The 144,179-nt window shown below is 38.1% G+C and overlaps 1 protein-coding gene across 2 annotated transcripts; it reads right to left on the bottom strand.

Annotated features, from left to right (window-relative positions):
* Window positions 1–55,283: 55,283 nt before the first annotated feature.
* fign (fidgetin) lies at window positions 55,284–133,609 on the bottom strand. Of its 2 annotated transcripts, none has more exons than XM_089133441.1 (2): window positions 133,419–133,609; window positions 55,284–64,592 (listed from the first exon to the last, which is right to left on the bottom strand). In XM_089133441.1, exon 2 carries the CDS (start codon window positions 64,582–64,584, stop codon window positions 62,383–62,385), a length of 2,202 nt encoding a protein of 733 aa, XP_088989567.1. In that variant the 5' UTR covers window positions 64,585–64,592; window positions 133,419–133,609; the 3' UTR covers window positions 55,284–62,382. The 2 variants fall into 2 exon arrangements, with proteins under 2 accessions (XP_088989567.1, XP_088989566.1); XM_089133440.1 differs by lacking the exon at window positions 133,419–133,609 and adding an exon at window positions 132,623–132,763.
* Between the last annotated feature and the right edge of the window lie 10,570 nt (window positions 133,610–144,179).

The raw sequence follows: 144,179 nt of genomic DNA, 5'->3' as shown, positions 1-144,179 counted from the left end.
CTAGAGCCTCCATTTTTGCACTCAGGTCAAAGTCTCACAGCCCTCTATCATAATCCAGAGTTTTGAGAAGATTGGAGAAACTTATTTTTTTGCCCAAAAATGAAAAAAACGTAAGGGGTAACACTGTCGTTTTTTTTTCGGGTCGAAATTTTGAGTTTCTTTATCTCAGCTCTGGAAGGGTCTAGAGCCTCCATTTTTGCACTCAGGTCAAAGTCTCACAGCCCTCTATCATAATCCAGAGTTTTGAGAAGATTGGAGAAACTTAATTTTTCGCCCAAAAATGAAAAAAACGTAAGGGGTAACACTGTCGTTTTTTTTTCGGGTCGAAATTTTAAAATTCGATATCTCAGCTCTGGAAGGGTCTAGAGCCTCCATTTTTGCACTCAGGTCAAAGTCTCACAGCCCTCTATCATAATCCAGAGTTTTGAGAAGATTGGAGAAACTTAATTTTTCGCCCAAAAATGAAAAAAAACGTAAGGGGTAACACTGTCGTTTTTTTTTCGGGTCAAAATTTTGAGTTTCGATATCTCAGCTCTGGAAGGGTCTAGAGCCTCCATTTTTGCGCTCAGGTCAAAGTCTCACAGCCCTCTATCATAATCCAGAGTTTTGAGAAGATTGGAGAAACTTAATTTTTCGCCCAAAAATGAAAAAAACGTAAGGGGTAACACTGTCGTTTTTTTTTTCGGGTCGAAATTTTGAAATTCGATATCTCAGCTCTGGAAGGGTCTAGAGCTTCCATTTTTGCACTCAGGTCAAAGTCTCACAGCCCTCTATCATAATCCAGAGTTTTGAGAAGATTGGAGAAACTTAATTTTTTGCCCAAAAATGAAAAAAACGTAAGGGGTAACACTGTCGTTTTTTTTTCGGGTCGAAATTTTAAAATTCGATATCTCAGCTCTGGAAGGGTCTAGAGCCTCCATTTTTGCACTCAGGTCAAAGTCTCACAGCCCTCTATCATAATCCAGAGTTTTGAGAAGATTGGAGAATCTTAATTTTTCTCCCAAAAATGAAAAAAAACGTAAGGGGTAACACTGTCGTTTTTTTTTTCGGGTCGAAATTTTGAGTTTCGATATCTCAGCTCTGGAAGGGTCTAGAGCCTCCATTTTTGCACTCAGGTCAAAGTCTCACAGCCCTCTACCATAATCCAGAGTTTTGAGAAGATTGGAGAAACTTAATTTTTCGCCCAAAAATGAAAAAAAACGTAAGGGGTAACACTGTCGTTTTTTTTTCGGGTCGAAATTTTAAAATTCGATATCTCAGCTCTGGAAGGGTCTAGAGCCTCCATTTTTGCACTCAGGTCAAAGTCTCACAGCCCTCTATCATAATCCAGAGTTTTGAGAAGATTGGAGAAACTTAATTTTTCGCCCAAAAATGAAAAAAACGTAAGGGGTAACACTGTCGTTTTTTTTTCGGGTCGAAATTTTGAGTTTCTTTATCTCAGCTCTGGAAGGGTCTAGAGCCTCCATTTTTGCACTCAGGTCAAAGTCTCACAGCCCTCTATCATAATCCAGAGTTTTGAGAAGATTGGAGAAACTTAATTTTTCGCCCAAAAATGAAAAAAACGTAAGGGGTAACACTGTCGTTTTTTTTTCGGGTCGAAATTTTAAAATTCGATATCTCAGCTCTGGAAGGGTCTAGAGCCTCCATTTTTGCACTCAGGTCAAAGTCTCACAGCCCTCTATCATAATCCAGAGTTTTGAGAAGATTGGAGAAACTTAATTTTTCGCCCAAAAATGAAAAAAAACGTAAGGGGTAACACTGTCGTTTTTTTTTCGGGTCAAAATTTTGAGTTTCGATATCTCAGCTCTGGAAGGGTCTAGAGCCTCCATTTTTGCACTCAGGTCAAAGTCTCACAGCCCTCTATCATAATCCAGAGTTTTGAGAAGATTGGAGAAACTTAATTTTTCGCCCAAAAATGAAAAAAACGTAAGGGGTAACACTGTCGTTTTTTTTTTCGGGTCGAAATTTTGAAATTCGATATCTCAGCTCTGGAAGGGTCTAGAGCTTCCATTTTTGCACTCAGGTCAAAGTCTCACAGCCCTCTATCATAATCCAGAGTTTTGAGAAGATTGGAGAAACTTAATTTTTTGCCCAAAAATGAAAAAAAACGTAAGGGGTAACACTGTAGTTTTTTTTTTCGGGTTAAAATTTTGAAATTCGATATCTCAGCTCTGGAAGGGTCTAGAGCCTCCATTTTTGCACTCAGGTCAAAGTCTCACAGCCCTCTATCATAATCCAGAGTTTTGAGAAGATTGGAGAAACTTAATTTTTCGCCCAAAAATGAAAAAAACGTAAGGGGTAACACTGTCGTTTTTTTTTCGGGTCGAAATTTTGAGTTTCGATATCTCAGCTCTGGAAGGGTCTAGAGCCTTCATTTTTGCACTCAGGTCAAAGTCTCACAGCCCTCTATCATAATCCAGAGTTTTGAGAAGATTGGAGAAACTTAATTTTTTGCCCAAAAATGAAAAAAACGTAAGGGGTAACACTGTCGTTTTTTTTTCGGGTCGAAATTTTGAGTTTCTATATCTCAGCTCTGGAAAGGTCTAGAGCCTCCATTTTTGCACTCAGGTCAAAGTCTCACAGCCCTCTATCATAATCCAGAGTTTTGAGAAGATTGGAGAAACTTAATTTTTTGCCCAAAAATGAAAAAAAACGTAAGGGGTAACACTGTAGTTTTTTTTTTCGGGTTGAAATTTTGAAATTCGATATCTCAGCTCTAGAAGGGTCTAGAGCCTCCATTTTTGCACTCAGGTCAAAGTCTCACAGCCCTCTATCATAATCCAGAGTTTTGAGAAGATTGGAGAAACTTATTTTTTTGCCCAAAAATGAAAAAAACGTAAGGGGTAACACTGTCGTTTTTTTTTTCGGGTCGAAATTTTGAGTTTCTATATCTCAGCTCTGGAAAGGTCTAGAGCCTCCATTTTTGCACTCAGGTCAAAGTCTCACAGCCCTCTATCATAATCCAGAGTTTTGAGAAGATTGGAGAAACTTAATTTTTCGCCCAAAAATGAAAAAAACGTAAGGGGTAACACTGTCGTTTTTTTTTTTCGGGTCGAAATTTTAAAATTCGATATCTCAGCTCTGGAAGGGTCTAGAGCCTCCATTTTTGCACTCAGGTCAAAGTCTCACAGCCCTCTATCATAATCCAGAGTTTTGAGAAGATTGGAGAAACTTAATTTTTCGCCCAAAAATGAAAAAAAACGTAAGGGGTAACACTGTCGTTTTTTTTTTCGGGTCGAAATTTTGAGTTTCGATATCTCAGCTCCAGGGGCGGCTCGCCCATAGAGGGCGCTGGGGCGCCGCCCTCCCTCCGACCTGTCTGTCTGTTTTTTTAATATATATTATTATAATTTATAATTTTGAAAAATAATCTGTGTTAATTATATGCTAATAATGGTTTTACTTTGAAAAGTGTTTTGAACTCACCAGAATGATATTTGCATTCACTTTCGTTACTTTTATCATGTTGGTGTAGTAGTATAGCCAATAGGCTGTCTTCTCAGGGCGCCAGTTCGCTCAGCCCCACAGTGCTGGAATTTAAGCCAATGGTTCCCCGGTTGCTATGCAAAAAAGTTTATATTTCGCCAATCAGAGCCGTCAAATTTTATGGTTTGGGGGCGCTGAAAATATCGCCCACAGTATCAGATTAGGGAGGAGTGCACCGTGCACGCGCACCACGGGACATTTTTTTACCTCAGGTGAGAGCAGAATGGCAGCGCCAGTGACGTCGAGTGGAAATAATGTAAAGTTAGTCGTGGGAATTGATCTGTCTGTCTCCGTCACTCACTCACTCACTCACTCACTCACTCACTCACACACACATAAACACTGTTTCACACACATTTGATATTAAAATAGTTATAGGAATATTAATACCTGTGTGTTTGCTTTGTTTTTGATGTTTTTAAGTTCTGAGCTGGATTACTGTGTTTCATACTAGTTAAAATCAACTTTATTCTCATACTTGGGTGTTACAATCAAGAACGTTGTCCCACCCTCTTTTTCAGAGCCTTTTCTCTCTCTCTTTCTCTAGTATCAACACATTGTTATCCATTATCCAATTGTCAATTTGTCAAAAATATGTAGTCTACAGCTGGGGATTGATTAAACTAGATTGTTGTATTACCTATTATTTTTTGTATTACCTATATTATAATTTATCAATATTATGCGTTTGCACTTTTTCTGTCAGCACACAGAGCATAATAAACATGCAACTTGTTCATTATCATTAACTGTCAAACTGTCAAACAAATTATTATTATTGTATTATTTGACCATTGGTATTGACTGGTTTAAGTTATTTTATTGGTATAGGTAAGGGCATGGCCTAAGGCCTAAAATGCACCAGAATGCAGGAAATCACATCTACTAACTTCAAAATTTTCTGGGGGGAACCCCCAGACCCCCCTCTTATTCAGCCCCGCCTACAATAATTTTCACCAGCCGCCACTGCTCAGCTCTGGAAGGGTCTAGAGCCTCCATTTTTGCACTCAGGTCAAAGTCTCACAGCCCTCTATCATAATCCAGAGTTTTGAGAAGATTGGAGAAACTTAATTTTTCGCCCAAAAATGAAAAAAACGTAAGGGGTAACACTGTCGTTTTTTTTTCGGGTCGAAATTTTAAAATTCGATATCTCAGCTCTGGAAGGGTCTAGAGCCTCCATTTTTGCACTCAGGTCAAAGTCTCACAGCCCTCTATCATAATCCAGAGTTTTGAGAAGATTGGAGAAACTTAATTTTTCGCCCAAAAATGAAAAAAAACGTAAGGGGTAACACTGTCGTTTTTTTTTTCGGGTCGAAATTTTGAGTTTCGATATCTCAGCTCTGGAAGGGTCTAGAGCCTCCATTTTTGCACTCAGGTCAAAGTCTCACAGCCCTCTATCATAATCCAGAGTTTTGAGAAGATTGGAGAAACTTAATTTTTTGCCCAAAAATGAAAAAAAACGTAAGGGGTAACACTGTAGTTTTTTTTTTTCGGGTTGAAATTTTGAAATTCGATATCTCAGTTCTGGAAGGGTCTAGAGCCTCCATTTTTGCACTCAGGTCAAAGTCTCACAGCCCTCTATCATAATCCAGAGTTTTGAGAAGATTGGAGAAACTTAATTTTTCGCCCAAAAATGAAAAAAACGTAAGGGGTAACACTGTCGTTTTTTTTTCGGGTCGAAATTTTGAGTTTCGATATCTCAGCTCTGGAAGGGTCTAGAGCCTTCATTTTTGCACTCAGGTCAAAGTCTCACAGCCCTCTATCATAATCCAGAGTTTTGAGAAGATTGGAGAAACTTAATTTTTTGAACAAAAATGAAAAAAACGTAAGGGGTAACACTGTCGGTTTTTTTTTCGGGTCGAAATTTTGAGTTTCTATATCTCAGCTCTGGAAAGGTCTAGAGCCTCCATTTTTGCACTCAGGTCAAAGTCTCACAGCCCTCTATCATAATCCAGAGTTTTGAGAAGATTGGAGAAACTTAATTTTTTGCCCAAAAATGAAAAAAAACGTAAGGGGTAACACTGTAGTTTTTTTTTCGGGTTGAAATTTTGAAATTCGATATCTCAGCTCTGGAAGGGTCTAGAGCCTCCATTTTTGCACTCAGGTCAAAGTCTCACAGCCCTCTATCATAATCCAGAGTTTTGAGAAGATTGGAGAAACTTAATTTTTCGCCCAAAAATGAAAAAAACGTAAGGGGTAACACTGTCGTTTTTTTTTTCGGGTCGACATTTTGAGTTTTGATATCTCAGCTCTGGAAGGGTCTAGAGCCTCAATTTTTGCACTCAGGTCAAAGTCTCACAGCCCTCTATCATAATCCAGAGTTTTGAGAAGATTGGAGAAACTTAATTTTTTGCCCAAAAATGAAAAAAACGTAAGGGGTAACACTGTCGTTTTTGTTTTTCGGGTCGAAATTTTAAAATTCGATATCTCAGCTCTGGAAGGGTCTAGAGCCTCCATTTTTGCACTTAGGTCAAAGTCTCACAGCCCTCTATCATAATCCAGAGTTTTGAGAAGATTGGAGAAACTTAATTTTTCGCCCAAAAATGAAAAAAACGTAAGGGGTAACACTGTCGTTTTTTTTCGGGTCGAAATTTTAAAATTCGATATCTCAGCTCTGGAAGGGTCTAGAGCCTCCATTTTTGCACTCAGGTCAAAGTCTCACAGCCCTCTATCATAATCCAGAGTTTTGAGAAGATTGGAGAAACTTAATTTTTCGCCCAAAAATGAAAAAAACGTAAGGGGTAACACTGTCGTTTTTTTTTCGAGTCGAAATTTTGAGTTTCGATATCTCAGCTCTGGAAGGGTCTAGAGCCTCCATTTTTGCACTCAGGTCAAAGTCTCATTGCCCTCTATCATAATCCAGAGTTTTGAGAAGATTGGAGAAACTTAATTTTTTGCCCAAAAATGAAAAAAACGTAAGGGGTAACACTGTCGGTTTTTTTTCGGGTCGAAATTTTGAGTTTCTATATCTCAGCTCTGGAAAGGTCTAGAGCCTCCATTTTTGCACTCAGGTCAAAGTCTCACAGCCCTCTATCATAATCCAGAGTTTTGAGAAGATTGGAGAAACTTAATTTTTCGCCCAAAAATGAAAAAAAACGTAAGGGGTAACACTGTCGTTTTTTTTCGGGTCGAAATTTTAAAATTCGATATCTCAGCTCTGGAAGGGTCTAGAGCCTCCATTTTTGCACTCAGGTCAAAGTCTCACAGCCCTCTATCATAATCCAGAGTTTTGAGAAGATTGGAGAAACTTAATTTTTCGGCCAAAAATGAAAAAAAACGTAAGGGGTAACACTGTCGTTTTTTTTTTTCGGGTCGAAATTTTGAGTTTTGATATCTCAGCTCTGGAAGGGTCTAGAGCCTCCATTTTTGCACTCAGGTCAAAGTCTCACAGCCCTCTATCATAATCCAGAGTTTTGAGAAGATTGGAGAAACTTAATTTTTCGCCCAAAAATGAAAAAAACGTAAGGGGTAACACTGTCGGTTTTTTTTCGGGTTGAAATTTTGAAATTCGATATCTCAGTTCTGGAAGGGTCTAGAGCCTCCATTTTTGCACTCAGGTCAAAGTCTCACAGCCCTCTATCATAATCCAGAGTTTTGAGAAGATTGGAGAAACTTAATTTTTCGCCCAAAAATGAAAAAAACGTAAGGGGTAACACTGTCGTTTTTTTTTCGGGTCGAAATTTTGAGTTTCGATATCTCAGCTCTGGAAGGGTCTAGAGCCTTCATTTTTGCACTCAGGTCAAAGTCTCACAGCCCTCTATCATAATCCAGAGTTTTGAGAAGATTGGAGAAACTTAATTTTTTGAACAAAAATGAAAAAAACGTAAGGGGTAACACTGTCGTTTTTTTTCGGGTCGAAATTTTAAAATTCGATATCTCAGCTCTGGAAGGGTCTAGAGCCTCCATTTTTGCACTCAGGTCAAAGTCTCACAGCCCTCTATCATAATCCAGAGTTTTGAGAAGATTGGAGAAACTTAATTTTTCGCCCAAAAATGAAAAAAACGTAAGGGGTAACACTGTCGTTTTTTTTTCGAGTCGAAATTTTGAGTTTCGATATCTCAGCTCTGGAAGGGTCTAGAGCCTCCATTTTTGCACTCAGGTCAAAGTCTCATTGCCCTCTATCATAATCCAGAGTTTTGAGAAGATTGGAGAAACTTAATTTTTTGCCCAAAAATGAAAAAAACGTAAGGGGTAACACTGTCGGTTTTTTTTCGGGTCGAAATTTTGAGTTTCTATATCTCAGCTCTGGAAAGGTCTAGAGCCTCCATTTTTGCACTCAGGTCAAAGTCTCACAGCCCTCTATCATAATCCAGAGTTTTGAGAAGATTGGAGAAACTTAATTTTTCGCCCAAAAATGAAAAAAAACGTAAGGGGTAACACTGTCGTTTTTTTTTCGGGTCGAAATTTTAAAATTCGATATCTCAGCTCTGGAAGGGTCTAGAGCCTCCATTTTTGCACTCAGGTCAAAGTCTCACAGCCCTCTATCATAATCCAGAGTTTTGAGAAGATTGGAGAAACTTAATTTTTCGCCCAAAAATGAAAAAAAACGTAAGGGGTAACACTGTCGTTTTTTTTTTCGGGTCGAAATTTTGAGTTTTGATATCTCAGCTCTGGAAGGGTCTAGAGCCTCCATTTTTGCACTCAGGTCAAAGTCTCACAGCCCTCTATCATAATCCAGAGTTTTGAGAAGATTGGAGAAACTTAATTTTTCGCCCAAAAATGAAAAAAACGTAAGGGGTAACACTGTCGTTTTTTTTTCGGGTTGAAATTTTGAAATTATATATCTCAGTTCTGGAAGGGTCTAGAGCCTCCATTTTTGCACTCAGGTCAAAGTCTCACAGCCCTCTATCATAATCCAGAGTTTTGAGAAGATTGGAGAAACTTAATTTTTCGCCCAAAAATGAAAAAAACGTAAGGGGTAACACTGTCGTTTTTTTTTTCGGGTCGAAATTTTGAGTTTCGATATCTCAGCTCTGGAAGGGTCTAGAGCCTTCATTTTTTGCACTCAGGTCAAAGTCTCACAGCCCTCTATCATAATCCAGAGTTTTGAGAAGATTGGAGAAACTTAATTTTTTGAACAAAAATGAAAAAAACGTAAGGGGTAACACTGTCGTTTTTTTTTTCGGGTCGAAATTTTGAGTTTCTATATCTCAGCTCTGGAAAGGTCTAGAGCCTCCATTTTTGCACTCAGGTCAAAGTCTCACAGCCCTCTATCATAATCCAGAGTTTTGAGAAGATTGGAGAAACTTAATTTTTTGCCCAAAAATGAAAAAAAAAACGTAAGGGGTAACACTGTAGTTTTTTTTTCGGGTTGAAATTTTGAAATTCGATATCTCAGCTCTGGAAGGGTCTAGAGCCTCCATTTTTGCACTCAGGTCAAAGTCTCACAGCCCTCTATCATAATCCAGAGTTTTGAGAAGATTGGAGAAACTTAATATTTTGCCCAAAAATGAAAAAAACGTAAGGGGTAACACTGTCGTTTTTTTTTCGGGTCGAAATTTTGAGTTTCTATATCTCAGCTCTGGAAAGGTCTAGAGCCTCCATTTTTGCACTCAGGTCAAAGTCTCACAGCCCTCTATCATAATCCAGAGTTTTGAGAAGATTGGAGAAACTTAATTTTTCGCCCAAAAATGAAAAAAAGGTAAGGGGTAACACTGTCGTTTTTTTTTTTCGGGTCGAAATTTTAAAATTCGATATCTCAGCTCTGGAAGGGTCTAGAGCCTCCATTTTTGCACTCAGGTCAAAGTCTCACAGCCCTCTATCATAATCCAGAGTTTTGAGAAGATTGGAGAAACTTAATTTTTCGCCCAAAAATGAAAAAAAACGTAAGGGGTAACACTGTCGTTTTTTTTTCGGGTCGAAATTTTGAGTTTCGATATCTCAGCTCTGGAAGGGTCTAGAGCCTCCATTTTTGCACTCAGGTCAAAGTCTCACAGCCCTCTATCATAATCCAGAGTTTTGAGAAGATTGGAGAAACTTAATTTTTCGCCCAAAAATGAAAAAAACGTAAGGGGTAACACTGTCGTTTTTTTTTTCGGGTCGACATTTTGAGTTTTGATATCTCAGCTCTGGAAGGGTCTAGAGCCTCAATTTTTGCACTCAGGTCAAAGTCTCACAGCCCTCTATCATAATCCAGAGTTTTGAGAAGATTGTAGAAACTTAATTTTTTGCCCAAAAATGAAAAAAACGTAAGGGGTAACACTGTCGTTTTTTTTTCGGGTCGAAATTTTAAAATTCGATATCTCAGCTCTGGAAGGGTCTAGAGCCTCCATTTTTGCACTCAGGTCAAAGTCTCAAAGCCCTCTATCATAATCCAGAGTTTTGAGAAGATTGGAGAAACTTAATTTTTCGCCCAAAAATGAAAAAAACGTAAGGGGTAACACTGTTGTTTTTTTTCGGGTCGAAATTTTAAAATTCGATATCTCAGCTCTGGAAGGGTCTAGAGCCTCAATTTTTGCACTCAGGTCAAAGTCTCACAGCCCTCTATCATAATCCAGAGTTTTGAGAAGATTGGAGAAACTTAATTTTTCGCCCAAAAATGAAAAAAACGTAAGGGGTAACACTGTCGTTTTTTTTTCGAGTCGAAATTTTGAGTTTCGATATCTCAGCTCTGGAAGGGTCTAGAGCCTCCATTTTTGCACTCAGGTCAAAGTCTCATTGCCCTCTATCATAATCCAGAGTTTTGAGAAGATTGGAGAAACTTAATTTTTTGCCCAAAAATGAAAAAAAACGTAAGGGGTAACACTGTCGGTTTTTTTTCGGGTCGAAATTTTGAGTTTCTATATCTCAGCTCTGGAAGGGTCTAGAGCCTCCATTTTTGCACTCAGGTCAAAGTCTCACAGCCCTCTATCATAATCCAGAGTTTTGAGAAGATTGGAGAAACTTAATTATTCGCCCAAAAATGAAAAAAAACGTAAGGGGTAACACTGTCGTTTTTTTTTCGGGTCGAAATTTTGAGTTTCGATATCTCAGCTCTGGAAGGGTCTAGAGCCTCCATTTTTTGCACTCAGGTCAAAGTCTCACAGCCCTCTATCATAATCCAGAGTTTTGAGAAGATTGGAGAAACTTAATTTTTTGCCCAAAAATGAAAAAAACGTAAGGGGTAACACTGTCGTTTTTTTTTCGGGTCGAAATTTTGAGTTTCTATATCTCAGCTCTGGAAAGGTCTAGAGCCTCCATTTTTGCACTCAGGTCAAAGTCTCACAGCCCTCTATCATAATCCAGAGTTTTGAGAAGATTGGAGAAACTTAATTTTTCGCCCAAAAATGAAAAAAACGTAAGGGGTAACACTGTCGTTTTTTTTTTTTCGGGTCGAAATTTTGAGTTTTGATATCTCAGCTCTGGAAGGGTCTAGAGCCTCAATTTTTGCACTCAGGTCAAAGTCTCACAGCCCTCTATCATAATCCAGAGTTTTGAGAAGATTGGAGAAACTTAATTTTTTGCCCAAAAATGAAAAAAACGTAAGGGGTAACACTGTCGTTTTTTTTCGGGTCAAAATTTTGAGTTTCGATATCTCGGCTCTGGAAGGGTCTAGAGCCTCCATTTTTGCACTCAGGTCAAAGTCTCACAGCCCTCTATCATAATCCAGAGTTTTGAGAAGATTGGAGAAACTTAATTTTTCGCCCAAAAATGAAAAAAACGTAAGGGGTAACACTGTCGTTTTTTTTTTCGGGTCGAAATTTTAAAATTCGATATCTCAGCTCTGGAAGGGTCTAGAGCCTCCATTTTTGCACTCAGGTCAAAGTCTCACAGCCCTCTATCATAATCCATAGTTTTGAGAAGATTGGAGAAACTTAATTTTTCGCCCAAAAATGAAAAAAACGTAAGGGGTAACACTGTCGTTTTTTTTTCGGGTTGAAATTTTGAAATTCGATATCTCAGTTCTGGAAGGGTCTAGAGCCTCCATTTTTGCACTCAGGTCAAAGTCTCACAGCCCTCTATCATAATCCAGAGTTTTGAGAAGATTGGAGAAACTTAATTTTTCGCCCAAAAATGAAAAAAACGTAAGGGGTAACACTGTCGTTTTTTTTTCGGGTCGAAATTTTGAGTTTCGATATCTCAGCTCTGGAAGGGTCTAGAGCCTTCATTTTTGCACTCAGGTCAAAGTCTCACAGCCCTCTATCATAATCCAGAGTTTTGAGAAGATTGGAGAAACTTAATTTTTTGAACAAAAATGAAAAAAACGTAAGGGGTAACACTGTCGTTTTTTTTCGGGTCGAAATTTTAAAATTCGATATCTCAGCTCTGGAAGGGTCTAGAGCCTCCATTTTTGCACTCAGGTCAAAGTCTCACAGCCCTCTATCATAATCCAGAGTTTTGAGAAGATTGGAGAAACTTAATTTTTCGCCCAAAAATGAAAAAAACGTAAGGGGTAACACTGTCGTTTTTTTTTCGAGTCGAAATTTTGAGTTTCGATATCTCAGCTCTGGAAGGGTCTAGAGCCTCCATTTTTGCACTCAGGTCAAAGTCTCATTGCCCTCTATCATAATCCAGAGTTTTGAGAAGATTGGAGAAACTTAATTTTTTGCCCAAAAATGAAAAAAACGTAAGGGGTAACACTGTCGGTTTTTTTTCGGGTCGAAATTTTGAGTTTCTATATCTCAGCTCTGGAAAGGTCTAGAGCCTCCATTTTTGCACTCAGGTCAAAGTCTCACAGCCCTCTATCATAATCCAGAGTTTTGAGAAGATTGGAGAAACTTAATTTTTCGCCCAAAAATGAAAAAAAACGTAAGGGGTAACACTGTCGTTTTTTTTTCGGGTCGAAATTTTAAAATTCGATATCTCAGCTCTGGAAGGGTCTAGAGCCTCCATTTTTGCACTCAGGTCAAAGTCTCACAGCCCTCTATCATAATCCAGAGTTTTGAGAAGATTGGAGAAACTTAATTTTTCGCCCAAAAATGAAAAAAAACGTAAGGGGTAACACTGTCGTTTTTTTTTTCGGGTCGAAATTTTGAGTTTTGATATCTCAGCTCTGGAAGGGTCTAGAGCCTCCATTTTTGCACTCAGGTCAAAGTCTCACAGCCCTCTATCATAATCCAGAGTTTTGAGAAGATTGGAGAAACTTAATTTTTCGCCCAAAAATGAAAAAAACGTAAGGGGTAACACTGTCGTTTTTTTTTCGGGTTGAAATTTTGAAATTCGATATCTCAGTTCTGGAAGGGTCTAGAGCCTCCATTTTTGCACTCAGGTCAAAGTCTCACAGCCCTCTATCATAATCCAGAGTTTTGAGAAGATTGGAGAAACTTAATTTTTCGCCCAAAAATGAAAAAAACGTAAGGGGTAACACTGTCGTTTTTTTTTTCGGGTCGAAATTTTGAGTTTCGATATCTCAGCTCTGGAAGGGTCTAGAGCCTTCATTTTTTGCACTCAGGTCAAAGTCTCACAGCCCTCTATCATAATCCAGAGTTTTGAGAAGATTGGAGAAACTTAATTTTTTGAACAAAAATGAAAAAAACGTAAGGGGTAACACTGTCGTTTTTTTTTTCGGGTCGAAATTTTGAGTTTCTATATCTCAGCTCTGGAAAGGTCTAGAGCCTCCATTTTTGCACTCAGGTCAAAGTCTCACAGCCCTCTATCATAATCCAGAGTTTTGAGAAGATTGGAGAAACTTAATTTTTTGCCCAAAAATGAAAAAAAAAAACGTAAGGGGTAACACTGTAGGTTTTTTTTCGGGTTGAAATTTTGAAATTCGATATCTCAGCTCTGGAAGGGTCTAGAGCCTCCATTTTTGCACTCAGGTCAAAGTCTCACAGCCCTCTATCATAATCCAGAGTTTTGAGAAGATTGGAGAAACTTAATATTTTGCCCAAAAATGAAAAAAACGTAAGGGGTAACACTGTCGTTTTTTTTTCGGGTCGAAATTTTGAGTTTCTATATCTCAGCTCTGGAAAGGTCTAGAGCCTCCATTTTTGCACTCAGGTCAAAGTCTCACAGCCCTCTATCATAATCCAGAGTTTTGAGAAGATTGGAGAAACTTAATTTTTCGCCCAAAAATGAAAAAAAGGTAAGGGGTAACACTGTCGTTTTTTTTTTCGGGTCGAAATTTTAAAATTCGATATCTCAGCTCTGGAAGGGTCTAGAGCCTCCATTTTTTGCACTCAGGTCAAAGTCTCACAGCCCTCTATCATAATCCAGAGTTTTGAGAAGATTGGAGAAACTTAATTTTTCGCCCAAAAATGAAAAAAAGGTAAGGGGTAACACTGTCGTTTTTTTTTTCGGGTCGAAATTTTAAAATTCGATATCTCAGCTCTGGAAGGGTCTAGAGCCTCCATTTTTGCACTCAGGTCAAAGTCTCACAGCCCTCTATCATAATCCAGAGTTTTGAGAAGATTGGAGAAACTTAATTTTTCGCCCAAAAATGAAAAAAAACGTAAGGGGTAACACTGTCGTTTTTTTTTCGGGTCGAAATTTTGAGTTTCGATATCTCAGCTCTGGAAGGGTCTAGAGCCTCCATTTTTGCACTCAGGTCAAAGTCTCACAGCCCTCTATCATAATCCAGAGTTTTGAGAAGATTGGAGAAACTTAATTTTTCGCCCAAAAATGAAAAAAACGTAAGGGGTAACACTGTCGTTTTTTTTTTCGGGTCGACATTTTGAGTTTTGATATCTCAGCTCTGGAAGGGTCTAGAGCCTCAATTTTTGCACTCAGGTCAAAGTCTCACAGCCCTCTATCATAATCCAGAGTTTTGAGAAGATTGTAGAAACTTAATTTTTTGCCCAAAAATGAAAAAAACGTAAGGGGTAACACTGTCGTTTTTTTTTCGGGTCGAAATTTTAAAATTCGATATCTCAGCTCTGGAAGGGTCTAGAGCCTCCATTTTTGCACTCAGGTCAAAGTCTCAAAGCCCTCTATCATAATCCAGAGTTTTGAGAAGATTGGAGAAACTTAATTTTTCGCCCAAAAATGAAAAAAACGTAAGGGGTAACACTGTTGTTTTTTTTCGGGTCGAAATTTTAAAATTCGATATCTCAGCTCTGGAAGGGTCTAGAGCCTCAATTTTTGCACTCAGGTCAAAGTCTCACAGCCCTCTATCATAATCCAGAGTTTTGAGAAGATTGGAGAAACTTAATTTTTTGCCCAAAAATGAAAAAAACGTAAGGGGTAACACTGTCGTTTTTTTTTCGGGTCGAAATTTTAAAATTCGATATCTCAGCTCTGGAAGGGTCTAGAGCCTCCATTTTTGCACTCAGGTCAAAGTCTCAAAGCCCTCTATCATAATCCAGAGTTTTGAGAAGATTGGAGAAACTTAATTTTTCGCCCAAAAATGAAAAAAACGTAAGGGGTAACACTGTTGTTTTTTTTCGGGTCGAAATTTTAAAATTCGATATCTCAGCTCTGGAAGGGTCTAGAGCCTCAATTTTTGCACTCAGGTCAAAGTCTCACAGCCCTCTATCATAATCCAGAGTTTTGAGAAGATTGGAGAAACTTAATTTTTCGCCCAAAAATGAAAAAAACGTAAGGGGTAACACTGTCGTTTTTTTTTCGAGTCGAAATTTTGAGTTTCGATATCTCAGCTCTGGAAGGGTCTAGAGCCTCCATTTTTGCACTCAGGTCAAAGTCTCATTGCCCTCTATCATAATCCAGAGTTTTGAGAAGATTGGAGAAACTTAATTTTTTGCCCAAAAATGAAAAAAAACGTAAGGGGTAACACTGTCGGTTTTTTTTCGGGTCGAAATTTTGAGTTTCTATATCTCAGCTCTGGAAGGGTCTAGAGCCTCCATTTTTGCACTCAGGTCAAAGTCTCACAGCCCTCTATCATAATCCAGAGTTTTGAGAAGATTGGAGAAACTTAATTATTCGCCCAAAAATGAAAAAAAACGTAAGGGGTAACACTGTCGTTTTTTTTTCGGGTCGAAATTTTGAGTTTCGATATCTCAGCTCTGGAAGGGTCTAGAGCCTCCATTTTTGCACTCAGGTCAAAGTCTCACAGCCCTCTATCATAATCCAGAGTTTTGAGAAGATTGGAGAAACTTAATTTTTTGCCCAAAAATGAAAAAAACGTAAGGGGTAACACTGTCGTTTTTTTTTCGGGTCGAAATTTTGAGTTTCTATATCTCAGCTCTGGAAAGGTCTAGAGCCTCCATTTTTGCACTCAGGTCAAAGTCTCACAGCCCTCTATCATAATCCAGAGTTTTGAGAAGATTGGAGAAACTAAATTTTTTGCCCAAAAATGAAAAAAACGTAAGGGGTAACACTGTCGTTTTTTTTCGGGTCAAAATTTTGAGTTTCGATATCTCGGCTCTGGAAGGGTCTAGAGCCTCCATTTTTGCACTCAGGTCAAAGTCTCACAGCCCTCTATCATAATCCAGAGTTTTGAGAAGATTGGAGAAACTTAATTTTTCGCCCAAAAATGAAAAAAACATAAGGGGTAACACTGTCGTTTTTTTTTCGGGTCGAAATTTTGAGTTTCGATATCTCAGCTCTGGAAGGGTCTAGAGCCTCCATTTTTGCACTCAGGTCAAAGTCTCACAGCCCTCTATCATAATCCAGAGTTTTGAGAAGATTGGAGAAACTTAATTTTTCGCCCAAAAATGAAAAAAACGTAAGGGGTAACACTGTCGTTTTTTTTCGGGTCAAAATTTTGAGTTTCGATATCTCGGCTCTGCAAGGGTCTAGAGCCTCCATTTTTGCACTCAGGTCAAAGTCTCACAGCCCTCTATCATAATCCAGAGTTTTGAGAAGATTGGAGAAACTTAATTTTTCGCCCAAAAATGAAAAAAACGTAAGGGGTAACACTGTCGTTTTTTTTTTCGGGTCGACATTTTGAGTTTTGATATCTCAGCTCTGGAAGGGTCTAGAGCCTCAATTTTTGCACTCAGGTCAAAGTCTCACAGCCCTCTATCATAATCCAGAGTTTTGAGAAGATTGGAGAAACTTAATTTTTTGCCCAAAAATGAAAAAAACGTAAGGGGTAACACTGTCGTTTTTTTTTCGGGTCGAAATTTTAAAATTCGATATCTCAGCTCTGGAAGGGTCTAGAGCCTCCATTTTTGCACTCAGGTCAAAGTCTCACAGCCCTCTATCATAATCCAGAGTTTTGAGAAGATTGGAGAAACTTAATTTTTCGCCCAAAAATGAAAAAAACGTAAGGGGTAACACTGTCGTTTTTTTTCGGGTCGAAATTTTAAAATTCGATATCTCAGCTCTGGAAGGGTCTAGAGCCTCAATTTTTGCACTCAGGTCAAAGTCTCACAGCCCTCTATCATAATCCAGAGTTTTGAGAAGATTGGAGAAACTTAATTTTTCGCCCAAAAATGAAAAAAACGTAAGGGGTAACACTGTCGTTTTTTTTTCGAGTCGAAATTTTGAGTTTCGATATCTCAGCTCTGGAAGGGTCTAGAGCCTCCATTTTTGCACTCAGGTCAAAGTCTCATTGCCCTCTATCATAATCCAGAGTTTTGAGAAGATTGGAGAAACTTAATTTATTGCCCAAAAATGAAAAAAAACGTAAGGGGTAACACTGTCGGTTTTTTTTTCGGGTCGAAATTTTGAGTTTCTATATCTCAGCTCTGGAAGGGTCTAGAGCCTCCATTTTTGCACTCAGGTCAAAGTCTCACAGCCCTCTATCATAATCCAGAGTTTTGAGAAGATTGGAGAAACTTAATTATTCGCCCAAAAATGAAAAAAAAACGTAAGGGGTAACACTGTCGTTTTTTTTTCGGGTCGAAATTTTGAGTTTCGATATCTCAGCTCTGGAAGGGTCTAGAGCCTCCATTTTTGCACTCAGGTCAAAGTCTCACAGCCCTCTATCATAATCCAGAGTTTTGAGAAGATTGGAGAAACTTAATTTTTTGCCCAAAAATGAAAAAAACGTAAGGGGTAACACTGTCGGTTTTTTTTTCGGGTCGAAATTTTGAGTTTCTATATCTCAGCTCTGGAAAGGTCTAGAGCCTCCATTTTTGCACTCAGGTCAAAGTCTCACAGCCCTCTATCATAATCCAGAGTTTTGAGAAGATTGGAGAAACTTAATTTTTCGCCCAAAAATGAAAAAAACGTAAGGGGTAACACTGTCGTTTTTTTTTTTCGGGTCGAAATTTTGAGTTTTGATATCTCAGCTCTGGAAGGGTCTAGAGCCTCAATTTTTGCACTCAGGTCAAAGTCTCACAGCCCTCTATCATAATCCAGAGTTTTGAGAAGATTGGAGAAACTTAATTTTTTGCCCAAAAATGAAAAAAACGTAAGGGGTAACACTGTCGTTTTTTTTTCGGGTCAAAATTTTGAGTTTCGATATCTCGGCTCTGGAAGGGTCTAGAGCCTCTATTTTTGCACTCAGGTCAAAGTCTCACAGCCCTCTATCATAATCCAGAGTTTTGAGAAGATTGGAGAAACTTAATTTTTCGCCCAAAAATGAAAAAAACGTAAGGGGTAACACTGTCGTTTTTTTTTTCGGGTCGAAATTTTAAAATTTGATATCTCAGCTCTGGAAGGGTCTAGAGCCTCCATTTTTGCACTCAGGTCAAAGTCTCACAGCCCTCTATCATAATCCAGAGTTTTGAGAAGATTGGAGAAACTTAATTTTTCGCCCAAAAATGAAAAAAAAACGTAAGGGGTAACACTGTCGTTTTTTTTTCGGGTCGAAATTTTGAGTTTCGATATCTCAGCTCTGGAAGGGTCTAGAGCCTCCATTTTTGCACTCAGGTCAAAGTCTCACAGCCCTCTATCATAATCCAGAGTTTTGAGAAGATTGGAGAAACTTAATTTTTCGCCCAAAAATGAAAAAAACGTAAGGGGTAACACTGTCGTTTTTTTTCGGGTCGAAATTTTAAAATTCGATATCTCAGCTCTGGAAGGGTCTAGAGCCTCCATTTTTGCACTCAGGTCAAAGTCTCACAGCCCTCTATCATAATCCAGAGTTTTGAGAAGATTGGAGAAACTTAATTTTTCGCCCAAAAATGAAAAAAACGTAAGGGGTAACACTGTCGTTTTTTTTTCGGGTCGAAATTTTGAGTTTCGATATCTCAGCTCTGGAAGGGTCTAGAGCCTCCATTTTTGCACTCAGGTCAAAGTCTCACAGCCCTCTATCATAATCCAGAGTTTTGAGAAGATTGGAGAAACTTAATTTTTTGCCCAAAAATGAAAAAAACGTAAGGGGTAACACTGTCGTTTTTTTTCGGGTCAAAATTTTGAGTTTCGATATCTCGGCTCTGGAAGGGTCTAGAGCCTCCATTTTTGCACTCAGGTCAAAGTCTCACAGCCCTCTATCATAATCCAGAGTTTTGAGAAGATTGGAGAAACTTAATTTTTCGCCCAAAAATGAAAAAAACGTAAGGGGTAACACTGTCGTTTTTTTTTCGGGTCGAAATTTTGAAATTCGATATCTCAGCTCTGGAAGGGTCTAGAGCTTCCATTTTTGCACTCAGGTCAAAGTCTCACAGCCCTCTATCATAATCCAGAGTTTTGAGAAGATTGGAGAAACTTAATTTTTTGCCCAAAAATGAAAAAAAAACGTAAGGGGTAACACTGTAGTTTTTTTTTCGGGTTGAAATTTTGAAATTCGATATCTCAGCTCTGGAAGGGTCTAGAGCCTCCATTTTTGCACTCAGGTCAAAGTCTCACAGCCCTCTATCATAATCCAGAGTTTTGAGAAGATTGGAGAAACTTAATTTTTTGGCCGAAAACGAAAAAAAAAAACGAAAGGGGTAACACTGTCGTTTTTTTTTTCGGGTCGAAATTTTGAGGTTCGATATCTCAGCTCTGGAAGGGTCTAGAGCCTCCATTTTTGCACTCAGGTCAAAGTCTCACAGCCCTCTATCATAATCCAGAGTTTTGAGAAGATTGGAGAAACTTAATTTTTCGGCCGAAAACGAAAAAAAACGAAAGGGGTAACACTGTCGTTTTTTTTCCGGTCGAAATTTTGAATTTTGATATCTCAGCTCTGGAAGGGTCTAGAGCCTCCATTTTTTCACTCAGGTCAAAGTCTCACAGCCCTCTATCATAATCCAGAGTTTTGAGAAGATTGGAGAAACTTAATTTTTCGCCCGAAAATGAAAAAAAAAACGAAAGGGGTAACACTGTCGTTTTTTTTTTTTTGGGTCGAAATTTTTAATTTTGATATCTCAGCTCTGGATGGGTCTAGATCCTCCATTTTTGCACTCAGGTGAAAGTCTCATGGCCCTCTATCAGAATCCAGAGTTTTGAGAAGATTGGAGAAACTTAATTTTTCGCCCGAAAACGAAAAAAAAAATGAAAGGGGTAACACTGTCGTTTTTTTTTGGGTCAAAATTTTGAGTTTCTCTGATCTTTTTGAAACTCTGGATTCTGATAGAGGGCCATGGGACTTACACCTGAGTGCAAACATGGAGGCTCTAGACCCGTCCAGAGCTGAGATATTGAGATCCCACGTATCATTTATGCCATTATAAATAAATCAATCTCTGATCTGGAAGGGTCTAGAGCCTCCATTTTTGCACTCAGGTGTAAGTCTCAGTGCCCTCTATCATAATCCAGAGTTTTGAGAAGATTGGAGAAACTTGATTTTTCGCCCGAAAACGAAAAAAAACGTAAGGGGTAACACTGTCGTTTTTTTTTCGGGTCGAAATTTTGAGTTTCGATATCTCAGCCCTGGAAGGGTCTAGAGCCTCCATTTTAGCGCTCAGGTCAAAGTCTCGCGGCCCTCTATCATAATCCAGAGTTTTGAGAAGATTGGAGAAACTTGATTTTTCGCCCGAAAACGAAAAAAAACGTAAGGGGTAACACTGTCGTTTTTTTTTCGGGTCGAAATTTTGAGTTTCGATATCTCAGCCCTGGAAGGGTCTAGAGCCTCCATTTTTGCGCTCAGGTCAAAGTCTCACGGCCCTCTATCATAATCCAGAGTTTTGAGAAGATTGGAGAAACTTGATTTTTCGCCCGAAAACGAAAAAAAACGTAAGGGGTAACACTGTCTTTTTTTTTTCGGTTCGAAATTTTGAGTTTCGATATCTCAGCCCTGGAAGGGTCTAGAGCCTCCATTTTTGCGCTCAGGTCAAAGTCTCGCGGCCCTCTATCATAATCCAGAGTTTTGAGAAGATTGGAGAATCTTGATTTTTCGCCCGAAAACGAAAAAAAACGTAAGGGTTAACACTGTCGTTTTTTTTTCGGGTTGAAATTTTGAGTTTCGATATCTCAGCCCTGGAAGGGTATAGAGCCTCCATTTTTGCGCTCAGGTCATAGTCTCGCGGCCCTCTATCATAATCCAGAGTTTTGAGAAGATTGGAGAAACTTGATTTTTTGCCCGAAAACGAAAAAAAGGTAAGGGGTAACACTGTTGGTTTTTTTTTCGGGTCGAAATTTTGAGTTTCGATATCTCAGCTCTGAAAGGGTCTAGAGCCTCCATTTTTGCACTCAGGTGTAAGTCTCAGTGCCCTCTATCAGAATCCAGAGTTTCGAGAAGATTGGGGATACTAAATTTTTCGCCCAAAAAAAAAAAACGTAAGGGGTAACACTGTCGTTTTTTTTTCGGGTCGAAATTTTGAGTTTCGATATCTCAGCTCTGGAAGGGTCTAGAGCCTCCATTTTTGCACTCAGGTGTAAATCTCAGTGCCCTCTATCAGAATCCAGAGTTTCGAGAAGATTGGGGATACTAAATTTTTCGGCCAAAAAAAAAAAAAACGTAAGGGGTAACACTGTCGGGTTTTTTTCGGGTCGAAATTTTGAGTTTCGATATCTCAGCCCTGGAAGGGTCTAGAGCCTCCATTTTTGCACTCAGGTGTAAGTCTCAGTGCCCTCTATCAGAATCCAGAGTTTTGAGAAGATTGGAGAAACTTTATTTTTCGCCCGAAAACGAAAAAAAGGTAAGGGGTAACACTCGTTTTTTTTTTCGGGTCGAAATTTTGAGTTTCGATATCTCAGCTCTGGAAGGGTCTAGAGCCTCCATTTTTGCACTCAGGTGTAAGTCTCATTGCCCTCTATCAGAATCCAGAGTTTCGAGAAGATTGGGGATACTAAATTTTTCGCCCAAAAAAAAAAAAACGTAAGGGGAAACACTGTCATTTTTTTTTCGGGTCGAAATTTTGAGTTTCGATATCTCAGCTCTGGAAGGGTCTAGAGCCTCCATTTTTGCACTCAGGTGTAAGTCTCAGTGCCCTCTATCAGAATCCAGAGTTTCGAGAACATTGGGGATACTAAATTTTTCGGCCAAAAAAAAAACGTAAGGGGTAACACTGTCGTTTTTTTTTCGGGTCGAAATTTTGAGTTTCGATATCTCAGCCCTGGAAGGGTCTAGAGCCTCCATTTTTGCACTCAGGTGTAAGTCTCAGTGCCCTCTATCAGAATCCAGAGTTTCGAGAAGATTGGGGATACTTAATTTTTCGCCCAAAAAAAAAAACCGTAAGGGGTAACACTGTCGTTTTTTTTTCGGGTCGAAATTTTGAGTTTCGATATCTCAGCCCTGGAAGGGTCTAGAGCCTCCATTTTTGCGCTCAGGTCAAAGTCTCGCGGCCCTCTATCATAATCCAGAGTTTTGAGAAGATTGGAGAAACTTGATTTTTCGCCCGAAAACGAAAAAAAACGTAAGGGGTAACACTGTCGTTTTTTTTCGGGTCGAAATTTTGAGTTTCAATATCTCAGCCCTGGAAGGGTCTAGAGCCTCCATTTTTGCGCTCAGGTCAAAGTCTCACGACCCTCTATTATAATCCAGAGTTTTGAGAAGATTGGAGAAACTTGATTTTTCGCCCGAAAACGAAAAAAAACGTAAGGGGTAACACTGTCGTTTTTTTTTCGGGTCGAAATTTTGAGTTTCAATATCTCAGCCCTGGAAGGGTCTAGAGCCTCCATTTTTGCGCTCAGGTCAAAGTCTCACGGCCCTCTATCATAATCCAGAGTTTTGAGAAGATTGGAGAAACTTGATTTTTCGCCCGAAAACGAAAAAAAACGTAAGGGGTAACACTGTCGTTTTTTTTTCAGGTTGAAATTTTGAGTTTCGATATCTCAGCTCTGGAAGGGTCTAGAGCCTCCATTTTTGCACTCAGGTCAAAGTCTCACAGCCCTCTATCATAATCCAGAGTTTTGAGAAGATTGGAGAAACTTAATTTTTCGCCCAAAAATGAAAAAAACGTAAGGGGTAACACTGTCGTTTTTTTTCGGGTCAAAATTTTGAGTTTCGATATCTCGGCTCTGCAAGGGTCTAGAGCCTCCATTTTTGCACTCAGGTCAAAGTCTCACAGCCCTCTATCATAATCCAGAGTTTTGAGAAGATTGGAGAAACTTAATTTTTCGCCCAAAAATGAAAAAAACGTAAGGGGTAACACTGTCGTTTTTTTTTTCGGGTCGACATTTTGAGTTTTGATATCTCAGCTCTGGAAGGGTCTAGAGCCTCAATTTTTGCACTCAGGTCAAAGTCTCACAGCCCTCTATCATAATCCAGAGTTTTGAGAAGATTGGAGAAACTTAATTTTTTGCCCAAAAATGAAAAAAACGTAAGGGGTAACACTGTCGTTTTTTTTTCGGGTCGAAATTTTAAAATTCGATATCTCAGCTCTGGAAGGGTCTAGAGCCTCCATTTTTGCACTCAGGTCAAAGTCTCACAGCCCTCTATCATAATCCAGAGTTTTGAGAAGATTGGAGAAACTTAATTTTTCGCCCAAAAATGAAAAAAACGTAAGGGGTAACACTGTCGTTTTTTTTCGGGTCGAAATTTTAAAATTCGATATCTCAGCTCTGGAAGGGTCTAGAGCCTCAATTTTTGCACTCAGGTCAAAGTCTCACAGCCCTCTATCATAATCCAGAGTTTTGAGAAGATTGGAGAAACTTAATTTTTCGCCCAAAAATGAAAAAAACGTAAGGGGTAACACTGTCGTTTTTTTTTCGAGTCGAAATTTTGAGTTTCGATATCTCAGCTCTGGAAGGGTCTAGAGCCTCCATTTTTGCACTCAGGTCAAAGTCTCATTGCCCTCTATCATAATCCAGAGTTTTGAGAAGATTGGAGAAACTTAATTTATTGCCCAAAAATGAAAAAAAACGTAAGGGGTAACACTGTCGGTTTTTTTTTCGGGTCGAAATTTTGAGTTTCTATATCTCAGCTCTGGAAGGGTCTAGAGCCTCCATTTTTGCACTCAGGTCAAAGTCTCACAGCCCTCTATCATAATCCAGAGTTTTGAGAAGATTGGAGAAACTTAATTATTCGCCCAAAAATGAAAAAAAAACGTAAGGGGTAACACTGTCGTTTTTTTTTCGGGTCGAAATTTTGAGTTTCGATATCTCAGCTCTGGAAGGGTCTAGAGCCTCCATTTTTGCACTCAGGTCAAAGTCTCACAGCCCTCTATCATAATCCAGAGTTTTGAGAAGATTGGAGAAACTTAATTTTTTGCCCAAAAATGAAAAAAACGTAAGGGGTAACACTGTCGGTTTTTTTTTCGGGTCGAAATTTTGAGTTTCTATATCTCAGCTCTGGAAAGGTCTAGAGCCTCCATTTTTGCACTCAGGTCAAAGTCTCACAGCCCTCTATCATAATCCAGAGTTTTGAGAAGATTGGAGAAACTTAATTTTTCGCCCAAAAATGAAAAAAACGTAAGGGGTAACACTGTCGTTTTTTTTTTTCGGGTCGAAATTTTGAGTTTTGATATCTCAGCTCTGGAAGGGTCTAGAGCCTCAATTTTTGCACTCAGGTCAAAGTCTCACAGCCCTCTATCATAATCCAGAGTTTTGAGAAGATTGGAGAAACTTAATTTTTTGCCCAAAAATGAAAAAAACGTAAGGGGTAACACTGTCGTTTTTTTTTCGGGTCAAAATTTTGAGTTTCGATATCTCGGCTCTGGAAGGGTCTAGAGCCTCTATTTTTGCACTCAGGTCAAAGTCTCACAGCCCTCTATCATAATCCAGAGTTTTGAGAAGATTGGAGAAACTTAATTTTTCGCCCAAAAATGAAAAAAACGTAAGGGGTAACACTGTCGTTTTTTTTTTCGGGTCGAAATTTTAAAATTTGATATCTCAGCTCTGGAAGGGTCTAGAGCCTCCATTTTTGCACTCAGGTCAAAGTCTCACAGCCCTCTATCATAATCCAGAGTTTTGAGAAGATTGGAGAAACTTAATTTTTCGCCCAAAAATGAAAAAAAAACGTAAGGGGTAACACTGTCGTTTTTTTTTCGGGTCGAAATTTTGAGTTTCGATATCTCAGCTCTGGAAGGGTCTAGAGCCTCCATTTTTGCACTCAGGTCAAAGTCTCACAGCCCTCTATCATAATCCAGAGTTTTGAGAAGATTGGAGAAACTTAATTTTTCGCCCAAAAATGAAAAAAACGTAAGGGGTAACACTGTCGTTTTTTTTCGGGTCGAAATTTTAAAATTCGATATCTCAGCTCTGGAAGGGTCTAGAGCCTCCATTTTTGCACTCAGGTCAAAGTCTCACAGCCCTCTATCATAATCCAGAGTTTTGAGAAGATTGGAGAAACTTAATTTTTCGCCCAAAAATGAAAAAAACGTAAGGGGTAACACTGTCGTTTTTTTTTCGGGTCGAAATTTTGAGTTTCGATATCTCAGCTCTGGAAGGGTCTAGAGCCTCCATTTTTGCACTCAGGTCAAAGTCTCACAGCCCTCTATCATAATCCAGAGTTTTGAGAAGATTGGAGAAACTTAATTTTTTGCCCAAAAATGAAAAAAACGTAAGGGGTAACACTGTCGTTTTTTTTCGGGTCAAAATTTTGAGTTTCGATATCTCGGCTCTGGAAGGGTCTAGAGCCTCCATTTTTGCACTCAGGTCAAAGTCTCACAGCCCTCTATCATAATCCAGAGTTTTGAGAAGATTGGAGAAACTTAATTTTTCGCCCAAAAATGAAAAAAACGTAAGGGGTAACACTGTCGTTTTTTTTTCGGGTCGAAATTTTGAAATTCGATATCTCAGCTCTGGAAGGGTCTAGAGCTTCCATTTTTGCACTCAGGTCAAAGTCTCACAGCCCTCTATCATAATCCAGAGTTTTGAGAAGATTGGAGAAACTTAATTTTTTGCCCAAAAATGAAAAAAAAACGTAAGGGGTAACACTGTAGTTTTTTTTTCGGGTTGAAATTTTGAAATTCGATATCTCAGCTCTGGAAGGGTCTAGAGCCTCCATTTTTGCACTCAGGTCAAAGTCTCACAGCCCTCTATCATAATCCAGAGTTTTGAGAAGATTGGAGAAACTTAATTTTTTGGCCGAAAACGAAAAAAAAAAACGAAAGGGGTAACACTGTCGTTTTTTTTTTCGGGTCGAAATTTTGAGGTTCGATATCTCAGCTCTGGAAGGGTCTAGAGCCTCCATTTTTGCACTCAGGTCAAAGTCTCACAGCCCTCTATCATAATCCAGAGTTTTGAGAAGATTGGAGAAACTTAATTTTTCGGCCGAAAACGAAAAAAAACGAAAGGGGTAACACTGTCGTTTTTTTTCCGGTCGAAATTTTGAATTTTGATATCTCAGCTCTGGAAGGGTCTAGAGCCTCCATTTTTTCACTCAGGTCAAAGTCTCACAGCCCTCTATCATAATCCAGAGTTTTGAGAAGATTGGAGAAACTTAATTTTTCGCCCGAAAATGAAAAAAAAAACGAAAGGGGTAACACTGTCGTTTTTTTTTTTTTGGGTCGAAATTTTTAATTTTGATATCTCAGCTCTGGATGGGTCTAGATCCTCCATTTTTGCACTCAGGTGAAAGTCTCATGGCCCTCTATCAGAATCCAGAGTTTTGAGAAGATTGGAGAAACTTAATTTTTCGCCCGAAAACGAAAAAAAAAATGAAAGGGGTAACACTGTCGTTTTTTTTTGGGTCAAAATTTTGAGTTTCTCTGATCTTTTTGAAACTCTGGATTCTGATAGAGGGCCATGGGACTTACACCTGAGTGCAAACATGGAGGCTCTAGACCCGTCCAGAGCTGAGATATTGAGATCCCACGTATCATTTATGCCATTATAAATAAATCAATCTCTGATCTGGAAGGGTCTAGAGCCTCCATTTTTGCACTCAGGTGTAAGTCTCAGTGCCCTCTATCATAATCCAGAGTTTTGAGAAGATTGGAGAAACTTGATTTTTCGCCCGAAAACGAAAAAAAACGTAAGGGGTAACACTGTCGTTTTTTTTTCGGGTCGAAATTTTGAGTTTCGATATCTCAGCCCTGGAAGGGTCTAGAGCCTCCATTTTAGCGCTCAGGTCAAAGTCTCGCGGCCCTCTATCATAATCCAGAGTTTTGAGAAGATTGGAGAAACTTGATTTTTCGCCCGAAAACGAAAAAAAACGTAAGGGGTAACACTGTCGTTTTTTTTTCGGGTCGAAATTTTGAGTTTCGATATCTCAGCCCTGGAAGGGTCTAGAGCCTCCATTTTTGCGCTCAGGTCAAAGTCTCACGGCCCTCTATCATAATCCAGAGTTTTGAGAAGATTGGAGAAACTTGATTTTTCGCCCGAAAACGAAAAAAAACGTAAGGGGTAACACTGTCTTTTTTTTTTCGGTTCGAAATTTTGAGTTTCGATATCTCAGCCCTGGAAGGGTCTAGAGCCTCCATTTTTGCGCTCAGGTCAAAGTCTCGCGGCCCTCTATCATAATCCAGAGTTTTGAGAAGATTGGAGAATCTTGATTTTTCGCCCGAAAACGAAAAAAAACGTAAGGGTTAACACTGTCGTTTTTTTTTCGGGTTGAAATTTTGAGTTTCGATATCTCAGCCCTGGAAGGGTATAGAGCCTCCATTTTTGCGCTCAGGTCATAGTCTCGCGGCCCTCTATCATAATCCAGAGTTTTGAGAAGATTGGAGAAACTTGATTTTTTGCCCGAAAACGAAAAAAAGGTAAGGGGTAACACTGTTGGTTTTTTTTTCGGGTCGAAATTTTGAGTTTCGATATCTCAGCTCTGAAAGGGTCTAGAGCCTCCATTTTTGCACTCAGGTGTAAGTCTCAGTGCCCTCTATCAGAATCCAGAGTTTCGAGAAGATTGGGGATACTAAATTTTTCGCCCAAAAAAAAAAAACGTAAGGGGTAACACTGTCGTTTTTTTTTCGGGTCGAAATTTTGAGTTTCGATATCTCAGCTCTGGAAGGGTCTAGAGCCTCCATTTTTGCACTCAGGTGTAAATCTCAGTGCCCTCTATCAGAATCCAGAGTTTCGAGAAGATTGGGGATACTAAATTTTTCGGCCAAAAAAAAAAAAAACGTAAGGGGTAACACTGTCGGGTTTTTTTCGGGTCGAAATTTTGAGTTTCGATATCTCAGCCCTGGAAGGGTCTAGAGCCTCCATTTTTGCACTCAGGTGTAAGTCTCAGTGCCCTCTATCAGAATCCAGAGTTTTGAGAAGATTGGAGAAACTTTATTTTTCGCCCGAAAACGAAAAAAAGGTAAGGGGTAACACTCGTTTTTTTTTTCGGGTCGAAATTTTGAGTTTCGATATCTCAGCTCTGGAAGGGTCTAGAGCCTCCATTTTTGCACTCAGGTGTAAGTCTCATTGCCCTCTATCAGAATCCAGAGTTTCGAGAAGATTGGGGATACTAAATTTTTCGCCCAAAAAAAAAAAACGTAAGGGGAAACACTGTCATTTTTTTTTCGGGTCGAAATTTTGAGTTTCGATATCTCAGCTCTGGAAGGGTCTAGAGCCTCCATTTTTGCACTCAGGTGTAAGTCTCAGTGCCCTCTATCAGAATCCAGAGTTTCGAGAACATTGGGGATACTAAATTTTTCGGCCAAAAAAAAAACGTAAGGGGTAACACTGTCGTTTTTTTTTCGGGTCGAAATTTTGAGTTTCGATATCTCAGCCCTGGAAGGGTCTAGAGCCTCCATTTTTGCACTCAGGTGTAAGTCTCAGTGCCCTCTATCAGAATCCAGAGTTTCGAGAAGATTGGGGATACTTAATTTTTCGCCCAAAAAAAAAAACCGTAAGGGGTAACACTGTCGTTTTTTTTTCGGGTCGAAATTTTGAGTTTCGATATCTCAGCCCTGGAAGGGTCTAGAGCCTCCATTTTTGCGCTCAGGTCAAAGTCTCGCGGCCCTCTATCATAATCCAGAGTTTTGAGAAGATTGGAGAAACTTGATTTTTCGCCCGAAAACGAAAAAAAACGTAAGGGGTAACACTGTCGTTTTTTTTCGGGTCGAAATTTTGAGTTTCAATATCTCAGCCCTGGAAGGGTCTAGAGCCTCCATTTTTGCGCTCAGGTCAAAGTCTCACGACCCTCTATTATAATCCAGAGTTTTGAGAAGATTGGAGAAACTTGATTTTTCGCCCGAAAACGAAAAAAAACGTAAGGGGTAACACTGTCGTTTTTTTTTCGGGTCGAAATTTTGAGTTTCAATATCTCAGCCCTGGAAGGGTCTAGAGCCTCCATTTTTGCGCTCAGGTCAAAGTCTCACGGCCCTCTATCATAATCCAGAGTTTTGAGAAGATTGGAGAAACTTGATTTTTCGCCCGAAAACGAAAAAAAACGTAAGGGGTAACACTGTCGTTTTTTTTTCAGGTTGAAATTTTGAGTTTCGATATCTCAGCCCTGGAAGGGTATAGAGCCTCCATTTTTGCGCTCAGGTCATAGTCTCGCGGCCCTCTATCATAATCCAGAGTTTTGAGAAGATTGGAGAAACTTGATTTTTCGCCCGAAAACGAAAAAAAGGTAAGGGGTAACACTGTTGGTTTTTTTTTCGGGTCGAAATTTTGAGTTTTGATATCTCAGCTCTGGAAGGGTCTAGAGCCTCCATTTTTGCACTCAGGTGTAAGTCTCAGTGCCCTCTATCAGAATCCAGAGTTTCGAGAAGATTGGGGATACTAAATTTTTCGGCCAAAAAAAAAAAAAACGTAAGGGGTAACACTGTCGGGTTTTTTTCGGGTCGAAATTTTGAGTTTCGATATCTCAGCCCTGGAAGGGTCTAGAGCCTCCATTTTTGCACTCAGGTGTAAGTCTCAGTGCCCTCTATCAGAATCCAGAGTTTTGAGAAGATTGGAGAAACTTTATTTTTCGCCCGAAAACGAAAAAAAGGTAAGGGGTAACACTCGTTTTTTTTTTCGGGTCGAAATTTTGAGTTTCGATATCTCAGCTCTGGAAGGGTCTAGAGCCTCCATTTTTGCACTCAGGTGTAAGTCTCATTGCCCTCTATCAGAATCCAGAGTTTCGAGAAGATTGGGGATACTAAATTTTTCGCCCAAAAAAAAAAACGTAAGGGGAAACACTGTCATTTTTTTTTCGGGTCGAAATTTTGAGTTTCGATATCTCAGCTCTGGAAGGGTCTAGAGCCTCCATTTTTGCACTCAGGTGTAAGTCTCAGTGCCCTCTATCAGAATCCAGAGTTTCGAGAAGATTGGGGATACTTAATTTTTCGCCCAAAAAAAAAAACCGTAAGGGGTAACACTGTCGTTTTTTTTTCGGGTCGAAATTTTGAGTTTCGATATCTCAGCCCTGGAAGGGTCTAGAGCCTCCATTTTTGCGCTCAGGTCAAAGTCTCGCGGCCCTCTATCATAATCCAGAGTTTTGAGAAGATTGGAGAAACTTGATTTTTCGCCCGAAAACGAAAAAAAACGTAAGGGGTAACACTGTCGTTTTTTTTCGGGTCGAAATTTTGAGTTTCAATATCTCAGCCCTGGAAGGGTCTAGAGCCTCCATTTTTGCGCTCAGGTCAAAGTCTCACGACCCTCTATTATAATCCAGAGTTTTGAGAAGATTGGAGAAACTTGATTTTTCGCCCGAAAACGAAAAAAAACGTAAGGGGTAACACTGTCGTTTTTTTTTCGGGTCGAAATTTTGAGTTTCAATATCTCAGCCCTGGAAGGGTCTAGAGCCTCCATTTTTGCGCTCAGGTCAAAGTCTCACGGCCCTCTATCATAATCCAGAGTTTTGAGAAGATTGGAGAAACTTGATTTTTCGCCCGAAAACGAAAAAAAACGTAAGGGGTAACACTGTCGTTTTTTTTTCAGGTTGAAATTTTGAGTTTCGATATCTCAGCCCTGGAAGGGTATAGAGCCTCCATTTTTGCGCTCAGGTCATAGTCTCGCGGCCCTCTATCATAATCCAGAGTTTTGAGAAGATTGGAGAAACTTGATTTTTCGCCCGAAAACGAAAAAAAGGTAAGGGGTAACACTGTTGGTTTTTTTTTCGGGTCGAAATTTTGAGTTTTGATATCTCAGCTCTGGAAGGGTCTAGAGCCTCCATTTTTGCACTCAGGTGTAAGTCTCAGTGCCCTCTATCAGAATCCAGAGTTTCGAGAAGATTGGGGATACTAAATTTTTCGCCCAAAAAAAAAAAAAAAAGGAAGGGGTAACACTGTCGTTTTTTTTTCGGGTCGAAATTTTGAGTTTCGATATCTCAGCTCTGGAAGGGTCTAGAGCCTCCATTTTTGCACTCAGGTGTAAGTCTCAGTGCCCTCTATCAGAATCCAGAGTTTCGAGAAGATTGGGGATACTAAATTTTTCGGCCAAAAAAAAAAAAACGTAAGGGGTAACACTGTCGTTTTTTTTTTCGGGTCGAAATTTTGAGTTTCGATATCTCAGCCCTGGAAGGGTCTAGAGCCTCCATTTTTGCACTCAGGTGTAAGTCTCAGTGCCCTCTATCAGAATCCAGAGTTTCGAGAAGATTGGGGATACTTAATTTTTCGCCCAAAAAAAAAAACGTAAGGGTTAACACTGTCGTTTTTTTTCGGGTCGAAATTTTGAGTTTCGATATCTCAGCCCTGGAAGGGTCTAGAGCCTCCATTTTTGCGCTCAGGTCAAAGTCTCGCGGCCCTCTATTATAATCCAGAGTTTTGAGAAGATTGGAGAAACTTAATTTTTCGGCCGAAAACAAAAAAAAAACGAAAGGGGTAACACTGTCGTTTTTTTTTTTCGGGTCGAAATTTTGAATTTCAATATCTCAGCTCTGGAAGGGTCTAGAGCCTCCATTTTTGCACTCAGGTCAAAGTCTCACAGCCCTCTATCATAATCCAGAGTTTTGAGAAGATTGGAGAAACTTAATTTTTTGGCCGAAAACGAAAAAAAAAACGAAAGGGGTAACACTGTCGTTTTTTTTTTCGGGTCGAAATTTTGAGGTTCGATATCTCAGCTCTGGAAGGGTCTAGAGCAGTCATTCCCAAAGTCGGGGTCCCGACCCACACGTGGGTCGCGGGAGATTTTGTCTGGGTCGCCAAGTCGAGCACTATTTTTCAGTGTGTTGTAGGCTACTCTCTAGATATGGGCTATTCAATTGGCGGCCCGCGGGCCAAGTGCGGCCCGCCAATCATCTCCATACGGCCGAGGGCACCCCAACCTCCCTCTCCTCCTATTTTCTGGTGGTGCCGCGCGGCTAAATTTGGTTAGATATGCGCGTGGACGCAGTGGCGCGTGCAGCTGGATGACTATACGCACGCACTGTGTGTGTACCATGAGCACTCAGACTGACCTGAGAGAAAAGTTTACAGTCCGAATATTTCAGCAGTTTTTATGTGTGTCCCGTATTTCTGTCGACTGAACCAGCGATAATAATCATTCGTTGGTTTGATTATTTCCTTTCCATGAATTGGCCATTGGCCAAACGCGCGTGCATAACGGTCTGAAACGATTCGGATTTGTTCACCTGAAGCGGTTTCTCGGTAAGTAACAACAAATAGAGAACAAAATAGCGCTGGTTTCAGTCGTTTCACTAGTTTACTTTGAACTAGGCAGCACGGCCCAGTGGATAACGGAACGCAAAGCTTAAAGGAGTTGAGTTTACTCCCGGTCCCGGACACTATTATTAAACAACGTTGCGCGACATCCTTTAAGAAGCGTCGGACACGTACTCCTCTCTCTTACAAACCACACATCACTCAATGATTTTAACTAGTTTTAAATCGGATGAAACAGTCTTAACATTCCCAACACTACTGATGAGAAAAATAGAAGAAACATGAATAAAGTTAGAAGACCAAATGCCCTAATCACCCCCCATACAAACATTTACCATTTAATAGCCTGAATGTAATAATTTACCATGGTTTGGGCATAAATGTGGAATATTTATATTGAATGCTATGTTATAGTCATTTATATTGCCTTAGATTTATTAGGGGGGTAGAGGAATATGTATTTAATCGTGTGTGTAGTTTTTTTTTTTTTTTTTGTGTGCCTGTTTAGGCATTTTTATGCAGTGGTAGTGAGCCATGCATGGTTACAAAGTCTCAGTGTCAGAATATTTTAATTTAAGCCTATAATAATTATTATAGTAAATTATGTACACTGTAACTATGATAATATGAAAACAATGAGATGCCCTGTCAACTTTTCCTTTCTCATTTCACCTCTGCATATTGTCAACAACAGGTTAAACAAAAAAAAGTGCTTTGTCAAATATCTGTATCTCTTTTAAATAGTTAACTGGAAGCTTAAAAAATGACCTTAAAAAATGGTCATACATATTTTGTTAATGCATAAATTCTCTTCGTGATATATGAACTATATGGGCCTAATGTTTTTTGGGTCACAAGGATTTATCGACTTTAAAATGTGGGTCGACAGAAAAAAAGTTTGGGAAACACTGGTCTAGAGCCTCCATTTTTGCACTCAGGTCAAAGTCTCACAGCCCTCTATCATAATCCAGAGTTTTGAGAAGATTGGAGAAACTTGATTTTTCGCCCGAAAACGAAAAAAAACGTAAGGGGTAACACTGTCGTTTTTTTTTCGGGTCGAAATTTTGAGTTTCGATATCTCAGCCCTGGAAGGGTCTAGAGCCTCCATTTTTGCGCTCAGGTCAAAGTCTCGCGGCCCTCTATCATAATCCAGAGTTTTGAGAAGATTGGAGAAACTTGATTTTTCGCCCGAAAACGAAAAAAAACGTAAGGGGTAACACTGTCGTTTTTTTTTCGGGTCGAAATTTTGAGTTTCGATATCTCAGCCCTGGAAGGGTCTAGAGCCTCCATTTTAGCGCTCAGGTCAAAGTCTCGCGGCCCTCTATCATAATCCAGAGTTTTGAGAAGATTGGAGAAACTTGATTTTTCGCCCGAAAACGAAAAAAAACGTAAGGGGTAACACTGTCGGTTTTTTTTCGGGTCGAAATTTTGAGTTTCGATATCTCAGCCCTGGAAGGGTATAGAGCCTCCATTTTTGCGCTCAGGTCATAGTCTCGCGGCCCTCTATCATAATCCAGAGTTTTGAGAAGATTGGAGAAACTTGATTTTTCGCCCGAAAACGAAAAAAAGGAAAGGGGTAACACTGTTGGTTTTTTTTTCGGGTCGAAATTTTGAGTTTCGATATCTCAGCCCTGGAAGGGTCTAGAGCCTCCATTTTTGCGCTCAGGTCAAAGTCTCGCGGCCCTCTATTATAATCCAAAGTTTTGAGAAGATTGGAGAAACTTGATTTTTCGCCCGAAAACGAAAAAAAAACGTAAGGGGTAACACTGTCGTTTTTTTTCGGGTCGAAATATTGAGTTTCGATATCTCAGCCCTGGAAGGGTCTAGAGCCTCCATTTTTGCGCTCAGGTCAAAGTCTCGCGGCCCTCTATCATAATCCAGAGTTTTGAGAAGATTGGAGAAACTTGATTTTTCGCCCGAAAACGAAAAAAAACGTAAGGGGTAACACTGTTGTTTTTTTTTTCGGGTTGAAATTTTGAGTTTCGATATCTCAGCCCTGGAAGGGTATAGAGCCTCCATTTTTGCGCTCAGGTCATAGTCTCGCGGCCCTCTATCATAATCCAGAGTTTTGAGAAGATTGGAGAAACTTTATTTTTCGCCCGAAAACGAAAAAAAGGTAAGGGGTAACACTGTCGTTTTTTTTTCGGGTCGAAATTTTGAGTTTCGATATCTCAGCTCTGGAAGGGTCTAGAGCCTCCATTTTTGCACTCAGGTGTAAGTCTCAGTGCCCTCTATCAGAATCCAGAGTTTTGAGAAGATTGGGGATACTAAATTTTTCGCCCAAAATAAAAAACGTAAGGGGTAACACTGTCGTTTTTTTTCGGGCCGAAATTTTGAGTTTCGATATCTCAGCCCTGGAAGGGTCTAGAGCCTCCATTTTTGCACTCAGGTGTAAGTCTCAGTGCCCTCTATCAGAATCAAGAGTTTCGAGAAGATTGGGGATACTTAATTTTTCGCCCAAAAAAAAAAAACGTAAGGGGTAACACTGTCGTTTTTTTTTCGGGTCGAAATTTTGAGTTTCGATATCTCAGCCCTGGAAGGGTCTAGAGCCTCCATTTTTGCGCTCAGGTCAAAGTCTCGCGGCCCTCTATCATAATCCAGAGTTTTGAGAAGATTGGAGAAACTTGATTTTTCGCCCGAAAACGAAAAAAACGTAAGGGGTAACACTGTCGTTTTTTTTTCGGGTCGAAATTTTGAGTTTCGATATCTCAGCCCTGGAAGGGTCTAGAGCCTCCATTTTTGCGCTCAGGTCAAAGTCTCACGACCCTCTATCATAATCCAGAGTTTTGAGAAGATTGGAGAAACTTGATTTTTCGCCCGAAAACGAAAAAAAACGTAAGGGGTAACACTGTCGTTTTTTTTTCGGGTCGAAATTTTGAGTTTCGATATCTCAGCCCTGGAAGGGTATAGAGCCTCCATTTTTGCACTCAGGTCAAAGTCTCACAGCCCTCTATCATAATCCAGAGTTTTGAGAAGATAGGAGAAACTTAATTTTTCGGCCGAAAACGAAAAAAAACGAAAGGGGTAACACTGTCGTTTTTTTCCGGTCGAAATTTTGAATTTTGATATCTCAGCTCTGGAAGGGTCTAGAGCCTCCATTTTTTCACTCAGGTCAAAGTCTCACAGCCCTCTATCATAATCCAGAGTTTTGAGAAGATTGGAGAAACTTAATTTTTCGCCCGAAAATGAAAAAAAAACGAAAGGGGTAACACTGTCGTTTTTTTTTTTGGGTCGAAATTTTGAATTTTGATATCTCAGCTCTGGAAGGGTCTAGATCCTCCATTTTTGCACTCAGGTGAAAGTCTCATGGCCCTCTATCAGAATCCAGAGTTTTGAGAAGATTGGAGAAACTTAATTTTTCGCCCGAAAACGAAAAAAAAATGAAAGGGGTAACACTGTCGTTTTTTTTTGCGTCAAAATTTTGAGTTTCTCTGATCTTTTTGAAACTCTGGATTCTGATAGAGGGCCATGGGACTTACACCTGAGTGCAAACATGGAGGCTCTAGACCCGTCCAGAGCTGAGATATTGAGATCCCACGTATCATTTATGCCATTATAAATAAATCAATCTCTGCTCTGGAAGGGTCTAGAGCCTCCATTTTTGCACTCAGGTGTAAGTCTCAGTGCCCTCTATCATAATCCAGAGTTTTGAGAAGATTGGAGAAACTTGATTTTTCGCCCGAAAACGAAAAAAAACGTAAGGGGTAACACTGTCGGTTTTTTTTCGGGTCGAAATTTTGAGTTTCGATATCTCAGCCCTGGAAGGGTATAGAGCCTCCATTTTTGCGCTCAGGTCATAGTCTCGCGGCCCTCTATCATAATCCAGAGTTTTGAGAAGATTGGAGAAACTTGATTTTTCGCCCGAAAACGAAAAAAAGGAAAGGGGTAACACTGTTGGGTTTTTTTTCGGGTCGAAATTTTGAGTTTCGATATCTCAGCCCTGGAAGGGTCTAGAGCCTCCATTTTTGCGCTCAGGTCAAAGTCTCGCGGCCCTCTATTATAATCCAAAGTTTTGAGAAGATTGGAGAAACTTGATTTTTCGCCCGAAAACGAAAAAAAAACGTAAGGGGTAACACTGTCGTTTTTTTTCGGGTCGAAATATTGAGTTTCGATATCTCAGCCCTGGAAGGGTCTAGAGCCTCCATTTTTGCGCTCAGGTCAAAGTCTCGCGGCCCTCTATCATAATCCAGAGTTTTGAGAAGATTGGAGAAACTTGATTTTTCGCCCGAAAACGAAAAAAAACGTAAGGGGTAACACTGTTGTTTTTTTTTTCGGGTTGAAATTTTGAGTTTCGATATCTCAGCCCTGGAAGGGTATAGAGCCTCCATTTTTGCGCTCAGGTCATAGTCTCGCGGCCCTCTATCATAATCCAGAGTTTTGAGAAGATTGGAGAAACTTTATTTTTCGCCCGAAAACGAAAAAAAGGTAAGGGGTAACACTGTCGTTTTTTTTTCGGGTCGAAATTTTGAGTTTCGATATCTCAGCTCTGGAAGGGTCTAGAGCCTCCATTTTTGCACTCAGGTGTAAGTCTCAGTGCCCTCTATCAGAATCCAGAGTTTTGAGAAGATTGGGGATACTAAATTTTTCGCCCAAAATAAAAAACGTAAGGGGTAACACTGTCGTTTTTTTTCGGGCCGAAATTTTGAGTTTCGATATCTCAGCCCTGGAAGGGTCTAGAGCCTCCATTTTTGCACTCAGGTGTAAGTCTCAGTGCCCTCTATCAGAATCAAGAGTTTCGAGAAGATTGGGGATACTTAATTTTTCGCCCAAAAAAAAAAAACGTAAGGGGTAACACTGTCGTTTTTTTTCGGGTCGAAATTTTGAGTTTCGATATCTCAGCCCTGGAAGGGTCTAGAGCCTCCATTTTTGCGCTCAGGTCAAAGTCGCGCGGCCCTCTATCATAATCCAGAGTTTTGAGAAGATTGGAGAAACTTGATTTTTCGCCCGAAAACGAAAAAAACGTAAGGGGTAACACTGTCGTTTTTTTTTCGGGTCGAAATTTTGAGTTTCGATATCTCAGCCCTGGAAGGGTCTAGAGCCTCCATTTTTGCGCTCAGGTCAAAGTCTCACGACCCTCTATCATAATCCAGAGTTTTGAGAAGATTGGAGAAACTTGATTTTTCGCCCGAAAACGAAAAAAAACGTAAGGGGTAACACTGTCGTTTTTTTTTCGGGTCGAAATTTTGAGTTTCGATATCTCAGCCCTGGAAGGGTATAGAGCCTCCATTTTTGCACTCAGGTCAAAGTCTCACAGCCCTCTATCATAATCCAGAGTTTTGAGAAGATAGGAGAAACTTAATTTTTCGGCCGAAAACGAAAAAAAACGAAAGGGGTAACACTGTCGTTTTTTTTCCGGTCGAAATTTTGAATTTTGAAGTTCTCAGCTCTGGAAGGGTCTAGAGCCTCCATTTTTTCACTCAGGTCAAAGTCTCACAGCCCTCTATCATAATCCAGAGTTTTGAGAAGATTGGAGAAACTTAATTTTTCGCCCGAAAATGAAAAAAAAACGAAAGGGGTAACACTGTCGTTTTTTTTTTTTGGGTCGAAATTTTGAATTTTGATATCTCAGCTCTGGAAGGGTCTAGATCCTCCATTTTTGCACTCAGGTGAAAGTCTCATGGCCCTCTATCAGAATCCAGAGTTTTGAGAAGATTGGAGAAACTTAATTTTTCGCCCGAAAACGAAAAAAAAATGAAAGGGGTAACACTGTCGTTTTTTTTTGGGTCAAAATTTTGAGTTTCTCTGATCTTTTTGAAACTCTGGATTCTGATAGAGGGCCATGGGACTTACACCTGAGTGCAAACATGGAGGCTCTAGACCCGTCCAGAGCTGAGATATTGAGATCCCACGTATCATTTATGCCATTATAAATAAATCAATCTCTGCTCTGGAAGGGTCTAGAGCCTCCATTTTTGCACTCAGGTGTAAGTCTCAGTGCCCTCTATCATAATCCAGAGTTTTGAGAAGATTGGAGAAACTTGATTTTTCGCCCGAAAACGAAAAAAAACGTAAGGGGTAACACTGTCGTTTTTTTTTCGGGTCGAAATTTTGAGTTTCGATATCTCAGCCCTGGAAGGGTATAGAGCCTCCATTTTTGCGCTCAGGTCATAGTCTCGCGGCCCTCTATCATAATCCAGAGTTTTGAGAAGATTGGAGAAACTTGATTTTTCGCCCGAAAACGAAAAAAAGGTAAGGGGTAACACTGTTGGTTTTTTTTTCGGGTCGAAATTTTGAGTTTTGATATCTCAGCTCTGGAAGGGTCTAGAGCCTCCATTTTTGCACTCAGGTGTAAGTCTCAGTGCCCTCTATCAGAATCCAGAGTTTCGAGAAGATTGGGGATACTAAATTTTTCGGCCAAAAAAAAAAAAAACGTAAGGGGTAACACTGTCGGGTTTTTTTCGGGTCGAAATTTTGAGTTTCGATATCTCAGCCCTGGAAGGGTCTAGAGCCTCCATTTTTGCACTCAGGTGTAAGTCTCAGTGCCCTCTATCAGAATCCAGAGTTTTGAGAAGATTGGAGAAACTTTATTTTTCGCCCGAAAACGAAAAAAAGGTAAGGGGTAACACTCGTTTTTTTTTTCGGGTCGAAATTTTGAGTTTCGATATCTCAGCTCTGGAAGGGTCTAGAGCCTCCATTTTTGCACTCAGGTGTAAGTCTCATTGCCCTCTATCAGAATCCAGAGTTTCGAGAAGATTGGGGATACTAAATTTTTCGCCCAAAAAAAAAAAACGTAAGGGGAAACACTGTCATTTTTTTTTCGGGTCGAAATTTTGAGTTTCGATATCTCAGCTCTGGAAGGGTCTAGAGCCTCCATTTTTGCACTCAGGTGTAAGTCTCAGTGCCCTCTATCAGAATCCAGAGTTTCGAGAAGATTGGGGATACTTAATTTTTCGCCCAAAAAAAAAAACCGTAAGGGGTAACACTGTCGTTTTTTTTTCGGGTCGAAATTTTGAGTTTCGATATCTCAGCCCTGGAAGGGTCTAGAGCCTCCATTTTTGCGCTCAGGTCAAAGTCTCGCGGCCCTCTATCATAATCCAGAGTTTTGAGAAGATTGGAGAAACTTGATTTTTCGCCCGAAAACGAAAAAAAACGTAAGGGGTAACACTGTCGTTTTTTTTCGGGTCGAAATTTTGAGTTTCAATATCTCAGCCCTGGAAGGGTCTAGAGCCTCCATTTTTGCGCTCAGGTCAAAGTCTCACGACCCTCTATTATAATCCAGAGTTTTGAGAAGATTGGAGAAACTTGATTTTTCGCCCGAAAACGAAAAAAAACGTAAGGGGTAACACTGTCGTTTTTTTTTCGGGTCGAAATTTTGAGTTTCAATATCTCAGCCCTGGAAGGGTCTAGAGCCTCCATTTTTGCGCTCAGGTCAAAGTCTCACGGCCCTCTATCATAATCCAGAGTTTTGAGAAGATTGGAGAAACTTGATTTTTCGCCCGAAAACGAAAAAAAACGTAAGGGGTAACACTGTCGTTTTTTTTTCAGGTTGAAATTTTGAGTTTCGATATCTCAGCCCTGGAAGGGTATAGAGCCTCCATTTTTGCGCTCAGGTCATAGTCTCGCGGCCCTCTATCATAATCCAGAGTTTTGAGAAGATTGGAGAAACTTGATTTTTCGCCCGAAAACGAAAAAAAGGTAAGGGGTAACACTGTTGGTTTTTTTTTCGGGTCGAAATTTTGAGTTTTGATATCTCAGCTCTGGAAGGGTCTAGAGCCTCCATTTTTGCACTCAGGTGTAAGTCTCAGTGCCCTCTATCAGAATCCAGAGTTTCGAGAAGATTGGGGATACTAAATTTTTCGCCCAAAAAAAAAAAAAAAAGGAAGGGGTAACACTGTCGTTTTTTTTTCGGGTCGAAATTTTGAGTTTCGATATCTCAGCTCTGGAAGGGTCTAGAGCCTCCATTTTTGCACTCAGGTGTAAGTCTCAGTGCCCTCTATCAGAATCCAGAGTTTCGAGAAGATTGGGGATACTAAATTTTTCGGCCAAAAAAAAAAAAAACGTAAGGGGTAACACTGTCGTTTTTTTTTTCGGGTCGAAATTTTGAGTTTCGATATCTCAGCCCTGGAAGGGTCTAGAGCCTCCATTTTTGCACTCAGGTGTAAGTCTCAGTGCCCTCTATCAGAATCCAGAGTTTCGAGAAGATTGGGGATACTTAATTTTTCGCCCAAAAAAAAAAACGTAAGGGTTAACACTGTCGTTTTTTTTCGGGTCGAAATTTTGAGTTTCGATATCTCAGCCCTGGAAGGGTCTAGAGCCTCCATTTTTGCGCTCAGGTCAAAGTCTCGCGGCCCTCTATTATAATCCAGAGTTTTGAGAAGATTGGAGAAACTTAATTTTTCGGCCGAAAACAAAAAAAAAACGAAAGGGGTAACACTGTCGTTTTTTTTTTTCGGGTCGAAATTTTGAATTTCAATATCTCAGCTCTGGAAGGGTCTAGAGCCTCCATTTTTGCACTCAGGTCAAAGTCTCACAGCCCTCTATCATAATCCAGAGTTTTGAGAAGATTGGAGAAACTTAATTTTTTGGCCGAAAACGAAAAAAAAAACGAAAGGGGTAACACTGTCGTTTTTTTTTTCGGGTCGAAATTTTGAGGTTCGATATCTCAGCTCTGGAAGGGTCTAGAGCAGTCATTCCCAAAGTCGGGGTCCCGACCCACACGTGGGTCGCGGGAGATTTTGTCTGGGTCGCCAAGTCGAGCACTATTTTTCAGTGTGTTGTAGGCTACTCTCTAGATATGGGCTATTCAATTGGCGGCCCGCGGGCCAAGTGCGGCCCGCCAATCATCTCCATACGGCCGAGGGCACCCCAACCTCCCTCTCCTCCTATTTTCTGGTGGTGCCGCGCGGCTAAATTTGGTTAGATATGCGCGTGGACGCAGTGGCGCGTGCAGCTGGATGACTATACGCACGCACTGTGTGTGTACCATGAGCACTCAGACTGACCTGAGAGAAAAGTTTACAGTCCGAATATTTCAGCAGTTTTTATGTGTGTCCCGTATTTCTGTCGACTGAACCAGCGATAATAATCATTCGTTGGTTTGATTATTTCCTTTCCATGAATTGGCCATTGGCCAAACGCGCGTGCATAACGGTCTGAAACGATTCGGATTTGTTCACCTGAAGCGGTTTCTCGGTAAGTAACAACAAATAGAGAACAAAATAGCGCTGGTTTCAGTCGTTTCACTAGTTTACTTTGAACTAGGCAGCACGGCCCAGTGGATAACGGAACGCAAAGCTTAAAGGAGTTGAGTTTACTCCCGGTCCCGGACACTATTATTAAACAACGTTGCGCGACATCCTTTAAGAAGCGTCGGACACGTACTCCTCTCTCTTACAAACCACACATCACTCAATGATTTTAACTAGTTTTAAATCGGATGAAACAGTCTTAACATTCCCAACACTACTGATGAGAAAAATAGAAGAAACATGAATAAAGTTAGAAGACCAAATGCCCTAATCACCCCCCATACAAACATTTACCATTTAATAGCCTGAATGTAATAATTTACCATGGTTTGGGCATAAATGTGGAATATTTATATTGAATGCTATGTTATAGTCATTTATATTGCCTTAGATTTATTAGGGGGGTAGAGGAATATGTATTTAATCGTGTGTGTAGTTTTTTTTTTTTTTTTGTGTGCCTGTTTAGGCATTTTTATGCAGTGGTAGTGAGCCATGCATGGTTACAAAGTCTCAGTGTCAGAATATTTTAATTTAAGCCTATAATAATTATTATAGTAAATTATGTACACTGTAACTATGATAATATGAAAACAATGAGATGCCCTGTCAACTTTTCCTTTCTCATTTCACCTCTGCATATTGTCAACAACAGGTTAAACAAAAAAAAGTGCTTTGTCAAATATCTGTATCTCTTTTAAATAGTTAACTGGAAGCTTAAAAAATGACCTTAAAAAATGGTCATACATATTTTGTTAATGCATAAATTCTCTTCGTGATATATGAACTATATGGGCCTAATGTTTTTTGGGTCACAAGGATTTATCGACTTTAAAATGTGGGTCGACAGAAAAAAAGTTTGGGAAACACTGGTCTAGAGCCTCCATTTTTGCACTCAGGTCAAAGTCTCACAGCCCTCTATCATAATCCAGAGTTTTGAGAAGATTGGAGAAACTTGATTTTTCGCCCGAAAACGAAAAAAAACGTAAGGGGTAACACTGTCGTTTTTTTTTCGGGTCGAAATTTTGAGTTTCGATATCTCAGCCCTGGAAGGGTCTAGAGCCTCCATTTTTGCGCTCAGGTCAAAGTCTCGCGGCCCTCTATCATAATCCAGAGTTTTGAGAAGATTGGAGAAACTTGATTTTTCGCCCGAAAACGAAAAAAAACGTAAGGGGTAACACTGTCGTTTTTTTTTCGGGTCGAAATTTTGAGTTTCGATATCTCAGCCCTGGAAGGGTCTAGAGCCTCCATTTTAGCGCTCAGGTCAAAGTCTCGCGGCCCTCTATCATAATCCAGAGTTTTGAGAAGATTGGAGAAACTTGATTTTTCGCCCGAAAACGAAAAAAAACGTAAGGGGTAACACTGTCGGTTTTTTTTCGGGTCGAAATTTTGAGTTTCGATATCTCAGCCCTGGAAGGGTATAGAGCCTCCATTTTTGCGCTCAGGTCATAGTCTCGCGGCCCTCTATCATAATCCAGAGTTTTGAGAAGATTGGAGAAACTTGATTTTTCGCCCGAAAACGAAAAAAAGGAAAGGGGTAACACTGTTGGGTTTTTTTTCGGGTCGAAATTTTGAGTTTCGATATCTCAGCCCTGGAAGGGTCTAGAGCCTCCATTTTTGCGCTCAGGTCAAAGTCTCGCGGCCCTCTATTATAATCCAAAGTTTTGAGAAGATTGGAGAAACTTGATTTTTCGCCCGAAAACGAAAAAAAAACGTAAGGGGTAACACTGTCGTTTTTTTTCGGGTCGAAATATTGAGTTTCGATATCTCAGCCCTGGAAGGGTCTAGAGCCTCCATTTTTGCGCTCAGGTCAAAGTCTCGCGGCCCTCTATCATAATCCAGAGTTTTGAGAAGATTGGAGAAACTTGATTTTTCGCCCGAAAACGAAAAAAAACGTAAGGGGTAACACTGTTGTTTTTTTTTTCGGGTTGAAATTTTGAGTTTCGATATCTCAGCCCTGGAAGGGTATAGAGCCTCCATTTTTGCGCTCAGGTCATAGTCTCGCGGCCCTCTATCATAATCCAGAGTTTTGAGAAGATTGGAGAAACTTTATTTTTCGCCCGAAAACGAAAAAAAGGTAAGGGGTAACACTGTCGTTTTTTTTTCGGGTCGAAATTTTGAGTTTCGATATCTCAGCTCTGGAAGGGTCTAGAGCCTCCATTTTTGCACTCAGGTGTAAGTCTCAGTGCCCTCTATCAGAATCCAGAGTTTTGAGAAGATTGGGGATACTAAATTTTTCGCCCAAAATAAAAAACGTAAGGGGTAACACTGTCGTTTTTTTTCGGGCCGAAATTTTGAGTTTCGATATCTCAGCCCTGGAAGGGTCTAGAGCCTCCATTTTTGCACTCAGGTGTAAGTCTCAGTGCCCTCTATCAGAATCAAGAGTTTCGAGAAGATTGGGGATACTTAATTTTTCGCCCAAAAAAAAAAAACGTAAGGGGTAACACTGTCGTTTTTTTTTCGGGTCGAAATTTTGAGTTTCGATATCTCAGCCCTGGAAGGGTCTAGAGCCTCCATTTTTGCGCTCAGGTCAAAGTCGCGCGGCCCTCTATCATAATCCAGAGTTTTGAGAAGATTGGAGAAACTTGATTTTTCGCCCGAAAACGAAAAAAACGTAAGGGGTAACACTGTCGTTTTTTTTTCGGGTCGAAATTTTGAGTTTCGATATCTCAGCCCTGGAAGGGTCTAGAGCCTCCATTTTTGCGCTCAGGTCAAAGTCTCACGACCCTCTATCATAATCCAGAGTTTTGAGAAGATTGGAGAAACTTGATTTTTCGCCCGAAAACGAAAAAAAACGTAAGGGGTAACACTGTCGTTTTTTTTTCGGGTCGAAATTTTGAGTTTCGATATCTCAGCCCTGGAAGGGTATAGAGCCTCCATTTTTGCACTCAGGTCAAAGTCTCACAGCCCTCTATCATAATCCAGAGTTTTGAGAAGATAGGAGAAACTTAATTTTTCGGCCGAAAACGAAAAAAAACGAAAGGGGTAACACTGTCGTTTTTTTTCCGGTCGAAATTTTGAATTTTGAAGTTCTCAGCTCTGGAAGGGTCTAGAGCCTCCATTTTTTCACTCAGGTCAAAGTCTCACAGCCCTCTATCATAATCCAGAGTTTTGAGAAGATTGGAGAAACTTAATTTTTCGCCCGAAAATGAAAAAAAAACGAAAGGGGTAACACTGTCGTTTTTTTTTTTTGGGTCGAAATTTTGAATTTTGATATCTCAGCTCTGGAAGGGTCTAGATCCTCCATTTTTGCACTCAGGTGAAAGTCTCATGGCCCTCTATCAGAATCCAGAGTTTTGAGAAGATTGGAGAAACTTAATTTTTCGCCCGAAAACGAAAAAAAAATGAAAGGGGTAACACTGTCGTTTTTTTTTGGGTCAAAATTTTGAGTTTCTCTGATCTTTTTGAAACTCTGGATTCTGATAGAGGGCCATGGGACTTACACCTGAGTGCAAACATGGAGGCTCTAGACCCGTCCAGAGCTGAGATATTGAGATCCCACGTATCATTTATGCCATTATAAATAAATCAATCTCTGCTCTGGAAGGGTCTAGAGCCTCCATTTTTGCACTCAGGTGTAAGTCTCAGTGCCCTCTATCATAATCCAGAGTTTTGAGAAGATTGGAGAAACTTGATTTTTCGCCCGAAAACGAAAAAAAACGTAAGGGGTAACACTGTCGTTTTTTTTTCGGGTCGAAATTTTGAGTTTCGATATCTCAGCCCTGGAAGGGTCTAGAGCCTCCATTTTAGCGCTCAGGTCAAAGTCTCGCGGCCCTCTATCATAATCCAGAGTTTTGAGAAGATTGGAGAAACTTGATTTTTCGCCCGAAAACGAAAAAAAACGTAAGGGGTAACACTGTCGTTTTTTTTTCGGGTCGAAATTTTGAGTTTCGATATCTCAGCCCTGGAAGGGTATAGAGCCTCCATTTTTGCGCTCAGGTCATAGTCTCGCGGCCCTCTATCATAATCCAGAGTTTTGAGAAGATTGGAGAAACTTGATTTTTCGCCCGAAAACGAAAAAAAGGTAAGGGGTAACACTGTTGGTTTTTTTTTCGGGTCGAAATTTTGAGTTTCGATATCTCAGCCCTGGAAGGGTCTAGAGCCTCCATTTTTGCGCTCAGGTCAAAGTCTCGCGGCCCTCTATTATAATCCAAAGTTTTGAGAAGATTGGAGAAACTTGATTTTTCGCCCGAAAACGAAAAAAAGGTAAGGGGTAACACTGTTGGTTTTTTTTTCGGGTCGAAATTTTGAGTTTCGATATCTCAGCCCTGGAAGGGTCTAGAGCCTCCATTTTTGCGCTCAGGTCAAAGTCTCACGACCCTCTATCATAATCCAGAGTTTTGAGAAGATTGGAGAAACTTGATTTTTCGCCCGAAAACGAAAAAAAACGTAAGGGGTAACACTGTCGTTTTTTTTTCGGGTCGAAATTTTGAGTTTCGATATCTCAGCCCTGGAAGGGTATAGAGCCTCCATTTTTGCACTCAGGTCAAAGTCTCACAGCCCTCTATCATAATCCAGAGTTTTGAGAAGATAGGAGAAACTTAATTTTTCGGCCGAAAACGAAAAAAAACGAAAGGGGTAACACTGTCGTTTTTTTTCCGGTCGAAATTTTGAATTTTGATATCTCAGCTCTGGAAGGGTCTAGAGCCTCCATTTTTTCACTCAGGTCAAAGTCTCACAGCCCTCTATCATAATCCAGAGTTTTGAGAAGATTGGAGAAACTTAATTTTTCGCCCGAAAATGAAAAAAAAACGAAAGGGGTAACACTGTCGTTTTTTTTTTGGGTCGAAATTTTGAATTTTGATATCTCAGCTCTGGAAGGGTCTAGATCCTCCATTTTTGCACTCAGGTGAAAGTCTCATGGCCCTCTATCAGAATCCAGAGTTTTGAGAAGATTGGAGAAACTTAATTTTTCGCCCGAAAACGAAAAAAAAATGAAAGGGGTAACACTGTCGTTTTTTTTGGGTCAAAATTTTGAGTTTCTCTGATCTTTTTGAAACTCTGGATTCTGATAGAGGGCCATGGGACTTACACCTGAGTGCAAACATGGAGGCTCTAGACCCGTCCAGAGCTGAGATATTGAGATCCCACGTATCATTTATGCCATTATAAATAAATCAATCTCTGCTCTGGAAGGGTCTAGAGCCTCCATTTTTGCACTCAGGTGTAAGTCTCAGTGCCCTCTATCATAATCCAGAGTTTTGAGAAGATTGGAGAAACTTGATTTTTCGCCCGAAAACGAAAAAAAACGTAAGGGGTAACAGTGTCGTTTTTTTTTCGGGTCGAAATTTTGAGTTTCGATATCTCAGCCCTGGAAGGGTCTAGAGCCTCCATTTTTGCACTCAGGTGTAAGTCTCAGTGTCCTCTATCAGAATCCAGAGTTTCGAGAAGATTGGGGATACTAAATTTTTCGGCCAAAAAAAAAAAAACTTAAGGGGTAACACTGTCGTTTTTTTTTCGGGTCGAAATTTTGAGTTTCGATATCTCAGCCCTGGAAGGGTCTAGAGCCTCCATTTTTGCACTCAGGTGTAAGTCTCAGTACCCTCTATCAGAATCCAGAGTTTCGAGAAGATTGGGGATACTTAATTTTTCGACCAAAAAAAAAACGTAAGGGGTAACACTGTCGTTTTTTTTCGGGTCGAAATTTTGAGTTTCGATATCTCAGCTCTGGAAGGGTCTAGAGCCTCCATTTTTGCACTCAGGTGTAAGTCTCAGTGCCCTCTATCAGAATCCAGAGTTTCGAGAAGATTGGGGATACTAAATTTTTCGGCCAAAAAAAAAAAACGTAAGGGGTAACACTGTCGTTTTTTTTTCGGGTCGAAATTTTGAGTTTCGATATCTCAGCTCTGGAAGGGTCTAGAGCCTCCATTTTTGCACTCAGGTGTAAGTCTCAGTGCCCTCTATCAGAATCAAGAGTTTCGAGAAGATTGGGGATACTTGATTTTTCGCCCAAAAACGAAAAAAAAACGTAAGGGGTAACACTGTCGTTTTTTTTTCGGGTCGAAATTTTGAGTTTCGATATCTTAGCCCTGGAAGGGTCTAGAGCCTCCATTTTTGCGCTCAGGTCAAAGTCTCGCGGCCCTCTATCATAATCCAGAGTTTTGAGAAGATTGGAGAAACTTGATTTTTCGCCCGAAAACGAAAATAAACGTAAGGGGTAACACTGTCGTTTTTTTTTCGGGTCGAAATTTTGAGTTTCGATATCTCAGCCCTGGAAGGGTCTAGAGCCTCCATTTTTGCGCTCAGGTCAAAGTCTCGTGGCCCTCTATCATAATCCAGAGTTTTGAGAAGATTGGAGAATCTTGATTTTTCGCCCGAAAACGAAAAAAAACGTAAGGGGTAACACTGTCGTTTTTTTTTCGGGTCGAAATTTTGAGTTTCGATATCTCAGCCCTGGAAGGGTCTAGAGCCTCCATTTTTGCGCTCAGGTCAAAGTCTCGCGGCCCTCTATCATAATCCAGAGTTTGGAGAAGATTGGAGAAACTTGATTTTTCGCCCCAAAACGAAAAAAAACGTAAGGGGTAACACTGTCGTTTTTTTTTCGGGTCGAAATTTTGAGTTTCGATATCTCAGCCCTGGAAGGGTCTAGAGCCTCCATTTTTGCGCTCAGGTCAAAGTCTCGTGGCCCTTTATCATAATCCAGAGTTTTGAGAAGATTGGAGAAACTTGATTTTTCGCCCGAAAACGAAAAAAAACGTTAGGGGTAACACTGTCGTTTTTTTTTCGGGTTGAAATTTTGAGTTTCGATATCTCAGCCCTGGAAGGGTATAGAGCCTCCATTTTTGCGCTCAGGTCATAGTCTCGCGGCCCTCTATCATAATCCAGAGTTTTGAGAAGATTGGAGAAACTTTATTTTTCGCCTGAAAACGATAAAAAGGTAAGGGGTAACACTGTCGTTTTTTTTTTTCGGGTCGAAATTTTGAGTTTCGATATCTCAGCTCTGGAAGGGTCTAGAGCCTCCATTTTTGCACTCAGGTGTAAGTCTCATTGCCCTCTATCAGAATCCAGAGTTTCGAGAAGATTGGGGATACTAAATTTTTCGCCCAAAAAAAAAAACGTAAGGGGTAACACTGTCATTTTTTTTTCGGGTCGAAATTTTGAGTTTCGATATCTCAGCTCTGGAAGGGTCTAGAGCCTCCATTTTTGCACTCAGGTGTAAGTCTCAGTGCCCTCTATCAGAATCCAGAGTTTCGAGAAGATTGGGGATACTAAATTTTTCGGCCAAAAAAAAAACGTAAGGGGTAACACTGTCGTTTTTTTTTCGGGTCGAAATTTTGAGTTTCGATATCTCAGCCCTGGAAGGGTCTAGAGCCTCCATTTTTGCACTCAGGTGTAAGTCTCAGTGCCCTCCATCAGAATCCAGAGTTTCGAGAAGATTGGGGATACTTAATTTTTCGCCCAAAAAAAAAAAACGTAAGGGGTAACACTGTCGTTTTTTTTTCGGGTCGAAATTTTGAGTTTCGATATCTGAGCCCTGGAAGGGTCTAGAGCCTCCATTTTTGCGCTCAGGTCAAAGTCTCGCGGCCCTCTATCATAATCCAGAGTTTTGAGAAGATTGGAGAAACTTGATTTTTCGCCCGAAAACGAAAAAAAACGTAAGGGGTAACACTGTCGTTTTTTTTTCGGGTCGAAATTTTGAGTTTCAATATCTCAGCTCTGGAAGGGTCTAGAGCCTCCATTTTTGCACTCAGGTCAAAGTCTCACAGCCCTCTATCATAATCCAGAGTTTTGAGAAGATTGGAGAAACTTAATTTTTCGGCCGAAAACGAAAAAAAACGAAAGGGGTAACACTGTCGTTTTTTTTCCGGTCGAAATTTTGAATTTTGATATCTCAGCCCTGGAAGGGTCTAGAGCCTCCATTTTTGCACTCAGGTCAAAGTCTCACAGCCCTCTATCATAATCCAGAGTTTTGAGAAGATTGGAGAAACTTAATTTTTCGGCCGAAAACGAAAAAAAACGAAAGGGGTAACACTGTCGTTTTTTTTTTCGGGTCGAAATTTTGATTTTAAATATCTCAGCTCTGGAAGGGTCTAGAGCCTCCATTTTTGCACTCAGGTCAAAGTCTCACAGCCCTCTATCATAATCCAGAGTTTTGAGAAGATTGGAGAAACTTAATTTTTCGGCCGAAAACGAAAAAAAACGAAAGGGGTAACACTGTCGTTTTTTTTCCGGTCGAAATTTTGAATTTTGATATCTCAGCTCTGGAAGGGTCTAGAGCCTCCATTTTTTCACTCAGGTCAAAGTCTCACAGCCCTCTATCATAATCCAGAGTTTTGAGAAGATTGGAGAAACTTAATTTTTCGGCCGAAAACGAAAAAAAACGAAAGGGGTAACACTGTCGTTTTTTTTTTTGGGTCGAAATTTTGAATTTTGATATCTCAGCTCTGGAAGGGTCTAGATCCTCCATTTTTGCACTCAGGTGAAAGTCTCATGGCCCTCTATCAGAATCCAGAGTTTTGAGAAGATTGGAGAAACTTAATTTTTCGCCCGAAAACGAAAAAAAAATGAAAGGGGTAACACTGTCGTTTTTTTTTTGGGTCAAAATTTTGAGTTTCTCTGATCTTTTTGAAACTCTGGATTCTGATAGAGGGCCATGGGACTTACACCTGAGTGCAAACATGGAGGCTCTAGACCCGTCCAGAGCTGAGATATTGAGATCCCACGTATCATTTATGCCATTATAAATAAATCAATCTCTGCTCTGGAAGGGTCTAGAGCCTCCATTTTTGCACTCAGGTGTAAGTCTCAGTGCCCTCTATCATAATCCAGAGTTTTGAGAAGATTGGAGAAACTTGATTTTTCGCCCGAAAACGAAAAAAAACGTAAGGGGTAACACTGTCGTTTTTTTTTCGGGTCGAAATTTTGAGTTTCGATATCTCAGCCCTGGAAAGGTCTAGAGCCTCCATTTTTGCGCTCAGGTCAAAGTCTCGCGGCCCTCTATCATAATCCAGAGTTTTGAGAAGATTTGAGAAACTTGATTTTTCGCCCGAAAACGAAAAAAAAACGTAAGGGTTAACACTGTCGTTTTTTTTCGGGTCGAAATTTTGAGTTTCAATATCTCAGCCCTGGAAGGGTCTAGAGCCTCCATTTTTGCGCTCAGGTCAAAGTCTCACGGCCCTCTATCATAATCCAGAGTTTTGAGAAGATTGGAGAAACTTGATTTTTCGCCCGAAAACGAAAAAAAACGTAAGGGGTAACACTGTCGTTTTTTTTTCGGGTCGAAATTTTGAGTTTCAATATCTCAGCCCTGGAAGGGTCTAGAGCCTCCATTTTTGCGCTCAGGTCAAAGTCTCACGGCCCTCTATCATAATCCAGAGTTTTGAGAAGATTGGAGAAACTTGATTTTTCGCCCGAAAACGAAAAAAAACGTAAGGGGTAACACTGTCGTTTTTTTTTTTCGGGTTGAAATTTTGAGTTTCGATATCTCAGCTCTTGAAGGGTCTAGAGCCTCCATTTTTGCACTCAGGTCAAAGTCTCACAGCCCTCTATCATAATCCAGAGTTTTGAGAAGATTGGAGAAACTTAATTTTTCGGCCGAAAATAAAAAAAAACGAAAGGGGTAACACTGTCGTTTTTTTTTTTCGGGTCGAAATTTTGAATTTCAATATCTCAGCTCTGGAAGGGTCTAGAGCCTCCATTTTTGCACTCAGGTCAAAGTCTCACAGCCCTCTATCATAATCCAGAGTTTTGAGAAGATTGGAGAAACTTAATTTTTCGGCCGAAAACGAAAAAAAACGAAAGGGGTAACACTGTCGTTTTTTTTTTTCGGGTCGAAATTTTGAATTTAAATATCTCAGCTCTGGAAGGGTCTAGAGCCTCCATTTTTGCACTCAGGTCAAAGTCTCACAGCCCTCTATCATAATCCAGAGTTTTGAGAAGATTGGAGAAACTTAATTTTTTGGCCGAAAACGAAAAAAAAAACGAAAGGGGTAACACTGTCGTTTTTTTTTTTCGGGTCGAAATTTTGAGGTTCGATATCTCAGCTCTGGAAGGGTCTAGAGCCTCCATTTTTGCACTCAGGTCAAAGTCTCACAGCCCTCTATCATAATCCAGAGTTTTGAGAAGATTGGAGAAACTTAATTTTTCGGCCGAAAACGAAAAAAAACGAAAGGGGTAACACTGTCGTTTTTTTTCCGGTCGAAATTTAGAATTTTGATATCTCAGCTCTGGAAGGGTCTAGAGCCTCCATTTTTTCACTCAGGTCAAAGTCTCACAGCCCTCTATCATAATCCAGAGTTTTGAGAAGATTGGAGAAACTTAATTTTTCACCCGAAAATGAAAAAAAAACGAAAGGGGTAACACTGTCGTTTTTTTTTTTGGGTCGAAATTTTGAATTTTGATATCTCAGCTCTGGAAGGGTCTAGATCCTCCATTTTTGCACTCAGGTGAAAGTCTCATGGCCCTCTATCAGAATCCAGAGTTTTGAGAAGATTGGAGAAACTTAATTTTTCGCCCGAAAACGAAAAAAAAATGAAAGGGGTAACACTGTCGTTTTTTTTGGGTCAAAATTTTGAGTTTCTCTGATCTTTTTGAAACTCTGGATTCTGATAGAGGGCCATGGGACTTACACCTGAGTGCAAACATGGAGGCTCTAGACCCGTCCAGAGCTGAGATATTGAGATCCCACGTATCATTTATGCCATTATAAATAAATCAATCTCTGCTCTGGAAGGGTCTAGAGCCTCCATTTTTGCACTCAGGTGTAAGTCCCATGGCCCTCTATCAGAATCCAGAGTTTCAAGAAGATTGGAGAATTTTTTTTTTTCGCACCAAAAAAAAAAAACAAAAAAACGAAAGGGGTAACTCCGTCGGTTTTTTTTTGGGTCAAAATTTTGAGTTTCTCTGATCTTCTTGAAACTCTGGATTCTGATAGAGGGCCATAGGACTTACACCTGAGTGCAAACATGGAGGCTCTAGACCCGTCCAGAGCTGAGATATTGAGATCCCACGTAGCATTTATGCCATCATAAATAACTCAATATCTCAGCTCTGGAAGGGTCTAAAGCCTCCATTTTTGCACTCAGGTGTAAGTCCCACGGCCCTCTAGAAGATTGGAGAAACTTTTTTTTTCGCACCAAAAAAAAAACAAAAACGAAAGGAGTAACACTGTCGTTTTTTTTTTTTGGGTCGAAATTTTTCTACGGACCCCGGCGGGCCTGCTGAGTGCAGTAAAATAATTTTTATCACGACAGGAACTTTAGTTAAAATGTATTTCAAATATACTACCCGAAACCCCATTCAATAGATTGCAGGCGGGATGGTGTCCAACATAAAAATGGTATGAAACTCATACAGGTTTGGAACAACATGAGAATGAGTTAATGATGACAAATATCATTTGTGGTTGAACTATACCTTTAAAGGAATAGTTCACCCAAAAATTTAAATTAGCCCATGATTTAGTCTCCCTGGCCTCTAGCCATTCTGGTGTATATGACATTCTTCTCTCAGACGAAAACAATCAGAGTTATATTAAACAATGTCCAGGCAATGTTAAAGGTAAAGTGCATCTATCCATGATACAAGTGCATCCATCCATCATAAAAGTGCATCTATCCATCATAAAAGTGCATCTATCCATAAGAAATATATATTGATATAGAATATTTAAAATATTTGTATTTAAGTAGCGCTTTAGATTTAAGTCAAATCCATATGTTCTTTTGGCCAGAAGTTATTTTACTTCATAAAGTTTTGGATATTTTTCTTACATCTCCATCTTCCTCATTACTCCACATAAAGTCAACATCTGAGATATTTTCATCAGCTATATGTTCAAGCACTTCAGAACTGTATATTCTGCACATGAAAAAGTTTCAAAAATGTATCGGTACTGTGACACTACTAAACACTTAAACACTACTAAACCTCCCCTTTAACATTAATCTTGCTCAAAAAAAGCATTTACTCTCCCTTTTGAGTGTCATGGCAAAGTATGCTGCAAAATAGAAATCCCAGCCCACATTCTGTTAAATTAAGTTTGACTAAATTAAAAGAAACAAGTTCATAAAACTCAAAACAATGAAAAAAGATTCAGGTTACTTAAAATGTATCAGTTGTGTGAACTCCAAACAAAAGGAAGTTCTAAATACTCATAAAAGTTAATTTGATTGAACAAATTGTTTAATTTGAGTTAGCTCTACTCAAACCAATTAATTTTTTTGAGCATTAGTGCTATGCAAGCGCATTTCGCCCAGCAAACAGCATTGTTTGGATGTTCGGTAAGTTCCTTTGCAAAATATACGTCATAAAAGCCAACACACATCCCACGCCTTTAGGTTCGGTATATTTAGGTTTAGGTGATAAAATGCTACTGTGAACACTAAGTGGGGACTAAACTGACCTGCAAGTGTGGTTCACTTTCATTCAAATGCAAATGAAGAAGTTAATGTTAGAATATATTTACGTGGAGTGCATCTTTATTTTTTGTTTCCTTTTTTCCTGATTTTTGTTTGTTTTGTTTTTGTTTTAAAATTCATCATGATAATCAGGAAGCTGGTACTGATGATCACAAAACCGGCCCTAATAATAGTGTAATTTTATGCAACTTTTACTTGGCTAAAGCTTGGACAAGTGGATCTTTGATGGCCCTATATTTACAAACCCCAATAACTACAGTGTAGTTTTTATACTCAACTCGTCCTGTTTTTTTGTGTGAGATTCAAAGATCTCACTCATACATAGGCTACATTGTTCTACAGGCTCACTTACACAAAACATACCAGGCGATCAATGTGAGGAAGGAAGAGTTTTATATCAGTCTCTGTTTGTTTGAAACTGAGAAACAAAGGAAAGTGAATTTCTCATTCATCATACTAAACCTGATGACAGCAAACCGAGGCCTGCCGTTTTCTTTACAGCCCGTCTGTGTGAAAGGAAACATTCTCAAAATGTTCTCTATTGAACGCTAAACCACAAAGAAGAGATCAGTTTCATTGGCACCTTAGTGCTTCATGGACTCAAAGCACATAAAAATCAATGTGTTCTAATCAGGTTACGTGGACATTCATTTATCATTTATAAAATAAACGGTAGTATTGCATTCTTAATCCAATTTTGTGAAAAACATCTTAACTGTTGCAGTCCGATTTAATAAGTCAAGAAAGAAAAGAAATCACAGTTGATGTTTCCATTAATTCATCACATGGACATGAAAGGTCAAGCATTGCATTATGCTCTGTTGTAGACATTTGAGTAGATAGAGGATGTATTTAGAGGAATTTGTGGTTACACTTTATTTCTTAATGCTTTAGCTAACTAAAAATGAGCAATACATTTTTGCAGATTTTATTAACCTGTTATTTTGAATAATAATCATGTTCATGCTTGCTAGTAGTGCATTTACTAACGGTAACAGATACAATGTTTGATCTTCAAAAATAGTAAATGTTGATAGTAATTTTACAGTAAGGTTACTAATACATTATTAAAAATCAAAAGTTGTGTTTGTTAACATTGTTTGTTCACGTTAATTCACATGCATCAACAGCTGAATTTTTATTAACTGCAAAGGTTAACGTTTAAAAAATATTCATGTTAGTTAATACATTAACTAATGTTAATAAATTAAAACCTTATTGTAGTTACCAAAATACTTCTAAAACATTTATTAATCTTAGTTATTTCCAACATTTACTAATACAATAATTAAAATCTGTTAATATTATTTCATGTACCTGAGCTGACATGAACTAACTATGAATGCTTGTTTTTTTAAGAATTAGCATTGACTAATAAATATTGTAACAATAGTGTTCATTCTTAGTTCATACATTAACAGATGTAGAGTCACTTGGACTTTTTTTCTGCCATTCATTCTTGATTTTAAGTCATTACCTCAAAGTTTATTTGAATAATTAATTAATTTGTATTTTACACCTTCATTACCCCAATCATTTTGAATAAATAAAATGTAAAGCACAAAATGTAACACAGTGCTGAGCAATACAAATGTGCGCCACCCCCACCGTGACAATGATGAGCTTATTGTAAAATAAAAAGTGACCTGAGAGTTTTGATGGAGCTAAAGCCTCGTGATTATCAGCTTTCATAAGTCGATGCATGACTCAGCAACACTAGCCCGTATCGGCTGCCACGCTCTGACCTATATCGAAGTAAAGGAGACTCGCACACATCAACATCACAGTTGCAGAATTAATTGCATTTTAATGAACACTGAGGCAACCTTCCAGGTATTTGAGATAAAAAGGAAATGTACAATCAAATGAGAAAGAAATTACAACGCGTCTCCCATTTAATGTCAGATTCTGAAGGCGTTTGCGTGCATTTATCTTCCCACGTTATAAACACACACCGCATGTGTCTCCAGCATTGTGTGTTTGAGGTCCGCTCGCCTTCTTTCTCCATTTAAGACATAAATTACAAATATGAACACGAGACGGCCCAATAAAAAGTACATCTCATCGTCCCCTCGTTGTGATTTGGCCCGAGCGCGTTCCCTGTGTTTCTGGAGGACCCTGTTGAATTGCATCCATTAAGAGAGAGTATTTAAACATGTACAGCCATGGAAATGACACACAGCTCTTTACAGATGAAACAGCCATGGGCACCAAATGCACCAACTTCCCAATGTTAATTGCACTGCAGCTTCCCACGCATAGACTATCCAAATACATAATTACGCCATCAAAAAAAAAAAAAAAAAAAAAAAAAAAATCCAGGCCATTAATGGAATGTCTTATTCGAAATGAAGAATAATGAAATATCACAAACAATGGAAACTGTATTTAAGAAATGCAGCAAATGGTTTTGGAAACAGATGCTAATGGTCATCTTTCAGAAGCGTAATTACTGGGTAGACTCTGGAAACGTGCCGCTTAAACTCCAGGTATTGGGCTTTAAAAGCTTTAGTTTTGTTTAATGCAAAAGTACTCGGCCTTTTAAATGGGTTGCAGTGTAAAAACTTCACCAAATAATAAAGCATCCGCAGTGCTAGCGCTGGGCAATACAATGAGTCAGCGATAGATTGACAAGTAGCTGTAGGGCTACACTACAAGTAAATGTAGTGAAAACGAGATTTATCAATTAAAATAAATCAATTAAATGCCTACATCACTCAAAGGCCCTATCTCAAAAAGTTTACATAGTATATCATGTACACTTTTAAGCCAAACAGGCTTAAAAATAAAGATTTAAAGGTAAGGTAGGCGATTTCAGAGAGGCTAGCAACCCAGACAGCAAATTGACATTGAATCAACGTGGAAACGACGTCTCTCATGACATTGAAACAACGTTGATTTTGCTCATCGAATTAACGTCGAACCAACGTCAGACGCGGCATTCTTCAAAGCTAAATGAAAATCGAAAATTGGTTTGCTTTCATAACGTTGAAACAACGCGTTGATTTCAAGTTGATTTCCGATAGTTTTGAAAGAATGACGCGTCTGGCGTTGATTCAACGTTAATTCGATGAGCAAAACAATGTCAGATCAACAATGTTTCGATGTCATATTTCCACGTTGATTCAATGTCAGTTTGCTATCTGGAAATAGTAAGCTAGCTTTGATAATCACATAAATACTGTGAATAAGAGATGCTAATTCGAGCCGTTGCTCAGATTCAGACTTATAGCTACGTTTCTCTTGCACTTTTAAAATTTGAAGCTGCATTCGAAATCGAATACTTCCCTACTAGATAGTATGCAAAAAACAGTACGCGAGCAGAGTAGTATGTCCGAAATCATAGAATTCGAAAAACAGTCGGCGAAAAGTACCCGGAAGACCTACTACTTCCGGCGAGATTCTTAAGTGCCCATACGATGGACACTTTACTATCCCATGATGCCACGGGAGAGGAGTTGTTGTCGTTATTTGAAAATGGCGGAAACCATTTTCACAAGCAAATAAATTTTTCCTTGCCACAAATCAACATCTGTCATTGTTCATAGGGGTTGTGTGTGTGTGTTTTATGAGGTAAAATTTATTAGGTAAATAAACGTTATTTGAGAAATTCCTCAAAAGGCGTGCGCGAGCAGCTGACCGACGCCTCCTCTCGACTGTCGGCTCGGATGAGGTAAAGACGCAGATGAAAACAGAACTAAAAACAGCGCGAAGTTGGTGCAGTCACTGGAATGGGCTCTTTAAATTTTCGCACTGTTGGGACAGCTTATGTCACGCGACAACAACATGGCGCATGTAGTACGTCCGGACTCGTTCATACTACGCGTAATCATAGAACGTACTTTTTTAACGGTCGCGAAGCACGTTCTTATTTAAATATAGTACCTACTCACGCGATTTCGGATGCAGCCTGTGAGTCTGAGGACGTAAACCGCTCCGAGTAGAAAATGACATGGCGTGAACGCAGCATAAGCTCGTGGTTTTGGTTCTGGAGAAGCTGTAGAAGGCAGCTGCTGTTTGTTTGGGGCTGTGTGCGTGTACAACTCTGCAGAACCACGAACATTAAAATCAATCTGAACGCAACTGGACAATTTTTGGTCTCGAGACTTCAACAGAAGGTATACATTATTGAATATTTATTTAGACCATTTTTACAATTACTATCAGGATGCAAGGAGTTTCAATGTTTTGTTTTGTGAAAAACATTGCCTACCATAGCTTTACATTGTTATAGAAAGCACATTTTATTCATACAGCACGTTTCACAGTGCAAACTTTACAGAAAAACATCCTAAAATCTGGAAATTATCAAATAATTCAAGCTGGATTTACAGCTCATTAAGAGTGAAATATTCAAATTTCCTTCCATTTAAGGGGGTTAACAGTTTTGAACAGATATTAGATTAGACAGGCTGGCACCTGAAAAATCCATTAGCATTTATACATTTGCACATTCACACAACGAAGAAGAAAGAAAACCATAAATAAATGCAAAAATGAATGCGATCTGATTGGATGTCTAAACTGGTGCCCTGTTAAAATGTCATTTCATCGTAGAAGCGCTCGTTAAACAAAAGAAAAAAAAAATACTTTGATATATTGTGCAGTGTATAGGTCTCTCAAACACATCTTTCAATGAACCATTTCAAAACAGATTTACAGTTCACGGAGAAGTCTAAAATTGTGATGCACGAGGAATGCAACAGAAAAGAAAAAGAAAACACGACGTTTCAAAAGCATTTGAATGATCTTTTATTGTCCTTTGCCCCTATGCATACATGAAAATACATTTACGTTGAATGTAATTATGGCAATTTTGTATACACACACATATTAACATGTATGTGGTGCGTTTCAAAATGTTATACTAATAACAAATGTACATTAAGTACACAAATGTGCAAGTGTATCTAATGTACAAATATGGTATATGAAATGTACCTACATTTCATATCGAATTTTCATATATAAAAATGCACACTTACACACTTCATAATAAGTGCACACACATCCACATGCACACTACAATTCACAAGGTGGGGGGGAAAGCGATTTACTTCAATTGAAAAATGAAAAGAAAAACTTGCATGTAGAGACCTTGGAGAAGACCTATACAGTCCACAATATCCCCGATCACGGCGGCGTAACGAATGGTCCGAGTTCATGTGGTCAGTGTGCATCGTCTCTGCCTAATGCGTGTCTTTTCAGTATGTGCAGCTACTCCACTGCTCAGTGTACGGACAGACAGTCTTTCTGAGGTAGACTGCGAACAAGCCTTTTTTTAGTTATTGATTTTTTTTTTGTTCTTTTACATTTTTTATACGTTTTTCTTTCTTTTTTATTTTCTTTTATACAAATGTGTGACATTCAAAAAAGACAGAACATAGGTACTACATGTCAATATGTAGCAATGAGGTAGAAATGGTCATAAAGAATCATGGTTGAAAAACAAACACTGATGACAGTTACATATCGGTGAAAGAAACATTTATAAAAGCAAACCAACACAAAGAAACTAAAATCGAGTGATATTTTGATTTATATATACATAGGAGATGTGCTTTAAAACATATTGTACTTTTTGGATGTTCCCACATTTCTTTCTATTTTGCAATCAATTAAAGGAATGTTCCGGTTCAATACAAGCTAAGCTCTATCGACAGCATTTGTGGCATAATATTGATTACCTCAGAATATAATTTGGACTAATCCCTCACTTTTCAAATTTACAGTAAAAGTTACAGCAACATTTTCAATGGAATTAAACAGGTAAAGAGTTTCTGGAGGGTTAAAAGCTTTTTTATTACAGCAATTGCATGAATTAACTTGCTGTAAATTGGTTTAAAAGTAGTGGATTAATGCTTGATTATCACAACTTTTGGGAGTAAAGTTACCAGCTTTACTGTACATTTTCACTGAAGTTGAAAAATTGGATGCAAAAAGTTTTAATCACGCTACGGTAACATGTAAAGACTTCTGGCTATAATAAAAATAAACGTATTTTAATAATTGGCCCACTGCACTTTTAAATGTGATCTGGTGTTTAAAAACAATAATAAAATAGAAAACAAGTGACGAGTCATACACCAATGCTGTCGGTAACATTCCTTTAACCAATTATAAAGAGCTTTCAAAAATAAATCAGTTTTGTTTCAAGCTTCAAACATTAGCGTTAGCCCCAACCCTGACAACACCGCCAGCAGTAGCACTATAAGATCATTCCTCTTCAGGGTTAATGTGGGTTTTGTTTATCAGTGCTATTTGGCTTTGAAATCCAGAGTACGATCATTTTCAACAAAACAGAGCAATACTTTGAGGATATCACAGGTTTAACCTATGCGAAGTTCCATACAAATTTCTCCAAACGTGTAAATGTGTGGATGAATTCAGATCTTATGGATCTGAATATTTGATCTTAGAGTTGTGGATCTTAAATAGTTTTGTTCGCTTTGGTTTTGAAGGAGGACAATTAAGTATGATCGGCTTTAAAACAAAACATTAAAAGTGCATTTGACAAATTGCACATAGTAACTTTTTCTTCAAAACAACACAAAACAAAAACAAGAAAGCAGAATGAAAATACCCCTAAAGAAAAAAAAAAAGGCTTCCACTTTAGACGACAAAACAAGGCTAGAAATCGTAGTCCTTTGGGCGTACATATCACTTTACGAACATTGTGAAGTAAGTGGTGTCTCACAGCTACTGAAAAGACTATCTGGATGTCTGTCAAAAAAGCAAACAGATATTTCTTCAACGATATGTCATATATACACACACATGTATTGGAGGTTTGGTGCCTCCAACCGCTAAATAAGCACCTTTAAATGGTGTCAAATTACACTGCAGTGGACCAAAAAAAAAAAAAAAGTCAAAACAGAGTGTGCTTTCTCCCCAACATTTGAGACACATGATATAAAGGCAGAGAAAATTGACAGAGGGAACACATTGCTTCACCAACTCTCTAGTGCTAGACAAAAGAAAAAAAGCTGACTCAAATGATCAGAGAAAGTAAACATCAAAAAAATACATTCAAACACAAGGTTTCGTCTTATGGTTACCAACATCCTGTGCTACCTTGAGCCAGAAGCATACTGTAAGCAAGTGCACAAATGGCAACGCTTAGCCAAAGCATGGTCCTGTTGTACGTAATATTGTGGTTGTAGCAAACCTCCATACTCAAGGGGGCGATAGTTTCTTTTAAATGTCTGTGCCGTTAAACTGGGTGGACTTGCTAATAAATAAACGGTTGCTTTGCTATAATAGTAGTTGACCTGAAAAAGAAAACTCAATGTATAAACAAAATAGTAATGCCTGCTTTAGCCTGCTTGCATTGCGTTATAAATTGCGATCTGACGCTTTTCGTAATGCAACAATGCTTAAAGTCTTCTAACTAGAAGTGCTTGCGTACCTGCGTAGAATATGTTTCTGGCTTTAGGTAACGTGGCCCCATAGAGACCCCATCAATAAGTGTTTTTAGAGACAACTGGGCACTCTAAGCAAAAAATTGCACAGGTAGTGAGACACAAATCTTTTTTTGGGGGGGGCAAAAAGGCAGCTTGTTCTTTATGGAGGCTTCAGAGTGGAGCAAACCTAAAGAGGTTAAAGACACCAAGCTCTCATCTTTCTGTTCTAGTTGCAGAGAAAATAGTGCTAAACTGAGGTAGAACAGAATGAGGGGTACACATGATCCTTCAGATATCTTTACACCAACACCACACAGCAGCAGGACAGAGTCCGAAACAAAAATGAAACGCGTTACGAAAAACGTGAAAATGTTTCCACTTCAAGAATCTAGTAGCCTCTTTGTAAAGTTTTGGTTCACCCCAACGTTTTTGTCTATTCTGCAGAGAGGAGACAAACACGCAAATGTTGACGTCTACTGCATACTCGTGGTTTCAGACAAACCTTATCTACACAAGAAGACACCGCCCATCTCGGACTCAAACGTTCATTGTAGAGTCTGAACTGTGCTATGCAGGGAGCAATTCTGCCTTCGAAACTTGAAGAAATATCCGCAAAGGAATTTAGTAAGAACAATAAGAATATAACGGAAGAAAAAGAAACTCCTCAAATTTTTCTTCCAAACAACCCAGAAACGTTCTGGTTACATTCATAGTCATATCCTTTTCATTTTTTAATTGGTTGAGGTAAACCTAGAGTTAGAAATTAGAAACCAAACCCAATGTTGTCAGCAGTATGTAGTGCTATCTCATAATCTTTTTTGAGGTACTGTACAAATCACAAATCACTTTCCTGAGTTTTTGAAGAAAATCTAACACAAATGAATTTCATAAATTAGGATCCAGATTCAAAGTACAACATGGACCTTCTCCTGCCCTTCCAGGGGTCTACAGGTCAGACTTGATTGAGGAATACTGTTGTTCTTTTGAAAGAAGTGTTGAAAAGAACAAAAAGCAGAACATATCTGTTTTAGTTTCATGTTAAAGCTCTCTATATTAGCACATGCCACCAATGAGATGGTGAGGCAAACAAATCCAAATCCAAATCAATAAAGTACCACTTCAGGCACTTCATAGCAACATAATCTCAAAAACAGCAGAATGATATTTACACACAAAGAAGTTTGTCCTCACTTACAGAGCCCCCTCGGTAAGTGGAGCTCTGCGTCTGCAGTACTGAGCCCAGAAAACAGTATTTCTCTGTCTGGATTATGTGCAAAGGGCCAGACCTTGACTTAAGTACAGTCATGCATCATTCAACTCTATCTGACCGTCCTTCAGGTTCTTCTTTAGGGGTCATCTACATTTGTAATAACCACACTGTTTAACTGCATGTGTCACCCAAAGAATTCTGAATTGTATCCCCTTTTAGAGTAGGGGAGGTCACCCCACCGATTTAGTTATGCCCTCGCTCTTGTCTTTACTGACTACAGCCAAACATCTTATTCCATTCAGTGTATGTATCAAGTTCTTTCTGTGATATGCTGGGCTGGATTTTGCAAAACACATTCTCAAAGTCTTGGTATGATACCGGCCTCATCTGACCCGGCATCATTCCGGAAATGTCTGCACCGGACAAGCCGTGGAGAGGACCGACCATGGCCTCTTGGCAAAGTCGGACCACATCCAGCCCGGAAAAGCCGTCTGTCCGCTGAACAAGCAGGGCAACCTCTTTGTCGCTGAGGCAGTAGTTGTGCTGTGAGATCAGCTGGCTGATTATCTGATGTCGCGCAGTGGCATCCGGTAAGGGGACGAGCAACCGCTTGACAAAGTACCTTCGCAGAGACTCGTCAATCTCTTCAGGTTTGCTGGTGGAACACACCACTAGAACATGTTCCTCTGGTGAGCTTAGAACTCCATCAAGCTGGAGGAGGAGTTCGCTCTTGATTCGGTTCACCGGGCTTTCTTCGCTCAACTGGGCGGACAACAGCAGATCTACGTCGCTGATGAAGACCACCGAAGGCTGCCGGCAGCGAGCGACAAGGAATGAGGCCTGGACGATCTTCTCGCCCTCTCCCAGCCACTTTGTGACCAGTGCAGAGCCACTAAGCAGGAGGAAAGTAGCGCCAAGCTGACTGGCCATACACCGACCTAGAAGAGTCCGACCCGTGCCCTGAGGTCCAAAGAGAAGGATGCTGCGAGGTAATGGGGCCAGTCCGCTGAACATGTCTGGCCTCAGAATAGGCCACAGGACCTCATCTTTGATGGTGGCTTTCGCCATCTCCAGTCCAGCAATGTCACTCCAGTCCACAGGGGGCGTCTGCTGCAGAATCTCAGTGGTGACCATCTCTACCAGACTAGCATCGCTGTTTTTTAACTGCTCCTCAGCAGGGTGGCTGGATGAAGTTGTCGTGCCCATGGAATGGGGGAGATGCTGTCTGCTGTCGTCACCATGGTCACTCAAAACGGGGGAACCAAACTTTCCAAATGACTCGCCTGACCGCAGGGATCCCAAGGAGCCTTTGGAGGATCCGTATGAAGGAGGGGTTAGCGCCCTGCCGGACTGACTGCCAAACTTTCGCTGCTGATCCGGTGGCATTGACTGCTTTGTGGGCTTAAACGCCAAAGATGACGTGTCAGCATTCCTGTCAAATCCATTCCCTCTGGTTGAGTCCACAAGACTGTTGTCTGGCATTCTGTACATGGGGCTTTGAGAAGAACGCTGCTGGCTGTAGTTGAAATTTCCATAACTGGAGTCCATATCTCCCTGGCCCGTCATGTAAAATGCTTTTCTTTTCAGTGTGTTAGCCGAGCTGCCATTCAAAGGGGTTGGTGCAATTGGCCCATGGTTGTGGGACTGGTAGGAGTAACCGGGAAGGGTGGAAGGAGGTAGGGGAGTGGGGGCAGCAATGCCTGAGGGCAAGTAAGCTGAAGGAGGGGGTGCTCCTCCTGGGCTGTAGCCTGGGGGAACAGCAGTCTGTGGGGGATACCCTGCTGGAGGGTAATTGTAACTGGACAGATTGGGGGAACTTGCGTTGTAGCTGGGCACCAGGGTTGGAGGTGGCGGGGGTGGAGGCTGAAGGAGCCCAGCGCTGTGCAAAGGTGAGGGATGTGGGGACGGGAGAGCTGGTGTGCTTTGCCCGCCGCTGTAAGTGGAATGCAAGTACGAGCCATTGTAACTGCTAGCGAATTCCTGAGAGGGGATACCCGAGTGGAGTGCAGTAGACGCATGATTCCCACAATTACTGCTGGAGTAGCTGGACTCGCTCACTCCCGTGGAGCTGCCAACACTTGCCGTCACATCTGGAGGAGGCAGGGCGGGCGTCATGCCAGTCTTACTAGCAGAAATCACATCTGCGGCACAGCTCATTGGGTAGATCCCCTCCTGCCATGCTTCGCTCTCCGACTTGCGTCCATTCAGGAGTCCATGGGCACTCTCTGAGTATGAGCAGAGGAGCGCCCGCTCGCTGGGACCCTCCAGGATACCAGAATACTTCTCTGCGTACTTTTTCAGAAGGTTGGAGGCCGTCAAAGCGGATATATCGTCATTGGCCCAGGCATACTGGTAGGTCCGCTGCAGGTGTCCACGATACGCCTCTGCTTTATGTGCGGGGGAACGTGTGGTGGATGAGATGTCGAAATGTTGCTCGGCCCACTGCGCATGCTCTGGCGTCCACTGCATCTTTAAGCCTAAACAATCAGCAAACAAAAAACAAACAGGTGTTAGAAACTTGATAAACAGCCCTTATGAATAGAGATTGATTAATTTTGTGATGCCATGTTGGTTAATCTGCCAATATTTGGGTTTTTGAGACGTTTGCTTTGGAAGTAGTCACGTGGCTAGGTAGCCCTCAAACCGTATTCACTTTATAGCCCTTAATCCTGTAATAATGGACAAATGTGGCCACAGAGGACTTTTTATTTATTATAAATGTTATATCACTGTCTTCGATAAAGTTTTGTCTATCCATTTATGGTGGGGTTTTTTATTTTGGGGGTATTTTTGAATTTATTTACTTCAAAAAGTACCATATTTTTTATGTAAATTATGCTTATTTTTTTAACCACATTAATATATCACTCCAATAAGTTCTTAGAGCTAAAACCTAAAGATGAAGTGACTTTGCTGTCACCTGATATCTTATTTTGGCTTATTCTAAATTACAGTTTTCCCCATTCATTTCTATGGGTTGACCCAAACACAAGATTAAGGAGTTTTTTTTTTTCACCCACTTAACATTATACAATTGAGTCAAAAAAAAATGTGTGTGTTCAGGAGGCAAACTTAGGAAAAGTAGCCAAGTCTTGTAACGCTCGGATCAAGGGAATAATTTTTTTTTTAAAATAAATCAAAACCATTTTGCCCACATTTGTCCAGAATACGGTTTTAGGAATACCCTTTTTTATTTTCAATATATCAATAGTTCAAAAATATATAAAAAAGACATTTTTCATGCATATAATCAGCTTTCAAATTGCACAAACTAAAATGTTGTGTACATTATACTACACAGAAAAAAAGTACTGGACATTAAAAACACATCAGACAACCACCATTCGTGAATCCCAGGGTTTTCTTTTTGTCACATCAGACTCAAAGATCCAATAAGCAACTGCCATTGAAAAGATTGAAATGCACACAAAACCGCAACAACAACCATAAAATATTATTTCCATTTCCCCCCATCCAGCTCTTCAAGAGTCCTGGCTTCATATAGCAGGCACTGCTGACAGTCGGTATCTCAGGAACAGTGCAGATTTGGGCCTCCAACACCTGGTTAGCACAGTATAATGCACCCTGCACACAGCCGAGTGACACAGACATCGCAGGTCACTCTATAATCCAACTCTCATCTAAAGCAGTCCCAGACAGTTTCAAATCTGCTTGGAGGAGTGCAGCAAAGCAATCTCCCAGGCAGCGCTCTACTGCTTTCATCACACAAACTCGCAGCACAGCATGAATTACAACAGCTTTCTGTCTGCCGCCCGCCTCCCGGAGCACAGAGAACTGGAAAGGGGGGAAAAAAAACATGCCTGCCTCCCTCTCCTCTCAGTCGCTCTAATGCTCCCTTTTCTCTCTTTTCCTTTTACTCTGACGCTCTGGGTTCTGCCTCTCTCTTTCTCACTGTCTTTTCTCTCCACAGCCACTGTCTTTTATTGGCTCCAGGGCTCAAAAGCCACCATCAAGTTTAATCCCAAACTCCATCTGCAAACACAAGCAGTTACATACGCTGTCATCTTAGACACAGCATGGGATTATCAAAGAGACATTTACTCAAGAGCCGACGGGATGACGGGGGTGGTCGCGCGCGAGTGTAGATAGACTTCTGATGACAACAGCGCTCGGCCGCAGCGTCCAGCAGGCGTGTTATTGTGCACACACCTCCCGCTTATCTGAGCTTACTGGGCCTAAGCACTCACAAACACTATTCACGGCACAAAAAGGAAAGGAGATGTCACAGAAAACGATGCCGTTTACGAGCTTTTAGCCATGTACCTTGATCTTTAAAGTCTGTCAAATTACATATAGACTGAACCTTTTTTATTACTCAATTGCAATTTTTTTTAAAAAAACTTTACACACCTCATAAAGCCAAGACATAATAAACAAAGATAGCATGTGCACCACAAATAAAAGATAAATCCTTCATCTGTAAGACCACAATATAGCTTTGCATTAATTTTCCTGATTTCAAAGAGCTGTATATCTTGATATTTGGTCCAAACTGTTTTGTTTTTTCTCTCAAACGAACCACGATTTTGACAATAACATTAATTAAATGCATAAAGCAAAATATTGTTAAAAGCAATCATGTTTATCCACAAACAACATTTAGTAAAAGAAAATACTTTAATATACCGGTGTGAAAGATGGGTAACAATTCTCACTATAAACTAGTTGCTTATTAGCATGGATATGACTAGGATATTATAGGCTGTATATTAGTACTAGTTTATAAGCACATATTCTGCATGACTATATTCTACATCTTTTATTCCTTATAAGCAGTAGTTAGTTTATTGAGGCAAAAGTTATAGTTAATAGTGAAAAATTGACCCTAAACTAAAGTGTGACCGAAAGATGATGCATTGCATCCATTAACATTTTTGAGCAACGACACAAATGAATAATTTTGATTCATTGAAGTTGAGTTTGAACAGGTTTCATTAGGGATGCACGATATATCGGCATCGGCCGATATATGTTCATTTTTAATGTTATCGTTATCGGCCTGGTAAGAAAATGTGGCCGATATATTAAAGCCGATAAATAATGTATTATTCCCTTCAGCTGAGACACTTGTTGAGCACTGTTTATGTTTTTGAATTTCTTGAAATATGATTGAAATCTCGTCAAAAAAATGAAAATCTGGTTCGGGACAACATGTGCAACGCAAATCTGTCATATCGGCTATACAACACTATAATGAGAACATCAATATAATTGTGCGCGACATGGATTTAATTGCGAGACTTTTGTTTTTGTAATCAGGCTCTCAAAATTAGATAAAAATTTGGATTTCAGTTTATCGGCCGAAATATCGGTTATCGGCTTTCAAGTTTATCGGCAAAAATTTTCATATCGGTGCATCCCTAGGTTTCATAAATGCTGTTATAATAAAAAGTTAAATTCTTCTGAATGAGGCAATAAAGGATTATGAAACTAGTCTAATTACATACTCTTACACACAAAATAAAATCACAGCACTATTCTCAATATCACTTAATTTTGTGTTACCAAAAAAATCATCACAAATATAACATAATATTCAGTATATCACCCTGCCCTAGTTGTATTTCGGCATCTACTGTATGATGTCTACTCTCTGCCTCTATAAATAAACCCCCTCTGATACTCCATCAGTGTATTGTGTGTGTATATCAGAGTACTTTCTCCACAATAGAAGATGGGCATGTGGTTTTCCCTCGCCTGAATCCCCCAGCAGCCTGGCCAGACACCACACACACACACACACACACACACACACACACACACACACACACACACACACACACACACACACACACACACACACACACACACACACACACACACACACACACACACACAGAGAGGGAGCTAATTAGCAGGATGATGCTGAGCTAATTGTGTTAATTTACAAGGTTTTAGTCAAAGGGATCGCTGCTTTGGCTGGCGAGGCTGTCAGGCCCGCGAGTTAATGACTAAGAAAGGCTGAAGACAAAGAAAGCTGGCAAGAACATGGCAGACATGCCAGCAAGCCCATTAATAAAGCACAGTGCTGCAAACATAGACAGATGTCAGTTCTAGCACGATTATCAACTGACCAGCAACGCAACACCTATGTTTAAGACTTTATTGCTTGCAATAAATCCATTTAATTATTATCACAGTCCACTGTCCGACACTGACTTTTTATCTAGACTCTCTTAATCAGTTTTCAAAAGCAGGTCTCCACAGTGTGCAAGCATAAGTGCAAAATTGCTGCATGCAAATGTACAAAATAAAACTATTTGGAGCAATTATGCCGTTGCAAGTGACATCTGACATCCAAATCAAAAGTAATTTTTTCAACAGATCCTCACTTTGCAGGCAAATTACGTTTCACACACTGCGATTTGCTGCCTTTCTGGTGCAAAGTCAATAAAAAAAGTGTGTTTGCAATTGCTAATGTATAGGACAAATGTCAGAATAACGTTCGTAAATGAAGGCGTCTGAAGTCCTTCTTCACATATTAAATGCATGTCTTTGACTGCGTCCATTAAAACACATGCATGTGATGAGAATTTTAATATCAGCCTTACGTTTTATTTTTGGTGGTACATATTGGTTTAGCTCCATTAATCACCTACTAAACACCAAATGCATATTTGCAATCATCTGAGGATGAGCTTTTCATTATTTATTTATTTTTGACTGTGGCTGTAGCGCCGGGAAATATTACCTTGGGAATACAGAGGTTCAGCTTTCTCCTTGCCTCTGTACATCCACTTGTTAATACATTTATTACTCTTCTTTCATGTTCCACTTTCGGATATATATATATTTATATATATATATATATATCGCTCCTCTCACAGGCAGGTCTTTGTGAGGAATGTGGGTGTTAACTTGCTCTACAACAAAGTAAGACATTTCAAGAGGTTGAAATCCTCGGCTGCGCACACAGAGAGATTTCAAACAATGCTCTCGTCTCGCTGTTTGATGGGTTTTATGAAATGCACTACTCTCGAACAAAAGAACAAATTCACTTCCCGTCACTATTACCGAGCCATTACAAAAATAAAACCTTTCTCAACAAGATTAAAGCAGTCGGAAATGAGACGGGGATTTATTTTCCAGATGAATAGCGAGAGTTGCTCTGGACACTTTGAATTACAGTACTCACCTCATGTATGTGCCAGTGCCAGTATTTGTAAATTGCTTCTTTTCTATTTTTATTCAATATGCTTACTTTGACCCTTCAGTCAGTCGTCCCTATAGCTTGTTTAAACATAAATTGGGAGCTTTGTACGATGGCACCACTTGAGAAAGATTTGAGGAAAATAATTGAGCGTACAAGTGAACTATGGAGGAGGAAAACGGCAGAGAAGAAAAGGAGTTTATACTCCACTAAATCAACGCTCAGATTTCAGTTCAGCACTGTGACGGAGACATAAATAACACAAAAATCACATCCTTATCGCTACTGGAGTTATAAAAATGTCGTTCAGGTCTCTCTAATCTGTCATCGTAAGCTTGTGAACATGTCGACTAGCACTATGATCAACAATGAGGTTTCCTGCGGCCATACCATCATTTCTTATGATCTTAAGTCATAATTGCATATATGTGTGTGTGTTTATGTATGTATGCATGCATATTTATATATATATATATATATATATATATATATATATATACACACTGCCATTCCAATTTTTTTTATGTTTTAAAAGAAGTCTCTTAAGCTCACCAAGGCTGCATTTATTTGATTTAAAATGCAAAAAGTAATATTGTTAAATATTATTAAAATTTAATATATATATATATATATATATATATATATAATATATTCCTGTGATCAAAGCTAAATTTTCAGCATCATTACTCCAGTCTTCAGTGTCACACGATCCTTCAGAAATCACTCTAATATGATGATTTGATGCTCAAAAAACATTATTATCAATGTTGAGCACAATTTTTTTTGAGGATTCTTTGATATAGAAAGCTTTCATTTATTTGAAATAGAATATTTTGTAACAAATGTCTTTACTGTAACTTTTGATCAATTTAATGCATTCTTGCTGAATAAAAGTATTGATTTATTTTATTTATTGTGTAATAATATTTGACAATATTACAGGTTTTTTTTGTATTTTTAATAAACTAAATGCAGTATAGTGAGCAGAAGAGACTTCTTTTAAAAGCATAAAATCATAATTTGCAATATATAAGTAAGGGGTAATCAGTCTTCGGTTTTAAATTAGGCTGATCTATGTTATGTAACTGACTTAGAAACGTTTTAAAGAAAAGAGTAAGACCTCAAGAGTAAAGGCCATTGCACACCGAGCACGAAATATTCGTATGCGTATTTTCGTGTTCGTCAGCTTAAAAATTCGTCACGCATAGAAACCTTGCACACCGAGTCCGTTGCGTATTTCTTAAACCTTTGCGGGAAAAAACGCAAAAATACCAAATGGATTCGTCAAGCAGTGAGGATGATTTTTGCCCTCTCTCTTATTGAAAAGGGAAGAAAGAGAAAATATTGCGTCCATCCAATCCTGAAATTGCGCCGAGAGGAAGGAGAGTTCCTTATCAAGGAGTTGCGAATTTATCCTGAGCGATTCAAAATTATTACCTCAGAATGTCAGTGGGACAGTTCGATGCTTTGCTAGCGATTCTGGAGCCACATATTAAAAACAAGACCACCAATTTCCGTGAACCAATCGATTCTGAACGGAGACTGGCAGTGTGTCTGAAATGGACCAGGTATGGACACACACACGGACAAACACACACCCGCGCGCGGCCCGGTGGAAGCGCTGGGCAGACAGAACAGCTTGGCTGTTATTGTGTATATTGTGCCCAAATAATACATTAGTTATCGAATAGGCTGCTCAATCACACCTTATTCGATCCTAAATTTCAATCTGATTGAAAGGGGAGGTTTATTAATTTCATAATCCAATATAGAGAAGAGAACATAAACACTTGATCGAATTGAAAACCGAAACTGAAAGCACGGCGCATAATGTTCAATGATTTGAGGACGAGCTCCCCCCGGCCCTGAATTGTCAAAAGACCTCTCAAAATGCTGGCTCTGGATGCGAAAAACGCAGAAAATCGAACCCGATCCGATTAATTTTATGACGGACGAAAGTTTCGGAGGCGGTGTGCAAGCGTGACTGACATAACGTGAGGTCGAATTTTTTTTTTAACGTGCGAAAATTTCGGATGCGAATTTCGGACTCTGTGTGCAATGGCCTTAAGACCTCATGTATGATCTCATGAAATGGCGTATGTATGACACGCCAATTCGTATTTCCATTTTTGGCGTGCTATCAACACGCATAATCACTTTTCAGCGTGTTTATGAACGCCGTTGACTTAACGTTACATTACTGTATATATATAAATATATTACCTACCCCAACCCTGTCCCTAAACCTACCCATCACTGCGGTTAATACCATTTTTGAATAAAAAATTAAAAATATCGCTCCCCAGATGTAGATCTCCATTTTGCTTCGTTTCGCTCGGACATTTAACGGCGTAGACATGCATACACACGGATAGCTCAAAATGCGTATAGATAACACGCTACTTGACTTGAAAGTCATGACTTCATGTTGTAAGACTAGTCTAAGTTTGTGCAGTTTATGCAAGCGGCTCTATGTAGGCTGTAGACACCAAGGCAGCTCACTAGGTTTAGGAACAGAGCAAATAAGAAGCAGTAATTCTTCCCTGTAATCTGAATTGTCATATAATTACGTGTATTTGTATTACAGGGATGTTTGGAGACAGCCTAAGGCCCCAAAGCTCAATTTTCACGGATTGACTTCTCACAAAACCCCCTTTTGTTTAATTTACCACTGTCTGCCGGTCTACTTTACGCCTGGAAAATCTTAGATTACGCTGACCATTGTCACTCATTTGGGTGAGATGCCAAACAAAAGCAGGCAGGACTGATTGATCGCGAGCTGGACTTCATTAGACGGGACATTCTGAAGGTGCATTGACTCTGATAATAATGTGCTACTTTCCAAACGAGCGTTGCACATGATGTGGTGTCAGTGGGTCACAGGTCACAGACACCAGAGGAAAGCCATTTAAAATGCATATGATGCTATAAAATGCAAAATGCACAGTTAGGGGAGTCAAATGTTTAAAAGACAACATCAAACTCGACTTTTCAAGACATTTATCTGGCATTTGATAGAAACTCGATAGAAAATCGTGACCAAAACCGCGACTCAAAATACATTAAAATATGGTTTCACGAGCAGCTGGGATAAATAAGGTTTGTTTTGATGACAGTATGCTGAGAATAATGAATTATTGGCGGTTTATAGGCTGAAACATTATATTTAGAAGCCACAATTGAACCGATAAAGGATTTTGAAGGCCGATACCGATACAAATATTTTTTTGGTTTTAAAATCCGATATTCCGATATATCAGCCGATATATATAGATTTTTTTTTCAGAAACGCGCAACAAAACATTAACAGATTTCCCTAACATTAGTTATTTGTAGTTATTTATGAGTTTTAACTAAAATAATATGATAATGCATTTTAAAAAGAAACTTGTTTGTTTAATCGTCACAACAGAACAGACTGATGATAATAGCATTAGCTAGCTTTATGGTTAGCTAGTCTATGATGAGCCATAGTTTAGCAATGGATTGTCATACTGAGATGATCCGTCTCATTGCTATAACTGTCAGGCGCTATTAAAGAAATACTTCAGTCACATTGTCAAAAGTTAAAAGGACAGTCAGTCAACTACACTGTAACAACGTAAGGTAACTATTACTAGCTAATTCCGCTTCACTCTCGGCTTATTTAACAGAAGCAAATCTGGATATGATAGTCACAAATTGTCATGCTTATGTGAGTTAAGAGAAATGATGGCGATGTTCTTTTAATTGTTATTCAAGCAATATATGTATCGTGACCAACTCAATGAGTGTTGCCAACAGGGACGTGTAGAGTGCCCTCTGGTGGACAAACTATACAACTCCAACACTCACGACATGGTTCAAGCGTGTTTCGTCCATTTTTTTCTTTTCTTTTAGAAATATTCATATATCGGCCATTATAACTGCCGATACCGATAGTTTAGAAAATGCCTAATATCGGCCGATAATATCGGCCTGCCGATAAATCGGTCTGGCTTTAATTGACTTCCATTCAGCCTATGTGATTTTGAATTATTGTTCAGCCTATGAAGTTTATGGTGGTAATTTCAAAACATATCAGCATTTGATTTGGAGGATTTTTGTTTGTTTTATACGATAAAATCTTCAACATACTCGTTCCTGAAGCAGATTTACTGGTAACACTTTACAATAAGGTTCATTATTTAACATTAGCTAATGTATTAACTAACATGAACTAACCATGAGCAATACATTTGTTACAGTATTTGTTAATCTTCGTTGATGTTAGTTAATGATAATAAAGCTGTTCATTGTTTGTTCATGTTAGTTCACACAGTTATCAAGATTTTAATAAAGTATTAGTAAATATTGAAATTAACGTTTACAAAGATTAATAAATGCTGTATAAGTGCTGTTTATTATTAGTTCATGCTAACTAATGTAGTTAACTAATGTACCTTATTGTAAAGTGCTCACGATTTACTTTATACAAACTCCACCATCACACAAACACAACCACACAAGCTATACTTTTCAAACAGATAATGGTCAACTTTGTCTTCCGTACATCCAAGCACAGGCTCATCTGAATGATTAAAGATACGGCATACTTCCTCACCTATTACAAGCTGAAACCTGACAGTAATTACTGATCATCTGTGTTCGTCTAATGGCTCTGTTAGTTCTCAGAGTGATCAACACAGCGAGTTGGGATGGAGGGGGGAGCGGGCGAGCGAGTGAGCGAGAGAGTGAGTGAGTGTGCGGCGATACACTGCAGTGTGTAATTTCAGACACTGTGATCATGGCCAATGAGACAGAGAAGCTGACCTTTTTCGGATCTATTAATCTGGCTAGCCTCGGCCGATTTTAAGCAAACAGCGGCGGCTTGCGCTCTGTCTGTCCAATTTCCCAGTGCGTAAATTGGACAGCCGCTCGTACCATTCTCAATTCATTACTGTGCTGCTGAAAGGAAGCTATGAGGTGGCGGAGAGGTGTGTGTCCTGATGTGTGTGTGTATCATCTAGGGATGTGCAGTTTGGTCATTTTGACTGCTCAAATACTCAATAGATAAATCAGATGAGTAACCGGATGGACTTCTGTCTATATTTCAGTTCATTTGTGCACATTTCCACCAGAAAGAGAACTTGTCTTTGTCTTTTTAATTCTGTTTTCATCTTGCTCTCCTGTAAAATGACCCTTAAACAAGTTGAATGTACTAAATTGCAAAGGGTACTATTTTAATAAACATATGCTTTTATTTTTCTTACAACATTAGCAAATAGATTTCCAAGTCAAGTCACTTTTATTTACATATTTAAAATCAAACGATTAATCGCATCCAAAATAAAAGTTTACATGAAAGTTAAATAAAAAAATAAAAGTTTTGTGTTTACATAACATATGTGGGTGCACGGTGTATAATTATTTTGTATGTATATATATATAAATAAATAAATAAATAAATAAATACACACACATGCATGTATTTAAGAAAAAATATTTATATATAAAATATTTATATTTATATAGTATAAATTACATATAAATCTATATATACATGAAAATATTTCTTAAATATATACAAGCATGTGTGTGTATTTATATACACAAAATAATTATACACAGTGCACTCACATATATTATGTAAACACAAACTTTTATTTTGGATGCGATTAATCCTTTGACAGCTCTAATATTTATATGTAACATAAATTATATATAAATCTATATATACATGAAAATATTTCCTAAATATATAGAAGAATGTATGTGTATTTATATATTTATATATATACACACAAAATAATTATACACAGTGCACCCACATATATTATGTAAACACAAACTTTTATTTTGGATGGGATTAATCACGATTAATCGTTTGACAGCCCTAATTTAAAACAATACAGATTTTTTAAAATTAGCTTTACAGTGATTGCACAACAGACAATTTTGTAAGACGTAAATATTGTTTTAAGGATATTTAACGTATGTATTTCTAGAGAATTAATTAAAATACAAAATGATTGAGATGCAATGCATATAATACTTATTTTTGCAGTGTGCTATTTTGTTATACATATGCATGAGATTTCATGATGTCTTCTCGTTTTTTTCAGCATCTCAAACCATATGCATTGAGTTAAGATGCTGTGAAGTACAAAAAAATAGCTATAATGTCTTGAATCCGCGATTGTTTATTGAAAATGCTATTGTTGCTGTCCCAAAATGTACCAATCCCAATTTCAATAAATGCCACAATCAAGTCACTATAGTACTGAGAAGTGCTAGTTTAGTATTATATTGATGTACTAGTATATTTTGTGTAATTTCAAACTACATTTTAGACTTTCTTTTCATTTTAACATGAAAGTTAAACCCATGTACTCGTGCAAATCTGTAGTATATCCATGCAATCGTTTCTAGCAGCATTCCGTCACATTAAAAGGCCTGGTTCTCGTCTGGTGTTTTGCGCGGGTGGATGGATAGATGGATGATGCGGTTGCCCTAGGAGGAAGCTGTCATAATTGAAACGTGGCCTAATCAGACTCATTACCATTTTGGGCAATTTGCACCACCAAAGATGCTTATTAGGTAACTGTGTTTAATAAAGCGCTCTTTAGAAAGCTAACAGTAATGAGCTCTTTAAAGTCAGCTCGGAGTGTGATTATGCCAGTGGAAGTGTTTAGCCTGCTGCGCACAGACTGCTACATTTAGTCTTGTGCAATGTCATAATTAAGCCATGCAACCTGCTTTCACTGGCTCACAATGGATGCGGCTGCGGCCTGTAAAACCCGGGAAAATATTTATAATTACTGATCATTACAGCCCAGGGATTTTTATCTGCGGATGTAAACACAATTATGAGAGCCTCTTGCTTTCATGTGCCTCAAACAGAGGACTCCATATGACAAGCGTGCAAATAGTGTGGACACACATTAATTACATTTATAAATAAAAACAAGCTTGTGTTTTTGTTTCAACGCTCCACAGACCTCTCTCGCACGCTCGCCTTTTCTCCTTCTCCTCTTTTAGTGCGAGCCTGGGATGTGCTGCTAATTCAATCGCTGCTAGAAATTATTATGGCAATTCATCTTACATATCAACTTAAAAGGTAATTTGAAAATCCATGTCGTCCTCGTTCAAATGCTGGCGGAGACTAGAGGTCATCGTTTAGCCCCTAATTTACTCAAGAAATGTAGTCGAGGCCCTGTAACCGCTGTGGAGCGCACGGTCTTCCTGACCGCACGTGTGCCGTGATGGAGGACGGCGTTCATGGACCTTTTTTCTCTTATCTCGTTTTTTTTCTCTCTTTCCAAGTTTCTTTCTTTCTTTCGATATAATTAGTTTATTATATTTGTGAAGTTTATGCAGCCTAAACAAAATTAGGCCGTGTTGAGAGTAGTATAAATTGTGTAAGAGTTAAATTTTTATTACTCAAACTACCCATAGATAGAACGATAAGTTAGAAAGATAGACAGAGCTATAGATACGATAGATAGGTGGATGTATAAATGAACGACAGAAAGATAGATAGAATGATAAATAGATAAAACAATAGACTGAACGATAGGTAGAATGACAGACAGAACTATATATAGATGGGACAATAGCTACACAGAACGAACAAAATAACGATAGAACGAACGAATGAGTGTACGATAAAACGAACAAACAAACATACGATAGAATGAACGAATGAACGTATGAATGACAGAACGAACGAACGAACAAACGAACGAATAAACGAATGTACGATAGACCGAAAGAACGTACGATTAAACGAACGAACGTACGATAGAATGAACAAACAAACGATAGAGCGAACGAATGAGTGTACGATAGAACGAACAAACAAACGTACGATAGAATGAACGAACGTACGAATGATAGAACAAACTAACGTACGATCGAACGAACGAACGATAGAACGAACGTACGATAGAACGAACAAACGAACGAACGAATGTACGATAGAGCGAACGAACGTACGATTGAACGAACGAACGTACGATAGAACGAACAAACAAACGATAGAGCGCACGATAGAACGAACAAACAAACGTACGATAGAATGAACGAACGTACGAACGATAGAACAAACGTACGATAGAACGAACAAACAATGTACGATAGACCGAACGAACGTACGATTGAACGAACGAACGTACGATAGAACGAACAAACAAACAATAGAGCAAACGAACAATAGAACGAATGATAGATAGAACGATAGATTGGTTGGTAGATAGAATGATAGAGACAGACAGATAATCAGATGTATAGATAGACAGAAAGACCGATAGAAAGACACACAGATAGATCATCCAGTCCTACTTTACACACACACACTCTTTTCTAATTAGTTAATGACCAACAACATCAAATGAAGTAACACACCTGCAGTCACACGGCCTTCTGCGCGCTATAATTTAATCAAGCCGTCTAAACACAATTAATCAATTAATTACTCTTAAATACATGTCGGAGACTGAAGTCCATCATTTAGTGGTTCGGTTAATTGTGGGAGTAAGAGCAGAAACATGACAGGGAAATAACTGGGTCGATGACAAACCCATGAGATGAAGATGAAGACGAGGAATCGGAAAAAAAAAAATCTAAAAGTCTATTCATGTCAATTCCAAGCATATTTATTTAAAAAGCACTGAAAATATTTGACTTGACAACTGTAAAAAATGTCAAGTGGCATAATAATCAAGTAAAAAGTAATACAAATATTTTCCTTAGACCTTCAATACACATCACAATTATTTTCAAAAATATTTTAAGGTAATTTTTTTTTTTTTTTTTTTACAGTTTTCCTGAGTAATTGAAAAAATGAAAACAAACTGTTTTCTGGTTGTCTTATTATACATTACATACATTTTTGGTTATACCATATATAATATAAATAACATTCTTTATTACAATATCCACACAGTTGCACCTCCTAAACATTTTAAGTTGAAGTCCAAATGAATTGGTTGCCAACGCTGAAACAACTGAAACACTAAATTAAAGAAAAAAAACTAATTGTTTAGGTAAAACAAAAGCACACATGGCTAATAATATGTGCATGTGACATATAATTTCCTTACTTATAAATAAATAAAAAGTATCAAATCATCATATTAGAGTGATTTCTGAAGGATTATTAGAGTGACACTGAAGATTGGAGTAATGATGTTGAAAATTCAGAAATAAATGATATTTTAAAGCATATTTAAAAAGAAAACCATTATTTTTAAATTGTAATAATATTTAACATTATTACTGTATTTTCCCCTTAATTTTTTAATCAAATAAATGCAGGCTTGATGAGCATTAGAGACCTCTTTCAAAAACATTAAAAATAGTAATATTACTTATTTTACTTTAATATAGAAATAGTTTAACATGACTATTGGGGAATATATTAATGTGTGTGAGACTGTGAGTACATGTACATTTGTGTGTGATGCAATATATTATTTATGTATAAATTGTTTTATTATTCTGAATTTTATACCACACACATATTTACATGCACTCAAAGTACATTTTAAATGATGGCAAATAAAAAAAGTTTCATTATTTCACTACTTTAGTGATTTACTAATCATTTACTTTTCATTTACCAATACATTATTAAAACAATAGTTGTATTTGTTGATATTAGTTAATGCACTGAGAACTAACACAAACAAACAAACAATCAACAGCTGGATTTTTATTAACTAACACTGACAAAGATTAGTCATAAAACGTGTTGCTCATTGTTAGTTTATTTTAATACATTAACTAATGCAAATAAACAAAACCTTCTTGTGTTTCTGAAAGTGTTTAGGCAATACTTGCGCTAATCTGCCAAATGAGCATTTATTGAACGATGCCATAACCCAAAAATGGCCAAATATCACATTTACGACAGCTCTGCCTTCCCGTAACCTTGTCAAAAAGAGTCTTTCACAAGAGAACAGTTGGTGCGGTTGACCACACTAACACACCAACAACCTGAAGTGGTCAATCCGTCAATATGTTTGCGAGTCTTGCATATGCGCGGCAGCGAAGCGAAGCTGTACTGAAGAAACTGGAGGCGGATAATGTGATAATTTCTGTCTAATGTACCATCTGCTATTGTATCAATGTCACCGTTAGCATGAAGCAGCTTTACTTTCCGTCTGTAGCCTGATGCTCTCGAAGGCTTTCGGTGTGGACTGCCAAAGCACTTACAACAGCCCTTCACACACACACCAAACAACACGGCCCGACGCTACGGACACACAAGACGACTGCTGGAGGCCCAAATATAAGCATACCTGCCAGAGCTGCCGAGAAACGCACACTGTGTACTTATCTTTAATGTGGTCGGGCCTGTCAGTCAAGCAGTCAATTTCTAGAGACAAGGCCACTCTTTGTAAATCAGCGTAATATTCACGATTCAATTCAGAGGGAAGACGAAGCGCAGACGGCGTGGACTGTGACAGAGCTGTAATCATTTCAATCTGGTAAACACCGATTATGCCTCTCAAAGCGTCTGGCTGTTCAACTGATACAGTAGTCTCGTCTCTTCTCTCGCACGCTCTGTGAAACCACACACACACACGCGGCCTGAGTTTCAGCGCAGGTGTCGCACACCGTTTCAATCAAATCCTGCGAGCTCCACGTTCACGATGCGGGGAATTTCTAGGTGAGAATTAGTACATGAATCCACAAAGATAAAGTCAAATCAATTATTTTATCTTTCAAGGGCCCCGGACTGCGACTGAAGCTACGGTTGAATGCTTCGTTTCTATGCAAATCTTCAAAACACTGCAATGTATTCTCAAAAATCGTCCAAAAAAACGGTTTAAATTTACAGGGAAAACCGTGCTTCTAAAATAAAAAATAAAATCAATTATCAAATAAATAAATATATATTTTTAAAAAAATGAAATCCGATAAAAAACTAATTTTTAATTTTAAAAAAATTTATAAAATTTAAAATTTATGCCACAAATTTAAAATTTAAATTTAAATTTTAAATTTAAAATTTAAAAAAGTAACCTGGGTTGCGTTAAATTTTTAAGTTGATTGAACTGGAAAAAGTGAGTTAATACAATGAAGGAGATTAATTTAATGATCAAAAACTCAAAATAATAAGTTATCTCAACTAAATAAATTATTATAAAGTTGATTTGACAAAAGAAAATATGTTGTGATAACAAATCTTGAAAATATTTTTTTACAGTGTGTACACTTCAGTAATGTGACATACTGAAACATGATATTCAATGAGACTAAGGGAAAAAACTAAAGTGGGACTTGATTTTATCCATGAGGAATTGATTGAAAACTGGAAGCATCTACACTTAAATTCACAAACATGCATGTGATCAGTTAAAGACCAAAAAACGAAGGAACACCTGACCGCAGATTTATAAACAAATATTATTGTTGCGTATTATTGTTGCGTTCTCAAATGTGACCCAAAGTGACACAGCATTTAAAGTGAATCGAACCTGAAAACGAACAGTGCTGGGCTTTACTCTGAAACATGGAGCGCGTCAGACGAAACATTTACGTCGTTACATCAAAACCATTGCGATTTGATGATCACATGAAGCCATATTACATTCTCACAACCAAGCATTGTCAAAATTCATAAAAAAAATGTTACCAGTCGAATATTTACGCCGATTTTTACTCGCATTTGGTGCTTTGAATCTCTGCTGAGGACAGGCGCGCTCAACTCCCAAAACGTTTATAGGTGCGAGTTTTAAAGAAGTTTATCAAATAAAGATGAAATACCGCACACTCTAGTTTAGTGCTGGTTGGTTTGACCAAAAATATATCACGTTTTTTTCCCCCCAAAATTAAGCCGGTTTTCCGGTTTATGACTTTTTTTTATTATGCATAATCAGCTGCATTTTCTACTGGTTGAGAGAGGAATTACTGCAATAAATTGATTTACGATGGTCTTTTTTATCCGTCATTAGTGAATATTGTAGAATAGAATAGCACCCAGTATAACCTAAAATTGTTATTTCTTAACATCCTAATAACATTCTTATAACCATTAAATAACGTTTAAATACAACGTTTATATAACGGGAGAACTGAACGTTCTTAAAACGCTTTGAATAACGTTCTTATAACCAAGCAAGAAGAACGTTAATACAACGTCTACAAAAATGGACGTTTTGAATGTTCCTAGAACATCCAGAAACAACGTTTTTATAACTTAATGGGAACGTTATGAAAACATTCTTATAACCTAAAATTGTTATCTGGGGAAGAGGAGAGATTCGCGATTGCACTGAACACATTTTATGTGCAGGATTCTCTGAGTGAGCCCAGAGAAAATAGACCTATTCTTACAAGAGCAGCGTGTATCATTTTATTAATGTATCGCTATTTCACACTACAATAGTGCGCTCTCGACATTTGACGGGAAAATAACGCCATAGTTCTGTAGTATCCATCTTCCCTGTAACGCAACACCAGAGCACTGCTGTTTGATTTACCCTCGCCGCTTAGAAGTGCAACATTGTAAAGGGTCGCATGGTGCAGCAAATTAAATACATCGGTATGGCGGTATATTAAATTTATATCATAACAAAATATACACCGGTTTTCAATATGAACCGGTAAACTGGCTAGCACTACTCTAGTTACATCTCATTTCATTTTTATTATTACCATGTCCACACAGACGCGTTTCGGCCTAAGTCATCATCAGTGTGTCCCAACACAGATGCCGTCGCAATCCGTGCATCATGAAGTACATTTATTTGAAAACGTAACATTTTCCAGTTTATTTTGTAATCGTACACTATTCTTTTCAGGACGGAAAATATCCGTTTAACTATAGAAAGAAATAAAAAAACACATTCCTGACAAACCTAAAAAGCATCAGCTTCGCTCCTATTGGCTACAGCTGTACATGATACAGCCATTTTCAGCTCGGCGACATTAAGGGCAACAGAATCGTCTCATTTGCTTCGGTCTCATCCATCAGTCTAACTACAGTGAGCTAATTATTTAGCCCATAACCCAGACATGATGCACATTACATCGGCTGAAAGATAAATCATTACACATGCTACGCTTTCTGATATTAAGTGGTTTGTAAGTACAGTGGATGCATCATATTTCAAGAGCAGACAATATACACAGACATGACGGCAGCTAGAGTAATGACCACCCATTATCTTATATTGCTTGCAATAATAATTTTCAAGAGACTCGTTTCGTGAAGGGTGGTCCATCAGATGTTTAGGACAAAGACTTTCCTACGTAATCCAAAAATCGCTTTTTAAAGGTCGTTAAATGAAGACACGGATAAACCCTTGGGGGAGGTTATTTTTACATCTAAAACGTCAGAGATCACAGAACATCCTGCGGTTTATAAATATATCATCTTTTATACACTGCCATGATAATGTTATTAAAACACTGCTCTATCTGTAGCAGGAAGAGGCAAAAGGATGATTCAAAATGTGTCATTCACTATTATTTTTGTGGCAATAGTGAAAAGCATGCATTGATGACTTTAAACAAACTAAGGAATTTACAATTATTCAATTAATCAAATGATCAATTACTGAAAATTAATAGCCCTTTTGTTGTTGATAGCTTTAATAAAATACATGTGCAGTTCCAAGACCATGAATATCCAACAGCATTGATTTGGCCATGGATATATTAACTAAACTATGAGCGACATAATAAACACTTGCTGAGAGAGTAAACAAATGTCTGGCCTTAATAGCCGTCATCTTAAACACAATCAGATCAATTGAAAATAAAAAGTTATGTAATAAAACTAAAAAAAAAAAGTTTGATGAGACAAACTTTAAGTTGGCTTGAGAAAGCCAGACCAGAGAGTTTGAAGAAGTTTAAAGTAGTTTGAAGTTTGATTGATGGATTAGTTAGAAAGAATTGTTAGAAAGATAGATAAATAATAGATAGATAGATTAGTTTCAATGAAAGAAAGATTAGGTAGAAAGAAAGAAAGATAGATTAGGTAAAAAGAAAGAAAGAAAGATAGATAGATAAGTTAGAAAGAAAGAATGATAGATTAGGTAAAAAGAAAGAAAGATAGATAGATAGATAAGTTAGAAAGAAAGAATGATAGATTAGTTAGAAAGAAAGAAAGCAAGATAGATAGTTAGAAAGGTAGATAGATTAGTTAGAAAGATAGATAGACAGAATAGTTAGAAAGAAAGATAGACAGAATAGTTAGAAAGATAGATAGATAGATAGATTAGTTAGAAAGAAAGAAAGCAAGATAGATAGTTAGAAAGAAAGATAGACAGAATAGTTAGAAATAAAGATAGATTAGTTTGAAAGAAAGAAAGAAAGATAGATAGATTTCTTGGTTATAAGAATGTTATTCAAAACGTTAAGAATGTTCAAATCTCCCGTTATATAAACGTTGTATTTTAATGTTATTTCCTGTAAATGTTATTAGGATGTTAAGAAATAACAATTTTAGGTTAAACTGGGCGCTATTCTATTCTACAATATTCACTAATGACAGTAAAATAGACCATCCTAAGTCAATTTATTGCAGTAATTCCTCTCTCAACCAGTAGAAAATGCTTTAAACACCTGATTATGCAAACAAACAAAAACAAACAAACAAAAAAAAAAAACGTCATTCAGTAAACCGGAAAACCGGCTTAATAAAAAAAAAAAAAAAAAAAAAAAGTAATATAATTTTTTGGCCAAACCGCCTGGCACAAATACTAGAACAGGTTGATTAACTTTTTTTCTTATAACAAAGAGAATTCTGAACATATAAATACAATAAAGCAATTCACAATTTATAAAGTATTCTTAAAATGCATTCTAAATAAGTCGGAATAAACAATTATTCATGGTATTTTGAAGTGCCCACGGTAACAATATCGTGCATGTTCATTATCGCAAAATAGCGATTACCGTATAACCAGCACTTAAGACATAACCAACAGTGTTTAAGCGAATACTCAAGCCAGGCATTTTTATTTGACAGATTTCTGTGTGTATTTCATTTAGGGGAACCGTATCTCCAATTCAGTTTAATAACTCTATTAATCGAGCACATCCTGCAGTTTAGCAACAATAGACTATTTTATGACAATACCTTATCTAGCTGATCTGGACGTGAAGTTTGGGCTTTTATGGAGGAACGAAAGGGTACTGATGTGAAGGAAAGAAAGTAAAATATCACAGCTCTAGTTTCTTGCTCTCATTGCTGTAGAGTTGTAATGCGTCTTCTCTCTGCAAATTTATTGTCCTTTTCAGACATCTGGTGGAACTGCTAAAAGAACAATTGTCTCTCGAGTTTTACGTCATCTGATTGGCTCTTCTGATCTACCATCATAGAGATCACCGATCAAAACTATATAAAGCCATCATCGGCCAGGAACGATCTGCGTCTGATCAATAAGAGCACTCTTACAATAAAAGATATTAAAAAAGCTTTGTTAGAGCAACCGCTGTAAAAAGTGTGGTTCAAACATTGAGTGTATCTGGCAGAGAGCTTCAGGCCAAACCCATAAAATGACAATAAGATACAAGTTACAATAAGAAATGCAGAGAGATTTTTAACTACACTACTGTGTAGTGATTCACCATTTCCATCAAGTTTGTATAGGTCCAGAGAGTAGGTGTGTGCATTAGTTCTGAGTTTGACAGCCATGAATAACCTCTGTAGAAAACACCTCTGCCGAGCCACTGACGCATTACAGAAATCAGCCACATTATGCAGATTACCATCGCATTACGCCACGCATCCTTCAACAGCACACTACAGAAGAGCTGGAGTCATTCAGTCCAAAACTTCCTTCCATCAGACGCTTCAACTTGTTTAAACAAGTATTTGGGTTATATTTGTTATGCAGTTAGTAGAAATTAGGGCTGGGTATTTCGATTCACAAGCTTGCAATTCTATTCGATTCGATACCGATTATTTTGGATATCAGTTACAATAAATGGCCATTTTTCTCAAGGGAATCAAATCACTTAATATAAATGCTGTAAACTATGGGAGTCTAGTTGTAGCCTTTAGCCTAATATGAAGGTAATAATGAACTGTTTTGTAGCTATACAAACACTTAAATTACAGCTTTATTTATTTTTATAATAAGAAAATTCTATGAAATATAAACATTTTAAATGGTGGCTGTCATAAAAACTTGCCATATTTATTCAAATATGCATTAAATATTGAAGAACATTAAGATTATAATGCATACGTAATATGGTGTATAGATTTAGCAAAATGCTCCTCTCTAGAGTTATTTTTTCTAGCTGACTAACGAGTTTATGTGGGTTTTCTGAGGTAAATATGACGATACATGACATTGATTACAAGCTGTTTAACTGACGTCTTTCCACGGTTGAAACGCTGATTGAGCGAATCAATGTGACATGATACGGATTTCGATAAGTTATACTCTATCTTTTAACACACTTTCAGATGCTCATTCATGTTTATTTGGCGCTGTGACTGGTATTATTAAGCCGGAAGAGAGATCAGCGCTGCTGCTTCTCTAGAGCGATCTCACGCCACAGCGCCAAAACTCTATTTATGTTTTTGAATTTCTAAGGAAAATGGACGTAATTTGAAAATTGAGACTTTGTTTCATATCAATAGTGACAAAGGACAAAGATTATTGCGATTTTTTGGATGCGCGCAGCCGCGATACAACGATCCATTCATTCAAATGAAACAGGATGACTAATCGGTTCTTGAGACTTAAGAATCGATATCGGTTCGTAAAAATAAGAATCGATTAATATCAAGAAATCGATATTTATTACCCAGCCCGTAGTAAAAATAGTAGTGAAATATTAAAGTGCACACTTCAAGTTTGCATCGTCACAAATATATTTTAATGAGAAGCCTCTAGAAGTAGAAAAGGTGACATGCAAACAATAGAATAACAAACAATTGACACTTTAATAGTCATAATTTTAAACTGTATGATGAAAGGCTAATAAATGCATGTGTGCATTTCAAGTGCAGCGTTTCTTGTACTTCGTAATACAATGCAATAATACATTGATACAACTAAGATATCTGCATTGCTTATGTAAATCACATTTTTGGCTTTGTAATTTCAGAATTACTTGGACAAACAAAGCAATGTTTAAATGTGTATGCTATGGTAATTATGGTAAATACCAAAAGCCGACAAAATTTTCCACTGGGCAACTCGTAGGATATTTTGATGCACGAGTTGCCGAGATGAGATGACCTTTGACCTTTTCAAAATGTTGTGAATGGTAAAAATATGTACTATTCATGATCTAGAAAATATACAGCATGTTACTGTTTGAGTTTTGATAAATCATTTTCTAGCTGTAGCAGATGACTTAAGCAATCTAAAACAGTTTTAGCAAAATAACAGGTCTGGATCTCCATTTTTTTTACCACATTACGACAACAAAAGCACTTGAATGCAACACACTGTTAAATACCAGTTCACAAGTAGAAAATATCCTATTTTCCATAGCACGTGAACACACCATGACTCACGGGGTAACCCCGGGTTCACTGCCTCATCAGTCCGCACCCAAAACACACAAAGTAGATTTTTGTTTATGCTGTCAATTCACCTTTGGCTAAGGCCGTCCTCCTTAGTTACTGTTGCTACATCCGTCAAACTTCATCTGGGCTCTGGTTTGGTATCAACATGGCTTATGATGTGACAGCTCTTCCTGCTAAAATTGTTATCAAACTTTTATAACGCAGCAAATAAAGTGTCCGATAGAAGTAGGCAAAGGGGGCTGCAATATGCGTTCGAAGGCTATATTCAAGACATACAGGTGAAACGCAAGAAACAACAAGGCTTCCAAAATAGAGGCAAAAGCATCACATTAACGGTCACAGTCAAAAAATGAACCACCGCATTTCCTACTAATCGAGACGGAGGCTGAGACTAACAATATCAGGGAGCAACACTGTTCATGAAAGCTGGGTAGGTCTCTATTCACTTCTATAAGCATTATTACAAATCAAACGGACTACACGAGTATAACGTTGTATTTATTAGCAGCGTGTGCTAGCGTATCAACAACCGGTATGAGAACCGAGATCATAAACTAAAACATTATAAAACGGTCTAACTAGTATAACTTCACAGTAAGGTTAGAGCGAAAAAGATGTGCTTGTTGATGTTTGAGGGGTTTAGCTGACTGAGGACGTCCACACAGTTTAATTCAAAGACGACACTTGTCAGGATTTGACTTCGGTTTTGGGAAGGGAAAAAAACGCCCCCCTCCAACCTCTCTGGGAAACCCGTATCTGTGTTACAAATGCCCGAGGCACAACGTTTAACCATATTTTTGATAAAACTACGACGGTAATAGCCTGTCAAGACCAAAAATTTGAGACGCCTGTGTTGAAAGTCAATGGAGTGCTATGAAAAAGTGTCGGACCTCTGTGGGAGCTCGTTCTTGGCTGCGCTGTGATTGGTCAATCTACATTCTAGGGCGTGGCTTAGCCAAAGGCGAATTATAGTTCTTAAGGCCTGTTCACACCGGGACGAATTTCACGCACAAATTTTGCACACGATATTCTGCGACGTTTAGCGCCTCATGACTATACAAAGGGCGAACGACCGACGCGGAAAACGGCATACGTAAAAGCGCCATTTTTTTTTTAACAACAAAAAAAAAACGCCTCAGGTTCATTTTTTTTGTTTGCCCCGCCGCGTCAAAAACTATCCGACCAACGAGATTGGCGCTGTTGCTCACGCGTTTGGAGCTTCTAAAGTTACAGTAACACACAACTCGGGGGCGCTCAAACACAAAACGGTCTTGCCGAGCACACATATGTAACGGCGAAGAAGATCTACGCCAAGTAGCGTCACCGTCTACACAGCCAGGAAGAAATAAGAGAGGATGATGCAAGGCAAGATGAATGTAGAGCTGCTGGTCTCGTTGGAGTGGGAACATAAAGAACTATATGACAAACGCGACAGCGACAAAAAACAAAATCTTGATAAGAGAACTGATATGGAGTAGTATTGCAGAGCAAATGGGCGCCATCTAATGTCAGGGAATGAATTTGCATGTTCACTCGGCTCATCGTCAGCGAAAATCGCTTGGGTGTGATGGTAGGGTTAGGGTAAAGGCCATTGCACACTGAGTATGAAATTTTCGTATGCGTTTTTTCGTGTTCGTCAGCTTTAAAATTCGTCAAGCACAGAAACCTTGCACACTGAGTCCGATGCGTATTTATTAAACCTTTGCGGGAAAAAAACTCAAAAATACAAAATGGATTCGTCAAGCATAATCCAATCGAGAGAAGAGAACATAAAAACTTGATCGAATTGAAAGCTGAAAATGAAAGCACGGCGCATATGTGCAATGATGTGAGGAACTCCTCCGGCCCTGAATTGAACTCTCAAAATGCTGGCTGTGGATGCGAAAAACGCAGAAAATCAAACCCGATTCGAATTTTTTTATGACGGACGAAAGTTTCGGAGGCGGTGTGCAAGCGTGATTGACATAACGTGAGGTCGAATTTTTTTTTTTTATGTGCGGAAATTTTGGATGCGAATTTCGGAATTTCGGTGTGCAATGGCCTTTAGGGTTAGAGTTAGGCCCCGTCCACACTACTGCGTTTTCGTTTAAAAACGGAGACCTTTTGCTACGTTTGCACCTCCCGTCCACACTAAAACGGGAAAAACGAAGACCTAAAACGGAGAAGTTTAGAAACGCTGCAGCTGCGTTTTGCGTTTTGAATCTCCGGAGTGCGTTTTAGTGTGGACGAGACAAAACCATACAAAACGGAGAACTTTAGAAACGCTGACGCAGAGGCTGACGCTTGGCTCTATGATTGGGTGTTATCAGTCATGACGCATCCTTCCCTGATTCGTCATTCACTGTTTACACCGGCACGCGCATGCCCAGTGTTGGTGAATGGTCACGTAATCTGCGTTTTCAGTCGTTTTAATGTGGACGGAGATCGTTTCTAATACGCAGATAAAACGCTGGTGTGGACGGAGATCGTATTCGTTTTAATTCTCTGTTTTTAAACGAAAACGCAGTAGTGTGGACGGGGCCTTAGAGACAGGGTTAGCATCAAACCACGTTGAAAAACGCTGGCGAAAAACGTGCGCCGATATTCGTCCCGGTGTGTACAGCCGTTTAGAAAGAAAATCGGAAACCCCAAAAAAACTGCAATTGTACATCTCTAGTATTGACAATTTAAATGTTGCCTAGTGAGTACACGTAATTGCCTAGTGAGTACAAGTAATCGTAAACAAGTTTACAAACAGAGATTAGTGGGGTATGTTTTACAAGAAAATATTGCTTCAGTTTTTGTACTCGGCTTTCCGTTTCTTTGTAATTCATAAGCGATGTGCAAGAGAAACCATTCTTTTAGTTCAGTGCATTAGCACTGCGCGTTTGTAAGTCTTGCTAGCCGAACCTGTCATGGTTAGCCAGGCGTTTCGGTAGCCACCTCAGATCAGAGCAGTCAGATTGTGTTCGGCTGGTGAACCTGGAAGTAAGCTGGCCCTGACTCAAACTCTCAGAGTAGTCCATGCGTTGAATAATGCATCCCGTGTGTCACAAGAGGCTCTCTGCAGCAATTTCTAAGCCAGATTTAAATGTTCACACTCAATTGAGTCCAGCTATGATACATAGACTCGCTTCGACACACACACTCATCATCATCTACGTCCCACCTGAACACGTTTTTATCTTGCTCTCACTAGGGATGAATATAGATCAGAAACAAACACAGATGTAAGACAAGTTAAACAAAAACCAAAGACTTGAAACACCCCAGGGCTGTTTTTCACAGGATGTTTGCATTTGGGCTGTGATTACTGACGTCTGCAGCCAAAAGAAGGCCATGTGCTGGACTGAAATTACACATACAATTATGGTCTTCGCAAATGCTTTCTTGCCAAAGATTACAAAGCTTACAAGACTTGAGACAATAAAACTAAATGCGCACACCACACACATTTTAACACCTCTTTGACTAGTGAAAACCAAACGCTGGCACCTGAACAATGCTTTAGAAGAAACAATGCCTGACAGAAGAAAAATGACTCGTGTGCTGGATAATAAAATGGTTTGCCTATTTTTTTAACTGCATTTCTCTACAGCAAACACTAGGGCTGCACGATTAATCGGAATAAAAATGAAATCGCGATATGGCTTAGTGCAATTTTCAAGCTCCAAGATTGACATAATTCGCAGCCACAACAAGTTCAAATCATCTTTCTGTACTTGTAAAGAGAAGCGCTTATCAATAAAAGAGAAGCTTTAAAGGCCTCCCTGTGGGATTCAGTCAAAATAAAAGTTTGATGGTTAAACTATAAATATAAAGTATTAATAAATGATTATATTAATAAATAAATATTAGTATTGTAACTTTACAAAACAAGCATTTAAAGAATAATAATTATATATTTATTATTAAATAAATATTTAATAATATAAAATATATAATTATTATAATATCTAAAATATATCATTATTATTAATTTTTTAAATACAGAAATTATTATATCTATTTAAATAAAAACATTTTTTTAATAGACTTGTACACTGAAGGCCTGGGAATTGTGCAATAACTTAGGGTTCTGCTTGTTGTAATTTGTTTTAATTTTATTTATTTATTTTTGTTTATTTTTTTCTTGGATGTGTCATGAGTGTTTATGGAGCCTGTGTGTACGTCTTTAGCTGTTTTTTGTATTTTACGTGTTTTTTATTGTCTGTAAGGGCAGCTACTAATATGCATTACGTATTCTTGAGTCCATGACAAATTTCCCCTAGGGGACAATAAAGTCTATTATATTCTATATATATATATATATATATAACAACAACAGTTAGTTACAATTATATTTATTTTTTAATATATAAATTGTATTATCATATAGCCATATCGAAATATAAATCACAAAATTGTGCCCTACAAACAAGCACAGCAACACGTTTTATTCCATTTTAAAATTGCAAATCAATTTTCAAAAATCAAAAATCTATTTTTTTAATCAGAAAAAGCCCAATTCGACCCCCCTAGCAAACACAATGCATTTACTCCAGTGCTAATCAACATTAATTCTATGCATTTTCTTCTCTTCTATGGCTTGCTTTCTAATCTAGGCGTCTAATAAACCTGGGATTGTGTATAACGAACATAGTTGACGAATTGCCGTGGCTCCTCTTTTGTGAGTCACTTTGGATAAAAATTGCCTGAATGCATAAAATGTAAATGTATAATATTTCAGGCAGCGTTTAAGCCTCGCAGTCATACAGAAGCGCTATTTATCTTGAATAAAAACCAACGCACATGTACCATTAATCAAAAATCTGAGCTGAACAATTAGCTTGCACTGGGTAAAACATTCAAATGGTTCACTAAACATAAACAGCAAACAGATCCAAGAGAGAAAAAAACCCTCAGGCGAGGTGTTAAGTGAGCAAGTGAAACAATCCACAACACATCTCTGGCGAAATTCATCACGGCATGCTTAAAACGTACCCGCGCGTCATCATTCAAATGCAAATTTAAATGCTCCAACCTTTTCACATAATCACAGATGATTTTATAGCTGATGAGTTGCGCGCTGTTGACGGCGCATATGCGAGGACTAATAGCCCATGATGGCGTTCTGCCTGACTAGCGCGTCGCTGTGAAAAGAGACAACTGTTTCACATTTGGCATTTTCTTATGCAAAGCAATAATTCACGGGGTCCTGCGCATACGTGGGGCGTCGCTATTCTGTCCAAGCGATGCTCATTAAGACACGCCACCGGAGGTCAAAAGAGCTGAGCCCATCACTTTACTCTAAAGAACACTAACCACCACACGAGCAGCGGGACAGAGATGCTTCACCGCGATCAGAGATTTCAGACTAATGTCGTCATCACATCAGTGCGGCCTACGGGAAAACTTCCACAACTCACAGAGAGAAATTATCAATAAACTATGGCTGGATGTAGCGAGGTCAAAATACAGGGTTTTGCTATGCCGTTTATAACACGGCAGATGTATTAGCATGGCTTTTGCGCCTGAAAATGATGGGAAACAACATCCATAACAACTCAAGATGAAGAAGAACAAGGTCAGGTTTAGCTGTTTACAACTGCAGTGAAGAAATGATGCTGAAAATTGTATATTTTTCTTCCATTCAAATGGCATTTTAACAAAATTAAAAAATAAAATTTGATAATTCTATGATTTAACAAAAACTTATTCAAATTAGTTATTTTTAACATCTTTTTAAAAATAATAAACGTTTTAGTTTTATAATTACAACAATTTTTGGCAGCATTCAGCACAAAATAACTGTTTACAAGGCAAAACAATCTGAAGCAATGCAAAACGGCAGAGGTTAATACAGTAACACCAAAGTCATTTTCTTCTTAAAGGGATAGTTCACTTTGAAATTCATTTTTTGCTATGTTTTAGATTACCTCAAGGGCATCCAAGATGTAGGTGTCTTGTTTCCGCAGTATTTTCAATTTTGATATTTTTAGGTCAAACCGTTCTTGTCAGTAGGGTTGGGAACCGAGAACCGGTTCTTTTCCAGAACCGGTTGTGTTTTTGAAAAAATACCGGAACCGTGCAAAATTCCTAAGTTTCGGTTCCGAAAACGGTTCTGATGCCGATGCGATATCATCATGTGGGCGAAGTGCTGGGAGTAGAAGACGCCGTCTTATTCCTAAATGACAAAAACTTCACCACTGAAGTTGCGATTTGCTCTCACACGCGCTGCATTTGTCACACACAGACACACGCACGCTGCGCGCGCCGACCGCCGAGTCACTCTCTAGCCTACATTCAAATCTGTTTGCGCTGAGAGAGAGAGAGAGCAGTTGTCGATATGAAACTGCTTTACAATCACACAGTCTCAATATTTATTTGTTTCACATATTCAAATGATTTCCGTTACAGAATTAGTGAGATTATAGTTTGAGTAAACATTGACGGTAGTGGTCAAAACAGATGCAGTCCGTATATTTTTTGTGTTCAGAATTTACTAAATATATACAATGAGCGAGTACATCATAATGTTTTTTTTTCAAACCGTGTTTTTGTCTTATCTTGAATCACTACGTAAAGCCTGTAATAAACGTTAATACTCGGACTTCTTGTTTAGACTGGCAGGCGGATCGCAGCTGCTGCGGTAGCCCAATGCCTGCGTGACTCGTCATGGACATAAACAGAGAGAAGTAGCTCCAGCAACAATGTTCTTCCGCAAGACGCATGCAGTTCTGTTTATTAACTGCTAGAGCGCCGATTTATCCAGTAATGAAATAAGTAAAGTCTTTATAAATCAATCATTCAAACCGTTTTAAAAAATAATCTGTTCTACACACATGTGTGTTAAAGCATATACTAATACTATTCCTTCTGAGAGGGTATTCTTCACTGTTGGAGATACAATAAAGGAGAGGTCTAAATTATTATAGAGAATGCAGAATTTTTTAATTTCCTTATATATATATATATATATATATATATATATATATATATATATATATATATATATATATATATTTATATTTTTTATATTTTTTTTTTTTGCAAAGATTGCTTAATAATATTTTGAGTTTGTTTACATTACCAGTCTGTTAAACTAATTTGTCAAGTACTATAAGAAATAAACACAAAAAGGATTGTGGATTTTTCTCTTACTAATATTTTTAATTGAATGGGAACCGGAACCGGAATCGTTTGGCGGAACCGGAATTGGAACCGGAAAATTTCTCACGATTCCCAACCCTACTTGTCAGTCAGTCATATAATCTATGGTCTATGGTCACCACCTCAAAGAGCATGCACAGAGAAGTCCAAATTAACATGATTTAATGACTTGTAAATGTAAGTACACATTAATGGCCTAAGACACGAAACGAGCGGTTTGTGTGGGAAAACGAAAACGAGAAATCGTTTTACCTCTTGCAACCACAGCCAAAGCGCCTTCACCCTCAGATCAGTTGGACGTGGCTGTGGTTACAAGAGGTAAAAACAATATAAAATCCTGTTCATTTTGTCACACAAACCGCTCGTTTCGTGTCTTAGGCCATCAGTGTGTACTTACATTTACGAGTCATTAAATCATGTTTAATTTGGACTTCTCTGTGCATGCTCTTTGAGGTGGTGACCATAGACCTCCATTATATGACTGACAGACAAGAACGGTTTGACCTAAAAATATAAAAAACAAAGACACCTACATCTTGGATGCTCTTGAGGTAAACTAAAACATACCAAAAATTCATTTCAAAGTGAACTATCCCTTTAAGAGAAACAAAAAGATGTTCTTAAATAGGATTGCAATGATATTTTAGGTTTTTGGCTGCAAGAGAGTGTTTAGCATTAAGGTTTCACTCTCGCTCAAGCCGTTCTCACTGTGCGGCGGAAATATCTTAAAGAAATAGTTCACCCTAAACTGAAAATGATCCTATAGTTTACTTACCCTGAAGCCACTGGTGTATGACTTTCTTCTTTCAGCCAAACACAATCGGAGTTATATTAAATAAAATCCTGGTTCTTCCCAGTTTTGTAATGGCGTTGAATAGTGTCTGAGTTTCTGAAGCTCTAAAAAGTGCATCCATCCATCATAAAAGTAATCCATACGACAAAATAGCCATATTTATACGTTTATAAAGTATTATCACTGGCTTCTGGCAACAGCCGTACACACGTTCACAATAGTCGAGACAGTTCTGACAGAAGAGTGACCTCTGACCTGACTCCTCTTCTCTTATATTAAAATCCTCTAATAATAATAATTAATCATCTTGTTTTAGACTTCTAATTCATGCCCAGAATTTTGTTTTGCTCTATCCTCTGCATTTTCTCATTCGTCAGTTCTCACCTAAGCTTAACATCAAGCGTAAGGTCAAAGGTCACCCTTCCTTCGCGAACACGAGTACAACCGTGCGATTACGGTTTATAAAGTTTTGAATATGGATATCGCTTCAGAGGCCATTTATTAACCCACTGGTGTCACATGGTTTACTTTCATGATGGATGGACGCACTTTTCGGAGTTTCAAAAAGTCAAGAAGTCATATACGCAGGATGACTTGAAGGTGAAATGATAATTTTTAGGTGAACTATTCCTTTAACTTCTTAAGTTTTGTGGAAAAAATGCAATATCAATGCAAGAAAATCTACAGGCCTGTATTTCCCCCTGAAAGCGTGTTCACTTAGTTCTGCAGCACACTGATGCAGTCGTGAAGATCGAAATCAGATAGACGGACTTAGAGGTTTGGATCAGTTGTCCCACTCCAGAGATTACTTACACACTTCAAAGACGAGGTTGCCAAGACTGCGACCTTGCTACATGAAGCCTCATTGACCAAAATCCACTTCCTACCCAACACACACTTCCTCAGAACTCGCCGTAATCTCCATTAGGATGTTCACACACAACTTCTAGCGGAAAAAGCGGGAAGTAGGGCAGGAAGGAAGAGCAGATCTCGTCGAGTGTGTTCTAGCTGTTGTGGCGCTTCTCCTCAGCAAATTTAATAGCAGCAGTGGGCCATTATGTGAATTAGGAGCCAACAGGCCCGGCCCGCCGCAAATGAACAGATTACCTTGTTCAGTGGTCCGACACAGGATTGTGATTACCTCACACTCTCCCCTCATTACACACACAGGAATAAAAAGCCACTGTGAATGGAAAAAAACACTGATCGGAATAATCTGATTGCTGTTAACACGCCGTTGATGGAATTAATAAACAGCGCCGCTGATGATGTTCTGTTTACAGTGGCGATGCGCTGCGTTTAGCATTTAGTCGGTGTGTAAAAGACCATCAGAGCGGATCTGAAGTTAATTTCTGGACTAGAGTAATAAAAACTAGTTTCCCCTAAAATAACTCCTGATACAAGACTTGAGTGCTATAAAAGTACTATAAAATGCTTTCAAGATCCATCTATTTAAATGCTTTGATGATTGTGGTGCCTAAAACTAAATTCACAAGTTTTACTGTAATTATAACTGTAGAGATTTTGATTTTGATGTAAATTAGTTATAGTATAGTATATTAGTTATATATATATATATATATATATATATATATATATTAGTTAGTTTCATCGATTCATCGCAATTAATCGCATCCAAAATAAAAGTTTGTTACATAATATATGTGGGTGCACTGTGTATAATTATTTTACATATATAAATACACACACATGCTTGTATATATTTAAGAAATATTTCTATGTATATACTGTATATATATTTATATATAAAATATTTATGGTAACACTTTACAATAAGGTTCATTAGTTAACATTAATTAACTACATTAGTTGGCATGAACTAATAATGAACAGCACTTATACAGCATTTATTAATCTTTGTAAACGTTAATTTCAATATTTACTAATACTTTATTAAAATCTTGTTAACATTAGTTAATGCGCTGTGAACTAACATGAACAAACAATGAACAGCTTTATTTTTATTAACTAACATCAACAAAGATTAACAAATACCATAACAAATGTATTGCTCATGGTTAGTTCATGTTAGTTAATACATTAACTAATGTTAACTAATGAACCTTATTGTAAAGTGTTACCATATTTATTTATATATAATATAAATTAGATTTTTTTCTTAAATATACATGCATGTGTGTGTATTTATATATATATATATATATATATATACAAAATAATTATACACAGTGCACTCACATATATTATGTAAACACAAAGTTTTACTTTGAATGAGATTAATTGCGATTAATCGTTTGACAACCCTAAAAACGTGTGAATTTTAATTTAAAATATCAATATATATTCAATCTTATCCCCTTGAAGATGTATATTTGGTCTTAATACATATTTTAAAACATAATATTGTGATAATATCATCATTAATATTACTTTTACAGTAAGTATTATTATTACAATATTACTCAATATTGATAATAAATTGTACTTTCTCACGCTTATAAATACAAATAATATATTGCGTTAGTTTTATCAATAAAAACAATAACATTTAAATAAAATCTAAATATTAAACAATATTTTCAACATTTTACCACCACATCTAAAATATAATTTTAATATATAAAAAGTGATTAGACCAAACATAGGTAGAAGATGATGATTCTTTGACAAAACATCACCCATTAAAGCGGATTGAAAAAATGTGTGTGTGAGAGAGAGAGTCTGAAACACACCATCACCAATGCAGTAGTAGTGTGTCTTTCAGAGTTGAGTTCCAGGTGCCATGATCATCTCACATAAAGGAGTGAAACTCAATCTGTGGTCAGCGGCCTCTCTCTCTCTCTCTCTCATCCTCATCAGATCCTCAACACCTTCTTCTGAAATGCTACACTTCTCTCTATCACTCTCCTGTGTCCTGGGACGTTGAAATATATCTTAAGGCCAGTCTAAGACAGGTAAACAGGACAGCCTCCACCAGACCAGGTGACCGGCTCATTCAGCAATCTCCATCAAGTCCAGACACATGTCATCATCATCAACAAAAACTAGTATGAAGACAAAAAGCAGTAGTGAAGATGGTATTTGTCAAACATACAAAGACTGAAATAGTATTTTCTTGAAAAACAAACTAAATACGAATAAAAACGACACCAGATAATTACATTTTAAATCTGATATAATTAAAATGTTGGTGCTGTGATAAAAACCTATTAACTAGGCTATAAAACAACTACTAAACTAAAATCTAAACGTGCAAATAAAAAAACAAAACTATATTAACCCTGATCGGCTCCATAGAGAATCTCGTCCTGTCTGTGACGTGCCTGTCATCCATAAATATGTATTTCTGTAAAGCCTCTCCACAGCCCTTCTGTTTGATTGCTTAACATTTGGTTTCTTGCTCTTAAGAGACTAATAAAAACTGAAGTATGTGGTGGCTAAAGCGTCTCAGGCTTATGAAATATGTACAGCCAAGTGGCTATTGGATATCTGAATGGAATTCAAATAGCCTCAGTGCCACGGCGGATCTCCAAAACATCGTGCGGCCCTTTAGCTTGCTGAGATCGATAGCCCTTAAAACAGCCTGTGAGAAGGACGAGACGCAGACCATCAGTTTGGATGAAATTCATTTTTAAAACCCTTTCTGCGTTTCAAACTACACGCCTCACAATTTTTAAATGAAACTTGCACTGAATGGCATCAATATTTTGCTTTATTTGACCAGTATTTATTTCTGATCTAGAGGAGCATGAGTGACTGACTGATATAATAATATAATAATACATTTAATTTCTAGTGCACTTTACATTTAAGACAAACCTCAAAGTGCTACAGGTATGACATCAATGTAAAATATAAAAGGTGCAACAACGATATTGTACAAGGTTAAAATTCATTAGTTCTGCTAAAAGTAATGTTTTTAGTCCTTTTTTGAAAGTCTCAATAGTCTTTGGTCTCATATAGTCGAGTACATCATTATTTCAAGTGTGAACAGGTCTGCTTTTACTATTACTTTATATACTTTAGGATAATGAGCATGAAATCAAAAGAATAATTTACTAATTTATTAATTAAAAAAGATTTGTGTAAAAATATTAGGGCTGGGTATTGAGACAAATTTCACAATTCGATTCGATTTCGATTCACAAGCTTGCAATTCGATTCGATTTCGATTACGATTCGATTCAATATCGATTATTTTGGATATCAGTTACAATAAATGCCTAATTTTTCTCAAGGGAATCAAATCTCTTAACTAATGCTGTAAACTATGGGAGTCTAGTTGTAGCCTACTAGGCTTCATTAACCTAATATGAAGCTAATAATTAACTGTTTTGTAGCTATACAAACACTTAAATTACACTTTTATTTATTTTTATAATAAGAAGATTATATGAAATATAAACATTTAAATGGTGGCAGTCATAAAAACTTGCCAGATTTATTCAAATATGCATTAAATATTAAAAGAACACTAACAAGTGTGGACTAACGAGTTTATGTGGGTTTTCTGAGGTAAATATGACGATACATGACATTGATTACAAGCTGTTTAACTGACGTCTTTCCACGGTTGAAATGCAGATTGAGCGAATCAATGTGACATGATACGGATTTCGATAAGTTGTAGGGATGTCCCGATCCGATCCACGGCATCGGTATCGCGCCGATACCGGCCCAGAACGCTAGATCGGAGATCGGAGGGGAGAAAAAAATATGAGCGATATCCAGTTTAGCGGCGCAGCCTGTCACGTGATAATTGTTGTGTTTACGCACACGCGCGCAGAGAATCACTCTCGCTTTGCGTGTCAAGAGCGAAACTGGCGCGCGTAAAAGGGCCGTTACATAGTCAACGCGAGCTACGCGAGAAAGCAACGCGAGTGACGCGAGCGACGCGCTTCCTTTCAAGTTTGAAGCGAAATTTACGCGCGTGACGCGCGTCAGAATCAAAATCCGTTGGCGGTCATTGTTTTTATGTCGACCGAGCATTCATCAAGAGAGTTACCGCTCTGTATTTACTCTGGATAGCAGAACAGCGGCGTGGGGATCATCGTCGCCGTATATTTGTGTCCACCGGACCCTTCGGAGCCGAACCGTTTGGCGAGTTTCACCATTTGCTCGCTCCAGGAGCTGCGCTGGATGACGGCCGCTGTCAGCGGTACTTCCGCCTGTCACGCGCCCAGTTTGATGACCTGTTGTCCCGCATCTGAGCGAGGATCACCCTCGCCCGGCCCCTCATCCATCTAATCTAGCTGTCATTTATTTTTGTTTTGATAATAAATAGAGCCAGCCTTCAAAAGTTATTAACCTGTCCTGTGATTTTTTTTCTCTCTCTCACGTCCAGACACGAATTTATGCACATATGTTGATTGTCTTTACAACATAATACTATTTCCAGATATGGAATGAATAACATTCAATACAAAATGAACAGGTCTCCATATAGAAATAATGTTTTAAGTGATGAAACATTTGCTTTGTTGTGCATAATCCCACCATGCATTTAGTCATATTAACAAAATAATTTATTGAAGCATCCAGACACTTCACCACGTGAGCAAGCAGCTAGGCTCCTGATTGGTTAACGCGGCGCGAATTCACGCCAAAGTTCAGCCAACTTGACGCGCGAATGAGGCGTATTCGCGTCTTCCGCGCCGCGCTCCACGCCTTCGCGCCGCAGGAATTTTTCTTGCATTGACTTAACATTGAAATCATTCGCGCCTGACGCCCTATTCGCGTCCGGTGTGAACGTAGCATTAGTGCGTCGAAGTTGTGATAGCGCTGTCGGCTAACGCGAAATGCTACTATTTACATTCCATGGATGTTTATTCATATATACAATTGTTTTGGACTAAAAACTTCTTCAAATTGGATTGTATGGACGCTTTACAGTGAAACCAAACCATTTTTGTTGGAATGTGGACTAACAGATGGCTAATTGGTGAGTTTCTTCCAGTTTGTGTTGGTTTGTTTTGGCTGTTGGTGGTCTGACAAAGAGACAGATTGTGCCCGCTGTGTTGATTGTATCTTAAAATGGTTTACGTCGTTCGAATCACGAGTTTCTCAGCTTTCCAAAGATATGTATTATGTTTACTTTTGTGTTTGTTTTGTTTTGTCTTTCACAAAGTTAAACCTATAAACCACCCTGTGGGCCGTATACGGCACGTCGGACCACGAAAAAAAAAATATCGGACTAATATCGGTATCGGCAAAAGCCAAAGGTGCGGCATCGGTATCGGTATCGGAAGTGAAAAAGTGGTATCGGGACATCCCTAATAAGTTGTACTCTATCTTTTAACACACTTTCAGATGCTCATTCATGTTTATTTCGCGCTGTGACTGGTATTATTAAGCCGGAAGAGAGATCAGCGCTGCTGCTTCTCTGGAGCTGCGCCAGAGCGATCTCACGCCACAGCGCCAAAACGCTATTTATGTTTTTGAATTTCTAAAGAAAATGGACGTAATTTGAAAATTGAGACCTTGTTTCATATCAATAGTAACAAAGCAAAATCAAATCACTAATCAAAACTAATAGATTAGTGCGATTTGTTGGATGTGCGCAGCCGCGATACAATGTCTCATTCATTCAAATGTAACAGGATGACTAATCGATTCTTGAGATTTAAGAATCGATATCGGTTTGTAAAAATGAGAATCGATTAATATCGAGAAATCGATATTTATTACCCAGCCCTAAAAAATATTAAAATAAAATTGAAAATAAATGAATAATAATAATAATCATGTAACACATGGACATGGAAAAAGATTTGTTTTGTTCATTTTGATGAACGAGTTTGAATAGGAGAGTCACGAACGCACATCACAGAACAGAGCAAGGCGACCATTTGAGCTTATAAAACGTAAACTTTGTAATTTATTTATTAAATGAGCGATCGTTTTGCTTGATAAGACCCTTATTCATCGTCTGGAATCATTTAAAGCCCTTTGAACAGTTTGCAGTTTGCACTGAAACCGTCTTTTGGACCTTGAACCGTTTGGTTCCCATTGAAGTCCATTATATGGAGAAAAATGCTGGAATGTTTTCATCAAAAACCTTAATTTCTTTTCGACTGAAGAAAGAAAAACATGCACATCTTGGATGACATAGGGGTGAGTAAATTATCAGCAAAAGTTTTTTCAAAAGTGAACTACTCCTTTAAGACATTCTAACATGAAAAATGATTCATGTAGTTTTTACACAAATGAATTAAGTAAACTTCAGTTTTAAATTAGAGCGGTCAGTTAAACGCGTTATTAACGCAAACCAATTTTAACGCGATACATTTTTTTATCGCGAGATTAACGGTCTTTTTGGCCTAGCAAACTTTGTCGATTATTTTCACATGCTTTTGCAACAGCGCTGCGCTATGAAACCCATTCATTTCAATGGCTAAACCGCACACCAGGGTCAAATTTCAAAATAGTTCAACTTTTGCCGCTGTGACGATTTCCAGCGCGCCCAATAGAAACTTTTTGGCATCCAGAAAACAAAAAGAAATCAAGAGACATTTAGAATAGACAAAAATGTGTGAATAATCGTGAGTTAACAATGCCATTAATGCGATTAATTGTGATTAAATATTTTCATCGTTTGACAGCACTATTTTAAATATATATTCGGTTGATTGAACACAATTAATTTAAGTCTGACAAAATGTTAAAAAAATCATGTTACTTTAGCTTATTTTAACTAATTGAATTGAACTTGAATTTTGAGCGTAGCACAGCAACTATATTAACCACGCAAGCGTGTTAACCACGATAGTCCAAAATATCTACTGGCTGACAAAGTTCATCATGTCTACAGGCATATCGCCCACCCCTTTTTACTGTAGTTCTGCTTACAGTAGAAAAACAATCAGAGCAAGTTTGGTACAAACGTCCAGAGAGTGACCCACGGGTCTCCGGCATCGAGGCGAACGTGATGTAGAAGTAGCAGACATCTTTAAAAAAAAAAAAAAAAAAAAAAAGAAATCATCTAGGTCAGACTGAGTGGAGCGAGACTTGAGAAAGAAAAAAAGAGAGAAGGGTTAAAAAGAAAATAAAGACAGAGGGAAGCACAAAATCAAAGGCGTCTCTATCAATCCCGACCGAATAAACAGCAATTAAGAATCTCAATAATGCTTTAATTAAGAAAAGAGCCGTGAAAAGAGAGAAACAAAGCTTGGACAGTTGCGGTCCCCTGCTGTAAATTGCACCGTTGTGTCCAGGGCCCCCAGAACTCGCAGTCACTATTGACTGCAGCCACTAAGAAAGGTCAGCCGCAGAATACAGACCGCACAAAAGGTTGAATGAGGCAACCGAAGCAATCTTTGGTCAGTATGAAATAGAAATCTCAGGGCTGTACTCTGTTACAAAGTTACTGAAGTGAGGTAGCCTTGCTGTACAGCAAACTTTTACAAATGAAAAGAGCCTGTCGGGGAAATTGGCTCGCCCACTGGCACTCCGACGATAAAACACGGCGCCATCGGCACTGATTACAGTTTACACATTAGCCATACGGCCCAGATTCATCGGATCATTCGTACGGCTATAAAAGCATTCGTTTTTCATAATTGGAAATTATTTTAATGACTGATGTTCATATATCACGCTCAGTGCTGGTAGTTTCTGATTACATGTAATATGTTAGTTATGGTTTTACAGATATTAAATGCAACTCTCAATTTTACACAATAAGGCCTTAAAGGTTCTATAAGCGATGCTGGGCCAAAACATTTTTTGTCACATACATCAAACGTCTCCTCACTATCGGCTAGCTGCCTGTCCCCTAAACACACTGTAAAAAAACGCGGTCTCTGTAGACACCACAGGCTCCACAAACGGCAACAAAAACAATCATGTCTTACCCGGACCACGAAACCTAACAAACAGTGTTCCAGCCAATCACTGGCAAGAAGTATTTGAGGGTGGGTCTGGGGGGTTAGTGCGCGTGCACATGAAGGGGGTGTGTGTGTGAAGGAGAGCGACGCATCAGAGGGAAGTTTGAAAAATGACCGACACACGACCAAAGAGACGTCGTTCTGAGGAACAAATTAAAAAGAAGGAGTCGGATAAAGAACGTGCGAAGTTCCGAATTTACATCGGTAGCAAAGCTTTTGAACGATGGCGAGAACTCCGGCGGCAGAAGGGCTTCCAGTCCGACATTCAGGTTGCTCTGTTTTTGCTTGACAGGTGGGTAACGTTAAATTGTTTTTTTTTCTTCTAAATTGACGCTTATGTTCGCCAAACCCACACAAGGATATAATTAGCTAGAACTATGCACGTTCACAATTATTTCAGGAAGGACGGAAGGGAGGGGGAGGAGATGAGATGCGGAGGAGATGCGGTCTAGCTCCGATTTGTTTGAAAATATTCGAACGTCAACACCCAGGATCGCTTTGAGAACCTTTAACATGGTTAAAGTTCCTTGTAGTAGATGTATAGCATTCATCCAATGTTTCCCCTACCATTGTTTTATAGGGGGGCGGCCCACCCCCTCCAAAAACGACCTCCACCCCCCCTAAAACGCTGATGAAATCCAGTCATAAAAAAGGAATTTTCTGAATATTTGAGGAATAAATGGAACGAAATTAAAGAGGGTGAAATAACAGTGCCTTTACCCTCCGCAGTAGTTGATTGGGAGTATTATAATAACATTATTAATAATCAATACTAGGGGTGGCACGGTTCACAAAACCCACGGTTCGGTTTGTATCACGGTTTTAGGGTCACGGTTTTCGGTTCTGTACGGTTCTTGTTATTTTTTCTTTTAATCTTTAACACTCCAGAAATGTACTTCAGCATGTGATATATAGCTTAATTATCCACACTTTAGGATACAGTATTAAAAAATATATATTATATTCATGCAATCATGCACAAACTGAATTTTAGATTTCATCTCAGATTTAGATACAGCAAGAGAGAAGAAATTGACATGCTTTTTGTTTATTTGGCAAAAAAGGAGAATGTGTATCACTATCTCTACAAGAACTTGTGCATTTTTATCACATAAATCTTATTTACACAAAGAAATTAACTTTCATGTATCAACTGCTAACTTTTGTAGCTCTTACCAAAATTCTATCTTTTAAAAGAAAAAGAGAGGAACTCTTAAAACACTGTCTTTTAAATGTCAATATACATGAAACCTCATTGCCTATAGATAATTAAGCTATAGCAATAGCAAAGGCCATAAACATAAAGTGAAATTTAAATTCAACCTCAACACAAAAACAGTATCAACAATGCTTCTATTCCCAAAATGTGAGGGTACCTTTTTTCCACTTAAAATTAAAGTGCAGGGTTTGGAAACGTATGACTGAAGCTCTTATCTATACATAAAGTGCCACTGTAGTTAAATTAAAATATCATAACATGAAATCCAAAATGTTCCCACACACCGGACTTATACCATAGACTTATACGACGCTGGCGCATCCTCCAACTCCCTCATCTCTCCCACTTGCCATTTCTCCGCGTGCCGTGACCTGCAGCGCTCCATACTCCACTTTTACTGGCTTGTTTATTAACTTGAACCGGCGCTGCACAGAGCGATCGGTAATGACATCAAATACCGCGAAAGTGATGAATGCATACGGAGCCGAATCGCGCTAGATTGATGTTATTGATGAGCGCCGGTCCAAGTCGAACAAGTTTATGTCGCGCGAAAAGAAAACACACGTCACATACGTGCACGAGGTTACATTGCGCATGCGTCGAACCGTGAGACGCACACGCGCTCCGAACCGAGACAAGCGAACCGAACGGTTCGGGTGTTTTTTCATGTACCGTGCCACCCCTAATCAATACTGATCAAGGCATGTTGACAGACAGTTGTGCGAGCTGACAAACAATTAAAATAAAAAATACACACTTAGTCATTGTGCTTTGGAGTTTATTCAGAATTATAAATGAATGTGCTACTTGAATACATTAACTGGCACATTTGGTTTTCTGTCACCTCAGGCTTTGATCCTGAGTTTAGGTGTAACATCAGTAGCGAACAGCCAAACACATGCTGATAGAGTTTATAGAACATTAAGATTTTAAGCAAATGTACACAGGAAGATTCGTTGTCTTTTGGGAGGTGATGGAAACTACAGTCATTGGCAGGATCAGAGACGGGCTCTGGCAGGATCACTCTGATTTCGTTTTCAGCTTATGTTCAAAACAATCACGTTTAAGCAACTGAATTAGTTTAGTCCGGTTATACACACAACCGCGAACAGCGCATGTTGTCCCTGTGCTCCGTAACGACATCTCTCATAAAGATTTGCGTCTTTAAATAGTAAAATAATTCTCCGAAAAACAGCTAGCCTCTTCGCTAACTAACACACAAAATACCATTGGAATGCTACTTCCGCCGCCTCACCGGAAGTTTCACCCACTTTATTTTTTACATGAGCGCCCCTCGGAAACTTGTGGACAGATTAAACGGTTTTCAAAAGCACGAGAAACAACTCGGTCCAGAGCGTCCAAACTTCCGAGTATTTATAGGAACATCAGAGTAACACATTTTGACAAGGAAGTCTACTACGCTTGTGAGCAGTTTGGATTTTGCTGCCCACATATCATGTTGATTCAGAGTGTTGATTCATCCTGCGAGGTCTAGGACTAGACAGCAGTTCTGACAGAACAAAGTGAGAGGAGATGCACTCGGTACACTTTTTGGCAGGTTAAACAAAACCAAATCTCCTCGTCTCCATCAGTGTAGAGTTTCCCACCGCGCGGTGTGTTCCCAGCAGGCTCGGCGCTCTGCCGGGGCCCTGACACAGATAGATCTGTCTCACTCTGCGAGAGCGATACCTCACGGCCGGGGTTCTCCTGTCATCCACGTATTGATTTGACAAGAGAGACAAAAGGTATAACTCAGAGCTAATGCAATTGTGAAGACAAATGCTCAGCTGAGCAAAAAAAAAAAAAAAAAAAGGAAAGTGCATGAAGAGATGGGACACTCAGATAAACATTTATATTTTATATGTAAAATGTCATTCCACTGTAAAGGCAAACCAAAAGAGGCATGTATGTATATGCATGAAAAAGTGCATTTATACTTTTTATCTAAAAAAAAAAAAATTAAGCAAAAAGCTGTTCACACAGATGATTTTTTTTTTACAGGTAAGTCATCAAGTTCTTATTGACAATGATATAATAGTTTTGTAGGGCTGTGAAACGATTAACGTAATATATGTGTGCATAGTGTGTATAATTATTTTATATATATATATAAATACACACACACATGCATGTATATATTTAAGAAAATATGTTCTTAATATATCAAATATTTATATTTATATATAATATTAATTATGTATAAATATATATAAAGTGTGTTCTTAATATATCAAATATTTATATATAATATTAATTATGTATAAATATATATATAAAGTATATACATGCAAATATTTCTTAAATATATACATGCATGTGTGTGTATTTATATATACAAAATAATTATACACACTACACACATATTACGTAAACACAAACTTTTATTTTGGATACGATTAATCGCGATTAATCGTTTCACAGCCCTGTTTAAAAGATGAAATTATTATATCATCCTTGTTCACGGAAACAAGCAGTTGCTTCTCCACATGATCATTTTGTGTTTTAAATTGTATGTAATTGTTAACTTGTATGTATTTCTAATGTGGATGATTGGACTGACCCCTTCTATTGGTAATCACCACAAAAAAATGAAACCAGTTCTGACGGACAAAAAAAAAAAAAACCAGTTAGATCTGCATTAAACACGTGGAAACCGAATTCTGTGCAAGTTTTCCACGGGCCGACGGGACAGGACAAGAATCGATGCCTGTAACCTTCAAAGTCACGGATGTAAAGACCATCAACATTGTGATTAATCAAACGGCCAAACGCAACACGTCGAGAGGCTGCTTTTAACCTTACGCATCAGAGTGTTAATAAATATTAATAGCTTTCATTTGCACACCACTTTTAAGTCTATTTAAGAGCTATAAAGGCAGCGTCAGTGCGCATTTGGCGCTGCACTCAGATCATGGCTGCCAGCTGTAAAAGCCGTCTGACAGGAATACTGAGGATCTAAGTGGCAGAGTATTGAATTGACATTTCCAGCATGCCTCTGATCAACCACAGTTCTCCTTTACAAGTCTGTGAAGGATTGCAAATAAAGCGCCTCGTTACTGTTGTTCTTTCCATCCAAATAACACATAACCGCGCTCATGCAGATTAACAGGCGAATGACTGATGCAAATCAAAAGAAAAAAAAAATCGGACATGAGGAGATAACCGACTAAAGTATGTTGGATAATAAGCACTCAGGGTCCAGTTGATACACTTTAAATCACTTAATAAACTAACAGTATTCCCCAAATGTTAACTAGCCTAGACTGAACTATGTTGCTCATTTGGCATTAAAAACTAAATTTGCGATATTCTTTTCTTCCCAATTGAAACAAAACGAGTGAATGAAAAAAAAAAACAACAAAAAAACAACAACAAGAGAAACTGTGAGGTGGGACTTGATTTTGTCCATGGGGAATTGATTGGATGGTTGTGGTTTGCTATTGGTCCATCTCATGTGATTGACAGGTTGGTTGTCCCGCCCTTGCGCCAGTAAATGCATATTATGTCGGGCTGTCAAACGATTAATCGCGATTAATCGCATCCAAAATAAAAGTTTGCGTTTACATAATATATGTGGGTGCACTGTGTATAATTATTTTATATACATAAATACACACATGCTTGTATATATATTTAAGAAATTTTCATGTACAGTACTGTATATAGATTTCGATAAATATTTTATACGTTAATTATATATTTTTTAAATATACATGCATGTATATATATACACACACACATACACACAAAATATTTATACTCAGTGCACCCACAAATATTATGCAAACACAAACTTTTATTTTGGATACGATTAATCGCGATTAATCGTTTGACAGCCCTAATATTATGGGCCTATTATGTGGTTCTTGAGATAATGAATGATAAACGCATAATTAAAGGGATTTGGATTGAAAAACAAAGAGAGTAGAGAACTGAACTGTAGACATGCTGCTTGTCTTTCACACAAAAAGCTTCCTGAGATATCGGTGAGTCATAATTAACAACATACTAGCAATAAAGTGATATACTAGCCACAAATATTAAGTTTTGGTTGCAAGCCATAAGTATTGCAAACATAAGTAATGCAAGCAATACTTATGCAAACCCTTGCATTTTCCCACTACTCTCTTGTGGTGTGTCATTCTCATTGAAATCAATAGCTAAAAGACTAAACTCTAGTATACAAGTTCCCTTTATTCCCAAATAATAACATCCTTAAAGAGCAGCGAGTGTGTTTTTGACATATAAAGCTGATTACCAGTCGCCAGTTAAATGACAACAATCCTCTAAGATTCGCCACCTTCCATTAAACGCAAATGAATGTACAATTATATATGCAGTTAAGTAAGGACTGCATCTGATTGTGCTGTATTCGCATGTTCTGTATTCTTGCAATTAAAAGCTAATTAATTAGATTCAATTCTATTAAAGGACAAATCCCACTCTTCAATATCCACAACCTGAGGTCAGCCACCGCTCAAATGTGAATCGCTTTTTTTTTTTTTTGCATGGTGTGAAACTAAAAATAGAAGGTGCTTTACATGCTGGAACATATAACAAGCAGACATCATGAATATGATTCACTCTTGAGCAGTGACAGAGATATCGGTTCACATAAATAACTAGCAGTAGAACATGAGAAATGTACCAGAGATATTGGTGCAAAATGTACATTTAAATTTCTTCATGTAAATATCTTATTTTTACATTTGTTGGGAGTTTTGCTTAAATACTTTATCTTGTTTGTTTTTAAAGAATAGTATCTGAAGAATCTGTTGAATCTGTTTATATATATAAAAAAGTAAGCATAATGTAATTTTTTTTATATATATTTGTATACTTTTACATAAAACAACAGTAATTGTAAAATTTAATTAAATCAAAAACAGTAAAAATGTTAGTTTATAATGCTAATATAAAGTTAAAAAGGAAATAATTTACAAACAAGCTAATTATATCTTTTCACTAAAGGAAAAAAGTTCTAATGTTTGCAATTGTCTAATCTGTAGTTTATAAATAATTCTAATTCTAGGTCCCATTAGTTAACAAGTAAATGCATTGACAAATATTATATAACAATGCGAAATACAGGTGAAACTTGAAAAATTAGAATATTGTGCAAAAGTTCATTTATTTCAGTAATTCAATTCAAAAGGTGAAACTAATATATTATATAGAAAAAATAGCAAAGTTATTTCAAGCCTTTATTTGTTACAATTTTGATGATTATGGCTTATAGATATGAAAACCTTTTCACAATATTCTGATTTTGAATTTTTGGTTTTCATAGCTAATCCATAATCATCAAAATTATAACAAATAAACTTTAAGAGTCTATATAATATATTAGTTTCACCTTTTAAGTTGAATTACGGAAATAAATGAACTTTTCTACCATATTCTAATTTTTCCAGTTTCACCTTGTTACAGTAGTTATTAATTTGTGTTAATGCTTGTTAATAAAAAATAAAAATAAAAAACCTGTTCATTGTTAGGTCATATCAGATCCGGTCTATTAAATACTATTCACATATACAACTTTAGATTTTAATAATATATTAGAAAACGTTGAAATTAACATTAAGAAGTGTAAGTATTTCTCATTGCTAGTTCATGTTACCAAACGAGACCTTATGGTTAGTGTAAAAAGTAAATTTTTACAATTTTTCCTAAGTCAACTTGTTAAAGTTAAGACAGATTATATAGCCTATAAAAAATACACATTTTTTAATTTTTCAAAAATGTTTCAAAACCCCTGTGTTCAGTTCAATTAGAAACCTATACATCATATGATCTTTTTATCTAAAGATTTCGGACTTTTCTTCCCTCATTGTGTTTCCTTCAGAACGTGTCCTTGAGCAGCGTTCAGCATCTCCTCTCTGCAGTAAAGCAACACTTCTGCTATTAATCTGTTGTTGCTGTGCCAGCTTCAGACACCCCTGCCTGAGAAAGGGCCGTTTGTTGAGGAAATGTGAAAATGCTTTATAAACAACTCTGCGAAAGACGAACAATTTATCTCAAAACTACTTCCAGCATGTGGGCGCTGATCTAAAATATGGCTACAGTGTTTTTGGCTGCTACCAAAATGCTTCGGGTCAGTGTGCTACTACAAAACAATGTTAAACGAGAAGGAAAATTCCCGGTGTATTTCGAGCGTTCGCTGCCGTGGCTGGAGGAGAGGAGGTTCATCTCTCCGTTTCGTGCCCATCACGGGCAGATGTGACTGTGAGCTTCCTTTATGAATGTTAAAGAGGAAATTGAAGCATACAAAAACGCTACAGTGATATCACACAACACAGCTGGCTCTTTCAGACAACTCTTCTGCACAAGTACAATACTATCGCCTCAAGAGTCTCTTTCACCATCTGTGAAATTACGACAGCTGATTGCATTGCCGGCTTTCCTAAACACTCAGGTTAAAGACTTGAGCCGAAGATTACACACACACACACACACCTCACGGGCTGGAATCCACCTCTCCAACGCCGGCATGACGTTGCAGGTTTTATTTCCATAGAGACGGGTTCGCAGCGAGGCGGCAGTGTGTAACACTGACCTGAGTGACCTCTGACCTAGTAAAGCTGCCCAAGGCTCCTGCTCGGCAAATCCTCATTCGTTTGCAATTACCGCCCGTGCCCTTTCCTGACGAGTGCACTACCTAAACCTACAACAGCGCAAATAGGGATGGCAAGCATTAGGAAGTTAACGATTCCGGTTCTATTTAATGATTCCATTAACAACCCCAAAATGCTTTCCGTAAGCACAATCACTTCCTAGAAATATACTTCTGCTCTAGCTTCTGTACTACAATGCACAAAATATGAAAGATGAACTTTTGAAGTTGATCTTGATCAAAAAACTTCAAAATTTCGCATTTAATTCAATGTAGGGTTGGGCGAAATGGCCAAAACAATTAGGCATATCATGATAAAATGTCTCTTTAAAATGCACAATAGCTTGAGTTAGGTCATTTATATAGGGCGAAATTCGGTTCATTGATTCATCAGGTCAGTGTTTTTGGTTGGAAGTCTATAAACATCATGGTATTACCCGGTCTCCCCTGTATATTGTCGCAGCTCACAATACAACGAACACCCATGATTGTAAACTATGTTTTTACTATCTATTCAAGAAGTAGTTCACTTTAAAAAAAAAAACTTTTGCTGACAATCCAAGATGTCCATGTTTTTCGTTCGTTCTATCGTACGTTCATTCGATCATATGTTCGTTCTATCGTACATTCGTACGTTCGTCCTATCGTACATTCTTTCGCTCGTTCTATCGTACGTCCGTTCTATCGTACATTCATTCGTTCGATCATATGTTATTTCGCTCGTTCTATCGTACGTTCATTCGATCATATGTTCGTTCTATCGTACATTCGTACGTTCGTCCTATCGTACATTCTTTCGCTCGTTCTATCGTACGTCCATTCTATCGTACATTCATTCGTTCGATCATATGTTCTTTCGCTCGTTCTATCGTACGTTCATTCGATCATATGTTCGTTCTATCGTACATTCGTACGTTCGTCCTATCGTACATTTATTCGTTCGTTCTATCATATGTTCTTTCGCTCGTTCTATTGTACGTTCATTCGATCATATGTTCGTTCTATCGTACATTCGTACGTTCGTCCTATCGTACATTCTTTCGCTCGTTCTATCGTACGTCCGTTCTATCGTACATTCATTCGTTCGATCATATGTTATTTCGCTCGTTCTATCGTACGTTCATTCGATCATATGTTCGTTCTATCGTACATTCGTACGTTCGTCCTATCGTACATTCTTTCGCTCGTTCTATCGTACGTCCGTTCTATCGTACATTCATTCGTTCGATCATATGTTATTTCGCTCGTTCTATCGTACGTTCATTCGATCATATGTTCGTTCTATCGTACATTCGTACGTTCGTCCTATCGTACATTCTTTCGCTCGTTCTATCGTACGTCCATTCTATCGTACATTCATTCGTTCGATCATATGTTCTTTCGCTCGTTCTATCGTACGTTCATTCGATCATATGTTCGTTCTATCGTACATTCGTACGTTCGTCCTATCGTACATTTATTCGTTCGTTCTATCATATGTTCTTTCGCTCGTTCTATTGTACGTTCATTCGATCATATGTTCGTTCTATCGTACATTCGTACGTTCGTCCTATCGTACATTCTTTCGCTCGTTCTATCGTACGTCCGTTCTATCGTACATTCATTCGTTCGATCATATGTTATTTCGCTCGTTCTATCGTACGTTCATTCGATCATATGTTCGTTCTATCGTACATTCGTACGTTCGTCCTATCGTACATTCTTTCGCTCGTTCTATCGTACGTCCGTTCTATCGTACATTCATTCGTTCGATCATATGTTCTTTCGCTCGTTCTATCGTACGTTCATTCGATCATATGTTCGTTCTATCGTACATTCGTTCATTCGTACGTTCGTTCTCTCATACGTTCATTCGCTCGTGTTATCTTACGTTCATTCGATCATATGTTCTTTCTATCGTACGTTCGTTCGTTGGTTCTATCATATGTTCGTTTGCTCGTTCTATCGTACATTCGTTTGTTCGATCATATGTTCATTCACTCGTTCTATCATATGTTTGTTCGATCATGCTCGTTCTATCGTACGTTTGTTCGTTCTATCATACATTCGTTCGTTCCATCACATGTTCGTTCGCTCGATCATATGTTCATTTGCTCGTTCTATTGTACGTTCGTTTTATCGTATGTTCTATCGGCCTGTGTAGCTATTGTCCCATCTATATATAATCAGTGTTTCCCCTACAATGTATTCAGCAGCGGCGCAGCGCCGCCGCTGGATTTTCAGCGCCGCTGCAAAATCTTTTCATGATCAGCAATATCATGACATTCACTTCATTCACTTATACACCTAAAAACACAGACATGGCGACCGGCAGCGCTGCTAATGTGGCTCTGAATCCACTTGTTGACAAGAACGGAGGAAAGAGCCATATACGGAAATATTTTCGATTAGGCTAATGTCATGTTGCCATAAGGGGCCGTTCGTTAATTTAAATAAGCCATACGCGCTCCACTCAGAATAGAAGTGACGCGGTGGCGGCGCGCTCGTTTATCCAATCGCGCCTCTGTTCAAGGTTGCATAGCAACGAGAGACTCCACGGGACAGCGAGCACTTGTGGAAAGGAGAAAGCGGTACGAACTGTTTCCATGAGCCGGACGAGGAAGTATCACCTACTGCTCATAGTCCTGATCTCTCTTCCGGCTTAATAATACCAGTCACAGCGCGAAATAAACATGAATGAGCATCTGAAAGTGTGTTAAAAGATAGAGTACAACTTATCGAAATCCGTATCATGTCACATTGATTCGCTCAATCAGCGTTTCAACCGTGGAAAGACGTCAGTTAAACAGCTTGTAATCAATGTCATGTATCGTCATATTTACCTCAGAAAACCCACATCAACTCGTTAGTCAGCTAGAAAAATAACTCTAGAGAGGAGTATTTTGCTAAATATATACACCATATTACATATGCATTATAATCTTAATGTTCTTCAATATTTAATGCATATTTGAATAAATCTGGCAAGTTTTTATGACAGTCACCATTTAAATGTTTATATAATCTTCTTATTATAAAAATAAATAAAAGTGTAATTTAAGTGTTTGTATAGCCTAGCTACAAAACAGTTCATTATTACCTTCATATTAGGCTAATGAAGCCTAGCAGGCTACTACAACTAGACTCCTATAGTTTACAGCATTAGTTAAGAGATTTGATTTCCTTGAGAAAATTAGCCATTTATTGTAACTGTCTGATATCCAAAATAATTAATATTGAATCGAATCGGAATCGAAATCGAATCGAATTGCAAGCTTATGAATCGAAATCGAATCGATTTGTGAAATTTGTGTCAATACCCAGCCCTACATTCTAATATGATGATATCTGCTCTTTTTTTAAAGTTTCTTTTATTATTAAAAAATAACATCATGTAATAGTATTTCACAATATTAGGCTACTGTTTTTTCTCTATTTTTGATTAAATAAATCCAGGCTAGATGAGCATAAGGCTTCTTGCACAAACATAACATAAAATAGTATCACTGTCACTCACACACATCTGAAAAACCCAGAAAAATTAAGTGCTCACAAATTGGGTGTGGCCTTTGCCATTAAGAAAAAATGTTCAATAAATTGTAAATAATCTTTTTCTGGGTTGTGACGTTTCATTTTTCCCCTATCAATTTCTACATTTTAGTTTGAGTTTTAAAACTTACCGTTATTTTTTATAGTATAACGACCTCTTAACTGTCAAAATATCATTAAAGCTACATTATGTATTTTTCTCCGCCGCTAGGGGTCGCTAACCTCTTACAATAACAAAGGCGTAGGTTTAGGACGCAGTGAATAAGCGTAATGATGGAACTTGTCATGCAGATGGATCTAATGTGTATGGAAAATGTATTTATACATTTTTCAAACTCATGGTTGAAGGGGTTATTTAAAAAAAAATTCTCCCGGAGGTGCAATTCCCCAAACCGCACACCGCCCCGCCCACAGCCCCACCCCGCCCCGCCCACCGCGGCTTGGTAACAACCTCCGGCACCTAACAGCACCGCTGCTGAAAAAATTTCTAGGGGAAACACTGATAATTATGACTGTCGTTCTACCTATCGTTCAGTCTATTGTTTTATCTATCTATTTTTCGGTCTCTTTCTGTCGTTTTTTATTTATTTTTGAAATGAGCGATCGTTTCGCTAGATAAGACCCTTATTCATCGTCTGGGGTTTAAAGCCCTTTGAAGCTGCACTGAAACTCATTTGGACCCTATTGATGTCCATTATATGGAGAAAAATCCTGGAACGTTTTCATCAAAAACCTTAATTTCTTTTCAAAATGGACATCTTGGATGACATGGGGTGAGTAAATTATCAGCAAAAGTTTTTTTTTTTTTAAAGTGAACTACTCCTTTAATTGCTGACTCTATTAGTCCAACTCTGAACAAACTCTGTGCTCTTCACCACGGTGCGGTTATCACTCCGCCCAAGTAGCAGTGCTTCGCCTTCCGAGAATATAGTTCCCAATATTTGCATATATTTTATATTTTAATGCATTAAAACAAAGCCCTTTGCTGTGGCTCTGTTGGTGGAAGAACATCAATGTTCAAGAACGGCTAACTAAAATGGTCATTAAAACATCCTTCGTTTCCAGAATTTAAACAATAGACAGGTTCCTCTAGTGTTAGTAACATTTAGCTCTAAAGGACAACATAAACAAAAGATCTTTTATTAGGGTGACACACTATAGACAAACATGAGGGTGTCTGACCAATGCAAAGGCTCTGTTGTTTTGTTTTATTCATCTGTGTGTCTGAGCTGTGGAGGGGAGATGAAAAGAGAAGCAGTGTTTTTTCCTCAGTGACTGGTCTCTCCAGTCTGCATGTCTCCAGTCATCTGTCACTGGTTTACATACATACAGTGACACCTCCAGTCTCCAAGGGGAGGCAGTGTCACCGCGCGCCCGAGCTAAAGGCTGACTGGGTGGGTACGGATCTCCTCCAGGTACCCCTCGGGAGAGACATTAGGGCTTGGTGACAGCATGACAGGCCCACACACACACATAGATTTGTTCTCTGTTTCACTCCCTCCACAACACACACACAATCCTGCGATGCACACTGAGGCCTCCTACACAACCCCACGGTTGCATAAAGCATAGATTTTGCATAAAGCGCTGACTTAGCTCCACATAAATTTAGTCAGACACAAAATTATTTTTCAACCCCCCCCTCCCGGCCTCCAAACGCCGAACTTTTTAGGAATGAATAATGGAAACAAAGAGGCGAAAGGCTTTGGGGAGCATTAAAATGTGGAAGAAATTTCGTCAGGGTACGGAATGGGAAAAAAAAAATGCCTGTAAAATCCAGACAGACTGGAGTAAAACAGAAAAAAAGTCAAATAAATGCTAAACAGAACTTGAGGCAGTCCTCCCTAGATATTGCCATGACACATAACTTATACAGTGATATAAATATTGCATTGTTAACAAATGCAAAAGATGTAATGCATCTTTTCAAAAGCTAAACGGAGCTTGTTGACCACTAGGGACAACTCGAGTACTCGACAGAAAATTCAACAGAGCCACTTCCACTACAGATTAGAGTCAGACGGACATCTTTGGCATCGTGTATCAAGTTAAAAATAGCTGTAAAATAATAAATGTTCAATGTGTAGTTCACTTTTCAAAATGTCATCCAAGATGTCCATGTCTTTCTTTCTTCAGTCGAAAAGAAATTAAGGTTTTTGATGAAAACATTCTCCATATAATGGACTTCAATGGGGTCCAAACGGTTCAAGGTCCAAATGAGAGTTTTAGTGCAAACTGCAAACTGTTCAAAGGGCTTTAAACGATTCCAGACGATGAATCGTGGACGTGGAGCTCTCGGCATCTCCAAAGATGTTGATCTTTGTTGTAGTCCTCTTTTCGTCTTAAAGTCCGCTTGCCATGGTCCATAATGCTTAAACAAAACAGCAGCGTGAGCGTCTTGCTAGGTATAACGGCAATAACCTGGTTGTCAAAGTCTGTCGCCATGGTTACTATCGCAGCGCGAGCGCAAACTGAGGCTAACGCGGATATGACGCCATTGACTGGCGACTCCTCACCCCTGCTTACACGTTTCCTTGGTTAAAAAAATAATAAAAATTCGCAATTTTCTCACGATTTACAAATAGTTGGAAACATTTGGGATATTGTAAGTAATAAACAAAACAAAATATATAACATTGGCCTAATAGTTTTTGGATATTTTATTTTATTTATATGGACCTCAATTGGTGAAAAATCATGTCATTATTACATTAATTAATAATAATAAAATACACATACACACACAGTACAATTAATGATTTCATGATCGATCATCTCTGTCACTTCTAGGTACTCGAGTACTAGTGACCGGTGCTGGAAACACTGCTGTGTCCTCAGTAAAGAGCGGCGCCGCTGTCTACGGTCGCACATGAGAGTGTTACACAGCACATTAGCAGCTATTCTGGACGGTGAAAAGTCAACATTCCTCCCTGAGGTGATTTCACGATAATGAACACAAAAGAGGTGCCAGCCCTCATAAAGCTCAAGGATGATGCTGAACTCTATATGAGCTCTTTCTCTTTTAAATTAACGCAATTCCATGCGGACATTTAAAGGGATCGTCAAATAGGCCAGATCCTAAACATGCTTTACATAGAAATCTATCTTTTAAAGAGGACAGTGCACCTAGATTTGCCATCTTTGTGCATATTAAAATAGCATCTCAGAATAATTCACCATATTTTTTCTAATACGGAGATAATTGCTTAAATGGCTTTGTAGAGTTACACTTATTTCTCTGCAGGGTCATAAGTTTGTACTTTCAAAATAAATGTCACTAAATGCAAAAGATTCAGGCAAGTTTTGATGCATGATATATTTTACCAATGACTTTATCAGCCAATACTAGCATTTTCAGATTAGCAATATCAGTTAGATTTGGCAGATGTCGTAAGCAAACAAATATAATATTTCTATGCCGAGTTACAAAAAATACGTCACCAAATCTTACCAATTGTAAATGGTTTAATATGCAATTTTACATGCAAAATGTAAAGCATGTAAAATTCAAGATTCAACAGATTTTCACCATGTCACTAAAGTTACTAAAGGCAAAAGCAACATTATTCTCAAGTAGGGATGTGCAAAATATAAAAAATTTTCTGTACTTGTCCAATTTTGCTTAAAGCAACTGAACTTATGATGGTAGACTTCATGTGAATAATTTTAAAGTGACAATAGTAATGCACATTAGGGCTGTCAAACGATTAATCGCATCCAAAATAAAAGTTTGTGTTTACATAATATATGTGGGTGCACTGTATAATTATTTTGTATATATATATATATATATATATATAAATAAATAAATAAATACACACACATGTATATTTAAGAAAAAATATGATTTATATATAATATAAATTATATATAATATAAATTATATATATATATATACACACATACAGTATATACATGAAAATATTCCTTATACAAGCATGTGTGTGTATTTATATATTTAAAATAATTATACACAGTGCACCCACATATATTATGTAAACAAACTTTTATTTTGGATGCGATTAATCTTTTGACAGACCTAATGCACATCATATAATAGTAATCATATAATTAATAATCAATCAAAATGTGTAGATCGGTCAATGCATCCAAAATGCTGATAAGACAGAGAGTATATTAATAATAAGACAAATAAAAAATAAGAGAAATATAGAAAACCAAGCTTGAGACGACCACCACCAATAAAACTCAGAACATCATCAGCTTTTCACAAACAAACGTCATAGAGAAGATCTGCAAAACTCTCTGTGGAAATGTGGCGGTTCATATGGGAATCTCATTAAGAGAAACCTTCGGGCTCATTCCAAACCAAATTGGTTCTACTTAGGAGTGAGGAAACAGGGTCATCCTTAACGCCTGCTGAACGGGGTGAAAAGGAAGGGTGTGTGTGCGTGCGTGCGTGTGTGTGGGGGGGTTGTTCAGACATCCTAAAAAATAAAACCGAGCCTAAGCCCAAGGGAATGACCATTATAATCCACTCCTGCTAGGCCTCTAAACACTAAACGCTCCACATATTAATCAACTAAATCACAAAAGGGAAGTCTTTGTTTAGTAGCAATTACACCACTGAATATACAATTAAACACAACTACATTTTTGATCTTGTTCTATGCTGAATCAATCTTCACGCTAACTTTAAAAGTTGGAAGTCTGAGCAATGGGCAGCTTATCACTTGTGTCTTAACTCAATATTAACATATACATTAGCATACAATACAATTTCTACAATTAAATTCATGAAATTTACATCTATCCCATAATTATCCATGCTGAAGGGCATGAATGAAGGACACTTCACACAATTTATGCGACCAGGAGATTCAGTGATGTCCTTTTATGCTAATTTGCAGGGTAATAATTTATGTGAGTTTCAGCAGATGCACCTATATGTTTTGTGTTTAATGTCTATGTAATACCACACATTTATTGAAATAATCAATAAACATCGATACTTTTGGCAAGTGGAGAATAATAGCATAATCAATTTAATATCTAATTTCCTAAAGCATTGGTGCATTGATTAAGATACTTGACATTATAATAATAAAAGGTTATCCAGTATAAGAGAATATAGAATGATTTAATAATAATCAATACTTTGGGGAAGTGGAGAATAAATGCATAATCAATTCTATTTATGCTCCAATTTCTAAAACTACTGATGTTTTGATGATATACAGGTGAAATGAAGTTCATTTATTCCAGTAACTTAACTTAAAAGGTGGAATTAATATATTATATAGACTCATTACAGGTATTTCAAGCCTTTATTTGTTATAATTTTGATGTATAATTCATAATTTTCTAATTTTGACTGGGGTTTTCAAATCTGTATGCCATACATGGCTGTCAAACGATTAATCGTGATTAATCGCATCCCAAATAAAAGTTTGTGTTTACATAACGTATGTGGGTGCACTGTGTATAATTATTTTGTCAATATAAATATACATACATCATGCATGTACATTTAATAAAAAAAATTCATTTATATATAAAATATTTATATATAAATCTATATACAGTATATACATGAAAATATTTCTTAAATATATAAGCGTGTGTGCATTTTTATATACAAAATAATTATACAGAGTACACACACATATATTATGTAAACACAAACTTTTATTTTGGATGCGATTAATCGCGATTAATCGTTTGATAGCCCTAATGCCATAATCATCAAAATTATAACAAATAAAGTCTTTAAATCTCTCACTTTGCATGTAATGAGTCTATATAATATATTAGTTTCACCATTTAAGTTGAATTACTGAAATAAATGAACTTTTGCATCATATTCAAATTTTTCGAGTTTCACCTGTACAAAAAAACCCTACAAGTTACACAAAGAATATAAAAGAGCAAAATTTGTAGATAATGTAGACTTTCCCTTAAAAATCAACATTAAACACTATGCTCAACCCAATTTGCTTATGTAATCTCACGTATTTCCAAGTAAAACAGGATATTCAAATTCCAGAAGCATCCCTTTAAATATAAAATATAAAAAAAGAAAAATGGGAGCCATTGAATCATGCACAACCCAACCAGGGATGTGCATTAAGAAAGTAAATAGGGTCAATTCGGATTTTCCCATTGACTCGGACAAGAAATTGCACAGGTTTTGGAGCCAAAAATCAACAAATGGCGAGGCTGTCAGCCCTTCAGGGCACTAAATGCAGGGTAATGCCTATGAGAGAGAGGTAGGCCGTGAAAGGCTGGGGTGAGTCAGGGTCAGCGAGAGCTGGTGAGCGCGACAGCTGAAAAGCGCAGCTCTACAGACTGCTGGGATGAGCTAATTACATTAGCACCCATCATTAGCACAGCCAGCCTGCCACCTCAGCAGCCAGCGCTCGTACAGCATGCCTCAAGATGACCGGCCTTGGTGGCTTCGCTACCTAAACCAACTCCTAATGGACATCACGGTCATGATGGAAGTCTCCGGGCAGCTGTCGGCTTTGTTTAAATCATCCAAGATTATGCTACAGAAATAAACACCTCATTTAAGTCAGTTTAGAGGGAATGGTTTTGCGAATGGCTGCTAGCATTTCTAACCTACAAACACACATCTTTTTTTATGCACGATTCCAAGATTCTATTAATTATGATCTGTGGCTTGGAATCTTGAACTTTCCCTGACAGCATATAACGTGCAATGGGAGAAATGTCAACCGTTAGAGAATTTGCAATACCTTTCATATAGATATTTAAACGTTAAGTTTAGTCATTTAGGGTTCAAGACACAACTTTTACAACTTATAAATAATTCAATTCATGTGCAATAACATTTCTGCGGAATTTAAAGCGATATCCACTGCACGTTGTTATTATTATTATTTAAAAAAAACTTTTAAAGTTAAGTATCAAGTGAGAAGTTGCACTTATGGCAGCCTTAATAATTTGTTATAAATAATCTGATATTTTGCTTTGCATCTGGTAATGTTGATGGATATATATATATATATATATATATATACACACACTTTCACCACTTCCAAAAATGTGATGTTTAGATATGCAATAAGGCATTATTTAAATAAGTATGCACTCATTTGCATATATTTCCAGAACAAAAATCATGAAATCAGGTTCAAAATATTAATTTCATTTTGTTGACATATTAGAGATTCAAGTTTTTCCGAAGGGGATATGTTTCGGATATCTCTTTTTAGTAGTGGTGTGACGAGATGTTGTGATATTAAAACGTTGTGAAATTAAAATATAAAAAATTATATTGACGATATTTCTCATGATATCAGTAGGGGAGTCGAACGATTAATCGCATCCAAAATAAAAGTTTGTGTTTACATAATATATGTGGGTGCACTGTGTATAATTATTTTTTGTGTGTGTGTGCATATAAATACACACACATGCATGTATATTTAAGAAAAAAAATATTATTTATATATAAAATATTTATATTTATTTATAATATAAATTCTATATAAATCTATATACATGAAAATATTTCTTAAATATATACAAGCATGTGTGTGTATTTAAACATATATATATATATATATATATATATATAATGTAATCACAAACTATTATTTTGAATGTGATTAATCGCAATTAATCGTTTGACAGCCCAAGATATCAGCATGACTAGGTTGAGTTTGTGGTAAAACCTTCTACAGTGCTTTCAGTAGCCGATAAATTAGGACATATACTTGTAATTATATTGTTCTGTCTTTTACTGCATATCATACTCAGAAAGTAGAACTGAAGTGACATTCATTACAAGATGATTAGTGTAGGGCTGTCACGATTCCTCGATTAAATTCGAGTACTTGATTTAAAAAAAAAAAATCCTCGATTACAATTGAAACAGAAGTGGCGCTTTCTATATAAGAGAAGCCATGAAAGATTTCTAAGGCTGCACATAAAACTATTGAATATAAAACTGTTAAAAAAATAGGGCTATAGACCATTTCACAAGATGTAAACAAAACTGGTCCAGAAGCACTTCCTGTTTCAATTTTTTAACACTACATAAAAGCTGGGATAAAATACAACCAACAGAACATGTAAAACTGAATCAAAAAGTTAAACAAACATCTTTAAGATTTTTTCTTTACATGTGAAATAAAGAAAACAGTTACAAACCAGTGTTGTTTACATCTTGCAAAATGGTCTATATTTATAAACCTTCACTAACACAGGAGAATACAAGTGAAACTTGAAAAATTAGAATATAGTACAAAAGTTCATTTATTCCAGTAATTCAACTTAAAAGGTGAAACTAATATATTATGTAGACTCATTACATGCAAAGGGCCTTTATTTGTAATAATTATGGCTTAGATCTATGAAAACCCAAAATTCAAAATTAGAATATTGTGAAAAGGTTTAATAGAATTATAAAAAATAAAATCAAGCATTCTCTGGCATTACAACATGGTTTCCGATATAAATCATTTTTGCTGCATTTCCAGTCAAACTTTAACTACGACATTAAATTCACACAAGATACTGTTCATACCGCCCACCCTAAACCTTAACCCCTAAAGCCAGCGAGCTTCGGCACGGCTGCGATGCTCAAACCGTTGTCCTTCCAGAGGCCGGACGCCTCAAACCTCCACCGCACTCGTCCCATCTGCGTCCGCTCCTGCCGGCGGGCCTCACACACGGCTCCTCGCCGCCACACTCAAGGTTTCTCCTATCAATCCTTGGCACACTGCCAACCTGTCAGCCGAGGACGAACAGAGCGCCGGCAACGGCACGATAGCTCACGTCTCCCCATGATCATCAGCCTAATTAAGATCTGACTGCTTTTATGTGATCTTTAGTAGTACATCAAAATATCAATTTGAGACAATTAGCTGCTGAACGTGATAACTTAATTCATCATTCCTGAAGGATTTTTTTTTTCATTCTTTCTTTCACAGGCACAGAAAAAAAAAAGAAACAGCCAAAATATTGGCTCTCATTTTGAATGTTTTCCGCCATGCATATCAATGGACAGGTTTTTTTTTTTTTTCTCAGAGGCTAATTTCTAGACATTAATTACAATTTTATGTTCTCATTAGATGATATAATTCCCTCTCCAAGTCGAGCTTCAAATGACTGTGATCTCCACTCGCCATGTTTTCCCCGGCTTAGGGTAATTCACATGAATTTAAATGTCATGAAACATCAAATAATGAATTAAAAGGAAGGGATTTCAGCAGCCTACAATAAAGACGACGGTGAAAACGAACCGGGCGGTCTTCCCGTCAAGGCTGCAATAATAGGGACAAACCTCTTTCAATTAAATCCCTCCAAAATCCAAGTCCAAACTAATAAAAGGATATTATGTTTTTAACAAAAGACACTAAAATCTCAGATGCATTGTAGATCGGCTAAAGCCTTGAGCTCCCAGTCAACAGCAAACTTGTTGCACATGCAGCATATCCCCGAGAGCTTCATTTTGCTTCAGTTTATTTCTTTACAGCATTAATGTTTCTTATCTTTATGCATTTGCAGACACTTCAGCAGGCATAGAAACCCCTCGCTGAATACACAACAGAACGTCTTGAAGTGAGACTGAAATTGCTCGTCTCATTTCTCAAGGTTGTCCGATGATAAAGGACGCGTTTCTCGGATGGAAAGAAGGCATGGACAATTCTCGCTTGACCCTGCAGTGAAAGCAGGTGACATTAGTTTTTATATGCATTTGTGATTAACAGTTATTCAACAACGACTAATCGCAACAACACGAATGAATCTAAGGACTTACGGTTCTGAGAAAAGCGTTGAAAGGGGCCTTTGCAGCGGCCACGACAATGAATTGTGGTCAGTTGCAGGTATTCGAGGTAGCGAACAATACCTCAAAAGTAGGCTACACTTCAAAACCAGATAGTTTGGCGTCAAAGGTCAGAGCAGAAATAATTATTGTCGTGCGTTAAATATTCAGAAAAGCGCAGATTGACTTTCATGGCGATGCTCTCAGCACGTCTCCTTCATTTCCCTTCAACTAAAGAAGGGAACGTGTCTTGTTCCGCAAAGCCCATTAAAAATCAAAAAGTTTAGTATGTCTAATTAAAATGTAAACAGAGTAATGAAGACATCAGTGATTTAAGGCGATGGCTCTCTCCTTGCCACTGGGGGTATGATAATTACTCAAGCAAATGTGGGAACGCAGGAGAATCTGTGCGCTGCCTAGATTAACGGTTCTGCTGCTAAAACTGGTTTTTCCCACCAGGGGATTGAGCGTTCGCAACCAATCCCCAGCAGGCAGTGCGCTGCCACTTCGCTTTATGTAGCCAGACAGCTTTAGTGACCAGGGACAGTGAAAACAAAAGCTCAGACTCATTGTTTGAAATGGCAGAAAAAAGAAAAAGGACCAAAGCGCCACTTATGTTCAGTTCTAATAATTCAGATTGTTTGTTTGAAACACTGGCGCTGCATTAACTTTATCGTCTTTGTTTTTTTTTTTCCTCAGGGCTGTCGTGTATTAGTGAGTCTATCTGAATAAACAAGACAAAAAGGACGTTTGCACGGTTTATATTTCTCTGAAATATGGCTGAGCGGTATAATAAAGTGCTGGATTTAAACCACAACAGGCTTAATAGTGAATCAGTTCAAACTTTGATTCAACAATTCATTCACAATGAATTGAGTCGCTTGAAAGTGTTTCACACATTACAATGTTTTAGTAAAAATGCGTACGAGTAAATTGCTGTGATTATTCGAACTGGATCTTCTTTTAAAATTTTGAATCGTTTCAGTGAATCAGTTCAAACTGTCCATTTCAATGAATCAATTCAAAACTCTGATTCCACGATTCATTTGCGACGTCGCTTAGAAATGTTCACACTCAGTGTTTTCACACATTGTAATGTTTTTTCGTAAAAATAAATTGCTGTGAAAAATCGCGATTAATCGCATCCAAGATAAAAATTTGTGTTTACATAATATATGTTTGTGTAATTATTTTGTATATATAAATACACACACATAAATGTATATATTTAAGAAACATTTGAATGCATATACTTTAAACAAAATTAATATTAAATAAATATAAATATTTGATATATTAGTAACACATTAGGGATGGGCAACGATTAATCGCGATGAATCGCATCCGAAATAAAAGTTTGTGTTTACATAATATATGTTTGTGTAGTGTGTATAGTTAATTTGTATATATAAATACCCACACATGCATGTATATATTTAAGAAACATGTGCATATATATATTTATTCACAATTAATATTATATATAAATATTTGATATATTAATAACACATTTTTCTTAAATATATACATGCATGTGTGGGTATTTATATATACAAATTAATTATACACACTACACACACATATTATGTAAACACAAACTTTTATTTTGGATGCGATTAATCGCGATTAATCGTTGCCCATCCCTAATATATACATTCATATGCGTGTATTTATACATACACGCTACAAACATATATTAGATGTAAACACAAACTTTTATTTTGGATGCGATTAATCGCGATTAATCGTTTCACAGCCCTACTACAATGGCTAGCTGAAATTAAGTTAAAAATGAAAATAAACATCACACTTATAAGCAACTGAGTGCATTAAACGATAAATATTAAATGATCAAACATCATCAAAAGGGTAATACATTATTTTCAGAGATATTTAGCTGTCTGAAATCACTCATACAATCATATATTTCTCCTCCAAGCCAATTGATAAACGATGATCAACGATGACCAACAAAAGCCACGATGTTCTATAATGTTATTCACATCCGTCCTCAACGAGTTAAAGCTTTTAAAACAGAGCTTTGCTTTGACTGTTTTTATCCTGCCGTGTGTGTGTGTGTGACGTATTATAATGAAACGTCCTCGCCGCTGACTGTCAATCACGGTTACGCTCCTCTGATCAGATCACCGGCTAACTACAGATCAAACCGTCCTGACAAATGTTAAAAACGGCACATTTACATGGAGCCGGCTAGCGTGACCCTAATGAAAGAGAGAAGACACAGAGACAAACACCTTTCAGTGTCTTTTCTCGCACACGATCATCGACTAAAAATAACCCAAATGAATCAAATCAAGTATTCTGCAAATCAATACGCGTGGCGCGTTTAAGTCCTCGTTTGCTGATTCGCCCGATAAACTGTTGAGAGATGAGGGCACTTCACCTCCATTCAGGTTTACGATGAACCGCAACATCTTTTACATCATCAGACAGCCTTTTTGTCCCAATATCTCAATGGCAGGAACATTTACTGGAGCAGAACGCCTGGAAAATTTTTGCTTCACGCCACCGCGCACATCCCAACGCCACGGTCGATACCATCATTACGCCCAATAATGAAATTCCAGTAACGTTGACTTAAGCAAACAAAAAGAAAATATAATGCGTTTAAGATACATGGAAGAGGAAGACAACAGGAAGAGGGCGAATACTTTCTTCTTCCGCGACTCAGAGCCGAGAAAGATAATCAGGCCTACGGCACGGATAACGGACATATGTGCATTTAAAAAAAACATACAACCCTGTGTGCTGTCAGTCACAGCAAGGGAGGTAGAGAGAGGCCGACAGACAGAAAGTGTCTAAATGAGCTGGTGGAGAGGAGCGGGAGGGGGATGTCAAGGATTCACGGTCCTTCATCTTTGCAGTAGAGCAAACACATCTCTCGGTATAGCAACAGACAGCTGCAGCCACTTCCAAATGCACTCTAACTTAGATCAGTGAGAGAATTGTCAGCGCACACCGAATCATACGGAGATAACACAGCCAGCTGCCGCGCACGAGAGAGAGAGAGAGAGAGCGATCCCTGCGTGGAAATGAAATTTGTTGCGTTTGCACGCGTCCGTCTCCCTTGGGGTTCTTCCTCGGCGTTCGGATGAAAAGCGCGCGCGACTACGCTTAACATATTTGCTTAAAGATGACAAGCCGCTACTGATTTCATTTGAGCCGGGCTTTTGTCTGAAACGGAGACAGGGGGTACCGAATAAGATTTGTTACACAGACTGACAAATGTATCCGTCTGTACGGATGAGTGTTTCATCAATTTGAAACGGCCCCCGAGATCCCCCAAGGTGCTCATCCGCCAGCGAGCCGAGTTAGTCTGAAGGTTCCCTTTAATTGTCACCATTAGATTGAGATAAAACCTGTCATTCTCATTTATACAAACAATCCCAGGAGGCCCGGGCCACTTACACGTCTAACGCACCAACGGCATCGTCTTCTGAACAACGCTGGGCTTCTAAACCGCAAATCCTGGTATACCTACTGCATGACGCTTGCTGTACTGTGGCACATACATGGACCATGGTTTACATGAGGAAAGATTGCAATGCCAAAATACACAACATACACCATTTGTGAATCAATGTGGCTCGTCCAATTAGAATCAATCAGTCTTTAACTCAAGATGTTTTCTGAACTAATGCCTAGTTATTTCTTAGTTGACATCCATTAACTTCCAAACAAAGTTTCATTTGTAAAATTTCTAGGGCGGTCAAGCGATTAATTGCGATTAATCGCTTCCAAAATAAAAGTTTGTGTTTACATAATATATGTGGGTGTATGGGTGTATATATATAGAAATACACACACATACATGCATGCATGTATATTTAAGAAAAAAATATTATTTATATTAGGGCTGTGCAAAAGTTAATTGCGATTAATCACATCCAAAATAAAAGTCTGTGTTTACATATATATTTGTGTGTGCTGTATATAATTATTTTGTATATATAAATACACACACATGCATGTATATGTTTAAGAAAATGTGTTATTCCTATATAAAATATTTATATTTATATAATATAGATTATGTATTTATATATATATACAGAATTTAAGAGCAAATAATTCTTAAATATATGCATGCATGCATAGGTATTTATATATACAAAATAATTATATACAGCACACACAAATATATTATGTAAAACAGACTTTTATTTTGGATGCGATTAATCGCAATTAACTTTTGCACAGCCCTAATTTATATATAAAATATATATATATATATTTATATGTAAATTTATATACATGAAAATATGTCTTAAATATAAGTGTGTGTATTTATATATATAAAATAATTATACACAGTGCACCCACATATGTTATGTAAACACAAACTTTTATTTTGGATGCGATTAATCGCGATTAATCGTTTGACAGCCCTAAAAATTTCATTCAGAGATTTTCAGAAATCATTTCAGATAGCATGCATCACCGAATGGTTATTTATATAATCCATTTGTTTTAGAATTTCGCACACAAATAACTAGCCTATATCCTGTGATATACTGGGATTTCAAAATACTTGTACCATGATATACGCTTTGGGCTGTTCGCCCACCACTAACTGACTTGCTAAAGACTCACCTACAGATTTAAAAAAAATATATCTCTTGTATTATTAATCTCCTAGAATCCTTATAAACATTCTGTGGTGAGCTTTGTAACTAAACAATTAGTAAGGCTGCAATCTACTGTAATAATAAATAATATTACAAAACTTGTTGAGTGAGAGCTCACAATCCCAGCCTGATGCATTTGCTTCAATAAGCTCTACATGCCAAAAACAAATCAATCGAATGACTAAAAAATTAATACATGCAACTTACACTTTAAGTGTAACCAAGTTGAGCTTGATTTAGACTCGTTGAATAATGTACGGTAATTGACCTGAATAAACCCAGATTAAATGTTCTAGGTTTTTTGTCTAAACATTTTTACAGTGTGATGATAGTCTATTTAAAAACTACAGTACCTTTCACACAAAAACCCTCCAAACGTTAATGGCCAACATGAATATGTAAAAGAGCGGTTTGTAAACCACCAGAACAGAAGGAAATTGAAATATTGAACCACGTATGACTGATCATTCAGATTTGATCATGTGAGAACTCAATCATTTCCTTGATGAACAAATGCTACTGCCTCACTGTTGCCAATATCAATACATCATCAGACCAACAAGAAAGTCAACAAAACGCTTGTTTCAAATGAATGCAAGTTTGATGCATGTGAATTAAAACGCTACGAACACATCAATGTTTTTAGATGCATTTGTTAAATGCAGTGTATACAACATTGCTTTCACTAGTGCAAAAACTCACAAAAAATGAGATTATTCAAAAAATCCATGTAAAAAAATTAAAACAAATTGGGAAACTGCACAGTATACATTGAGATTTGTGAAATAAATTTCCAAAAATAATGTGTTTGAGCCAACTGACTAGGAGATGCATACAAATGGCAGTATTCAAACATCATAATAATACAAACTAATGAACATTACAGTCACTAAGTTAGATGTTGGAAAAAAAATGCATGCAAAATAACTGTGAAAAATAATTATTCAACATGCTTTTAGATCCTTTGCACTGCACGACACTGTTAAAACTGCACGGCATACTTATTTTTATCACAGAAAAGCGGTCTAGTTCTAAATAGGTTTAAACTGCCTGACCCTGCAACAGATTTGTGCAAGAATTTGACAAAAACAATGTGTTAAAGACAATTAACTGCATGATGCAGACAGGCTAAAAACAAATGACAGTACATACAAACTAATGAACAGCTAACAATATCACTATATGTTTGAAACGTGTCAAAATATTGCCCAAACGCAAGCGTCAATCTAATTGTTTGCACGCATCTGCTAATTGCCGAATCATCCGCGCGGGCTGAACGTCTTCTATAGGTCTGTGTGTAGCGAGCTGCCTGTAGCCCTGTGCTAGAATGTCAACACCAGATACATCAAGCAAAGAGGGTGCTGAAAAGGGGAGGGGTCAGCATCTGTCATCACGCACACCACAAAACTCAACATGAGGTTTCATGTCAACCCTGCGGACTCACACGCACAGCTACACACACACACACAGGCACACTCGCGCAAACTGACGTGCCACGCAATCAGGAGTGTGTGAAGCCGTCGTGTCGTTTAACATGCTCATAAAGCCCAGCCCGGGGTTAAACCGGGACCCAGTTAACGATAACAGCGCTTTCACACGTCAGCCGCTCGCTGCGCCCACAAGGAATCACTCCGAGCACCAACCTAGCACATCACTTTGTCAAAATAGTATCATATTAAAAGCTTAAAGTATACTTATTAATAACATTTACACCTCAAACTCATATCTGCAAAGCTAAATTAGGTCACCGATGCCTGTTGTGTTAATATACCTCTGCTAACTGTAGTGCATTACACATCTAATGGCTTATTAGACCTCCCTACAGGAAAGGAAAAAAAAACACACGCTCAATGTCCACTTTGATTAAAACACATCACAAAAAACACTCTACAGTAATGAAATCACTCATCATGTAGTGCATTTTTCTATTGATAGAGCTGAAGAGGCTTGGAAAACACACTTCAGTCTTAGTCAGGCCATTTTGATTGTGTTTTTAAATAACAAAATGCAAATGCAAAAGGAAAATAACTAACATTATACATGAAAAAAATGGGAGAGGAGTTGTTTTTGTTGGTTAGTTAGTTTGTTGAGAGTGATATGAAAATGTAAAACAAATCGGCATTCGATTGCCTTCAAAAAACACCACAAGTTTGCAATGACAGTGGCGTAACCTTCAACAAATCGATTTCTGGCCTCAAGTTTCGAATCTGACAACATCCACACAACTAAGAGTCAGAGCTAAAGAATTGGGAAAGAAATATCCACAAGTACAAAGAAGAAAGGACGTGCATTGAATAGCTAAATGTGCATAATGCAGTGTGCACATCAAAAATTCATGCAAATATGTGTTCAAGAACTACATAAAATGTAGTAATATACAACCTCACTGATGGATGAAGTCCCAAATTAAGGCTGAAAAATATATGCGGCCACATACAGTAATTCCTTCTGGTAACTTCTCTATGCCCGCTTAGTGATTGATACTAAAAAAGTGAATATTTACAGGGAGAAATTTCAACCTAATCACTAAACATTGTGTTTTGAGATTGATTTAGTATATCAAATAACATAATCGGCTTGAATAAACCAAGTCTTTGTATATATTACTATATATATAGTACATTTTAAGCTGTTTTGAGAAACACTATACAAAAACGGATAATGTGAATGCATATCACTCCAGACTGAAGTTTTATGCAAATTTACATTTAAGCAAATACCAACTTCATAAACAGATAATTAACTCAAACTTAAAATGCCTAACTTATTTATATCTAAATATACAAATTCAAGCCTAGATAAAAGAAAATAATCGGCAAATGTAAAACAAAAAAGTCATTTTGCTTGTAAAAAGGGCTCGGTTAGGACATTAGAGTAGCCTATATTTTCAAAGATTACAGTAAATATTAATGTTCCATGTCTTCTTTAAAGATATGAAAGGCAATACATATTTAAAAACGTCGTGTTTAATTAAAAAATAAGTCGCTAGTCATCATTTTGACGTCAACTTAGTTCTGACAGACTGAGGTAAATGTCGCACGCGACTCTTATAATTATGCAAAATATGCTAATTTACACAACTTTTATACAAACACGCTCAAGTTAGATCAAGATGTATACATTAGGAATGCTTTATACGTGTGTAATTATAGATTCATGCATGCATTTTTCACATACAATCTAACAGGTTACGTGAATATAGCTGTTGTTTATAGGCTAGCACGCATTTCATGACTAAAACAAACCACACCATGCAAGTACAAGCACAAATGTAATAGTGTATGCCAAAATATAAACAATAAATCAACGTACCATGTACACTGGAGCTAGTGATCATCTTCTCAAAGGCGCAAACAGGAGAAAGGAAAATGTGAATTCCAAAGGTTGCTTACAGCCACTTTTTCCTCTCAGCTATCGAATTACACTGTGAAAACCAGGGGCCTTTTCGTCAGGTATTCATTTAACCTACATGCATATAATTAAGAAGGCAAAACCAACAAAAGCTCTTGGACAACATGTGAGAGGAGGAGAGAGAGAGAGGAGGAGAGAGAGAGGGAAGGGAGAAAAAAAAAACACATGACCACGACAGCGAGCTCATGTCAGTTTTCCTCCCCAGGTTGAAAGAAACGATATTCTCTGAATGGAAACACGCATTTACTTTAAAAACACATATGCGGTCCTAAAAAGTCAGGAATTAAAAAAAATGCACATTTTCTATGATACGCAAAAAAGGAAGGGTGCAAAAACTTTTTCAGATGATTATTGTGCAGGCTATAATGCGGCTCTAGTGCACCAGAAAGTTACTTTTGCGAATTTCAACCCCACCCACTCTCACTTTCCAATGCAAAACGTAATTAAATATATTCAACTATCACTGATCAACTTCATCCGCCTGCGCGTTAACATCCCGTTGCACGCGCGATCACATCTCCCGTATCAAAACACAAGCCATGGATTTAGGTATGGACAGCGCGAGCGTTTCATTTCAGCCCGGTGATGCATGGACTGGACATGCGTTGCGATAAAGGCAGGCGCTCGCGCTCCTCTCCTCTAACGTTAGTCCAGTTTAATTCCTAATTTCGGTGGAAATAGCCGGGTTAACTCTTACCTGTTAGTATGACAGGATAACCTCTCGGGTTAGAGCGGCATCGATCCGACGGGCACGCTGATGAATGCTTCTGCGGGTTAAGCGACTTGAAACCATTCCAAGTTAGTGTGGGGAAGACTGACCACTGCCTCTGCCATGTTGGAATTTCAAACCCCAAACAGCTGCTCTAGAGAAGCACAGCGTGCCGCAGATTGCGCATGCGCGCTGCGCGAGAGCCAAATTCAAAGCAACGGTCAGATTTGCCTAAACACTCTGAGTGGAGTAGCGCTCTCTGTCCTGTCAGAGTTACACTGACAGGAATTATTCAACAAAGGGCTGTATATGGCTCTATTGACGATGTATATTTAACACAAAAGTAAAATAAGTGAGTATAATATTTAATATTATTGATATTGTAAAATCCAAGTCGTAAAAGCGAACTCACTGCGCAGCAAACGTGGGGATCGTTAATTTTTTAATCTAGGCTATTTTCAATGAACTGACAGAACAAAGTCAAATAACATTCAGAACTAACATTACAGTGATATAAAAACACAGTCAGAGGGGGTAGGCTAATGATAATTATATAAATAAATAATAAATAGTAAACATTTGCATGCATGTAATGTTAGCCATCATTATTTCTATATGGAGATTCGTGAAAATTACGTTTTTTTAAAAGTATGTCATATTGTAAATGGATATAGCACAGCCTCTTGTCTCAAATGTCTAAATATTAGTGCTGTCAAATTGATTTATCACATCTAACACAAAATGTATAACTATGTATACATTTAGCTAAGTTATATTATACAGACACACACACACATATATATATATATATATATACACACACACACACACACTCACACATATTATATAAACAAAAACATTTATGTTGGATGCAATTAATCAAGACTAATCAGTTTGACAACACTACAAATATAATCAAATGAAGAAATAAGTGATTTACTTGGCGTTTTACTATTCCCCATCCTTAAGGCTATCATCACAACTACACCCACAACAACCTAGCATTTTACACGAGCAAGCACCAGTCACATTTTCTTCTAAAAAAGGTAAAAATGCACTTTATTGAATGATACTTATGATTAACAATAAATCAAATCATGATTAACAATAAAAACAAAAAATGAAATAAACAAATACTTATAATGATTTCAATATGAATTTCCCATTAGTGTAGTAAAAGCAATGTTTTAATGCTTGAATGCTTTAATTTATTGTAGGATTTAATTACAACATTAAAACAATTATATTATTTCTATTTGTGGACAAAACTGTAGATATCATACCTTTATGGTGTATATCTATCTGGGTTTTTTTGGGGGGGGGAAATGAAGGGCAAATCTTGATGTGTCTTCTTGAATCTGAGTTTGACATCCTGTCGTATATCACACCATGACAAAACCACTCCACACCTCTTCTCTGTCGTCTCCCAGTGCTCTTTTGACAACCCAGAGGGACCTGGCTGAGGACCTGGAGTTTAGACACATGATGTGTACTGTGGAGCCCACAGTCCCAGCATGGCCTCTCGCGAGTCGCATTCGTGTGCCGGGGCCTTGGGTTGATGCATCGATCTGGCCCTGAGCGTTCCCCGATGAGTTTGCAGGCCATTTCCAGTACAGCCCCAAAGCCTTTGGAGAATTTCTGCCCGTCGGCAGTCAGCACCACTCCATTCAGCCTTTCCCAACAAACGACTGCTTACCGCAATCTAAGGTAATAATTACTGTACTACTTCAGACTCCGATCGGTGGAGACCGATTGTGTCACTCTTTCTATTGTTGCATCTCAAATTTTGATTTGATTGAGTCCCACCACACCTTGAAGCCCTCATTATGTCTGAACAATATGTATGTGATGAGGGTAGAGGAAGCGTGCAGTTTAGGGGGGGAGGAAAGAGCATCCGATTAAATGCTGCAGACACAATTGGTAAACTGGACCAGACAAGAAAGAACAAAGAAAGCGAGAGAGAAAAAATGGCACTGTTAGTTTCTTCCTATTGCCTACATATAGGCAGATGCTTTCTAACTAAGTAAGAACCTCATAAGTGACTGATTTGCAAAGATGTAAAATCATATTTGTTGTTTTACTTATAAGGCCCATTCTGTATGCGCTCACTTAGTACAGGGAGGCTATCATATAGCAAAATCAAGTCCCGTCCTATTGTTTTTTCATTTTTTTTCACTCAGATATACGTCACAATAGGGAAGAAAAAATATGATCACAATTTGCGTGTCATGCCAACTTTAAATCACACACCAATATTGTCTACATATTTAATAAGATATTTTTTTTAATTTTGAATGTTGAATAAAGTAGATGATTATAATAAAATTTCGTCCACAACTTAGCTGATGCATGGATTGCATTCACTGAAATTGGCATTTTTATTTACTTTAATCCTACTACCTTTTGGAAAAGTGCAAGGCATTGCAACAGAGCGTTCGAGTGAGGGAGAGAGACAGTAAGCTCTATCGGTACTGTAGATGCAATCAGGACGGTTATTAATCTCCAGGTTGTCAGTGTAAGAAACAGCTGAAGAAAAGCTGTCCATTAGTATTGGTGTTTCTCTTCCTGCGCGCTGCACGGGCACGATGCAGGAGTAATGCAGGAGAGCCTTGCTGTCTGCTGCCTTCGACCATCACTCTAAGGACGAGAGGTCAGAGAGAAAACAACCGCTGTGTAGACTCCAGCCAGAGCGGCCGCCATTGTCTCCCAGCCGCATATGAGAAAGTTCTCTCTGCGCCTTTTGTCCTTGTGTCAGCAGGCAGGACATTCTAAATTATTTTGCTCAGCTGCCTCCCTGAACTCTTGCTACGGCACGTCAACACACACATCATCCAGACACACACACACATACGCACATCGGAGACGTGAGTGTGTGCCTTGCACTGCCCTTACATCCACCACAAATCCTCAAAAACACTAACACACAACACACTAGCATAACATTAGCTACGGATGGAGCACGGCTCCGGTTTCTTGTTAGTGTATTGATTAGTCGTTTAATTGGTAATTACTGTTCAAGTGCACACCGTTCCCTTGTTGCGAGGAAATTTTGATAACATATTTAGTCATTTGAGCTTGTTGAATCAAAATATTCTGATGAGATACAACAATGCATATTGACATAATTGGCTGTATATTGTTAAACCAATAAGCCACTTACAGTGATTTTACAATGGGATGTTTATCAAACCCCCATAAAGGCCTGTTTATGCTGACAGCGTTTAAATACCCGAGTCTCCGGTTGCTCGTAGGTGTTCCTACTCGAATGCAGTCTCCAGTTTTATCCCGTGGTGGATCGCTCTCTGCGCTCTCATTGGTCGCTGTCAAAAATTGAAAATGAATAACATCTGTTTCTGCAAATTGCGTGTCATCGTGAACAACCCTTAACTGTGGTAACAATCAATTCCTTTTACAAAATAGTGGCAACAGCAATACGATAAAAAAAAAAAATACCAAGAGTATACACTCTTAGAAGAAAAGGTTCTCTATAGAACCTTAAAAGGTTCTATCAGCGCTACGTATTTGGAACCCCTAAAAGGTTCTATACACTCTTAAAAAAAGGGTTCCTCTGGGTTCTATATAGAACCCTGGGGTTCCGTACTTGGCCAATAGAACGTTTTACCAAAAAAATGGTTCTATATAGAACCATTTTGGAGTTCCATATATGAAGCGGGGGATGGAACCATTTCTGGTTCTAAATAGAACCATTTCTTCTAAGAGTGTAGCGGCACAATTCATCTGTTAAAAAATTGCGTTCTCGTATCAAAGACCCACGCAAAGTTATTACAAAATTACAATTCAGCCATGTCTATTAAAATTGTGAAAAATACAAATTTTATGTAGTAAATCCCTAAAAATAAATATTTTACTTCAGAATGGTCAGACTTACATGATCTCTATTCTAAGCAAAAAAAAATGTTTCTTAATTTATCCATAAAGTTTCAATGTGCAATTTAGCGCTGCGCCACCTAATGGAATTGCAAAAAATACTGTTTTCTATCTATCTATCTATGCTGTTCCCATTCTCATTGTCTATGAAAAATGATTATGCTCTGTTATCATATGCGTAAACCATCACTGTAGTGGTTAATACCACACTCGGTGAAGTTTAGCACCAATGTGAGCTATACAAGTACTCATTAAAGAGGGTGATGAAATAGTCCTTAAATGCATGACATTACACCTTAAATGTGTTTTTCCTCACTTCAGCCGCTCATCCATGCTGTGGTTAACAACAGCCATTTATCTAAATGGATTTCAACTGATTAACCATTTAAGTAATAATGATCGGGGCAGTGTAGACTCTGCATTAGTTGCTAATTTGATAGGAATGTGTTTCTAAGGTTGTTTACTTAGACAGACACACACAGTGAAATTGTCTGGTTCCTCAGGACTGGGGTTAGGGGTTTGTCCAGTCACGTGATGTGCTGTTTTTTAACCTTCTGCCTGCAGACTTTGCTGTCAGCTTCCATCATTTCAACTGAGCTTGGCAGAGATTTCATAAGATTTTTTTTTCTTCCGTTCTTTCTTTCTCGATGGAGACAAATGCTTTGGAGAAACAGCCCGACAATGCCAGCTCTGAAAGCACAGCTCATGAAATGATGAGTTTAATTTAATACTTGTTAACGTGGTCTGTAATGCTTTAAATCATGGCAGCATCATTAAAAATGTCTTCATTTGGTATTACGACGTTCTCCTTGAAATGAGTAACAAGTCTGGTTCTGCTTGCGTTCAGATGAACCAAAATTACACAATTGAAAAAAAAAGTTCACACAAAATTGAACATGTTGTCATTATTTGCTCACCCTCGTGCTTCTAAATCTCATTCTCCAGCTCTTTCGAAACTTTAACAAATACTTAAATTTCAGTGTGTTTCACACACAATGTTATTGCGTGACTGACAAGAAATGTTCAGTGTTGCATGTCATATGCACTACATGGTTTTTATTGTGATTTTTTTTTGTACATTTATGAGCTTGACAGTTGGACACTCTTAAAAAATAAAGTTTGTATTGATTTAATTGGCATACATGGTTCCATAAAGAACCTTTAACATCCATGGTACCTTTCAAGTAGGGCTGAACGATTAATTGCATTTGCGATAAAATCGCGATATGATGAAACGCGATTTTGTAATCGCAAGAGCTGCGATTATACTGGTCACGTGACACGCGAGAGAAAAGCAGTCTGCAAGATAAAGCATCAACTTCCCACGCTACGCGGTCTGGCGTTCAGAAAAGAACAGTTTATTGTGTTATTTATTCTCTCCTCTCCTCAACAATCCTGGATCGATTCAGAGAATTTCAGAATCGAGTATGAGCTTATAGTTTTTAAACAGAGATGCGTGATGACGCTGCGCGTGCTTCAGAAACGAACCGTGTTCTGAATCTGCTTGCTTCTATTTTCTCTCTCTCTCGCTCTCTCTCTTCCTCACTCACACACACGACACCGCTCGAACCTTCCAAAACATAGTAACGTTATTTCATAAAGTTCGGGATTGAACCGAATTACAAGGACATTCGCGGGCTTCATTGAACAGGTTTTGCCGCTTTGCTTGATGTTATAACGTTACTCTTGCAGTGCGCGTTCTCTCCCGCGGGAATTTTCTTTACAAATGCTTCAGTTCACAGAGGCATTATTTATGTCTTTTGGAATGCAGTTGGCTTGTATATTAAAACCATGAAAATCACTGAGAAGGCTGCTTTCATTTTAAAATAATAACGCGTGCTTTGTGAAGAGCGCTCGTGCATGCGGCCGTGAGCGACTCATTGGTAAATGTACTTGGATGTCAAAATGTTTTTATGACGCGAAATTAATGTAAACGCGGTCAGTTATATCTTAAACCAACAGGACAAACCACATTTACAATTTCAAAAGAGATATATGCATTAGTGTGAATGCAGCTTATCATATCTAAACTGAGGGGAAATCACTCCAGCTCTTGAATGAAAAACATTCAGACAGCCTACTTTTAAATACAGAGACCACTCTTTCTTTATTGCTTTTAATGTTTTTTTTTTTTGTTTCTCTTTATTTACTAGCTTTTATATTTTTAAGCTATATTATTTTATATAGCCTATTTAAAATTCTTAACATGTAATTGCTTTAATTAAATGTTTTTTTTATATTTATTTTTTAAAGTATGTGTTTTTACACATGTAATTAAATACATATTTTAAGAGTTATTAAGATTAATTAATAAGAAAAAAAGTAGATCGAATCATGAGCTATCTAAAGATTCCCATCCATACTGTACAATGATTTATTGCTTGTCTTTGTCGACTAATACAGAAGGTAAATAACTTTTTTTTTAAATCGCATATTAAATCGCAATCGCAATATTGGCTAAAAAAATCGCAATTAGATTATTTTCCAAAATCGTTCAGCCCTACTTTCAAGCGCTCAAAAGTTTCTTTATAATGTCCTTAACACAGAGAAAAAAAAATATTCTTTTAAGAACAGTTGACTGAAACGTTCCTTGGGGAACCAAAAATGGTATATGGTAACTCTTTACAATAAGGTACCATTTCGATGTCATTTCGGTGGTAAACAACCTCATAGTGTGAATCATCCTGGTAGTAAAGCTTGGGGGGGACGCGGCTGGAAAAACCAGCAATGCAAGTTTGAGAGGATGAATCTCGCGAGAATCACGGCATGCTTTACTTTTACACACATCAACAACAACATATGAAGCACGAAGACACTTGCGGACATTTCAGACGTGATACTCGACGATGGAAAAAGCAAAGAAAATGCGGTTGGAAGAGACTAGGAAAAGGAAAAGAGAAACTGACCGCGTGAGGAACCGCGGGGTTTCACTAGTTGGCGTGAGCTAAAAAGCAGCACTAGATGCAACAGCGATGCTGACCTGACGATCTTGTAAGTCTATGTTGTTGCGCTTGCTTATAGTGTCATTTTTTTATGATGCTGTTCATTAATCCATTGTTGATAATTAGACCAGTCCAATAATTTTCACTTGTGTCTAGCTAGCTATTTGCAAGTATTCCACATCGACTATAGGGGTCGCTGTTTGACAAAAACACAATTTCTACATAGTGTGTCTTTAACATGAACTTTATAAAAAAGCATGTATTATTGTTATTTCCAACATTTAGAAAATACATTATTAAATATTTAATGTACCCAAACTAACATTTGCTAATAATTAACAGTTATGTTTTTATTAACTAATTTTAACCAAAGTAAATAAATGTGTTGCTCATTGTTAGTTATTATTAGTTCATGCATCAACTATATTGGACCTTATTGCAAAGTGTTACCAATGGTTCTTCTATGGCCTTTTGAAAAAAAAAAAAAAAAAGGTTTTGGAGCCTTCATTTTTAAGAATATGGAAAAGAGCTGCATGTTTCTTTAAAAAAAGGTGAGTAAATTATGACATCATGATTTTTATAATCAAAAGCGCTATTCTGATAATAGAAATGACAGCGAGAGTCTGAGGTCGCGATTGTCGGCGAATGGACTTAAAGAGGGAATAACGGGCAGGCGACAAAGACGAGAGTGAGAGCGCCTGAACGAAAGGGAGAGAAATGAAAGGTTTGGTTTCACATTATATGATGATGTGTAGCCAAGTCCCTTTATGGTCTCGGGCTAACGTCCTAATGGGGACAAGCTCGCAGAGGATGAAGCCCACAGAGGATAAGATACTAAATCTCGCAATAAAAGCAATGTGATTTACAGTAAATTCCAGCAGGCTGACAGCGCCACAGCTGAGGGCATAAACACGCTCCTTTCGGCAGAGCTCCTTCTCTCGCTGAGAAGTACAATTGTGCGGCCAGGCATGCTGGCTCACCAGCAATGACTTTGATAAATAACCAGGAAGTCCCACTGTTGGCTTAAAACTAGAAGTTGTTCAGTTGCAATTCTGCATTTGTCCTCCTTTAATGGGTATGGAAGTGGCTTTAGCCGTAATCTGGCATTGATTGATTAGGTCTCACTACGGCTCCCGCCGCCCCCCTCCTCGCCGCGGAATAGACGCCCGGCCGCAGCTGGGCTCTTGCCAAGCGATGGCTGTATTAGGGCCCTACACGCCTTATTTACCTGCAACACAAACACAGTTAATTCCACTTGGGTGGACGGACAGAGGGGTGGACTCCAGGAAAACAACAAACGAGAAGTGACATGTTTTCGTTGGTGCTCGAGATATCTAGTGAAGAGGAAAACAACCATGTATTCATAGAGCTGTAGCTGGCAGCCGTTAAAGAGACAGAATGGCCACAGTTTACTGCAAATCCAATGAAGTTTCTGAAGTCTTTTAAAGCAATAGCCACGGGTGAGGGTTAGGCATGCATGAACAAAGCATAAAAGACACCATTGTTCAGTAAATCACTAAATTAATTCATTATAATTATATATTTAAAAAAAAATAAATCCACCAAACAAAAGGTTGACAGGCAACATATCACATATATGTGTTTAGTTGCTCTATATCTAGTCAGTACACTCACGTAAAGTGATTTGGATATTTAAGTATATCCAACTTTATCTGCATACTGTACAAACTCGTGTAGGGTGTGTCACTTCACAATATAGTAGGACCGGACGATTTTGCCTAAAATCATAATCGCGATTAATCGAACAAGTTACCTCGATTACGATTATTGAACGATTATTTATTTTCTTTTTTTTTTTGTATACTGTAAATATGTTCAAGGTTATTTTTTCTAATGAAAGAGTGCATAATCTTATCTTTGTGATTCTAAAAAAAGGAAACACACAGATAGCTATTAATGCTTGTTCATTAAATATTTCAAACAATTGAATCAAAAGCATACAAAATAAAAACGTAACGTAAGTTTTAATGTAAAAAGAAAGTTTCCTAAAAATTTAGAAAATAAAGTTATTTTTGTGAACAAAATAAATTATTGTAAATATTGCCATCTTATAGCATTTGTAAATGCTTGTGTTTGTGGAGGCACTTGTTGCTCGGCGTCTCTTTTTTTGAGTCCTGTGCTGTTCATATTCGGTAATGTGCTAAAACAGATTGCTGGTATTACCTTTGGTCACTATAACAGTTTTCTGCAGTGTTTGCATTTGACTTGAGTTTGTTCTGTGTCGTCTTTATTGCAGCCAAGCGACGGACGGACACTGCGTGTTTCTTTGGTACAAGCAGCTTTCAGACTGAACGGGGCGGAGTCACGTGACTACACACACAGTAATATATTTAAAGGGAAACATTAACATACAGTGGGCTGAAATTTTAATAGGATTAAAAAAAAAATAATAATAACCGACATGCTAAAATAACGTCGGTTATAGGCTCTGAATTTCGGTTTCGATTACCTGGCGATTAATCATCCATCCCTACAATAAAGCATATTTCAACTGCTTATATCATCTTAAAATTTAAACTATATTATCGCCCGCCTTTTTATTTATGTTTTCCAACTAAAAGTCGGTGCACACAATGCATCTTTACCATGATTTTACCATGTTCAAGGCTGTTCGTAATCTTTAGCATAAGAGTCACAATATTTAAATCAATAGTTATATTTGTCACAGCATGTAATATAGTCATCTTATAGTCCCCACATTAATATAAAATATGTCACGTGCGTTTCAGCGGCTTTGAATGTGTCAGAATTTAGTTTAGTATTTATTCCATTCAGAATGTAGAATTAGAAACAATCCCTCAGTTGTAAATTGTATAGTCCACTACAGTTTAATGAAAACCAGCATGCACAAGTTATAAATGAATCTGTCCATTTATACTGTACAATAATGGTCTCAAGGCTGTCCTTTCTCGTCATTCATCTCGAGTGTTCATTCAGATCCGATATATGCATGACTAAAAATCAACTCGTGCATATATTGAACCGAAACAGCATCAAGAATTGACCACAAACAAACAGGGTTTGAGGACGATGTTCGACGTAATGAAAAACAATGTTTGTTTTGAATGAGGCGCGGGAGGTTGAAAATGTAATTTCGACAGAGAGCCGGATATTGATTGTGTTTTACCAGCAGCAGATCCATTTTAATTAAATATTAAATACAAATGCAGAACACAAGAGCTACAAGTTGTTCTCAGCTGATCATCGAGCATCATCTAAGAAATCACAATCTGTGCCGACAACCCTATTCTTTAATCAAGTATTTAAATCAGGGTTGGGCTGAAATGCAATTCATTTCACATTCAAAGAATACGTTTAGTTATTTTTAACAGGAGGCCTTCGTGTATGAATTTTAATGGAGACACTTAAATGGTAATTATTCTACTCAGACTCAAACGCAGGTAACAAATGGAATTCAATCAGTGGCTGTGCATAATGACCATCATTAGGAGACAGAAAATAATAATGACATCCTCTCCGCATTAGAGACACGCGCTCGGCGAACTAAACCCGTAGCCATTATTGATCGCCATGGAGATAAGCAATTGTCACTTTCCCGCAGCATTGTGTGTGAATGTTAAATACAGGGGAACAATCCTCACCCCCCACACACCTTTTGTCTGCTGCTTTTTTTTACTTCCATTTTACAGAGTGACAGAATGCGTTTAGTGTAAAATCTTAACGCGAGTCCGGTGTAAATGGATGGATGTCACCGCACATGTTGTTTTTTTTTTAGTCAATTGTGGTTATTGTGCAAAGGTCACGTGACCCTCTTCATGCTGCTTTTGTGCTAATGTGAAAGGTGCACTGACATCACTTTAAACGGTATGTAGAATATGCAAATGACACCATGGAAGTAGTGCTGCACCTACAGTAACACAGGTGTCCAATAGATTAG

This window comes from Pimephales promelas, chromosome 7, assembly GCF_988280905.1.
Source record: "Pimephales promelas chromosome 7, fPimPro1.hap1.1, whole genome shotgun sequence".
Lineage (NCBI taxonomy): Eukaryota > Metazoa > Chordata > Actinopteri > Cypriniformes > Leuciscidae > Pimephales > Pimephales promelas.
Note: the sequence above shows the minus strand (reverse complement) of the source record. Positions and strands in the feature narration are given on the sequence as shown.

Coding starts and splice junctions, on each gene's coding strand:
- fign (XM_089133440.1), bottom strand. CDS start 132,647: ATGATCACTAGCTCCAGTGTACATG. Junction 64,593..132,622: donor CACTAGCTCCAGTGTACATG/GTACGTTGATTT, acceptor CTGATTGTTTAG/GCTTAAAGATGCAGTGGACG.